Source organism: Canis lupus, chromosome 15 (genome assembly GCF_003254725.2).
Source record: "Canis lupus dingo isolate Sandy chromosome 15, ASM325472v2, whole genome shotgun sequence".
Lineage (NCBI taxonomy): Eukaryota > Metazoa > Chordata > Mammalia > Carnivora > Canidae > Canis > Canis lupus.
Genome location: NC_064257.1, coordinates 4,989,379 through 5,130,307, shown reverse-complemented (window position 1 = coordinate 5,130,307; position 140,929 = coordinate 4,989,379). Strand labels below are relative to the sequence as shown.

Here is a 140,929-nt window from a genome sequence, read left to right as displayed (position 1 = left end):
GCCTGAGAGAAGCACCTGCTGGCAGGGGCATGGGAGATCGCATTATTAGCATTTAATGACCAGCGGGAGCCCATTTAGGAGCCACTGAACTGTAGGATTATCCGTGGATCTCACTCTCCATCCACCACTCCAGCTGTGTTCCAGGGAAAGCGACCTGGAGAGGCCCAGAGAAGTCGGGGTGGTGAGTAATCTACTGAGCAGCGCCCTCAGGGATTCCAGCCGTCTTGGCTAGAATTAAACCCAAAGTAGTAGTTCCCTCAAACCAAAGACAGGCAAGATCTCATGGAGGCCTCTCTGTCCAACCAAATAGGATGGCCAGCAAGTGTCCAGAGCTCTGCAGACTCCACCTCCAGGTGGCCCACCATTGGGCCCACATGACGATTTGCACCATGACACTCCCTTGTCTTCCCAAGGAGGCTGCGATCCACCACCCAGCCATGGTCCATCGGCTTCCCCTGCCTGCTAATGACAGTACCAAAAAAGCCATCACGTCTCAAAGGACTGGGACACCTGGGCACCCTGCCTAGTGTTTCACATCAAGAACTCAGAGAATTTTCACAATTACCCTGAGGAGAGATACTCTTCCCATTTCACAGGTGACAAACTGGAGCTCATAGATTTACCAAAGGCCACACAGCTAACAAGTAGCAGAACAAGGATTCTAACTCATGCCCGTTTAACTCCAAAGATAGGTCTGGTCAGCCCAGTCTAGGCGGCCACCAATACCCAATACCCTGAAACTCCCACAGAAGGGGTCAGGCATTTCCACATTTGGAGTCTACATAGGCCACTTCCTACCCCATAGACCTTTGACTCAAGTCAGGTACATCTTCCCCTGTCCCATCACTAAATCTTGAGGTCTGTATACAGTGCCAGTAGGCACCCTACCCTACAAGGGTCTGGAAACAAAGGGATGAAAGAATTAGCAAACCCTTAATGTTTACCTTCCAGGTTCAACTGCTCCAAGGCTGGGAAAACCAGACCCAGCCCCTTTGGTAGATGTTTTCTCTGGTGGGGGTCTCTCAGCACCTTCTCTCTGGGTACCCTCCCTCCTGTGTCATACCAGCATTTCTCTATATATTTCTAGGCTTTCTCCCCTCAAATATTTGATTCAACAAACACCTATTACGACCTACTGCATGCCAGGCTCTAAAGATGCAAAGTTGAATCACAAACCACCTGCCTTCCTGAAGCTCACAGTCCAATAGCCGGGGAGAAGACCCAAACATGGTAACAGGAGCTCAGGCCAAACTAAGACAGTGCCTTAATGAGGCTTGGAAATGCTGTGGGACAAGCTGTCATGCCAGGATCTGAGCCATCCTCTGGTCCTGAAATCAAACCTCTGCCTTTATCACAAGCCCCCCAGTCAGGGACTCCCCTGCCGCTACCTCTTTAGTTCCAAGAAGGCATGGAAAGATCACCAAAGCCCCTGTGGCCTCTCACAAGCATCATGCCCAAGATGTCATGGGGTGAATTTGCAGGAAAATCTCAGAAGATGCTTGTAAACAGAAGAATAGGCCCACTTGTAGGAGGGAATTGTCCATCTAGACCCCAGGTTGAAACTCAAATGCCCACATGCCAAGCAGCGTGTAGAGCAAATGGTGAAGGGACTGGGTGTAAGTGCTGGGAAGGAAGCACAGCCTGGCCTGGTTGGACTGGGACAGGTTGGGGAATATAGGTCCTCCCCAATATAGGCGGCCTATAATGCAGTGTGGCCCGGTCACAGTCTTAAGTGTTCTTCTTATTTTTGAGTGTTTTCGGTTTGCTGCTGTGCAAAAAAAGCAGCCCCAAACTTAGTGGCTTGAAGCTAGCCCAAGGTGAGGAGGAACGGGGAGGGGGTGTGTAATGGGGACAGAGTTTCAGGCTGGGATGATCCGAAGGCTCTGGAGGTGGCTAATGGCGATAGTTGCACAGCAGTGTGATTGTATTTAATGCTGAACAAGAGGCTTCAAAGAGGCCAAAGAGGAAAATTTTAGGTTTTATATAAATATACATGTATATATATCACGCTAAAAAGTGGTGAATTTTATTAGTATAAGTTAATAAAGTCAATAAATATTTTAAATTTTCAATTATTCTCATGAGATGACACTCCATTTCACTTAGTGTAATTTTAACCAACAATGCAATGGAAAGTAATGGCAGATCGATCCACTAATAGAAAAAATTAAAATATTTTCTCTGCCTGCCCCCCCTAAAAAATACCCCTGCAATGATTTCTCATATTTTTATATTGATTATTTTCCATCTTGCGGGTTGACCAGGGCTCCGCGATTCTCCCTCACGTAGTCCCCCAGCCTCTGGCCAGTCCTGCTGGGTTTCTTCCCAGTAGGATGGTCTCAGGGTTCAGAGGGAGGTAACGGAGGTTTGCAAGATCTCTTCAGGCTCGGTTTTGAAGTCCTGTGATAGCACTGCCACCAGCCTCCAGCCATGGGAGCAGAATCACCATGAGTGTCTTGAGAGAAGACGTCCGTGACAGGAATCAGACCTCACGCAATTCCGGGAGGAGCTAAGGAAGCAAAGGTCGGGAAGGAAATTTGGAGGACGAGAGAAGGAGCCACTAAGCCGAGAAGCCAAGTGCATCCAGCATCCAGGTGGGACCCCGAGGGGGGAGCTGATGAAGACGTCTGAGCAGGGCTCCCAACCCCATGGGTCTGCAGCCAGGTGTCTGCAGGGGGGCTGAGCTGAGGGTCAGCGGGAGGCAGCCAGAGGGAAGGCCAGGCCACAGAAGGAGGAGAGAGGAACGAGCTGAAACCCGCTGGGCACCGCTGCACCTGTCACTGCTTCTAGGAGGACTTTCAAGAGTAACCGCCATTGCGTGCCTTTGGCCATCCGATCTTGTGTGGCGTCCTCTTTGACCAACCCCAGAGGGGTCCACACAGGAGGGGGAGCCCCGGTTCACCACATCCACTCCGTGCAAACCACCAGAACCAGGGCACTTGCGGGGACCAGTGAGCAGAAGGTTAGGGATCAGGGCTGTCCTGACAGCTCTGGGAGGGATGCTCCCCAGACACGGCAGGGGCCTCCCCCCCACAGGGCAGACTTGTTTTAAGCAGCTCCAAAAAACAAGACACAGGGGAGGCAGTACGGAGCCTTAGAAAAAACCCAAGCAGATCCGGGTTTGATGCCAGCACCTCAGGGTACCAGCTGTGTGAGTCTGGACACGTTGCTCGAGCTCTCTGAACCCCGGTTTCTCTATCGTTAAATGAAACAAGAGCCCAGCTTCATGGTGTCGTACCTGGCCCGGGGCCTGACACCAGAGCTGGTGCTCATCACACTCCATTTCCCTTTCCCCCCAATTCTAGAGCTTAACATGGGCCAGGTGCATAATGGAAAACCCAAGAAATATCTGCTTAATCGTGCAATGTATAAGAAGGCAGATTATGGCCGAAATAAAGGAGAGCTAGCACTATAACCATTTGGGGTAGGGAGCTTCTCGTTGAAAGAGGTATGCAAGCCTGTTGGGAAATGAGTTGGACTGGGTGAGATCGAAGAGCTCCTACAGCTTCAATAAATTATGACTCTACAAGAAGCTCAATGAGTTTATGAAACATTTTTCCCCATCAATTTTAGAAACGTTGCACGTTTATTATAAAGCGTCCACCTCCATCCACTGCTAATGGGATTATAAATTAACACAAACTTTCTGAAGGGCAATTTGACATAATGTATCAGGACCCTTAAAAATATCTACACGGTTTGACCCTGTGGGAATTTGTCCCAAGGAAATAATCTGTAATGTGCTCAGAGATATAAGTACAAGAACGTGGCCTGTTATTTATAATAGCCCAAAGGGGAAAAAAAAGTGGAAATAATTGAACTGTCCAACAATAGAGGAATGATTAAATAAATGAGGGCACAGCCAAAAGATGGAAAACGAGGCTTCCATTAATCTTGAGGATTTTCCCCACCATTATCCTTTAGAAACAAGAAAATCTCTTCAAATTCTAGTTCTTAGAAAGAGTCCCTTATTAAGCGCACTCTCTCTTAGTTACTTTATTTTAAACAACAAAGAACTGTTTTCGGAAATCACATTAGCCCTCCCTGACCTCAATCAGTGCGGAGTTTGGGGGATGTTGAAAGAGGTCAACTGCCGGAATTGGCAAAAAGGAGGTAGAGAGATTTAACGGGGATTTAGTAATTATTCCGGGGGTTGCGACCTCACGTGGCAAGTGTTGGCTGTCATTGTAAACAAGCTTTTAAAGATCACTTTTAAAAGGAATCCGGTAAGTAGTTATGTTGTAGAGATCGCTAATACACACTTATGGGACAAATAAAGACTATCCTAATGTTATGTAAATAGGTACTTGTGGCTTGGAATACAATTTCCAGAGACAACACTGTACACAGATTTTAAAAGTGTTGCGTCTCAGTCTCAAACAAGTCAGACCAAAAAAAAAAAATAAAATGGAAATGATGTGCTCTGGGCAGCTCTGCTGGCTAATTCACAAAGCAGCTCTGGAGACGATAAAAGCAGAGACGTCGAAGATGCCAGTGGAGTGAGTATAAAATGCGAAAGTGGAAAGAACTAATCTTTCTAAATTTAAGATAGCCCATGCTATATGGTTTTAAATATCCACGTGCAAGTACATTTATAAATTAAGCGTTTTTGAGTCAGCATTTGGCGATTTCTCTAAATATTGGTGTATTCAAGCTGACCTCAGAACTTTTTAGCTGAAACTTCCATTTGGGAAATCAGGGAGCTTATGTTCTTGGCTACCATATATTTACCACACGATATATAGCCATGAAAGAAAAGAGCTTTGAAATAATATTAAATAGAAGACAGAAATTGAAAACCCCATAAACTGGGGTTCTAATTTTGTTTAAACACAGACACACACGTGCACACACACACACACACACACACACGCTCAATCAGGGACATAGAAAAAACTAGAAAGAACTACACCAAAATGTTAACAATGCCCTATCTGGGCGGTACGATTAATGAGGCATATATGGCTTTTTCAAGTTGTCTTTTTCTGTAAAATATATTAATGTCTTAATCGGGGGAGGTAAATTTTTAAGTCTTTTGTAAAAATGCCTCCTTGCCTAGATTTCTCCCTTGGGACTATTAGAATATCTTTTTGTTCCTATTCATCCCCTAAACCTTTGGGAACTGCAATCCACGTTGGGGGCAGGAGGATTTTCACAGACACATATGTGCTGGCGTGGGAAGACGTGCCCGATGCAATGAGAGGGTGGGGGGGGCGGATAAAAAACAAAACAATTGACAAAGCGACGTCGATAACATATCTGATATGATTTCCGCTCTGGAGGAAGAGGAGCCGGTGGAGAGAGAGAGAAAGGGAGGGAGAGGAGCATAGAGGATGTGTGTATCTTTATGATAAACGTGTTTGCAGAGGCACAGCGGCAGGTCCAGAGGGAAAACCCACCAAACTGCCAAAAGCCCCCCAGGGTGGAGAAATCCTACCGTCTTCTGTATTGTTCTTTTTTTTTTATTATTTGTGCAGTACATGTTTGTAATAGGAGGTAATCGGCTTTTTGCTGATTCTACTGAAATGGGGGAATGCTGAAGGCGAATCCCATCCATCTACATGGCTTCCCTACTCCACAAAAGGCACAAAAAAAAAAAAAATTAACCAGCATTTCCTAGACCCCTCAAGCCTGGAGGGTACAAAGGAGTTTACAATTACAGCAACAAGCTGCGTTTCTGGGGCCCCATCTGCTGTGGCAGGACTTCCAGTCTCTAAGAGGACACGGAGACACAATTGAGCATGAAGAGCCCTTTGCTGAGTGTTTCCTACGCACCAGGCACTGCGCCAAGTGCTTTGCATGCGTTAGCGGAGTTAACCCTTACCACAACCTTCTATCCATTTTCCAGCTGGAGAAACTGAGGCTTAAGAGGGTGAGCTTACACGGCCGGTCAGTGACAGGGCTGAGATAGGACTCAGCAGCCTGGGCACCCCTCAGGTGACACATGTGTACCCACATACACCTTTCAGGCCACAGCCCTGCTCTAGCAGCCTGTGCCCACCGTGCAGGGTGGCAGTATGGGGGCCAGGGCCCCCGAGGCTTCCAGCATCCCTTCCCACCCCCAGGTCAGGGCTGTGTGGTCAGAGACCTGGGAGACGCAACTGCTAGGATAGCACATGAACCCGCCCCTGGGCAGGCCACCGCCCTCGCTCGTCCTGAGAGGTCCTCAGGGAAAAGAGCCCACCAAGGACGCACACGGGGCCAGCACCTTCTGTCCCGGCCCTAGTGTGGGCATGCTGGGCTGGCCCAGAAGTCCTTTCCCTAAAGGAGGCTGAGCCACCCCCTTCCCCAGCCTGATCTCCGACCTCAGGACCCTAAAGCGACCCTCTCTCCCTGCCACCAAGGACCAGAGAGACACAGCAGAGAGACAGACGGTAAGAGAGAGCAACAGCCCCAAAGCTGGCCCCAGGCTGAGCTGACGACACCCCCGCAAGGCCTTAGTAGGACTGCGCAGCTGGGAAGGGGGGAGAGATCCAGGCGGAGAACTGGGCCCCCTCCCATTTCAGAGAAGCCCCGCTACCCGGTGCTCCATCCTGTCTGCTGCGGGGATGGAAGAGAGAAGAAAGAGCATGTCCACACCCCCAGATGTGGCCTCCCGAGGTCCTTAACTTAGGCAATAAGCTTGCCTCTTCGCTCGGGGCTGGGGAGGGCACGGTTTCTGGCCCTCAGTGCCAGCCAGGTCAGGGCAGGGGGGACCCCCGGCTTGGCGCCTCACTGCTCTGCTGCTGCTACAGATGGTGGCCCTGTCCTTGCCGAGCTATCAGCCTGGACCCTCAGCGCACCAAGGCTGCTCCCTGTGTTCTCCGAAGCCCCCCGTGCTAAGCTGCACAGGACAGCCCCCACCCCACCCTCTTGTGTCACACGGTCTGACACGGATGGCCCAAGCTAGCCCCTAAAAACACCTCCTTGTTTCTACTTGCAGACCTCCACCTCTGCTTTCCCAGGCCTCAGACGGCAGCCCAGCTAGGGCACAATCGCTCTCCCCCTAACGCAAAGCTGGGGGGCCCCCTGCCACCTCCCTAGGGACGCTGTACCACTGGGATGGTGCCTACAGAGGCTCCGGCCGGCTCTCCTCCATCCAGCCCTCCTCCGTCCGACCCTCCTCCATCCAGCCCTCCTCCGTCCGACCCTCCTCCATCCAGCCCTCCTCTGTCCGACCCTCCTCCATCCAGCCCTCCTCCATCCAGCCCTCCTCCATCCAGCCCTCCTCCGTCCGACCCTCCTCCATCCAGCCCTCCTCCATGCAGCCCTCCTCCATCTAGCCCTCCTCCATCCAGCCCTCCTCCATGCAGCCCTCCTCCGTCCGACCCTCCTCCATCCAGCCCTCCTCCATCCAGCCCTCCTCCATCCAGCCCTCCTCCATCCAGCCCTCCTCCGTCCGACCCTCCTCCATCCAGCCCTCCTCCATGCAGCCCTCCTCTGTCCGACCCTTCTCCATCTAGCCCTCCTCCATCCAGCCCTCCTCCAGCCAGCCCTCCTCCTTTCAGCCCTCCTCCATCCAGCCCTCCTCCATCCAGCCCTCCTCCTTTCAGCCCTCCTCCATCCAGCCCTCCTCCATCCAGCCCTCCTCCTTTCAGCCCTCCTCCATCCAGCTCTCCTCTATCCAGCCCTCCTCCTTTCAGCCCCCCTCCATCCGACCCTCCTCCATCCAGCCCTCCTCCGCCCAGCCCTCCTCCACACTCTCACACCCACAGCCCTTGCCTGATGATGCCCGACCCCACGTTAGCTCAGGGGGAGAAACAGCCCGGCCCCACCACCCTGTGTTCACACCAGGTAACGGCCCCCTCCCCACCCCATCCCAAACCTCCATCGGACAGAGGTCCCGTCCTTAACCAGTCTGCCCCTGAATCGCAAGGAGCTATAACCGGCTCTCAGGGGGTGCGGGGCGGGGGGTGTGTGACACAAGGTCAGAGGAACTATGCAGTGACATGCCCTGCAGGGGCAGGGGCTCCTGGTCCGCATGACCCCCTTTGGAAACAAGAGAAGGACCTAGGATCCTCTGGAAACCACTATCCATTTCTCCTCTCAGATTTCATCTCCTCCTTGGTCTTCCTTTTGATCTTGTTTTCAAGCCAGAGATGAGCATTTCCACGTTGACTCAGGCTTGATTATAACTGACTCTGAACCTTTCTAGTGATTAAAGTAGCCGCGAGGCGATGTTCTCCAGAGATCTGTACTGCAGGTTGAATAATTCAAGGCATCCCTTCCAGAAGGCTGAGAAAACTGGGAGAGGAAAAAAAAAAATCAGAAGGCAGAAAACTTTTTTTTTTTTTTTAAGAAAAGAAAAGAGTCATTTCCCCCATGCTGGCTACACAATAAGAACTCAATAAATGCTGGTTAATTTTGATTGACATGAACACTCAAACCAAAGCCCAGTGGAGGACTGGCCGCAAGCGGGAGAGAGCCTGGCGCCAGGAATCAGATGCTCCCAGCAAGGGAGGCAGCGCAGACCACTTCCTCCCTTCCCACCATAGGGTGATATGCTTTGGAGCTTCTGCTGTTTTCCTGAGGACAGAAGCCTGAAATGAGGACGGTAGGGGTTTGGGGGTGAGCTCGGCCTGATGGGTTGAGGTTGAAGGGTTCAGCCCAGAAGATGAAGGGGTGTCTTCGTGAAGGCTGACCGTGTGAGACCGCGGGTCCAGGCGGGGCTGCTCTGGCAGCCAGGTGTGATGTGGTGAGGAATGGGTCCTGGGGGGGGGGGTCCTCTCTCTACCTCCGCCCTGGCTTCCTGCAGCAGCATCAGGGAGACATGGAGAATCAAGCCCCCCACTGTACCAGGCCGGACCCCCTGGGAGCAGCCTTCTCCATGAGGGTGTCCGTGCAACAGAAGGGGCCAGTCGCCACCTTCAGATGGCAAGCAGAGGGCTTCCCCAGGGGACACTCCTGCGGGACCAGGAGACCCCCCCCTCCAAGAGGGAGATAGAGTTTGCAGATCTTATAATCAAGGACAAATTGTATACGGTAGCTGTGTTCCCGCCCACAGGCTGGGGCAGCCCCAATGGTTCAGGTTTTGGGGTTGTGTCTTTTTTTTAGATTTTATTTATTTATTTATTTATTTATTTATTTATTTATTTATGAGAGATGCAGAGAGAGAGGCAAAGACACAGGCAGAGGGAGAAGCAGGCTCCCTGCAGGGATCCTGAATCCGGGGATCACAGCCCCGAGCCCAAGGGAGACACTCAACCGTTGAGCCACCAGGTGCTCCTGGTTCAGGTTTTAGAACTTCCCACCTGGGACTGGTCCAACATTCTGCGTCAATACATGGGGGAAACCCCTAACCTCGGAAGGCTCCGGAATCCTCTCATCTGACCCTTCATGTCCCAGAAACTGAAGCCCAGAGAGCCTGGGTTGCCCGAGGTCACATAGCTACTTAGGATTGTGTGTGTGAGAGACAGACAGACGGACGGACAGACGGGCTGAGATTCGGGCACACGGACTGAGTCAGGGCCTGGCCCAGCGACTGTGGCCCGAGCACTGTCAGCATGTCGCTGAGCTGGAAGCCCAGCTGCCGCCGCTCCCCAACCCAGCACAGTCAGCATCCACGGAGCCAATCCATCTACCGGCACTTTAATAAGCATCCAGTGCTGCAACCAGGGACCTGAAGGCCCAGCAAATTCCAATTTCAAGCCCACTCTTGATAGTCAATTAGCTTCCCAAGCCCACACCCTGGAGACCCCGGGGCCGCCAGAGCCAGGGAACCAGCGGCGGGGGCATCTCCCCAAACCCCGAGCCCGGGCCCTTGCTGGACGGGCTCCTTTCCCGGGAAACAGCCGGACGGTGGGAAAACGAAGCCTCCTGTCGGTCTGGAGGGAAAGGATGATGGTCCAACGTCTCTGGGCTAAATGAAGCATCAAGACGTAGACAAGCTCTCTGCTTGCAGACCCTCCCTCCAGCCTCAGTGAACCCAGGAAGAGCCCGGACGGACAGGTCCAAAGAGACCAGCTGTGCCACACCTGTTGGGTTCTCTGCCCAGCGCCCCCATTTCCGCTCACTTCTCCTCCCACCTGCTCGGAGCCATTACCGCTATGGATCCATCCCCGGTGGCCACTGTCGATTGGCCAAGGAGTGGGTATCTGGTCTGAGCTGGACCGATCAGGGTTCCCTCCCTGAGGATTGTGGGAAACTCCTAATGGGGGTTAGAGACAGAGGAAGAGGGAGATCGAGTCTCAGGTACCAGGGGCCAGAAACTGCGAGGAGCCTTTCCCCACCTCCACCCCCACCTCCACCCCCGTGCACCGGAGAAGCAGAGAAATTCTGGCTTCAGGGAAAGGAGCGTGAAGCAGAAAGGAACAGAGGTGAACAAGGAGAGTCCAGGGACCTCCAAAATCAACCCCTGGTATCGTCCGCTCCCTCCCTGCTCCTCTGGGGCGCACAGCTCTGGTTTCTGCTGAATTGTTTCTCTTCCGCCTTCAACACCCTTAGGTCCTCTGACTGCCCCTCATTGGACGTGATCTGGGGGGCCGTCCCCATATTAAAGAGATGGGAGGGGGCATCTCTGGGCCCCCAGAGTGGGGCATCAGGGACTCAGCCATAGCCCTGAGCTCAAGTGGCGCAGGCAGCTATGGGGCGGGGGGGGGCCACCTCCCGCTCCTCTGTTCCTGCGGCCCAAGCCTGTCAGCCTTGTGGCAGCCACGCTGCTGCTTGCTTGGCTCACGGGAAGCCACATTTTGTCACCTTCTTTCATTTCACTGGAGTAAGGCTTTCAAGATGCTACCCTCATCATCTGTCCCTCTCCATCTGCTCTCTTCCCTTCGCCCCCTGGCTCCCTGCCTCTACTCTGCTTCCTGTCATGCCCCACACATAAGCCGGGGGCTGCGGCCCAGGACACAGAGCTGACCCCTGGACAGCCTGGGTAAGCCTTTCCCCCCGCTCCCCTGCCCTACAGGAGACAGTCCGGACCCCTGGGAGCAGCCACGGCCTCTCCCGTGCTCTTGCCCGCCCATCTCTCCAACCTGTGTCCCTCCTCTCCCCCGCCCCACACACACCCCACAGCCGACAGTGGACCACATTCTAGTGCTTGGAATCGTGGGGCCATGCTTTGGGGCACGTCGCTCCTTCAGCCTGCATGACCCTCGTCGCTGCGTCATGGCGGGCAGCTCCGCAGTCAGAGCTCTGGAGCCTCCAGGAGTCTCTAACCTCCAGAAACTTCACTCTCTCTCTGATGCTCTGTTGCCTCAACTCTAGCTCAGTAATTAAAAAACAAAACAAAACAAAACCTGGGCACCTGGGTCGCTCAGCTGGTGAAGCTTGTCTAACTCTTCGTTTCGGCTCAGGTCGCAATCTCAGGGGTGATGAGATTGAGCCCCGCGACGGGCTCCATGCTGGGCACTGAGTCTGCTTCAGTTTCTCTCTCCCTCCCTGTCTCTAAAAAAATAAATCAAAAAGTTGGCTGGTAGCAAATTAAGGGAAGTAAAAAAGGAATGAGTGACATTGATTTTAAAAACCAGGGGATCCCCGGGTGGCTCAGCGGTTTCGCGCCTGCCTTTGGGCCAGGGTGCGGTCCTGGAGTCCCGGCATGGAGCCTGCTTCTCCCTCTGCCTGTCTGTCTCTCTCTCTCTCTCTGTCTATCATAAAATAAAAATAAATCTTTTAAAAATAAATAAATAAAATAAATAAATAAAAACCAACAAACACCTTCCCGTAGGACTATGGGGAGCATTTGAAATAACTGCGGTAAAGCATCAAGCACGGCACCTGCAGGTGCCTATGACGTACTTTGTGGGCTTACTGAGGTTTCTGGGTAGACCTAGAAAATTCCTATCCTTATAGCAAAACCTGGTCCAGTGTCAGCACATCCGTGAAGCTCTTCTTGTCCCAGCCCCGGCCTCCGACAGAGCTCCTGCCTCCGACCTTGTCGCGACTCAAACATGCGCCCTTAAGCTGCACGTCCCTCTATTCACTCATCATCCACGTCCAGGTCTGTCCCCTGCTCTCACCTGTGTGACACCAGGGCAAGGAGCCAGTCCGATTTCTCTCGCAGCCTCCAGCACAGGCACGGCATGCAGGAGAGTTGTGTGGATGTTTGCTTAATCGAATCACACTGGATCGCTCAAATTTTATTGAATTCTGCACCCTGCAGACTCTCCCAGCTTTTAGAAGCTGGACTTCCTTCTTCATCAATAACAATAATCGTAGCTAAACCCTATCGATCGCTTCTTGTGTGCCGGGCGCCTCCTGAGTGTGCGCCTCCTGGTCGTCTCCTTCGATCTTTCCAGCTGCCCCTGAGGTAGGCACTGTGACTGACCTTGCTTTCCAAATGGAGAAACTGAGGCCCAGAGAGTTGTGTCCAATTACCCAAAGTCAAGCAGCCAGGAAGTACAGAAGCCAGATCCAAGTCCGTGTGTTCTGTTTCCTCTTTTTGCCTCCTCTGCCTCTTTTTTTAGCTCTTTATTTTTAAATAATTTTCGATTTATGGAAGAGCTGCAAACACGATGCAGAGTCCCCATGTGCCCTCCGCCCAGCCCCCGTTAGCGTGGATGGCTCCCTTAACCGCCGGGTACCAAAACTAATAATTAACATTGGTGCAACAGCATTAACAGAACCATAGACATTATTCCGACCCCCACAATTCTTCCACGAGTGCCCTTCCTCTGTTCCAGGACCCAGTCCAGCGACCCGGGTCACCATTAGTCAGGATGTCACCGTAGTCTCCTCCAGACTGTGACCATCCCTTGGTCTTTCCTTGTCTTTCATGGCCCTGGCCCTTTTGGGGAGGAACAAGCAGCTGTATTTTATAGATGTTTTCCAGTTTAGATGTGCCTGGGGTTTCCTCGTGAGCAGTCTGAGGTTACGGGTTTGGGGGGCACACCGCAGAGGTATAGTGCCCGGCTCCTCGCACCGTATCAGGGATGCACGACATCAACATGACTCGTTACCGGTGACGTCAGCACTAATCACTTGGTGTCCCCCCCTACGGACCCGCTATTTCTGAGCGTTGGCTTTTAACCCACATGTTTGAACGGCCCTCGGTCAACATCCTCAGAGCTGGAAAAGAATAGTGCCTAGTTAGGGGGGATGTTCACAGAGATAAGAGCCCAGAGCAAAAGGATTCTGGGCTGCCTGAGGCAGGGCCGGAGTGTCAGCTGCCCCTCATGGCCTCCAGAGCATCAGGAAAGGGCACTCTCCCCGACGCTGGAATCAGCAAGCGAGGCTTCCCGGTATCTCAGCACTTAGGAGGGGGTCTGTAAGGCGGCTGGGAACCGACCCCAGAGGGGGCATCCGCACAAGGAGAGGCCAGCAGAGACAGAACTCAATAAGAAGGCAGTGGCTCCACTAAAATCACAGGAAGGTCACCAGAGCCATCCCCCGCCTCCAGGCAGGAAGCCTCCGCAACCCTCCCAGTCCCTTCCAAACGTCTCCACATTTATAGCCTAGAAACTAAGAGCGATGATTTCCAGATGGGAAAAATCAAGCCAGCGGAGCATCCCACACTCCTCCCCGGCCCCCTCCTGCCTCTGCGCGCCCACCGCACTTTGACACTCCCCCTGGCATTTATCACAGCCGCCTTCGCTTTTAGATGCAAGCAAGCGTGTGCTAGTGTGAGCACCACCACCACCGCCACCCCCACTGGACTGCAGCAAGGGCGGGGCCGCCCCCTCCAGGCACTGAGCCCAGGTCCTGACACACAGTAGGGGCTTAGCAGGTGCCGCGGGGAGGTGGGAAGGGGGCAGACTCGCTCCTGCGAGAAGCTTTGAGAATGTTCTGAAGACATTTTGTGACTCCTACCACCTTCCAAAGCTCAAAAAAAAATCATTTTAAAAACTGATGACTGTGAAATTTCAATTACATTCACAAGGAGAGCTGGAGTGAACTACACGAAGCACAGAATAGCGGCTTTGCACTCGAGAGGCCGAAAAGGGGCTGAGATAAGGGCAAGTGGGCTAGGGGCCAGCCTTGAAGCCAGACCTATCTGTTTCCAGAGCCCAGCGGCACTTGAGCAGTCCTGAATTTATAGCCCTTAAAGGAGGGGACAGCTCCAGGGGAATCAGAAGTCTACAGGGACGGCCAAGTAGATGCCATGAAGCAGCTACTGAAAATAATCTTGCACTTGGGGCTGCGTTAATGAATGTTTAACATCCACACCAAAGGAGGTGATAGATCTGTTCTGCTCTATGCTGGTCGAGCCACAGTCAGAGAACTGGGTTCAGGGAGACAAACTGGATTTTGTGCAAAGGCTGGTCTTTCTTTTTTTTCTTTTTTTTTTTTTTTTTAAGATTTTATTTGTTTACTCATGAGAGAGAGAGAGAGAGGCAGAGACACAGGCAGAGGCTGCAGGGAGCCTGACGGGAGACTCGATCCCAGGTCTCCAGGATCACGTCCTGGGCCGAAGACAGGCGCTAAACCGCTGAGCCACCCAGGGATCCCAAGGCTGGTCTTAAGAAGAGAGAAAGGCCCGGACTTAGCCAGTGAAAGGACGGGAAGCACATTCCAGATAACAGAAAGAATGTGTGCGAACAATTTGAGACAATTCTGGCTGCTTCTGAGGACCTTCAAGAAAAGCCAGCGTGAAAAAAAAAAAAAAGAAAAGAAAAAGAAAAGCCAGCGTGGCTTAAAGAGAAAATGCGAGAGGGAGGTAGCCAAGACCTGGGGTGAGAGAAGGGGGTGGTGGCCGAACTTCTGGAGTCACGTGGGTTATATACGATTTGGATTTTATCCCAAGAACAGTGAGGAGCCCTCGTCTATCTTTGCATATCGGCCGAGGACCCAAAATAAGCTCACAGCCCCACCCCCCCACCCCCCCACCCACGCACACACCATGGAGGGACTGCTCACCTATGTCCAGTAGGGATACTATACTGGGAGGGCTTCAGTGGCAGGAGCCTGGACCATGAGAACACGGCCCAGTGGAGACTGAGCCCAAGGTGCCATCTGGAGGCTGCGCTCACTCCTGGACCTGGCCTTCAGGGTCTTGGAGAACCTGCGGCAGGGAGAGAAGGCGGCCTGCAGCAGAATTACATGATGTCTTTTTTTTGTTTGTTTTTTGCCTCACCCTGTAGAAAACTGGGCATCAGAGCTCATCTCTCTCCCGCTGTGCTTTCCTCCCAATCAAAAGAAGTAGCCACTTCTTACACCTCACAGCCAGGCCTCCCAGGCCAGCACATTGTGGGCACATGTCTGGGTCCCTAGAGACAGCGTCATGGGCACTTCCCCGCAGCAGACCACAGACTGTTGGCCTTCCAGCCCTGGACACAGAGGAGAGGCCCGCTGCCCTCCAGTCCGGCACCATCACCACCACCGCCGCCGCCGCCACCGGCAGGAACGCCCCGTGCAGGTCCCTGCCTTGTCACTTCCCAGTCGAGGTCCAGGATGGCTATGTCCAACTGGACCTCGGCCTGCATCCTGCCGGCAAGGGAACCCGGAAAAGTGAGTTTTCTGATTGCTGAGGCTATCTGGGTCCAAAACTCAAAACCTAGAATCCTTAACTATGGGACTGCGGTCCTGGTACAAGAAGACCAACAGGAATGGGATGCGCCCACCGCGGTGGCTCCATACGTCTCTCCTGGCCAAGCCTCTCTTAGTTTGAAGCAGCAACAAGCTCAAGCCTGGGAATGATGGGCTGGATCGTAAGGCATCTGTGGAGCTCAGAGAACCCGCAGGGCAGGGGCCACCAGAGAGGCGAAACCCCCAGACCCTGGGACCCCAAGACTCCATGAGATGCAGGATGCTCAAGACTCCTGCTAGCAGCATAGGGAAGGGATGTGGGGGTCCCACGTGGCCTCCATGTGGAAACCCAGTGTTCCCTCCCCGTGAAAGCAGCAGGTCAAAGCCAGAGGCAGAATGTACGTGATGAGCTCAGCTATTTCCTTTCCCCCAAGGCAGTCAGTCTTGGAGGAGCCGAAACCAAAAGCTGCACGATTGTCTCAAAGCATAAACTAAGGCTAAAAGGGACTCCCTAGCCCCTGCCCGTCCCCAACATATGCCTTAGAAACTTCTGCTTCTCGAGCCTCAATCCCACAAGGAGACACAGAAAAAAAAAAAAACCACGTCTTCCCCACCACCGTGAGGCCGACTGCATCCTCCCCTTGGAATCCTAGGTGTCTGACCCCCTGGAGTCTATCTGCCACTCCCGCACCCTTCAAAGACAGGGAAACTGCTCCGTGAGTCCGAGCCTTCTGCTTTTTGGAAACCTCTTGCACCTTATAAAACGCTTCCCTGAGATTCCAAGGATCCCACCTGACAGCAGGTGCATACAGAGGCCAGGCTCTGTCTCCGCACTGGCCCGGGAGGGAGCACCGTCTGCCAACCAGCAACCGCCCCTCCCTTCCCAGTCCTTACCCGAGACTAGGTGGGGGCTGGAAAGAAGGGCTACCCCAGGGAAAGACGCTACCATCAAACAGCAGTGCCAGGAAGGTGACTGCAGCTCCTCCTGCCCCGTCCCCCTACCCTACCCTCTGTGATTAACCTGGGACTCTCCACGCCGGCCAGCTCTTCCAGAAATTAGATGAAACCTTTAGGGAAGAGGCGCGATCTGTGTTGCATAATCACACACTTGGGACGCCAGCCCCCACCCCCACCCTCCACCCCCACCCCCACCCTCTCCCCTGTAGCCTGGAGAAAAGAATAATAATAATAATAATTAAGCTGGTCTATTTATGGTTCTGAGAATCAGCAGTTCTGGGCCACACCTGCTAGGGTCGAGCTGAGCCGCAGAAAGACTCTGCGAGACGTCCCCAAGTCTGCGTAACTATAGCGGGCAAGACGCAGGAGCTGCCAACCTCCCTCCTTGGGGGAGAACACGAGGGCTATTTAGAACAGCTCGTTGATGGGGTCAAGGAGAGGAAGCTGGAAACTCTGAAGGGCATTCCACGTCGTGAAATCTAGCCGGCGGCCCAGGCTCATCACTCAGCATAAGCCATACAGATTTATTTATATTTTGCACGAAAGAGGGAAATTACTTAGCCGTAGGGATCAATTCTTCAATCCAATGTTTCTAACATGACAATAAATTTATTTCATCATCTCCCTTTTCCTTTCTCCTCTTTTCACAGCTTAGAGAAATAAGCCACCCTCCGGGAAGGCTTGGGAACAGGGGACAGGAGCAGAAGGCAAGCTGGAAAGAAGCAGGGCACCCACGCCAGGAGACCAGTCACTGGGCCACTGGGCTCTGGAGTCGGGAGCCCCAAGACTGGGGTTCTGGACCCTGGTTCTGCCTCTTTCCTGCAGTGGAAGTCACCCCAAAAACATCCCTGAAGTGGGGACGGCTCTCCCGGGCTCTGCCGGGTGGGTGTGCGAAGCACAAGAGACCAGCTATACTCCGGCTCCAGGGTCAGCTCCTGACACCTCAACACGACCGACTGAAGATGAACTGTAAGCGGATGTGAAGACGTGACCCCCGCTTCTCCCCACCCAGGCTGTACGGTTGGCCAAGTTACAGACATCACAGCCTGAGCGAGGGAAACACCCGGGCCGCTTCCCAAGGCCAGAGAGCACTTGGATGTCCCTCCCCGCACCAGGATGTGTGTGACAGCTCTGGCCAAAGGTGCCCCGGAGCCAGGGAAAGCTCCGGCAGCTGGGCCAGCGTGCTAAGTGGTCCCCCTCTCCCCTGGCGCGGCACCCCTTTCCACCAGAGCCAGGCCAGGGCTGATGCAGGGGCCGCGTGAGTGCAGCCACCGGTGAGCACAAGGCTGTGATGGAGACCCATGGAGATGGGGACTGCCAGCGCAAGGGATGTCCTGGGGATGGGGCTCAGGGAAACAGGGGAAACCCTGCTGCTGCTGCAGTGGGAGGGATGGGCGGGTCCTGATGGAGGGAACAGGTGGATGAAACCAAGGCGCAAGGGTGCAGGAGGAGCTCAAGAGCTGGAGCACGGGTGGTGAGGAGCAGAAAAGATCATCCTTTGAGGCCTGTGCCAGGTGTCCCCTCTTCCAGCAAGACCCTTCTGACCTCTGGTTATGCTCCTGCTCCCAAAGTAGCTACAGCTCATGCATCCCTTGGCCTCTTCACGGCGGCTTTCAAGACCCTCCACCTCCGGCCCCAGACCACCCTCGCTCCCCTAGACTTCCCATCCCCAAGCTCAGCCCCCGCCCGCCCGCTGTCCCCCTGCCTGTGCACCACGCACCTCATCTACTCGGAATGCCCGCCCCCTGCCTCCCTTGCACGCACCAAACCCAAGTACCCGACTGATCCCACTCAAACTCCCCCTTTCCCAAGACATTATCCCAACAGGCTTCTTCCTGGACGGTTGTCATCCCACGGCCCTCAGCTCTTCGGGACACTTTGTCCTCTCGGCGGCTCCCTCTGTACCTCGCCCCGTTGCACCGACACGTATTCCACCAAAACTCGACTGAGGGAGGGTAAGCAAACGTGGCAGGTGCATACAATGGAATGCCGCCCGGCAACGAAAGGCAAAAATTGCTCACACCCGCGACGACGCGGATCCCGGAGACAGCCCCTGAGTAACAGAAACCAAACACGGGAGCGCACTCTGTGAGTGAGTCGATTGTGTCAAGGCCTAGGACAGGCAAAACGAATCCGTGGTGATGGAAATCAGAACCATGGTTGCCTCTGGGGACGAGGACAGCGCTGAACGGGGGAGGGGGACCCCGGGGATTCCCCGGGGTGATGCACGTGTCCTGGATCTGTGCTGTCCCCGCAGTAGGCACTAGCCACAGGTGGCTCCTGAGCACCTGAAATACGGTTAGCCTGAATTGAAAGGTACCGTAAGTACAAAACACACCCTGGTTCTCGAGGACTTAGGATGAGCAAAATACTGCAAAAGAGCTCATCAATGCATTTTTATATTGATTACACGGTGAAGTAATATTTCGGATGTATTATGTCAAGTGAATATGCTATTAAAATCAATTTTAGGGGCACCTGGGTGGCTCAGTGGGTTAAGCGTCTGCCTTCGGCTCAGGTCATGATCTCAGGGCCCTGGTATCCAGCCCCATGTAGGGCTCCTCGTTCAGCGGGGGAATCTGCTTCTCTCTCTCTCTCTTTCTGCCCCTCCACCCTATATTTGTGCTCTCTCTCCCTCACTCTCTCCCTCAAATGCATAAATAGATAAAAATCTTTAAAAAAAACTAATTTTACCTGTTTCTTTTTATTTTTTGAAACAAGGCAACTTGTTTTTACTTACCTTTGTGGCTCACCTTTTGTTTCTACAGGATGACACTGCTCGTCATCTTGATTTAGGTGTTGGTTACACGGGGGTACACATTTGCTAAAACTCATTAGAATACACCCATAAGATCTGTTCACTTCCCTATATGCAAATTGTATCTCCTTTATAAAACAAATTTTAGTGAGCACCTACTATGTGCTGGTTAACACTGTGCTATTTGCTACAGAAAAAAAAAAAAAAAAAACACACAGACCCAGGGCACCTGGGTAGCTCTGTCAGTTAAGCATCCAACTCTGGATGTTGGCTCAGGTCGTCATCTCAGGGTTGTGACATCAAGCCCTGTGTCGGGCTCTACGCTCAGGGGGGAGTCTGCTTGGGATTTTCTCCCTCTACCCCTCTCCCCCACATCAATCAATCAATCAATCTTTAAAAAGACAAAACCAGACCCACTCACTCAAGTTGAGGCACTGACTTTAAATAGTGGCTCTGAAGCACGATCTTCTCTCATTCCCAAGCTTAGTACTGCTGAGGCAGGGACTGCATTTGGGCATCTTTGCCCCACGCTGCCCAGCAGAGAGGGGTGCATGTCAGGTGCTCAATGATTTCTGATACACTAAGCTGAACTACTGAATTGGTTAAAATTCATTTTCTGAAAAAGGCAGGTAAATGGACCCTACTTGGGGAATGTTGCTGCCTTTCAACCAGACCAGCAAACACGTTACAGCTTTGGTCTTTTTGTCAAATGTCCAGGGACAGAAGGATCCAGGGTCTATGGCCATTCTTGGCCTGCTCCTTTGGGACATAATCCTGGCATGAGTCATGAAGCCTTTCGGTTAAATACTCTGAGCCTCTTGGGTAAATATTGTGAGGAGAAGGGAGTCAAAATTAAAATTTTTTTAAAGTAGATCTCTCCTATTTAAATTAGAGTACGTATATATGGACTGCTTTTTCCCCTCCAGAGATCTTGAGGGTAAAGTATGTTCGGAAACACCCACACAGAACAAGTGCTCCCCACCAGGTGGGTGCGCTCGTGTAAGTTTCTAAGGAAAGGTTTGTAAATAGGCACATGCCGGGTTTCTTTCCAGATCCTCAGGCCTTGTTAGGAGAGTTTGTCTATTGGCTCAGAGCACTCTTTCCAGCAGGCCCACTTCTGCACATCTTGAGACTAAAGAAGAACTGCTCATGTGATCCCTGCTTAAAGAAAGCCACCCCAGGGCAGCCTGGGTGGCTCAACGGTTTAGCGCCTGCCTTCGGCCCAGGGCCTGATGCTAGAGACACAGGATCGAATCCCATATCAGGCTCCCTGCATGGAGCCTGCTTCTCCCTCTGCTTGCATCTCTGCCTCTGTCTCTCTCTCTCTCTCTGTGTCTCTCATGAATAAATAAGTAAAAAAAAAAAAAAAAAAAAAATTGGGATCCCTGGGTGGCGCAGCGGTTTGGTGCCTGCCTTTGGCCCAGGGCGCGATCCTGAAGACCTGGGATTGAATCCCACGTCAGGCTCCCGGGGCATGGAGCCTGCTTCTCCCTCTGCCTGTGTCTCTGCCTCTCTCTCTCTCTCTCTCTCTCTCTCTCTCTCTCTCTCTCTGACTATCATAAATAAATAAAAATTTTAAAAAATTTAAAAAAAAAGGAAAGCCACCCCATAACCTGGCAAAAATTACCTGGATGCGTGGATCCATCAGAGACCACCGAAGTGAAAATCCAACTTGTAGCCGCTATAGGAAGATCATCGATATTAATCCATTCCAAGGCTGTTATTGACTTCTGCTCTGAGTTGAGCCTACGCAGGGTCCAGGGGTCCAGGACACACACAGAAGGGTCAGGCCAGGTCCCTGATCTGATCTCAAGAATCCCACATTCTAGTGGTAGGTAGTATAATGAGCATAGTTACTGCCAAGTCACAGGGAAGAAGGGCCCAAAGAGACTCTGGGGGGCACAGGGAAGAATGAGATCCATTCCCGCCTAGCAATGTGGAGCCATAGTTCCTGGCTACCTCCTCTGTACAGAGCACTGTGTTCGGCTCAGGGCCTGCACAGATGGCTTAGAACAGTCTCCTCCTTCCTTCATATACCTTACCCTCCTCACAGCAGCCAGAGAGATGGCTTACAATCATGAATCAGATCCTATCACCCTGTTCGAAACTTTCCTTTTTTCGTTTTGTTCTATTAAAGCATGGGGATAGAGAGCAGGCTTCCATGGGCAGAAAGAGCTGCTAGTTAAAATCTTTCAATGACGTCCAATTATACTTAACATATAGTTCAATTTCCTGACATTAGTGGACGGGTCAGCTATCGCTGTATAACAAACCACTAGGCACCGCCTAACAAGCCACCCAAAACACAGTGGGCTCAAACGACAATAGTGTCTGTAGGTCAGCTGGTCCAGATGATTTAGTCTGACTCTTCCACATGCCTTGGCACTAAAACGCCCACCTGGATGTGTGTTTTTCATGCAGATGGCGGAGTGCAAGAAAGCAAGCAAAATATACAAACCCTCTCAAGGCCTCGGCTTGGAACTTCTAGACAAGTACCATTGACCAGAGTAAATCACGTGGCCAAGCCCAAAGGCAAGGGGCAGGAAGGATACTCTGCCTCCAGTGACTCCATGGCTAGGGTGTGGATGTAGGGAGGGGTAAGAATTGGAGCCAGGGGGCACCTGGGTGGCTCAGTAGTTGAGCATCTGCCTTCAGCTCAACTTCAGCGTGATCCTGGGGTCCCAGAATCGAGTCCCGCATCGGGCTCCCAGCATGGAGCCTGCTTCTCCCTCTGCCTGTGTCTCTGCCTCTCTCTCTGTGTCTCTCATGAATAAATAAATAAAATATTAAAAAAAAAAAAGAATTGGAGCCAGTAATGCAAGCTATGATCTCTCCTCTACCCTCATCTCCAGATTCACCTTGTACCACACCATTCTCTTCCTTCACTCCAACCCCACTGGCCTTTTTCATTCCCTCCAATGCAGCAAGCTCTTTCCTGCCCCAGGACATTTGCACAGTCCTTCCCTCTGCCTGAGACAGTCATTTCCTCATTCTTTGTGGAATGGTTTTCTCTCATCCTTTGAGTCACCCCTTAAATGTCACTTCCTTTAAGAGACCTTTCCCCAGCTCCCAACTAAAGTGGGGCCCACTCCTACTGTTTGTCATGGCACCCTTCTTCATACCCTTCCCTGTCTGGAGGTATCTTTGGCTTTTTCGTTGTGCATCGTCCATGTCCCCAAGAAACCATAAGCTGCACAGGGAAAGACAGCATGACAGTTTTGTTCAACCAGCCACACACCCTGTGCCTTGCACAGTGACTGGCACCTAACAGGTGCTCGGCTCACATGTGAGTGAATGAACGAAAGCATCAGGGAGGTTGCCTTTGAGCTGACCTTGGAAGCAGAGTTGGAATTGGAGATGCAGACAGGAGAAAAGGTGTTCCAGGCATAAGAAACAGCCGAGGCCAGTGGGTTTCAAAGTGTGGTCTACAGGCTAGCAGCTTGGGCCTCGCCTGGGAACTTGTTAGAAATGCTCATGCTTAGGCCCTCTTAGGTCAGGCTCTCTAGCAGGGGAAGGGGGGGGTGGGGGGGTGCGGGGGCAGCAATCTGCATTTCAATGATTCTGCTGCAGATTGAAGTTTGAGAACCGCTGACCTACATCAGAGGCCGGTGCATTTTTTTTTTTCTACAAAGGACAAGACAGTAAATATTTTAGGCTTTGCAGGTCAGACAGTCTCCATTGTGACGACTCATCTCTGCCATCGTAGCAGGAAATGTGCAAATGGCCGTGTGCCAATGAAACATTTACAAAAACGGGCACATTTGGCTTGCGGGGTTGTACTCCGCGGGCCCCTGGCCCAACAGCGAAAATATTGATGATGTCACAGCGTGCATTACCGAAGCTCGTGACTCACATCTCTAACCAAAGGAATTAAAAATACGGAGCTAAACAAATTTCTTTTATATGAGCATCCCATTTATTCAACAAATTAGTGTCTTCTTGCACCAGGCGTTTCACTGCAAAACGGTGAGGGGGACATGTCCACGGTCTTCCAAAAAGGGAACTCAAAGTATTCTGAGCCAGCAACTTGACGCGTATTGTCCTTTTCATTCCTCCCAAAAGCCACACCAGGTGGTGGTCTCCTCCCCACCTGACAACCAAGGCAACTGAGGGTCGGGGGGGCACAGTGACTCTTCTCAGGCCGCACAGACAGGAGCCAGCAGAGCCGGGATTCAGACCCAGAACCAGGGCTGTGTCTCCCAAGGGGACGATGGCACAGTCAGTCCAGAGTGACTGGGTCTCTGCAAACCCTAAGTGCCTGACCAGTAACCTCCACCCTCCATCCCAGTCCTGCCACCAGCACCTGCTCCTTCTGCCCTCAGGGAAGTCAAATGCCACTTGTCCCATCTGTCGACAGAGCCACAAAACGCAGCCAAGTGAAACTGCCAAGATAAATCACAACTTACCGCGTGCCATGTGCCTCCTCTTCTCAAATGCAACCTGGGGACCCCAGGGGATGGGGAGTGTTGCTATTATTCAATAACATGCAAAGTAATTTTTTAGGAAGAAAGCGCTTTTTTTTTTTTTTTTTTTTGGATGCACATTGATTGAATCCCATCTTCCTGACCAGAGAGTTAAATCAAGCCTTTCAGACAGGTGATGGAAACGATGCTAGAAGTCGATTTGGTTTCACTCAAACTCGCCCTTGTGAGAAGTGAGCTAAGAGCTTCCCCGCTATCTCAAGAATCATCAAATTAAGAAGCTGGAGCTGACAGGGAATCAGAGAGGCGGCTGCAGCCCCAGTCTCTGCCAGCAGCCTGTTCAGAAGCAGCTGGGTCCCCAGGGGGACCAGGAACCAGTGATGCCCGCCTCGCAGGTCCCTCCTTCCAGCCAATCTAATGCCTTTCGCTGCAGGTTAGCTCTGCAGAAATAAAGTCATGCATTTTCTGCAGTAACTGGGGCATAAAGGCGGCCGCGGCCTTGGGGAAGAGACCGGGCTACGCATGCAGCTTGCCAGCAAGGTGGCCAGCCCTCCAGCAGGCTGCTTTTGGAAGGCAAACGCCCCGGATCGGGGACCCCGGGGACATGTCCCCTCCCGGCCTAGTTCCTGGAAGCAGCTGCAGCTGCGCTCACTCCTCCTGGACCCTCCTGCCTTCCTGGCCCGTCCGAGACCTGGTCACAGAGAATCATCCCCTGGGAAGGCTCCGGGCGCCCCTCCAAAAGGCAGAAACTAAAGAACTTTCCAAAATGCTGGGGACATTCTAAATTATCCTTTTCAAGTGCTGGGCTCCTGGGGACAGTCAAGCTTCCCATCAGCCTCTTCTCGGAGCTCTCACCTGTTCTATCTCCGTAGGTCTTGGCCTGACCCTCCCTCCTCCTTTCCTCCCGCCGGGACCCTCCCCAGGGCCACCTCTCCCTCTTCTCCAAAGACAATGTCAAAAGACTTTACAGATTAAACGAAAACCCGAAAACTGGAAAACTGAAAACCGTATCCAGAATGTGATCAGCTTAGCTCAGCCGGGAGCCTCCTGCCCCTCCTTCCACCAGCCCAGCTCCCACACCAGGAACTTTAGCAGCCAGGTGGGGGGACAAGCAGGCAAAGCCTGGTGGGTGGCTGGAGGCCCAGAGGTGGCCTCCTCCGAAGGGAGTGGCCCTCACCCCGGGAACCTCCAACGCTGTCACTTGAGAGCAGCTGGGGTTAGTGAGGAACAAGCAGTGCGCCCGCCTAGAAGGTGTCCGGCCTCCCTGGGGACTGGGCTCCCCACACCACCCCCACTGCTTTGTGGGGACTGTGACAGGCGTGGCCGGGGGCCAGCACCTGCAGCTGCTGGCGACAGGCAAAAGCAAGGTCGCTGTTCCTCGCAAAACTGGATCAACCAAAGACGAGGCAGGTGTGGGGTCCAGCTGCCCCATGGGTTGCAGAGAATGGCACCAACTCCAACACGCCTTCCCAGGAGCGGGTGGGCCTCAGTCATCTCCAAAACCCCAGTAGATGGAGAGGGAAGAATGGGAAACGAACTTCTTGGAAAGGGCCTTGAGCCAGAGCTCAGACTAGAAACTGAACTGAGAGGGATGATGTCATCGCCCCGGAACCCCAGACAAAGGGATGCTGGACCCCCGGGTGGGGGCGGGGACCCGACAGCCCTGGCAGCTTGAGAAGGCAAGATGCCCACTAACCTTCGGGTGGGAGCAAGAGCCTCTGCTGCCGGTCAGAGAGCCAGGTCTCCGGCCCCGCCAGCCAGCCACCTCCCAGCTCCCCTGGGTCTCAGTCACCTCTGCAGTAAAATGGGCAGGATGAGACGGTGAACACCGTTCTACAGCCAGCCCTCCCTGCACATCCTATTCCTTTCCCTCATGACACCCATCCTGACTCGTGTTCTTTTTATTATTTGCAGGCCGAATGCTTACAGAGCACTGACAAGTGCGGGGTGCTATGCTAAGTGCTCTGCAAACAGTGACCCGCCTAATCCTCAGAACAGCCCTGAGATCGGTGCTACTGTTGATCCATTCTACTGATGAGAAAACCGAGGCACAGAAGATCAAGGAACCTGCCCGAGATCGGCACGGACAGCAAGCAGCAGAGCCAGGATTCGCACCCGTGTGCTTCCTAAGGGCAGGGCTTAGGTCGGCTGTATTCGTTTGTGCTTATTACCTAGCACGTAGTAGGTGCTCAATAAATCCATTACACCCACAAGTGAATGCTGGGAGCCGGGACGGCCGACGTGGGCTCAGACGGCCCCCAGAGACCCACCGGGACTGGGCAGGGGCCGCGTCCCACTGTCAGGACGCCTGTGCCCTGAGTTGGGGGCTCCCCGGGCTCTAGCTTTGAGAGACCTCAGGCGGGGCTCTGGGTCAGGCCTGAAGCCTTGCGGGGGTCTTGCGGGAACAGGAGCCTCTCTGCCTTCCCGCGGCTTCCCCTGCCCCCTCCGCCTCTGTGGTTGGAGACTGCAATTAATTATGCCGTGTAATTAGATAAAGAATATTCATTTTTCATTAATGACAGTAAACTCTTGCTCTGTGGCTGAGTTCCTTATGTTTTAATTAAGCGGGGCTCCTGAAAGCCGCGTGGCTCCTTTGCGAGTGCTCCCTCTTATAATGAACAGTCACTTAGAATTTTAAGAAGTGAAGGAATCCTTCCCCAAGTTAATTACCTCAAAATTAGCTTAATCACAGCTCATTTAAACTTATCTAAACAACAGCACGAGGAGTTCCAGGAAACAGGGGTTCTGACTTCGCCTGTGAGAGTCACAAAGAGCCTCCGAACGTCGACGTCCCTCCGGTGGGTAGTGGTGACCTCGGCTCCGCGCCGGAAGGATCGCAGCGACAGAGGACTGAACCAGGGGTGGGGACGACTGGCCTCTCCCACCACCAATGGCACATCCATGGGCGCCGGGGTTCCTGGGGCACGTGGGGTGCTGAGGGCCTCTCTCTGTCTCTGCACTGCTCTCGGTGGGGGGGGGGGGAGGAAGAGCACCAGGCCCAGGGCCCAGGCCGCCCCTCGCACCTCAAACAGCCCACACCCCCCTCATCACTCTCCGGCCAGGTGGTCCCTGGGTTGTGGCCACTCGGGGCCTCTCGCTACCGGGCAAGTCCAGGCCAGAGCAGGCCCTGGAGAGGTACGGCCTGTGGAGGTCACACATTCCACCTGCAATTCCGTGCGGACAGGTCTCCCCGGCCGGCACCCTGCCCAGCCCCTCATGGGCGCTGGGTGTGCATTTACTGACTGGACGAGACCAGCTGCGTGGCCCCAGGGTGCAGAGCTGGGCAACAGCGAGCCAGAGTCTAGCTCCCTCCAGAAGCAGGACCGTCCCCAAAGAACATTGATGGAGGCCTCCCGGGCGCCAGGCCCCAGCCCAGTCCTAGTGTCAAGCATCTCATTTAATCCTCGCACAGCCCTGAGGCATGAGGACGACTACTATCCTCTTGTCACAGGTGGGAAAACGGGCACAAGAAGGTGACACAACCTGCCCAAGATCCCATCAGTAATAAGCGGAGGAGGTAAACCTACAGAGTTTACCCAAAGCCTCTCTAAGAGCCAATCGATCCCCGAGCTGGGGCACCTGGGTTAGGTGGGGGGGTCCCAGCAGAGGTGGGAGGGTCACACGTATGAGGATGCTCCAGAGGGGAGCCCGGGGTTGGAGTGGAGAAGACGGTAGGCCGGGGGGCTCCTAGCCCCCTGTGGTGGTGTGGGTTGGGAGGCTTTGGGGGGCTCCGGCATTTCCACCTGCGCCTCGGCCACCGTTTAAGCCAACACAGGGACTCGGAGGGTGACTGGAGCGAGCCCTGCAGATAAGGCCCGGGCCAGAGGGCAGGGGTGGGGAGGGGACGGGGCAGGGACAGGGCAGGGACGGGCGGGGACAGGGAGGCTGCAGCTCCCCCTCCCGGTGGAGCGGCTTGGACCTCGGAGCGAAGGAGGCTGGGAAATTATTTATCTGCATCCTCTGTTCCACACAATTGGCTTTCCTTTGCCAGCTCCCAGTTGGAGTGGGAATGCTCTAGAAGCCTGGAAGGGGAGTCAAGCCATCATAAAAGACTTCCAAAAATAAGAAGCCCCCCTCCCTGCTGTACAGATCAACAGCTCTGGCAGCCAGCGCTGCCTGGCCCTCCCGCCCCATCCCAGGTCACCCTGACTCCACCAGAGGACCCCCCAGCTCCTGGCGAGGGGCCAGGACTTCCCAGCCCCTACCTGGCCCCGCCTCCACCTCCCCCTCCTCCAGGAGAGGTGGCACCACTGTAATTCCAGCTGTCACTGCCCTAATTACACCCCACAGCCCTCCCGCCAGCACCGTGCGCCCCAACCCGCCTGCATAATGGGCCCCTTTTTTTTTTTTAAAGACACTCTCTCCTTTTCACAGCTGCCTTTTGAAGGCGAACAATCTCACACAATGTCGCTTAATGACAGCGCGGCTCCACGATTCCCAGATTCCCAGCCCCCAGGCCCCCAGCCCGCGTCCTCCCTCTATCTCTCTCCCTCTTTCTCTCTCTTTCTCTCGCGCTCTCTTTCCTTTTTTTTTTTTTTTTTTTTTTTTTTTTTACTTGATAATCATCCTAATTGTCATAATCACCCTGGAGTTAAGAGAAAGCACCTGGGACATTTCCATCAATCACAAAGTGACCTAATAAAAGGTCAGGATGGTCTGTGTGGAAGGGAGGCTGCAGGGAGGAAGGCAGCGATACACGATCACACACATCACACACGTGCGAGTGCAGGCAGCCAGGCACGCGCAGCACACACCACACGCCGGGCCCAGAAGGCTGACGGCGCGGGAGTCGGGCATGGGTACGACTTTGTCCTGATGCCTCCGAACAAAGAGCAAGGTCAGATCCTCTGGGGGAGGCCCAGAGACCCCACCCACCCCCAGCCAAAAGTCCCCTTCCCTGCCCAAAACACGCCACCGGAGCCCCCCGAGGAGAGACCAAGAATGCAAGGCTTAGGACCTGAATTTGGGTCTCTGTTTAACTGCCCACAGCCTCCCCACACTCATCTGGAAGATGAAAGAGCAAACCTACCCCCCCCCCCCACAAGGGTCTGTGAGAACAAAATGCTCCAATACAGCATCTAAAATAATCTCTCCGGGGATACCTGGGTGGCTCAGCGAGCAGTTGAGCATCTGCCTTGGGCTCAGGCTGTGACCCTAAGGTCCCGGGATCAAGCCCCCATGTCGGGCTCCCTGCATGGAGCCTGCTTCTCCCTCCTCCTGTATCTCTGCCTCTCTCTCTCTCTCTCTATGTCTATCATAAATAATAAATAAATAAATATTAAAAAAAAAAAAAAGAAGAAGCCCAAGCTCCAGAACTGAGCCTGCTCCCCACCAGCCGGCTGTGCGACCTAGCATACACCCATCAGCCTCTCTGGGCCTCTCATGCTGCTGTCTGCAAAGGGGGACTGATAGTCCTGGCCTTCAGTGTTGTTGCAAAATTAAATAATATATTGAGCCTCGGGTGCTTGGCCCGTCGCTGGCTTACGCTGCCTGGTTGCTAGCATGACCCCCAAACACCTCAAACCGTGCCTGATGTTGCGAAGATCCTCGGTAAATTCTGGCTGAGCGGCTCACACGAGGGCAGTCCTCAGCCCTGAGAGGTCATAGGGGTCAGCATTCGGCTCTTATTACCATCTTCGTGATCGTTATTACTATTACCAGGCTCTGACCCTCCCCGCTTCTGGAAGGACAGCTGTCCCCATTGCTCAGATGAGGTGTTGAGGCCGGGAAAGGTTTTCCAGTGGAGAAGATGGGAGGTCGGGGGGCAACCGAGCAGCTGGCTCTGGAGGTGTTTAATAAACAAACGCGACAGGGCCCTGCTCGAGCTGCCCCTCACCCGCCAAAGCCTGGAGTCAGATCTGCCTGTGATGTGTGGGGGCCGCCCAGGAGCGGGTTTTGTGGTGGAGAGGCCGAGCCATCTGCGCCAGCCCGGGGCTGTCGGGAGGGAGCCAGGGCCAGCAAGGAGCTTGGCCAAGCCGGTGTGAAAGGACTTCGCCCCTCCGAGCCCCGGCCGGCTGTCTCTCCAGCCCAGAAGGGCTCAGGTGCCACACATCGACCACCATCCACCTGTTGGGCCCTCCTGGCCCCAGCGCCCGTCCCAGCGAAGCCCCGGGGCTCAGGCAATGGGCTCGGAGCCAGAGCCGGAGCCTCGCACCAGGACAGACAGGAAAGTTCTAGATGGTTGGAGCAAAATGTGAAACCCATAGGCCCCCCTCTGACCCAAACCAACAGATCGGCTCAAGTCAGATAAATGGAGGTGGGTTTGAAGCTCCAGAAGGCCCCCGCAGATGAAAAAGAGTTTGCTACCATTCCCCTCTCCCACTATAAAACCCCAAATAAAATTCGATTTTGGGAAATGATGCCACATTTACAGGAGTTACAGAGGCACCACGCAGGGCAGTCGGGGTCACGGGCTCTGGAGCCAGGCTGCCTGGGTTCAAGCCTGACCTCAGGCAAGTTATTTGAATTCTCTGTCGCTCGGTTTCCTCTTTTTGAAACAGAAGTGACAACCACTTCTTAAAGCGGTCCCGAGGACTAAGGGGATAATGTAAAGTACTCGGAACAAAGCCGGTCACGGAGTGACACCCCATTAAAGGTCATTATTATTATGCCTTTTGAAATTAAAATACCTGCCTTCCTGGTCTTGGGATTATAAAATTCTGGATAGGGCTCAGTGAACCTAAAGGTTTTACCCCTGGCGGTGCACCTGCTGGTGGCTGCCCGAAGCAGGGGCTCAGGTGTGCCCACGGAGGAATCACCCCCCAACCCCAGCTCCACACCCCCGCCAGCAGCACCTGCCAGAACCAGGGCTACAGGGACCGGGACCTGGGCCATAGGGGGCATCAGCAGGTCCCCTGGGGCCCGGGGTCAGAGCCCAGCCACTGAGAGCAGGCAAGGAGCAGCAGGAGCAAAGCCGATCCTAGACACGCTTCGGGGCCACGCACTTTCCCTCAATGGGGGTCCAGTGGGGGGCCGTTCTCCAGAACAGAGCACAGGAGCCCGGACAAAGAGATCCGGGCTCCCAGTGGCCCAATCGGTCCCTCCCGGCTGGGAGCAGGGCTGGCCAGGCAGCAGCTCCAGGGCTGGAGCCGGAGGAGGAGGCCCCGCTCTCCGCCTTCCTCCCGGGTCCTCTTCAGAGCAGCAGATAAAACACGAGGGACTTTGCTCTTGTCTTGACGTGCAGAGAAAATCAGATTTTTATAGTCACTCTTGGACTGGTATAGTAATTAAGCACTCAAAAGGAGAGAGATCTGCTGAGAACAGCTTCTGGGTCGCCTGCTCGGCCGGCTCCATATCTAGAAACTGCTCTTTGCCGCCCGCCACCAGGCTGCTAGCTGGGGTCCCCCCACCCCCGGCAGCCGCGTGGGCTTCCAGCATCCTTGCCCTCCGCTCCTCCGGCCACTCCTCGGTGCTGGGGAGCTGGGGGGCATAGGGGGGGTGTCACCCTCCCAGGGCCATTCGGAGCCATTCTCCAAGAACTTGGAATTGGAGCCATGGGACCTTCAGGCCCTTCCAAGGCATCTGGCATCATTCCATGTAACCCCCAGAGCTGCGGGAGCTGAGATCCCTGCCCCGTGGACCCGAGAAACAGAGCAAACCGGTCTGCACAGAAGGGGAAGAAAAAAAAGCAAGACAGAGATGGGAGGATTTGCAGCGAGGAGCAGAGAGGTGGAGGGCTCTCTGGCAGTTCTGGTCCTTTCCAGAGGACACGCTACCTCCCTCCAGGAGACACTCAACATCCTTAGAGCGAAGCTCCCTTCCCGACTGAGCTGCTTCTGGCTCCGTTTCTATTCCTTCAACCAAGACACGATTATGTTTTCTACTGTCTCTGACACCATTAATCCTAAATTCCGTCATTAATTTACTAACAACGCGTGCCATAGGGTGTGCATGCGTCCCATTCTCGGAAACGAAATGTGAAGGAGGGGAGGGGAGGGGAGAGTATCTCTGACACAATCCCAATTAATTCCTCCGCCCCATGTGGCCGGTCTGGCCCTGGTTCTGCATTCAAAGCCACAGTCTGGCGGCCAAAGGCAATTAAAAAGGAATTCCTTCCCTTGAATCTCTCAAGCACCGTAAACGTGGCCCCCTTCAAACCCTGCAGAGTCTTAAAAGCTCCTTTCCTCTTTCCTGGCCCTTTCTCCAGAGCCTCGCATCCGCCAAACCTTAAAGCCCTGACCCTGGCGCCCCGGCTGTGTCAGGTCCCCTCTCGCCCCCTCCAGCTCTTCCTCAGTGTCTGAGAATCCCCTTTGTCCCTTGCTTATCCCTTTGCCAGAACAGAAGAGAGCCCCGAGGCCGCTGGAACCCCTGGCTCTTCTGCTGCTCCTCTGCCCTGTGTCTGTGCTTGCCGCCCCCCCACCCCGGGGCGGGGCGGCTCAGGGGATCCTGAGGATGAGGATGAGGATGGAGGCTCTCAGAGGACAGAAGAGGGGGCAGTGGGAGGGAGGGAGGGGCTGGGGGCAGAGTGGGCAGGCTGAGGGCACTAGCCGGTCTTGGCCTTGCCCCTTCGAGAACCCTGGACACACGGTTCGGCGTCCAGACGACAAATCCTGACTTTGCCTCCACCTGCGGCTTACAGATCCCGAGGCCCCTGCTGCCTCCACTCCATGTCCCCGTGACCCTGCCCCGTCCTGACCTCCGGGGCCCCAGGGACCTCACCCCTGCTTCCATGTACACAAAGTCCGGTCCTTCCATCCCTCTGGTCCTCCTTCGTCCCTGCTGCTAGCCGGCCACTGGTCTGGAAGTTTCCTCCAGGCCACCCCTCCATGCACTCTCGTAGTCTGTCCAGACCGTCGTCACAACCCCTCACATCCATCCCACTGCTGAGGCCACAGCCTCCCACCCCCTCCTTCCCGCCAGCGCCCCACAGTCTCTGCAGCAGGTGCACACTGATCACTCATGAGCAAGCGCACACGACGGAGCCAGACCTTCCTGCTCAAGGTCTGCTTTTGTCTTCTGGTGCCCACCACCACCACCACCACCCGCCCCCCGGGCCTGGTTTAAGTTGCCATTGCCTCTCCTTGGCATTCAAGGTCTTCTCGGAGCCCAGCCTCCCCTCCCGCTCCCTGATGTAGGCCTTGAGCTCAGCGACCTCAGGGAAGCCTGGGTCCAGCTGCTGCCCCCGTCCTACCACCACCAGCAGCTGTGTGCATCCAGCCCCACCTGCGGGGTCACCAAGCCTTCATGGGCACAGAAATGTGATCGGGGGACTTCCACTTTCCATGGCACACCACCCTGACCGGAAGCTCTCCAGATGTAGCGCTCGGTCCTTCCAGACTTCAAGGGCTATCCCCCCGCCCCCCGCCCCAAAAAATCACAGGACAGTAAGTCTAGTACACTCCTATTTTTGCAAAAACAAACAAAAACTCGCGTCTTAGGAGTGTTTGTGTATGTAGGTGAGTAGATGTGTGTGCGTGCGTGAGCACACGTGCAGAGAAAAGGAAGGGCACGGCTCGCTTTTGACATTGGTTGTCTCCAGAAGGTGGAATAGGACACGGGGATGGAGGAGCTTCCACTTTTCACTTTCTATTTTCTTAGCGGTTACATTTATTACTGCGAGCACAGATCACCTGTAATTTTTTTCCTTACAAAAAAATAATAATAATATAGGGAGCCAGATTTGGGTCCTGGCTCTGCTACTAACTGGCTCTCTGACTTTAGCCAAGCACATCCCCTCTCCTGGCTTTCGTATCCCCTCATCTGGGTGGGTTTTGTCCTGAATACATGGGTGCGAAGTAGGGCTGTGCTGGTCCCTGGGGCCAGACCCCAGCACCCAGAGTCTGTTCAGGGGGCACCCGGCTGTTCCTCCGGGGACCCAGGACTAAGGCAGGAGCCCCAACCACAGCCATACCTTCCTCCCCTAAGGACCCCCTCCACAGCACCAGGATGTATGGAACAAATCTACCCACGCGGCTCAGGGAATAGAGGGGGTGTCCCCATGGCACGTGGTTGGGCCTCATTAAGGCCCATAACAGTCAAAGAGAACCTAGGCCTTTGGAGAGCAAGAGATTTCTTTCTTTTTTTTTTTTTTTTAAATAAAGATCTTGTTTATTTATTCATGAGAGACACAGAGAGAGAGGCAGAGACACAGGCAGAGGGAGAAGCAGGCTCCCTGCAAGGAGCCCAATAGGGGACTCGATCCCAGGACCCCGGGGTCACACCCTGAGCCAAAGGCAGATGAGAGCAAGAGATTTCTATGGAAAGAGAAAGGGGAAAACCCTGGAAGGACCCTCAGAGTTGACTTAGAGCACCCGGCCTTGAAAAGAAGGATGCCATGGGCTGGGGAAAGCAGACACAGGCTGGAGTGGCACAGATGTACAGGGGAGGTGGAAAGTGGAAGGGGACCCTGCAGAGCTCCTAGTGCTAGGCTGTGCCTGAGGCCACGGGACGTCGTGGAGAGTTCGGCCCTAAGCTGGACTCAGTGGAGGCCGAGAGCACAAGGTGGGCAAAGCTGGAGGTCAGGCCCGTGCTCCAAGGAAGAGCATATCTGCAAAGTGCCGGAAGGAGAGCAAACCTGCCCTCCTTCCCTCTGCGTGTGCACACTTGTGTGTGTCACTGGCGTTTCCCGATCCACTCGCATCGTCCGTGCCCACAGCCATCTTACCCCCCTGCCTTCCCCTGGCCTACAGCCTCCCCCTGTCCCATGAGCACACAGTAGGTGCTCAGGGCAGATCTGGGGACACAGCACAGGACAATGGTTGGGTGTCCGACCTTTGGAGTCAGACAGACCCGCATGCAAATCTCACCCCTGCTACTCACCCCTGCATGTGTGACCTTGACAAGCTATTCTCGTTGTGACGTTTTATTGTGGTTTGGCAGCTCAGTCTAGCCGCCTTCCTCCATGTCTACACCGCACCCTACCCCAGGTCACGCTACTCCCTCTCCTGAGACACCAACAGAAAGTCCTTGAACCTTCCTTCTCCATTGCAGGAATGAGCCCTGGGAGGGCCTCTGACCTCCCTACCCTGCGCCTTCTCCCTCCCTAGGGCCCTACCAGGGTCACCACATAGAGAGATGAGGAGGGGACCAAAACCCAGCCCACACTCCATTCCATGCCCTGGCATGGTGCTGCAATCCTCCGGAGGGAAAGCTCTTTCCTAATTTGCTCAAAGCCATTGTAACGAGCTCCGGAGGCCCCAGCCCAGGACCGAGGACATCACCAGGTGTCCTTACCTGACACACAAAGACACACCCAACACACACTCCCAGAAAAGCTCTGGCCTCTTGAGCTTGAGTGGAAGTTCATTATCTGGATACACAGTCCCCACCCAAGCCATACAAGATACACTGCCCCCCACCCCCACCCCAGGGCCAGCCTGAGCTGCCCTGGTCCACAAGAGTCACAAGTGAGAGCTGTCACAAGCATGCAGAGGTGGCTCTCCAGGAACCCAAGGAACCCAAGCCCCCCAGCATCAAGCAACCCTTCACTCCGATCATCCAGCATGGGGCTGCATCCCCACTGAACTGTGGCCTCAAGGGCAAGGAACGTATATCCTTCATCTCCCGGCTCCCAGTACCCAGCACCAGCCCAACTCAGCACATTGCCAGTGTAGCCAGAAGCGTGGGCCCTGGAGCCAACCTGTTTGGGTTCCAATGCAGACGCTACCACTGTTTGCTGTGATCCTGGGCTTGTAACCTCACCTCTCTGAACTATGTTTCTTCCCCTGTAGGACAGAGCTAATGACTGTACTCATCTTTTAGGAATTGTGGAGATTAAAAGAAATAAAGTATATCAAGGGCTCACCACCCGGCAGAGCGCACAGTGAGTGCTCAGTGTAATTAGCTATGATTGGAATTACTCTATTATTACATCAGCCCACACTGACTTCTGAACTTCAGATTTCACAAAATTGTAGGCTCTGGTATCTGGACAGGCCTCAATTCAAACAAGGACGCCATGGGCACCCGGGTGGCCCAGTCAGTTAAGGGTTCAGCTCTTGGTTTTGGCTCAGGTCGTGATGTCGGTGGGGAGATGGAGCCCTGTGTCAGGCTCCGTGCTCATCGGGGAGTCTGCTTGAGATTCTCTCTCCCATCACTCACACACATTCTCTCTCAAAAATAAAAAATAAAAATAAAAAAATTTTAATAAAAAAAAATTTTAAAAATCAGGGCAGCCCGGGTGGCTCAGGGGTTTAACACCACTTTTGGCCCAGGGCATGATCCTAGAGACCCGGGATGGAGTCCCATGGCAGGCTCCCTGCATGGAGCCTGCTTCTCCCTCTGCCTGTGTCTCTGCCTCTCTCTGTGTGTCTCTCATGAATAAATAAATAAAATTTTTAAAAAATAATAAAAAATATAATAATAATAAAAAATCAAATAAGGAAGCAGAAGCTCAGAGAGGTTTAGAGACTGAGCGGCAAGGTCACGCAGCCAGTAGGAGACTGAGCTGAGTCTAGAAGGCAAACTGCCTACATTAACGCTATTTCCTCTGAACATCCCGATTCCTCTCTCATCTGCCCGTCTCGTTCTGGCTTTGGATCATACATGGTTCTGTGTTATCTTTTAACTTCCTCATGTGTGGGTGTCCAGGAGAAGGCTGCTGTGTCTGTGTGGGTGTGTTTGCAGGTGCCTGTGGGTTTGAGAGCCGGTGGGGCTTGGTGGTGTGTTTCTGGGCACACCCGGGTGTGTACGCTTGCATTTGTGCGAGTGACTGTGTTTCCATGTGCATTTGTGCTGGGGCGTAGGTAGGTGTGAGCATGAGCCTGATAGACCCGGATAAGAGTAGGTGTGGCCTTCGCCGTGTGCACACACATAGAGGGAGCTGTTCAGGGGTGAGTTCCTTCCCAACATGAGGGGAAGATCACTGAAGTCAGGGCTGTGTCCTCCACTTGGTGGTGTCCTCCCTGTGTCTGGCATAGTGATGGGCATGCAGTGGGGCCTCAATAAACACCGGTAGAATCGAAGGTGGCATGGGGAGGATTTCCACCTCCTCAACAGCTTCAGCTCCTGAGCTCAGCAATCATGGAGCCTGGGACCCCAACCAGCTGGGCCATCCTGGGCCTTCCCTGAATCAGGCAATAAGTGCAAAACAGCTGGCTAAAGCCGTCCCCGGGAGGCAAGATGAAGTGGGTGCCCGGGGACATACCCCCAGCCTGAGGGTGCTTGCTTAAGCGGCAGTAAAGGAAACAAAAGATGAAATACATCAGCCATTGGCAGCCATAAAAAGAGCAAAATCGCTCAGCGGAAAGCCTCGTGCTATCCATCATCCGGTCCTTCTCCACTTCAGCTGCCGAGGCAAGAGGGTTTTTTAATGCCCTCCAATTCATTTGCATTCGTACTGCCACTCTTTTATGGTATCAGGGGTTGCCAAGAAGATCTGAGCGGTTTTTTAAAGACGTTGATAAACCATTTCCACCAGGGAATAAAAGTTTTGGGGGGAAAAGGGAAAAGAAAGTTTTCCAAAATAATGCATTCCGTCTGCAGAGTGACGGGTAAGTGATTCAGCAGATGTATTGGCCCCATAAAACTGAGCAAGGAGTTTGGCCCAAATGTGTTCTGTGCTGGTAAGATGATCACTTCATTCATTTTGTAGCTGAGTGGAGACCTAAAACTTTGCAGAGAGTCACTGAGAAGAGTTTCAAAGGCAGCCTGCACCTTGTGTGTGACCAGAGCTTTGTGACTCCTGAGATACATGGACACTGTCAAAGCCTCCGGGCCTTACGGCCTCCTCCAGGGGTCCCCACTGGCTTTGAAAGTGTAACAGTACATGATTCCGCAGAAGGGGAGTCTCCTTCCCTTCCATGAGTCTGAAAGCCTAAGCAAGTAATCAGGTCTTTTGGGCACAGTCCCACACCAATATGACCCCATTTCTTACCCTCTTGTAATACTTGACTAAGCATTACCACATGACCTGGATTTGCAGGCACACTATAGCTTCACGACCTGAAGCAAGCCCTTTTGCAGTCCAGGCTTCAATTTCTGCAGCAACCAAGTGAACATACTTGTCTAAACGGTTGGTCTGCTAAAGGAGTCAGGTATTACCACCCCGTGTCATAGGCAACTAAGGTCCAGAGAAGGGAATGTACTTGTCAAAGACCGCACACCTGGTAAAGGTAGAGGCGGGACTTACACATGGGCTTCCCAACCCTTGGGTAATGGCTTTCTCCTCCCTCCCTCCCCTATTTTGGGCATGTGTTATGCATCAGGCAGCTGTCCACTACTACCCTGCCCTCCTAGAATCTGGGAATAGAACGGAGGGAGATATGGATTAATCCCAGAGCATCCTGGCCCTTCTAGAAAACTACATAGGGCATGAAGTGCCCCAACTCCACCTAATACCAAGTGAGAACTTCCAGATTCCCTCTCAGTCTGAGCTCTATAGTCATTACCAGTGTTCATACATGAAGACACAGTAGACAACTTCTGAATGTGCTGGTCTAACCAGCACCAGAAAGATCCCTCTGCAACCCCCCCCCCACCCCTGCCAAGCAACTCCCTAAACCTATCATCCTGTCAAACATTCCCACCATTAGTCACACCCATGGGTCAAGGCACTGAAGATACAACTAAAACTCAAGTGACATCTCACTGGAGGAACACAAGTGACAGCTCTCCGCTTCTCCTTGGTCAGTTGCCTGAAACCCCTGAAGGGGATGCTTAAGGGACAAGGGTCTCTGAAGGATGGAGAAGTTTAGAGTACCTATGACAAACAGATGAGTTTGTAGTACTGGTAGAATGGGCGAGGCTGAATTAGGGAGGAAGGTGCCAAGACAAGGGGGAAGGTCAGTATTCTGGCAGCAGGAACAGCTAATAAGAATGGGCATTATTGGGACACCTGGGTGGCTCAGTGGTTTAGCGCCTCCCTTCAGCCCAGGGCACGATCCTGGAGTCCTGAGATTGAGTCCCACATCGGGCTCCCTGCATGGAGCCTGCTTCTCCCTCTACCTGTGTCTCTGCCTCTCTCTGAGTGTCTCTCATGAACAGATAAATAAAATATTTTTTAAAATGGACATTATTTATTGAGCTCTTACTATGTTCTATCCTTGACTTCCTTTATTTCATTTGACCTTTACAACTACATGCCAGGAGGTAATTTCCAATCATCCTCCTTTTACAGAAAATGAAACTGAGACCCAGAGAGGTTAAGTCACATGCCCAACATCATACACAGCTAACAACTTACAGTAGAGCCAGGACTCAAGTCCTATTATCCAACTCTAGTGCTCTACTTTGCCAGCTCAGTGAACAGCCATGTCATAGGATCATAGATTGTGGCAGGTGTCAGCACCCTGCCCACAACTCTTTACAAGCAAATGCCTGCTAGAGACCCTCAAAGACCTGTCCTACAAACTTCTTCCCTTGAGCTTTTCCAAAATTGAATCTATGATCCCCCACAAACATACTCTTATATACCTCCTGTATTCCAAGGTGACCTAGGCGTCAAACTGGACTCCTCCCTTTCCTTTCACGCACCCCAACATCTCACTGCTCACCGGGCCCTGTCTTGTCCATCTTCTGTAGGCACCTTCCTCGCTGAGTCTGTGAGCGCAGGCTTTGGACAGCCCATTGACTCCCATCCCCATTTTCCCTCTTTCACACCACAGGAAGCTGCAGCTTCCAGCTTCCTACGAGGGCAGTCACAGGCCCTGGATGGGATCTTCTACCTCCCTGACCCTGGATCACTGATCATCCAAGTCTGCACAGCATCTTGGAGAGAGACCTGGGCTCTCCCACTTACGAGCTTGCCCACTTGGGCAAATGGCTTCCTTTCAGCCCCTCATACGGAACCTCCTATCTGTCAGCTAGAGGGCTCAGAAGTGGATAAGAGCTGGCCGTTGTTTTTGAGGGGCTCGGAGCATAGCAACAAGACAGATATATGATAAGATCATTAAAATAGTCTGATGAGGCTCCAGAAGGAAAGCGTCTGCAACGGAAAGAGCACAAAGAAGGGAGCAATTAGGCAATTAATAATGACAGCTACTGTTTATTGATTATCTATCATATGGCAGGCAATTTACTTATATGAGTTCACCGAATCCTTGCATTGAAATTTCCAATAAGACGTAATTATCATCCTGTTTAGATAAGAAAGAATAGGTTCGGCGAAGTAAAATAACTCTCTCAAGGCTACAGCCAGAATGTCCTTGGGATTTCCAATGTTCCTCTTCTTCTTATACTCATAATACAGTCTCATTCATGATCTCCTTCCAGCGGTGTCTGGGCCAGCCTCAGTTTCCCCCACTTACCCAGAGAACAGTATGAGGTAATCTCTCTCTGGCCTCTATTTTCTCATCTGTAAAATGGGGATGATAATAATAAACCCCACCACCAAAGGTTGTACTAAGATTATCTAAAGAAGCTCATATATGAAACGTGTTTAGAGCAGTGCCTAGCACAGAGTCAGGGCTACCACGTGATATATTCTTACTAAGGTTAATTTTATTGTTATTTTCAGGGCCATGATCTTGCCATGAGCCTCTGGATCTCCTTGGGCTCACTGAAGAGCCCATCGTGTCTATCAAATGATACAGATGAGAGAGGCGTCTGGGTGGCTGTCGGTTGAGCATCCAACTCTTATTTCAGCTCAGGTCATAATCTCAGGGTCACAATATCAAGCCCCACATTGAGCTCCACCCTCAACAGTGGAGTCTGCTTGAGTTCTCTCCCTCTCTCTCTGCCCCACCCCCCATGCTCTCTCTCTCTCTCTCTCTCTCTCTCTAAAATAAATTAATAAACTTTGAGGGGAAAAAAGATACAGATGACACTCATTTGCACTGACTGAGCTCTTGAAAGCTTCTATTTCCTTCCCATCCCTATTTTCACCATCACTGGGGGGTGCCTACCCACTCACTTCCGCTGCCTCATGAACAACAACAAAAGTGGGGGGGAGAAGCCAGAAGGGCCTGAGAGAGGCCAGTAGAGAAAGGGAAAGGCTGTTTTCCCCCCAGGGGTCTAAATTTAGTGGTAAAAAGTATGCTTGCAGTTCATGATCAAAAAGCCTTCTGCCTCCAGGACTGCCGGTGTTGGCAGCTGTATCTATGACCAGCCAAGAGACTCATGTCAGAAACTGCCCATTCCTGGAGAATTTCAATGAGGTGCCCTTTCTGTGAGGAGGAGGAAAGCCATCATTTAAAAGACGAAGGCTGCTTTCACTTGGCAAGAAGGGTGATAGAGCAAGTGCTGCCTTGGGGCACAGGAAGAAAAGGCTGGGGGTCTTCGCCCACCACAAGTCACATGTGGTGCATGTCAACAAGGTCCCTGCTTGTCTTGGGTTGGGTGCCAGCACACTGGGGTGCATCTGACACTATCCCACCCATAAACAAGTAATTACCAGACAGAGTAAAATGTTCCAGGAGAGAGATCTGCACAGTGAGCTCAGTAGGGAGGGGGTGATGGAATCATAAACCCAGCGTGGGACAGAGGGGGTTTCACGGGGCAGACATGCACATGCAGAAATACATGCACGGACACATACAGTATTTGAGAAGGGTCTTAAAAGAAGAGTAGGAGTTCAGCAGGCAGAGAAAAGGGCTGGGCTGGGCATGGGGAAGCATTCCAAACAAAAAGAACAGTATATGTTAGGACAAGGATCTTTGCAAAAACTCAGAGTATCAGGAAATGATGCTTTGTAAGAGCCTGTCTGAGCACCAGGGAATGGTGAGGAGTGAAACTGGAAAAGAAGTTGGGGCCAGGCTGCAAATGACTGTATACACAATGGTTAAAACTGTGGATTTCAACAAAAAAAAAAAAAAGAAAAGAAAAGAAAAGAAAAGTAAAGAAAAGAAAAGAAAAGAAAAGAAAAGAAAAGAAAAGAAAGGGGAAAAGGAAAAAGGAAAAAGGCTGGCTCAGTCAGTAAAGCAGCCAACTCTTGATCTCAGGGTCATGAGGTCAAGCCCCACATTGGGCATGCAGCCTGCTTTAAAAAAAAAAAAAATGTGTATTTCCTCTTTTAAAAAACTGAAGGATTTCGAAAGGGAAATACTATGACGCATGTAAGCTTGAAGAGGCATGGGGCATGGATTCCAGGAGTTAACGTGGATACTCTTGACGCTTCTAAAGAGGTAATGAAGTGCTCAACCTGAGCTTTCAGGCTCGGGGCTGGGGTGGGCGGAGGGGAACCAAGGACGGTGAACAACTCAACAGCAAAATACATACATACATAAAATAATCCCATTAAAAAAAGGCAAAAGGAAAAAAAATGGGCAGAAGATCTGAATAAATATATTTCCAAACAAGTCATACGGATGGCCAACAGACACCTGAAAAGATGCCCAACATCATTAATCATCAGAGAAATGTAAGTCAAAAACTCCATGAGATACCACCTCATGCTTGGCTATTACCAAAAAGACAAGAAATAACAAGTGTTGGTGAGGGTGTGGAGAAAAGGAAACCCTCATGCAGTATTGGTGAGAACGGAAACTGGTGCGGCCACTATGGAAAACAGTATGGAGGCTCCTTGAAAAATTAAAAATAGAACTACCCTATGATCCAGAAATTCCACTTTTGGGTATTTATACAAAGAAAATGAAAACACTCAACTCAGAAAGGTACATGCACTCCCACGTTCACTGCACCATTATTTACAACAGGCAAGATACGGAAGCAAGGCAGGAATCCACTGATGAATGCACGGACAAAGAAACTATGGTGTATACGCATGATGGAATATTACTCAGCCATAAAAGGCAGTGAAATCTTGTCATTTGCAACAACACGGGTGGACCTGGAGGGCATTATGCTAAGTGAAAAGAGTCAGAGGAAGACAAATATTGTATTACCTCGCCTAGATGTGAAATCTAAAAATCAAAAACAAAATAAAAACCAAGCTCACAGATACAGAGAACAGACTGGTGGTTGCCAGAGGCAGGGGGTAGAGGGGTGAAGGAAGTCAAAAAAGTAAAAAAAAAAAAAAAAAAAGAAAAGAAAAGAAAGAAAGAAAAAAGAAAGAAAGAAAATGCAGTTGATATAAAACAGACATAGACATTTTTAATATAAACAAATAAAAGGCTGGATTTTTACTGTGGAACATGAAGTTGATAGCCAATCATTAATAAAACATAAAAAATCTTCACCCTTACTCATTTTTTTAAAAATGCTTTAAAGACATTTTAGCTAAGGAATGAGTGAATTCATTCAGGGAAATACAGAAGGAGGCTCTGGGTCAGCCCCAGGGTAGGTTGGCCAACCAGATGATGATGTCTGAGGGTTCTCTAGGACTAACAGGGGCCTGGAGCTCTGAGCCAGCTAGGATGTGGGGTCTGAGACCCTAGACTGGCAAGAGGTGGGCCTAGAGCCAAAGTACCCAGCCCATATCCCCCTGTACCCAGGACGGCAAATATATGACATCCTACATGCTCTGATGGATTGCTCGTGTCTACCTAAATTGTTATTTGAAAAGATTATAAGACCATATCTGGGCCCAATGGGAAAGAACACTCTGATTGATTAGCGACGTCTGTCATGGACGCTGGGTCGGGAGAAGCCGAACGTGTATCTCACACCTGTTTTCCCTGCACTTCATACTTAGATTTCCTGCCGAGAATTATCGTGATGAGCCTTGGGTGCCTCGCTCGAGAGCCATGGGTGTGCATGAGAGCGCATAGTCATAGTTGGAAGCCATGACGCTGACTACCTGTGTTCTTTGGATCTCCGGCTAGAGGAACGTAGAGGAGCACCAGGTGTCTCCATCTTTGGGGCTGGTCCCCGGCATCCCTAATGGCATCTTAGAAAACCCTCCCAGGAAACCCATGGACCCCCCCCCCATATGCAGACTAGCTAATGGAATAATTAATTAATACCCAAGCATTCAGAGGTCATGTCAAGAGACAGTATAAGCCATAAAGACTAAGCAAGGGCGTCTTTCAAGTTAGAAGTTCTTAACCGGGGACCCATGGATGAGCTACGGGAGGGGTGTAAACCCATTAAGGTGATTTGAAAATTGTCCTAAGCATGTGCATTTTTCTCAAAGGAGATCTTTGGTGTTTGTCAATCTCTCAAAGACAGCCATGGCCAAAAAAGTCTTCACTCACTGCTCAAGATGAAAGAGAGTAATGAGATACAAGTGAATTCTGCTGGGGTGAGGAAGACAAAGCATCCACACCTCAGTAGGAAGTGAACTTCTGGGGGTATCATCTGTCTACTCAGCTAGTATAATCCACTTAGTTTTACAAGTATCTTCCAAATCTGAGATGCAAATCTGGGGCTACTTTTGAGTATTGGGTAGCTCAGAAATCCGGGGAGCTGTTCTTTTTTTCCTCAGAAAAGGTTCTTAATTTTTGTCAATCTCTCAAAGAGATCCAGGCTCCCCAAAAGGCTTCGACCATCGATCACTCAAGATGAAGGAAAATAATGTTATCTCTAATCAAATAAGCAGGGAAGGTTGGGGGGGCGCGGGGAGGGCAGCAAAGGCAAAAACAAAAACAAAAACAAAACAAAACCTTTTTTGCCTCCTTTGTCCTGGTTCCACAGCTAGAATTGGCCACAACCTGACACGCTGTCCACCCCTGGAAACTGTAGCGGGTCAAGAAGATGCTTTGGACATTACACTGGAAATTTGGTGGAAGTCCCCAGCAACTGTTAGGCTTGGGAAATTGCATCACGTGGGGGTCAAAGGTCTGGGTCAGGGCTGGGAAATGGGACGTAGGGACCTTGGTTGGCAGCTCTGGCTCGTGAGCCATGACACATAGAGCTGTGTCCCTTTTCTCTAGATCACTGATGTCCACTTGTAAATGCCCACATGCCAGTGTGTGAATGTGTGATCTATCTATCTGCCCCCGAGCCTGCCAGCTCTGGGGCAAGGACTGTGTCTGGTTTTGCTCCCACTGTCACTGGCAGAATGTTGGGCACATAGCAGGTGTATTCAATAAGTATTTGTCGAATGAAATGGTGGGTGGATGGATGGATGGATGGATGGATGGATGGATGGGTAGATGGATGGATGGGTGGATGGATAGTGGATGGTGGGTGGATGGGTGGATGGATGGATGGAAGGATGGGTGGTGGATGGATGGGTGGGTGGAAGGATGGATGGATGGATGGATGGGTGAATGGGTGGTGGATGGATTGGTGGGTGGATGGATGGATGGGTGGATGGGTGGATGGATGGATGGATGGATGGGTGGATGGATAGTGGATGGTGGGTGGATGGATGGATGGGTGGATGGATAGTGGATGGTGGGTGGATGGATGGATGGGTGGATGGGTGGATGGGTGAATGGATGGATGGATGGAAGGATGGGTGGATGGATAGATGGGTGAGTGGATAGATGGATAGGTGGATGGATAGTGGATGGTGGGTGGCTGGCTGGCTGGCTGGATGGATGGATGGATGGTGGATGGTGGGTGGATGGATGGATGGATGGATGGAAGGATGGGTGGATGGATGGATGGGTGGATGGGTGGGTGGATGGATGGATGGATGGATGGATAGGCAGGGTAAGGTGGTCCATTTGAGTGGCAGGATCTAAAGGAAAAACTAAATCCAGGGCCTCATCGGTGTGGCACGCAGCATGGTAGCTCAGAAAACAGATTCTGGAGGTAGAGAGCCAAGTCTGGGTCTCAGCTCTGCCGTTCACTTCATATATGACCTTGGGCATAATATTTAACCTCTCTGTGCCTCAGTGTCTTCACCTGTAAAATAGAGATATTAGAGTTCCCACTTGTAGAGTTTACCACGAAGATTAAATGAGTCAATACATCTCATATTCAGAATAGTACCTGACGCATAATAAGCACCAGGCAGTAAAATTTTAAAAAGCCACCTGGACATGGGGAATTGAGGTATGAGGTGAGGGAATGCAGGAGATTGAAAGCAAAAGTGGTCCACACTCCAGCACTCAGGCTACTGAACTCAGAGCCCTGCGCCCCCTCCTCAACTCCTGCAAGGACGGTGTGCACCAAGTCTGCCACAGTGACACCACCCCCCCATCAGAGACAGACCCCCAAGGCTCTGAAGAGAAGTCTCTACCCTATGGCCTTTGGAACCGATTAAGTCCAAGAAGGGGAATGGATCCAAATCACATCCAAACACCTTCTGTAGAGTGTTCAGGTCTGGGACATTCGGGAATCTCCGGTCCCTCCAAGTTTGATGGTGGGAGGGAAGTGGCTAGGGGAATGGGGAAGGAGATCAGTGGGCCTCAGGATACCAGGCTTTATGCGTACTGTCCCACATACACACTGGGCCCCGATGCTTCACTCCCCACCGTCATAAATAGCAATAATTGCAGCGACTACTCCGAATCCACCGTCTTAGCCACCTCTTCTGCTTGTCTGGTCAACAGTGAATGAGCAATGCTCCCATGGAAGGAAAGACAGCTCTGATCTACAGGTCCCATTCAGTGTAGGCACAGCCACAGAACCTTCTACCCCCAGCCAAGTGACGTCAAAATCCATCACAAATTGAGGACAGCAGGTGTCCTTGAAGACGTTCCTGCCTACCACCATTTTGCTTCAAGGGGGCAGAGTGAAGGCCTGATCATCACAGTGGCAATCCCCATCCTTTTCTTGCTAGTCCCCAGATGTGCCAAAATAGACCCATTCCTTCTGGATTTATCAAAGTGTTGACAGACCCCCCAATGCCAAGCTGTCAGTTGAAACAGAGACCTCATTTCAGTTTTGAAAATAAATGCATACGAAGAAGTTCTACCCTGGAAACCGCACTGGACCGTGAACCAAAAGACTGAGCGAGATTCTAGCTCTTGGCGTGTCACTGTCCCTGGCCGGGCGGGGTGGGAAGCCACCTCCCGCCACCTCCCGCCTCCTCCGGGCCTCAGACAGTAACTCTGCACAAGAGGAATTTGGGCTGGAGGGTATTTTGCTGAGAAAAATGATAAAGTTCTGAGCTCCTCGCTCTGCCCCCATGCAAATGAGTCCTCCTCTCCTGCCCTTCTCCCCAGCAAATGCTGATTGGCCCTTCTTCCTCCAGTGATTTGTCATAAATAAGTGAACAGGGCAGGGCGGGGCAGGGGGAGGGACTGCCTGCGGCCCTCGAGAGCTCATTAGCGGGAACAGCTTCTCCACTGTGACTTCTGATCTTCAGCCCAGATTCACTCAAGCGGTCACGGGCAGAAGGAGAGGAAAACGAGGAGGCGGGAAGTGTCGGTGACATCGGGGCATCAGGGACTGGAGGGGGTGCATCCCTCGTCCCTCCTCGTCCATCCCTCGGACTCAGAGCACACTGAGGCCCCGGCCAGGCCCGGGCGCTACAGGAAAGATGTGGGGACCCCAGGGGATGACAAGGACCACCCACCAATAAAGTGGGCTCTTGAAGGGTGCAAACCCCTTGAGAATCCCGCCCTCCCCTCCCCCAGGGAGGTCAAAGTCAAGGACGTCCTTGTGAAATCAAGCTTGAGAGAGGTCTTCTCTGAGACCAAGCTCCCAAGGAGGTTTGCAAAGGCCTTTTAACAACCAGAGAGCTGGGCGGGGAGCTGGGGAGGTGATGAGTGGGGGTTGGGGGGTGAGTCTGGGGAATTAAAAGTCTGCGGGGGTGCACCCAGGATGCGATACCTGGCCCACGGTGCTGGTGGCCTTTGTCTGAAGCGTTCAGTCTACGCCGTGTCCTGTGTGACCTCAGCCCTGTCCAGAGCCAGCTGCCTGCCCTGCTCTGCCTCCTGCCCGACTATGAGTCCCTCCAGTCCGCCCCAGTTCATGGCTGGGCTGCCCCAGTGCATGGCTGGGCTGTCCCGGGCTGCCACCCGCCCAGAACCAAGCAGCAACTTCATTACCAGCTGCCTGTGGCCTGTTCACCCTGGCCTCTCCCAACCTGCGGCCCCATTCCCACCTAGATTCCAAAAACGGAGCTGCGATGGTGCATGCACCCCAGGGAGACCCGCGGGGACCTGGCCCAGCACCCAGAAAACCCAGGCTGCTGGATTCGAGGCCGGCCACCTGCCCCAGCCCACCCCCACTCCTGCCAGAGTGCCCTAAAGTGACGGCAGAGCCAGGCGTCCCTGACCACGGAAACATCTCCCCACCCATCAGCTGGCTGAGCGGGAGCCCAGCCCAAGTGCAAATTCCCAGGCAGTGTCCCTGTGGCTGCACCCCACCCCACCCCACCCCACCCTGCCCCACCCCACCCGGCTCCACGAATGTGCCATCTTTGGGGAGTTCAGGAAAGCTTTGTCACCAGCAGCCTGCAGGAGGCCAGCTGCAGCACCGTGGGTCACCAGGTCACCATTGGGACAGATGCCAGCCCTGCCCCTTTCCTCCGTCCCAGTGTGCGACCTTGAGCAAGCTGGCGGATTTCTGTGCTCCTCGGTTGCCACAAGGCCGTCACAAGCTCCTGGGCACGGAAGTGTGCTACACTCCGGAACACGGCTCAAGGGGCCGGTCCTGCTACTATCCCAACCCCGTCTGGGCCTCCACATCACTCGGAGCCTGCTCAAGGAGGATTCTGGAAGCCAGCTGGTGAAGGAGAGCATGTGTCTCCACGTGTCGGAGCTTTTGCACACGCCGTCTCAATGATTCCTGGGCAGCAGACGGCACTGTTGCCATTCCACAGGTGAGCTGAGCGTCACTGCCCCCAGTCATGTGGTTCAGGGGCCACCATGTCAGGATGGAACTCAGTTCTGAGTGACTCCAAAGCCCGTGCATTTTAACCACCACAGTGGACCATCCCTCTTGCCTAGTTACTACCACCCCTTCCAACAGGACCAGATCTGGTTTCTAGAAACCCAGAGAAGCAATCCCACCTCGAAAGGAGGCCTCTCCTGTCACCTGCCCCTCAGATCAGGTCTCTGGTCTGAGCTTCTGTTCCCAGCCAGGCCTCACTCCCAGTTTGCCCAACTGTCTGGAACTTGGCTTTGGACTAGGGCCCCCTGGAGACCCAGGCTCTTCACTCAACCCCCTCCCTATAGGACCCCGGCCACTTCCTCTCCACCAGAAGGGGCACTGGAGACCTAGCACGTGCCCTTAAGTCAAAAGTTCCCCAACATTATGGCACGTAGGAATTACTAGGGAAATGCAAAGAAAATGCAACGTCATCTGCTGAGACCCGGGAGCAGCAGATCTAGGAGGGGCCCAGAAATCTGAATGTGCAACAGGCTGATTCCTGTCTCCCCACCACCCTGGGCCCACAGTCCTGTGATCATTCCTCTGAGCTGGAGGGTGGAACTGGCTGGAGATCTCACATGTTACATTTCGGAGGGGCTGTGAGGCTATGCAATGATCCTTTTCATCCCCCAACTTTCCAGATGAGAAAATCGAGGCCCAAAGAGAAAAGGTGATGCCTTCCAGATCAGAACACTAGTCATGCGAGCCAGGCTGGGGCTGCTGCACGCCAACCACCAGGTCCAGAGACCTGTCCGGGGCCGGGACAGTGGGAGGTGAAGCCATGGCAGCCCCATAGTCCTTGGGTCACTTAGTCGTGGGGTCACAGGACCCATGGATACTCAGCAGGGACCAGGAGCCTTTCACGCTGATGAGGGCCTCCACTGGACGACTCCTGGGTCAGGATGCCATTTGTTCCTTTCCCAAGGAAGGCTACAAAACGATGATCAGAGCACATGGCCCCCGTGTGCAGGCGTGCATGCCCACACACACACAGCCTCTGAACAACTCCCAGGCCATCTGGTGCAACCACCCCCGGACTCCCAGGCCCCGGTATCAGGCACAGGGGCTGTGACCAGAGGCAGCACAGAGCAGGATGTGTTGGGCCAGCAGGTGAGACGTTTGCACAGTGCGTGGAGCTCGAGCTGGAACACCGAGGTGCAGCCACACCGAGACCCAGGGACATTGGGGCCCCCCGGGGGCTGCTCAGCTCATTCGGTCAGAAGTCTGCAGCAGCACTAGGCAACAGGACTATTTGTGATGGTGGAAATGATACAGAAATGACGCAGGAGGGGCGCCTGGGTGGCTCAGTCAGTTGGGGGTCTGTCTTCAGCGCAGGTCGTGAGCCCGGGGTCCTGGGATGGAGCCCCGCATCGGGCTCCCTGCTTAGCGGGGAGTCTGCTTTTCCCTCTCCCTCAGCCTGCCGCTCCCCCTGCTTATGCTCTCTCTCTCTCTCTCTCTCTCTGTCAAATAAATAAATAAAATCCTTAAGATGAAAAAGAGAAAGAAAGAAAGAAAGAAGAAAGAAAGAACAGAAAGAAGACAGAAAGAGAAAGAAGAAAGAAAGAAAGAAAGAAAGAAAGAAAGAAAGAAAGAAAGAAAGAAAGAAAGAAAGAAAACAGGACATCAGCTCTGTGCAACACTAGCCATGAGCTGCATGTGGCTAGTGAACATCTGAACTGAGAAACTAATTTTCTTCTAATAAATACTTAAATGGGTGAAGGTATTAAGTCATCTAAGTCTCACAAGAAGGGGCATCTGGGTGGCTCAGTTGTAAGCGTCTGACGTCGGCTCAGGTCTTGGTCTCAGGTCCTGGGCTGGAGCTGGGTGTCGGGCTCAGCAGGGAGCCTGCTTCTCCCTCGCCCTCTGCCCACACCCCTGCTCATGTTCTCTCTCTCTCTCCCTCTCTAATGAATAAATTAAATCTTTTAAAAATAAATAAATCTCACAAGAGACTTCAGGGTGGGGACTTTTTATTATTTTGTCCTTTAGAGACAAAGCAGCTGAGGCCCAGAGGCCCAGTCCCTTGTCGGAGGCCACCTGGCCAGCAGGTGATGGCGGGGAGAACTGAATGCCGGCAGCGTGGATCCAGAGTCTCCTCCAGAGCCCTCCAGCAAGCCCTGCCTGCTGACACGCTGCGTTCCTGCCTCGCTGCCCGTGGCACACATCAACACACACACACATGCACACGCACGTGCACACACACCCAGGGTCTGAGCAAGGAGCCTGAGCAAGCACCGGGCTGGGTGCACGGTCGGAGCTGTGCTCTGGAGGGGACTGGTGGAGGAGAGCATCCGCTCCCTCGGCAAGGCCCTGCTCTACTGGGGAAAACGCCAGCAGCAGCACCGGGAGCCTGGACTCGGCGACAGAGACACAGGCCCCTGAATGACGCAGTGACAGTCTGATGGGAGAAGGCCAGTCTCTGCCCCGGAGCACCTCCCTCCCCCCCAGACGAAGGAACTGCAGAGGCTCCAGCCGGGGGTGCCAGCAACGAGGGCAGGGGTCTGCTGAACCGTCAGCACCCTCCCCACCGCGCCCCCCCCCCCCCCCCCGCCCCGGCACCCTCCGCCAGCCTCAGCGACCTCCGTGTCAGCTGATCCCACAGAAGCGTCTGCAGCTCCTGGGAGCCCCAGGATAAGCCCCTCGGGGCCTGGAGGAAGCGCGGCGTGTCACTTGTCCCCTCTCCCGCACTCCGGGCTGGGCCAGCCCCGCTCCAGCTAATTAGGAAAATGCATTAAGAACACGACTTACAAATGGCCCCACGGTTCCCCACATCTCATTTGCATTGAGCTGTTGTTACCTTATTGATTATATTAAATTAGGAGATAGTCACACCGTCTGCAATGCAACAATTATCATCATCAAACCAATTAGTATCAAATGGGATGTGGTCCCGGCTCCAGCTCTGTCTGCACTCGCCTGTTTCCGACACCGTCAGCCGGCCTTATGAAATAATTGTGTTTCTACTGAAACAGTGGCAATCAGCAGAAATCCTCCCCAGGGACCCACCTCTCCCTCCACGGCTCCGTGTCGGGATAGCTTGTCACGCAAACACAAGCAAAATGATACAACCGGTATCTCTGGCAGCGAAAGTCTCCAGGGGGATGCTGTACGGACAGACGGCACCAGGCCATGGGCACCCTGGATCGGGGATCACAGAACCGTGGGAAGAGACACTCTCGTGCAGTGACTGGCCCCCCACAGCCCTTGTGTGCACCCCCTCGCTATAGAACACACACACACACACACACACACACGCCACGTTCGAGCCCCCTCACTCGCATGCGTCCCCACCAATGAACACGCGCTCCTCAAGCAAAAGCACACAACAAACTCACACGCACTCACCCACTGCCGTCCCCACACACGCCCACAACCAGCACGCTCATGTACAGCACCCACGCAGTGATTATACACCCAACACATACAAGCAAGCAAGCCCGTGCAGGATACAGACACGCACGCACACGCACATGCATGCACACCCCAGCATGCTCACAGGGCATCACAGTCACGCGTAAGCACTCACTGCACACACACTCGTGAGCACACACCACTTTTGGAGACATCCTACGTGGAACCCAGGGGCCTCGCCCCACGATTCCTAAGACACCCCCACCCCCACCCAGCTCCTCCCCTGTCCCCGCTGACACGCTCCCCCCATGGCTGCCATATCAGGCTCAGTGGTGCAGTGTGAGGCCTCGTCTGTGATCACTCCCTGCCCGCCCTATAGTCCTCTCTCGCGATGACAGGGCAGGGGGCACGTGAGGGGAGCTGGGCAGGAGAGCAGGGGCTCAGACAGAGCCCTGGGGGGGAAGCCGCACCCTAAAGTCTGGTGCTCACACAGTTTCCACCTGGTCACCATTCATTGAGCGCACACCCTGGGCCGTCCTGGGGTTATTCCTTCACGTGTGCAAGCTGGAGTGGCTCCTGCAAGCCGGTGCACCGCAGACTCAGCCGTGAACAGAAACTGTCCCCGTTATGGGGACACGGAGGGTCCAGAGGAAGAGACAGACGATAGCATAATAAACCCCTACCTACATAAAATATCAAGAGCTGTGAACAAAAATAAAGCAGACTAGAGCGTGGGGGTGCTGCTTTAGCTAAGGGGCTCGGCACAGGCCTCCCCGGTGATGTGACACATGAGCAGAGACGTGCTGGAAGGAAGGGGAGATGAGCCAGCCGGGCCAGGCATCTGGGAAGAGCGCAAGCCAGCCGACGGCACAGCCGGAGCAAGGCGCAGGGGTGGCCTTACTTCGGGGGCACCACCTCGTTTAGCCCTCATGGCTCCCTGGGCCCGGGTTACTATCATCTCCAGGTTGTAGGTGACGAGGCTGAGGTCAGGGAGGTGGCGCGACAGCGGCAGGTCACACAGCCCTGAGACCCACCCCCGGGGCTGCCTGCGAACCCCGGGCCCTCTCTGGCCCCCACGACCCCCGTCTTGGCGCCCGGCCATGTCCAGGCCTGCTACGCAGAACCGCGCTGGAGCTCGCTTACCGTGGTCACCGAGACCTCAACTGACCCGTTATCCGTCGCTAGAGCTTCCACCACACACACGATCACAATGCACATGATGATGGTCATTAGCGGAGCTCACAACTGCAAACACCATTAATAACTCAGAGCTCTATCCATCGCCTCTAACGGGCTCCTCCTGGGGTCCCCCCCACGCACACACAGAGCCGGGGAGGGACTGCAGTGGGTGCCGGGGGGGGCCTCAAATCCTCCGCTGTCTGCCCCCAGCCCCCCGCAGCTGCCCCCTCCAGCCATCCCAGGGAGCCGGCCACGGCGACCCCCACCCCGCAGCCCTGCTCGCCCGGGGGGGCTCCACTGCCTGGGGTTGCTTCCCCTCACATCTCCGGGCCTAGGGGTGGGGGCGGGGGGAAGAGCGGGCAGGCAGAGCCCCGAAACGTGCAGAGAGAAATCTGGCCGCGGATAACCCGCAATTCAAGTCCCAGGTGTGGGCCAGAGGGAAGCCACTCCAGCCAAAGAGCAGAGGCTCCCAGACTTTGCCAGAAACCCTTCCAAAGCGAAGTCGAAGAAAACTCCCAAGTGTCCAGATCTCCGAAGTCAGTGCTGGATGTATGCGCTGCCTCATTTAATGTCACGACAGCCCTGCGGGAGGAGGCCCGGGACGCACACGGCACAGATGAAGGTGCCGCAGCTCGGTGACCCTAAGCCACCTGCCCGAGGTCACACGGCCAGTGGGCCCAAGAGCTGGACGGGGAACCCAAGGTGCTCTGGCACCACAGGGCCGTGACCCTGCCCGAAGTGCCCGGGTCAGGGAGGCAGCAGAGGGCCTGAGGAGGGTCGTGGCATGTCCAGCCAACCGGCCTGGAGCAAGGCACGATCCACTGGCACCTCGAAATCCCAATCCATGTTCCTATATATGGCAACCACTGGTCGGCCCAGGGCGCCCGGGTGGCTCAGCCTGCCAGGCTTGCAGCCCTTGGCTTTGGCTCAGGTCGGAATCCGAGGGTCACGGGATGGAGCCCTGCACTGGGGGGTCCACGCTCAGCAGGGAGCCTGCTTCTCCCTCTCCCTCTGCCCCCCCAAACTCATGCATGCCCTCTCTCTCTAATAAATAGATCTTTAAAACTAAAAAAAAGAATTAGACAGTCCACCGCATAGGCACCAGAGCTGAGCCCCACTGAGCCTGTGCAGCCTTCAGGGCACCTCCCCCCAGGGAGGCTCGGGGTGCCCAGCAGCAGGGGAGCACCCACCAGCCACCCGAGGCTCTTGGGCCTTCCCCGCCCTCGCGCTCCTCCCCGCCTGCGCCCCTCCCAACCTCACTCACCCTTTAAGACTCACCTCAAACGTCACCCCCTCTCGGAAGCCACCCATGACGCTCGCAGGCAACAAGGGTCGAGCAATACAGAAGTGTAGCCAGAGTTCACGCGCTCCCCGTCCCTGCCTTCCTGTTGCTCCCTCGAGATCACAACACGTGGGGCAGGTTCTTTGATTTAACTTTCTAGTTCCACACAAACACACGCTAAAACATTGCTGAGCTTTTCCCACCCCCTTTTTTTTTCTTCCTTTCTACTTATGTGTTTAATTTAAAAAAAAAATTTTTTTTAATGGGATTCACATTACTTCCAACTCGCTTTGTTCACCTAACGTACCTCGGACGACTGTCCCGGGCAGCGCATGTAGACAGAGCTCCCTCCTTCTTGCCGGTGTGGCCGCAGCAGAGCTAAGCCGGGTTATTTAGCCCCTTCCCCGCGGGATGGGCGTCCGATTGTGTCTTGTCATCCCCACACACGCTGCTGCGAGGAATGTCTTTGCACGTTTATCTGTGCGTTCTGGTGCCGTTACTCCCACAGGGTGGATTCCCAAGAGAGGGACTTGTGAATCAGAGGGTGAGTGTATTTTAGATTTTGATTGCCACTGCTGATTCCTTAACACTTAGAGCGATGCTCGTTCCCGGGGATGCACTCAAGAGCCCCCTTCCCACACCACGGCCGGAAACGGACGCTCGCTGTCTTTGTTGCTCCTGCCGATCCGTGGACGGTAGAAACTACCCCATAAAATTGTTGTAAGGCCTCACCATACAATGCAATACCCACTGCCTAAGTTCTTAATAAATACTAGCCGTCTGTATAACCCTGGTGTCCCCTTATTATCCTATATCTAAGGGAAGCCGACAGTCCTTGATGACCTCTAGGTTCAGGACGTTGTATTTTGTTCAAGGGAGATGTGCATCCCAATCCAGCCCTCTCTGCCCAGCAGGGTCACATGACCTCCTAGAGCCTCACCTGCCCCCTCCACCAAATGGGGACCTGAATGAACCCTGCACATCCTCCTTCATGGCAAAGGGAACAGGCCCCAAAGGAATTTGTGACTGTGAAGTCATCTCTAAGACCCCACTCAGGAGCGGAGGGTTGTTATGCCCTCGTGACCGGGCATGGTCTCCGGGGGGTCGCCCAGAAGCCACTTCTTAGGAGAGAAGGGACCTTCACAGTCAGAGAAGAAGGAGGAGGTCCCCTGACCCTTGGTCCCAACCCTTCAATGAGGCAGTTATGCTCCAGGCACCCTTGAGGACGAGGCTGACATGAACAGGAGCACAGGGTCATCTAAAGGCTCCAGAAGACTCCCCCTCTACCCGCAAATGTCCCCTGGCCCAGAGAATATCGTGAGATGGCTGAGATTCCACCTCTAGAGGCCTATGCCTTCCTGCAACCCTCCCGGGGGGGCCTGGTCCACTGCTCTGACTTCCAGCACTGTTCACCAAACATTTCTGAGTCTGTGCTCTGGGCCGGGCACGGTGCTGGCACGCGTGGCACCTCATGACCAATGCCAGGCGTGACTCCATCAAGGTCGTCTCTACCCCCTGACCCCCATCCGTGCTTCAGACCCACATTCCCATCTGTCTGCCAGAAGTCTCACCATCAGCATCCAGCGGGCACCTGACACTCAGCACGCCCCGGAGGAAGCTTATCGGCCTCCCCCCCTCCGCCCCATACACCCTCCCCTCCCTCCTCCTGCTTCCCCACCTCCAGGCCTGGCCCCTCCCTGCTGCTCCACGCCCTCCCTCGCCACCTGCAACCCCGCCATTACCTAGTTTTCCAAGTTCATCCACCTTCCCCAATCCCACACCAGAGCCAGGACTCCGTTAGATGAGGTGCATGAGGCAAACCTAAGGAGGCACTCCCAGGTGTCTCTGCAAGCGCTGACCCTGAGAGTGGGCGCCCCCTTAAACCTGGCACCCCAGAAGCCCCAGCTGCCCAGGCCTGCCCCGCCCTCTGGATTAAGCCAGTTCATCAGCCTCTCTCCCTGCACCAAGGCAGCGGCCAATTACCGGGCCTCCCTGCCTCCCCTCTCAGCCTCCAATCATCCTCTTCCCTGTGGCCGGATTAATCCTCCCAAATCCCAGCTTTGATCCAGTCGCATCCTCAAGAATCTCCCAGGACTCGCCACCACCTACTGAATCAAGGACCGAGCCTTGCCTTCATTCACACGGGACAAGTCGACCGCCACCATGCACCCAACTTCTGTTTGAATTTTCCCCACAAAAAGCTTCAGAGCTGACGCCCCACTGGACACAAATAAGCAGCCCCTCCATAGGCGACCCAACAGCCCATCACGTGGCCTGACGCAGGAAGGTGAGACGACGGGCATCCGCTGCACCAATCCGGTTCCTTCTCTCAGGAGTTGGCACTAGAAGGAAAAGGAAACCGCCTGCTTGCAGGGCAGGAAAAGCAGAAGCCAGGAACCGAGCCCGAGTCGTGTCCCTAGGGCTCATGCGCAGGTCGTGGCACCATCCTGAATCCAGGGGGCCTTGGTTCTCCAGGCCTGAGACGGCGCCCCACTGCATCCCCACCCGCGGGCCCGTGATGCCAGGCGGGTCTTGTGTGAGCCCTGGAGTGGGCGCCCACGCGCGAGGCCAGGACGGCCGCGGCTCTCGGCGGTACAGCCCCGCTCAGCAGAGTCCTGGCTACGGGTAACAGAAAGCTCCCGGCCGGCGTGCTCGGGGCTGGCTTTTGTTCCAAAGATGCAGGGGATTTCGTGGACCAGGATGGAAGTGAGACACAAAGGCCACCAAGAACCAGTCCTTTCTCTCTCCCTCTGCAATCCACTGGGTCCCCGGGCAGCCCACTCCCAGCTTCCCAGTTAGGGATCCCAGCCCTGCCTTCTCCCAATCCCAATGCTAAATTTCCAGGAAAGAGAATCAGATTGACCCCATTCGGGTCAGTTATGAAATCAGCCAGGAACCAGGAAACCAGCTCATGGGGGAGGCATGGCTCCTGGGCCTTTGACTTCTTGCCCTAGGTGAGCTTTGCCTCCCGATTCGCCTCCACCCGTGGCTGTGTTCCTGCCTGAAGGGGTGGGGGGGACATGCCTTTCTGGACCTTGGGGACCTGGCACTGGCTGAGGAAGGCTGGATCCCACCAAGACCCCGGGGCGGGAGATAGCTGTCTGGAGGGGGCTGTAAACCCCAGCTCCTGCCACGCAGCCCAGAGCTTGGCTACGACACACACGCCCACGGGGAAAGGGGGCATCCGATGCTTCTGTGCGGCTCCAAAAAGCTGGAGACATCTCACACCCACAAATAATAATCATGATTTTCTGTAATTATTATTTGTGTATTTTGCATAATTGTCATAATTATTATCATCAGCTCATCAGCCTCCCATCCCAGCGTGCTCTCCTCCCGTCCTCGGCCCTGAAATCGGATCACATGGGGCACCCTTTCCTGCCCCTGACTTCCTCCCCCGGGGCCAGTTCTTAGGGATTCCTCCAGAAAATGGGATGGGACACTCCTGAGGGTTCTGCTGCCTCCAGAATATTCCCGGCCCTGGGTGCTAACCCTGTGCTGGGCTGTGCTGGGCTGGGGGGCGGCGGGAGATGAGAGGAGCCAGCTTGCTCACTCGCTGTCATAAGGACATCAGCCCTCCCTGCCCCCCAACACCCAGCGGCCATGTGCTGGAGTTTGGCCCAGCCCAGGAGTCCGGGGCCACCCCAGCTCTGCCTTCCAACCTGTGACATCATGTGGGCCGCCTGAAGCCGGTCGCCGCCGAGGTATTGACACCACAGAAATGGGCAGAAGGGCTCCTTTCAGTAAGCCTTGATCAAATCTACCGTCCCCAGCACGGACGGCAGAGATGGAACCACGTCCCTCTCCTCCAGGGGCACTGTGTCACCCACGGGCCAAGTCCACTCTTGGTGCGAGGCCTCCAAAGCCCTGCGTGGCCCAGCCCCAGGCCACCACTCTGGTTCTACCCGTACTCTTTCCCCATGCCCTTCCAGATGTCCCTGTGCCTCAGAGAGGTCCCCTCCAGCCTCCTCCACGTGCACCCCCACTCTGACTCACCTTCTCCACCTGTTTCGGCCCGATGCCCCCGTCCACACCCCACTCTCACAGCAGCACACGTTCTCAGCCCACGTCCAGCTGCCCTACACCACTCGCAGGGGCAAGTCTAATGTCCTCAGTCATGGGACACCTGGGTGGCTCCGTGGTTGAGCGTCTGCCTTTGGCTCAGGTTGTGATCCCAGGGTCCCAGGGTCGAGTCCCATGTCGGGCTCCCTGCATGGAGCCTGCTTCTCCCTCTGCCTGTGTCTCTGCCTCTCTCTGTGTCTCATGAATAAATAAATAAAATCTTTTAAAAAAATTAGTGTCCTCAGTCTTTTACCTCTAGCACCCGACACAAGGTCCCGGCGTGTTGAGCCGAATGGACCCAAACTGAATTAGATCAAGTAGAATCAGCACCACAGCCCAAGACAGGCTGCAGGCAGTGTCGTCACAGAGGCCCAAGAGGTGCCCTGCCAGAGAGGGCAGGATGCTTCCGATGGGGACACGTCCCCAGGAAGAAACACCGGCCACACCGTTAGCAGGACACGGCAGGTGCCTGCTTCTTCGAGGCCTCCTGTCCACGCTGCGGGGGGGCCTCACGAACACCCCCAGTGCTTCCCTATCTGCTCTTTCTTGGCCTCTGGCTCCACAACACTTGGGGCACAGGAGCCCCCACCTCCACCTGCCTCAGGTGTGCGCCCACACGCATCTCCAACTTCCCCCAGAAGTGGCCGCGCTGAATTTCCCAGGTCCCCAGAGGAGAACAACGGGGGCTCCGTAGTAGACGTTGGTGAAAGGGGGAGGAAATGAGCTCCTTCCGGCACGACTGAAGCATGCGGTCTGGGGCTCCCCGCGCCCGGCGAACACCCCGCCCGAACCGTCGAGGGGGCGGAAACAAAAAGCAGAAGTAAATTAAATCCATAAAGAAGAAACCAAACCAAACCTGGGTGCCTTCCCGGGCTACCCGTGAAGACGTGCAAGCCGAGCAGTTTGCTGAAGAGGGGAAATCCAGGGTTTTCGATGGCAGGAAAGGGGGAGGCAGCGGACCGTGGCTGGGTCTGTCACCTAAGGATGAAAACTAGCTCTCCACCAAGGTTAGCTCAGATTTGTCCAGAAAACCTGCAGCTGGGTCCCAGAAGGGGCTGGCGTGGGTCGCGTGGTGACGGTGGCCATCCGCTTTGACTGGGCAAGGGCTACTGAGAAGAGGGGCCCGCGGGCACTGCACACGCCCTCTGTCCCAAGGACCCGGCCTCCTGCTGCAGGGGGATAGCGGGGGGGACAGTCAAGAGTCCAGGCTCAGGGCCAGGCCACCTCTACGTGTTTACAACCCTGAGCAACTCAAGACCTCAGTGTCCTCTTCTATAAAAAATGAGAATTCCAATCGTGTCTACTGCACAGGGTTGTTATGAGGGTTAAATGTGTCATTTTGTGCGAAGTCCTTGGAATGGTATTTGGTAGCATCTTAAGAGGCGACTAATACTCCGATTATCTCAGTCAATGCTGTCATCAAGAGGGAGATGTGGGGGTGGGGGAGCCCCTGGGTGGCTCAGTCGGTTAAGCATCGGACTCTCGGTTTCCGCCCAGGTAATGATCTCAGGGTCATGAGATCGAGCCCCGTGTCGGGCTCCACGCTCAGCGGGGAGTCTGCTTGAGGTCTCTCCCTCTCCCTCTCCCTCTGCCTCGCCTCCTGCTCCCGCTCTCTAAAATAAATAAGTAAAATCCATGGGATCCCTGGGTGGCGCAGTGGTTTAGCACCTGCCTTTGGCCTAGGGCGCGATCCTGGAGACCCGGGATTGAGTCCCACGTCGGGCTCCCTGCATGGAGCCTGCTTCTCCCTCTGCCTGTGTCTCTGCCTCTCTCTCTCTCTCTCTCTCTCTGTGACTATCATAAATAAATAAAATTTTTTAAAAAAGAAAATTTAAAAAAATAATAAAATAAAATAAATAAATAAGTAAAATCTTATTAAAAAAAAAAAGACAGAGAGAGAAAAATTCCTCTTGACTGTAGAGAAGCCACCGCTCTGGGCCCCAGGACCCCTTTACCAGTGTACTTGGCAAAGCTGGGAACCACACAGCACCCCCACCCCGCCCCGGGCGTCCTACCTCCTCCGAGGCCAGACTTCGCTCACCCCTCAATCTCTTGGGTTCATCAAGATGCGCCCCCCAATCAAGAGGAATTCCTCTCTCTCTCTTTCTCTCTCTCCAATAACCTCTCCCTTCCCTTCCCAAGACACCCAGCTCAATCCCCTAGGGAGCCTCTAGCTTTAGGCGAATGAAACCCCAAAAGAGAAGTGTCTCACAGATGTCTCGCTCTGCCCGCCCAGCCACAAACCTCCCTGGAGCAAGGAAGCTGGGGTCTCTGATGCCAGGACAGAGGAAAGCGCCAGAAGGCCTCGCTGTCTCCAAAGGCCCGTCCACAGGAGTACGGGTGGGGGGGGTGGGACGGGGGCTGGAATTCTGCTCAGGGTGAGCCTCCTAGAGGCGGGAGTCTGGTCCTGAGTACCAGGCGGCCCAGGAGCACCCCTGAAGTACCCTGAAGTAGCCCCGAAGGAGGCCACAGCTTGGCGGGGACACCCCCCTCCCCAGCTGACCGTTACTATGCACAGTAGAAGGCCCGATGGTGATCTAGAGCCACCACTGAGGGAAGAGCCATCAACCCCTCATGGGAAGGACGGAGAAGGCTTGGGCAGCGGTGGGCGGGGGAGGTGGGTGCTGCAAGCTTAGCCAGGCTGGAAGAGGAGGAGAGATCAGCCGGGGGTGGGGGGTGTAAATGGCCCAGCTGGAGGCTTCTATGGCCCTCAGCATGGTGGGATGGGGGCGGTGAGGGAGTGAGGACAGGGACAGACAACAGCCGGTGTCAGGGGCCTGGGGAGCTGGGCCGGGAGTCTGGACTTCATCCTGTAGCAGTAAGAAGGGGGTGCCTAGGTGCGGCGGGTGGGGTGAGGCGGGGTGGGGGGCTGACATGTCTGGGGGGCACGGGGTTGGGGGGCTGACATGCCCGGGGGGGGCTGACATGCCCAGGGGGCACAGGGGTGGGGGGCTGACATGCCCAGGGGGCACATGGAGGGGCTGACATACCCGGGGGGCACAGGGGTGGGGGGCTGACATGCCTGGGGGGCGCGCGGGGACCCGCTGCCGGCCCCATCAGCACCAGGAGGCTCTCTCCAGCAAGCCCAGCCACTCCCCGGGAGGCCTGAAGAGGCCGTGGTGGATTTTTCCAAGCCCACACTTGACTCCGTCCACACAGCCCGCCCGTGTGTGGTCTTCAGGGAGGCTGCAGGGAGCAGCGTATCGATCAGACTGGAGGGAGAAGGGGAGGAAAAATACCTTCAAACGGCAGAGCGTCAAATCCATTATTGGTTCCTGAAGACCCAAGAACAGGCGCGCACAGGCCAGCTTTGAGACAGCCTCGCTCGAGACACAGGGACAAGGAGACAAACGTGTGTGCGCGCGAAGACACGCGTGCGCACAGGGACACAGGTGCAGACACAGTGGCAGCTGGTGGCCGCGAGCACAGAGCAGCTCTCACGCGGACCACACCTGCACGTGGCACAGAGGCGGAGCACCCAGAACCCAGGAGTACCTGCACCTGCCCAGAGAGACACACTTCCACGAACCCTCACACAAGCATAGGCCTCCCTGGGCAGCCCGAGGGGCTCAACGGTTAGCGCCGCCTTTGGCCCAGGGTGTGATCCTGGGGTCCCGGGATTGAGTCCCCCATTGGGCTCCCTGCGTGGAGCCTGCTTCTCCCTCGGCCTGTGTCTCCACTTCTCTCTCTGTGTGTCTCTCATGAATAAATAAATAAAATCTTAAAAAAAAAATAAAGAATAGGCCTCCCTGCACCTACCGAGATGCTCGCTCATGTGCCTGGACACACACCACATACAGCCACTCTGAGCCCCTGGCCCCTGGGGCAGGCGGGGGCAGGTGGGGGTGGGCTGGGGCCGGCATCTCCTTGGAGTCTGCGTGCCCTGTGCGCCACCTTCTCTCGGCTTCCAGATGTCCCCTTCGGACTCACTCCTGTGACTGTCAATGTCACTAGATGCAAATGCTGCAGACCTCCCCCCACAGGAGGGCCGGGAGGGCCTAGACAAGTGTCCCCTGCACCCAGGGAACTCAGGGTGGGAGCGTGGGCACCCCCAGAAGAGACCTCGGGATCCCTGAGGCCTGGGCCCCAGCCCCCACAGACTCTGATGCAGCCCACGCAGGGCCAGCACGGGGCTTGGGCATGTTGGTAACAGTCGCACGTGATCCCGATGTGCTTCCAGGGCTGAAAAATCACCGGAGGGACCCATGTGGCCCAAGGGGACTGCGAGCACCCCTGGTCCCCGTGCCTCAATGCACCAGATGCTGCAGGCAGGCAGGTGTGCCTCCCCCTGCGCTTCAGCACCGCCCCCCCAAGCCCTGGATACTCCACGCCTCGGCCTCCACTCCAGATCTGTCCCTAAGTGTCCCCGGAGCCGCAGGGGCGGGCCTGGCCATCCATGCACTGCTGCTGCCCCCTGCTGGACCGAGCGGGCTCCCGCACACCTGTGCCCCCTCCCCTGCAGGGCGCACCGCAGCTGCGGGCCAGGGGAGCCCCTTGCCCCCGCAAAAGCCCAGCCCTGCCCCCTCTTCCAAGGCCCAGCCGCCTGTCACATCCCAGCCACCATGGGCCTGGGTGATCACAGATGCTGCTGTTCATCCATCCACTCCCTAGTGCCCAGTAACGCCACTGCCCCGGGCCGCCTTGGCCTGGCCTGGCGGGTGGGGGGCCAGGAGATGAAAGGGGGGTCTCCACGGAGGAGGCGCCCCCCTACACTGCCCCCATGCTGTCCACCCTCCTACAGCGGCCCAGCCGCCTCCCTCAAGCGGGGGGCATCCTCCCACCGCCCTCAGGGTAACGCCCGGGCTCCTGAGCTCAGCTGCCAGGTCCCCCCCACCCCGGGGTGCCTGACACACTCTTACTCGCTCTTCATACGGCCACTTGTCTCCTGTCCTGCCCAGGCCAGCGCCCCCAGGGAGCCTGCCCTGACCCCCTCACTCCACCCCTCCCTGCTGCTAGGTGCTTCCTTCTCTTCCCCCGATAGATCATTCTGTCCCCACATCAGCTTCCCTCGCAGCCTGGACGAGAAGGGTCCCCCCAGGGCAGGGACCAGGGCCCTGGGGTCAGCACAGCTCTGCCTTCTGGGACCGCCCAGGCCTCAGGGAGCTCTCCGGGCTCCGGCCCCAGGGCCGCCGAGAGGGGCCGGGCCCTCCCTGGGAGGAGCGGTGCCCAGGACAGGGCAAAGAGCAAAACCAGCTCTAACACCGAGGAAACCCTCAGTTTCCCGAAGTGCCAGGTGTGTGTTCTGCTCCAAGGGCTTCACATACGTTAATTCATTTAACTGTCCCATTTCCCAGATGGGAAAGCTCAGGCCCAGAGAGGCTAAGTGACCTGCGCAGACGCCCGCGGGGCCGCGGGGATCCAGAGCTGGGATCCAGCCCGGGGCGCGGCTCGGGGGCGCCCTGAGCTCAGTCTCCCCAAAGGGCAGGGAATGCACCCGGTGTGGCCGCGCAGAGGGCCTCCCCCGACCGGCCAGGCCCACCGCCCCTCCCCGCTGCGCTCGAGGGCTGCAGCTGCCTTCACTTCCTTCTTAATTTTTCTGACAAGAACAGATGCCACCGCAGCTGACGGCCAGCCTGTCGGTGTGAACGGGAAGGCAGATCCAGCCCCTCGTTTGTCTGGTAACGCAATGGAGTCGGACAAGGAGGCGGCTGAGCGGCGGAGACCCCGGCTCCAGGGGTGGTGGCGGGAGCCGGGGGCTCCCAACGGGTGGGGAGTGGGTGCCCAGCGGGCCTGCCCCTGCCTCCCTCGCTCCCTCCCACCCAGGCCTGCTGGACGAGGACGAAGCAGTCACTGTCATCATCCTCGGGGGGTGACCCGCCATCCGATCTCGGTGTGAGGAGAGCCTCGACGGGCTGCACAGCCCAGCTGCCCCGGTGCCTTCGGACTGCAAATGGCCCGAGGTCCTCAGTTCCACATCTTCAAAACGGGGTGCTGGCGACACCTGCGACATTGGGGTCTGGAAGGATTCACTGAGTTCATCCCGGGCAGCCAGCAAGCCCCTCCTGTCTCAGTCTAGCTTCCTCGCTGAGCCACTCCTGCTGTTCCTCACGCCCCCCGCAATCTGGGGGTTCCCCCCGGGGGCCCAACCACCGTCCCTCCTGCTGCGAGGCTCTTGTCACCCACAGCAGCTGTTTGCAGGACCCTCGACGCATTACACGCCGTGCGTACCCCTCCGCCTTAGCCCCCATGGGAGAGAAGAGCTCAGCGTGGGTGAAACAGCTCCCCTGCCCCATCCGGCTGTGCCCGCCTCACCGGCCACTCGGGCCTGGGTGCTGGTGGCAGCCCTGAGTGCAGGGCGCTGGCCCCTCGGACAGCCGGCCTCAGGCCGACCCGCTGCAGCACCGAGGGCCCGTCCTGGCGGAGCTGTCGAGTGTCCCGGCCCGAGCCCCCAGAGCTGGGCCGCAGCCCCGGCCTTCGCAAGCCCCCCAACTTTGAAGCACATCTGAGGGTCCAGTGCGGCGAACAGGTGCCCAGGAGGGAGGTGTTCATCGGAGTTTGCGCGTTTGTCTCAATGTGTCAGGGTTGGGGGGGGGGGTGACTGTGCGTTTGTGTCTGTGCATCTGTGTGATTGTGCGACTGTGTGTCTCGGTCCCTGCATGAATGTGTCTGTGGCCCTGGGACCCTGGCCCCACCTGAGCACCCTGTCACCAGCACCCGCATCAGCACCCGCCCCCCCAGCGCTCACTCTGTGCCGGGTGCTCTACCCACGTGGCTTCATGTACCCCTCACAGAAGAAGCTCCCCAACTCCTTCACCGAGCCCCACGTGCACGGGGCCCCAGAGGGTAGGCCAAGCTCCAGCCCCATGGTGCCACCTTCGAGGTCCCTCGGATTCTAGCTCGGAGCCGTCTCCCAGGGTGAATCTCCCACCATCCCCCTCCTCAGCCAGGACCCCCAGTCCCTCACATCGGACACTGCCCCTCGCCTTGCAAGACCCAGAAAACACTGCTTTCCATGGAAGCACCCCTACAGGGCCCGGCCACCTCCTCCAGGAAGCCTTCCTGGCTTTCCAAGTGTGGGCCCCTTCCGCCCACGCGCTGAGCTCTGCTGCCCCGCGGGCTCACCCGTCCAACTCCGCATCTGCCCAGAGCTCCAGACAGAGGCAGGGCCTGATTCTCCCCCTGAGCCTCCAGCACAGAGTAGCTGCTGGGGGAAGGGTGGCTGAGCCTGCGGTGCTGGCCGGGGGGGAGCAGGGGGAGCCCCGGTGTCCGTTCCCTGAGGCTTCGTCCAGCTTCACTCGGGGAGGCCGCTCCGCTGTCCTTCCTGGCTCATCGGTAAGGGTCAACGGCCTGGTCCGAAGCCCTTGCCCACCCGGGGGCGGGGAGGGGGCCCTGAGCAGGCGCAGACTGAACTCTCCCCTTGTCCCCAGACCTGAGGCCAGTCCCTGAGACCAGCCCCAGCCCCTGCCCCTCCCTGCAGTCACTGTGTCACCATCAGGGAGGCAGGCGACCCTCAGAAGGGGGCGGGGCAGAGGGAGAGGGACGTGGGCAGGTGGGGGAAGAGGAGCCCAAGGTCCTGGGTGGGGGGAGATAGGAAGAGGAGAGGCAGGGGGGAGAGGGGGTGAGATTGGGGCAGAGGGAGAGGGATGTGGGCAGGTGGGGGATGAGGAGCTCAAGGTCCTAGATAGGGGCAGATAGGAAGAGAGGAGGCAGGGGGAAGAGGGGTTGGGATTGGGGCAGGGGAGATGGATGTGGGCGGGTGGAGGATGAGGACCTCCAGGTCCTGGGTGGGGGAACAGGGAGGGAGGGAGGGACGGCAGCGGGGAGGGGGCCGGATTACCCATTTCTGGGTGTCTGCGGCCCCCGGGGAAGGACTGCTGCCTGGCGTCCAGGCGAGGCCCCAGCCCCAGCTAATTACCATGATTAGCACTGAGCACGCAGCCGCATTTTATGACTCTCCAAACCAAAAAAAATAATTAAAGCAATTACTGTCATTAACACTCTGCTCTCTTCACCGGCTTCCCTGGGAGCGAGCAGCCAAAAGCCCCGGGAGTCGTGACTGGACCCTGGGTGCCCCCCCTCCTCGGTTTGCAGCCCCCTCACACCCCTCCCCCGACTGCCACCACCTGCCACCTCCAGGAGCACCAGCCCAGACAGCCCAAGCCCCAGCAAGACAGGAAGGGCCTGAGGGAGCCCAGCAACCTCTCCCTACCCAAACCACCCTGCACCCCCAGCCCCCCAACTTCCCCCTATACCATATGTGCCTGGAAAAGCCAGAGCCAGGCCCTGGGAAACTGCATGAGAGGGTGCCACTCCCAGGCAGGTGCTCCCCAGCACCCTCCCCGCCGCCCCAACAAGCAGGAACCCCCCAGCCCTGCACCCTCTGGGCGGCCGTCCCCCACCACAGCCAGGCCCAGTGCTCCGCCACCCCCAGCGGAGGGTCTGGGTCACCCGAACCTCAGAGTTTCCGTCTCCTTGTCTGGAGGACGGGCTGTCAGGTCGCTTGGGCTGCTGTTTTGTAAAACACCACAGATGGGGGGTGGGGGGGCGTCTGAAAAAACAGCCGGTCAAGGTCCTGGAGGCTGGGAAGGCCAAGGCCAGGCTGCTGGAGCTCGGCCCCGCCGGGTGAGAGCCCTCCGCACCTCCACCTCCGGAGCCGGAGCTGTCTTCTCACCTTCCCTGGGTTAGTGCGCTGGCGGCGGGGACGGGGAACCGGGGAGAGGACGGAAGCTCTGCTCTGGGGTCCCTTCCTCTAAGGGCACCAATCCCATCACGGGGGCCCCAACCCCCTGTCCTTGGCTAAACCCCATGACTTCCCAAAGACCCCATCTCCAAATACCACTACGTGGGGGTTTAGGGCTGCAACAGGTGCATTTGGGGAGCCGGGGGTGGGGAGCACCATTGCATCCCTAGCTTGGGCTCTGAAACGTCTGTGAAACAATCCTCTCCTCGGGAGCCTTTGAAGACCACTGGAGACAATCACAGGAAGCACCCACAGCAATACCTGGCCCAGGGTAGGCCCCAGGCAGCACCGCCCCCCTTGGGATCCCCTCCAGAGAAGGGAACTGCTGGGGAGGGCGGGAGGAGTTGCTGAGGAGGCAGGAGAGGGGGCCAACCCCTACTGGGCTGCGAGGATTTTGTAAACCATGGTGCCTATGACCCAGGCTTATGGCCCTGCCATCCTACCTGGTGTCCCCGCCTTGTCCCTGCCTCCTGCCCTTCCAGCGGATCCTCGACACACAGCCAGAGTGAGTGTTTGAAAGGCGAAGTCTGCCCACAGAGGATTTTTAGGGCAGTGAAAAGACTGTGTAGGATTCTGTAAAGACGGATACATGTCCTTACACATTAGTCCAGGAATGAACCCCAGTTTGGTTTTTTTTAATATTTATTTATTTATTTATTTATTTATTTATTTATTTATTTATTTATTTATTTATTTATTCATGAGAGACACAGAAAGATGCAGAGACACAGGCAGAGGGAGAAGCAGGCTCCATGCAGGGAGCCCGATGTGGGACTCGATCCCGGATCCCCAGGGTCACGCCCTGGGCCGAAGGCGGCTCTCAACAGTTGAGCCACCCAGGGATCCCCGACTCTTGTATTTCTGTACGTAGCAAACAATTATAACTAAAAGTGACAGAAAAGACTATATTCTGTAGCACCGGCTTGCAAGTTTGACCTGTTTAATGGAAGTATTATGTCCAAAAAAGAAATAATCTATTTGCAACATGGATTTTTTAAAAAGTCTTTAAAGTCTTTAAACCGCCCCCCTCCCTAAAAGTCATACAGGTTTAAATTTTTAAAAATGAAGACATAAATCAGATCAACTTCTCTGCTCAGAATCCTGCGTGGATCCCCATGTCACTCAGAGGGAAAGCCAAAGTCCCTCTAATGGTCTCCGAGGCCACGTCCCGCTCCTGCTCCCCCCGCCCCCAACCCCCCCACACTGGCTCTGACCCCAGACGTGCCCAACATACTCCTGCCCAGGGCTGGCCCCCCTCCAGGCCCCCTTCCTCTAGGTGCAACTCGTTGCTTTCAGGACTTTGCCCACCGTCTCCCCGCTGACGCTCGCCCACCTGCCACCACCCACACCGCCCGGCCCGTCCCCTTGCCCTGTTTCACTTTTCCGCTCTCCCAGGGTGCTCAACACCTTCCAACACACTCTGCAATTTTATTGTCTCTTGCGGTCATTGTTCCATGTCAACCCTAACCCAGAAAGGCAGGGATCCTTGTCTGTTTTGTTCTCATGATTTCCTAGAACCACGCCTGGCGCACAGGAAGGCACTCAGTAAATATTTGTCTCATCTAATTGAGGAACTGTGGTCTTAGCCACGGGCATTGTTTCCCCTGGAAGATCCAGCCGTGCCCATGGGGCGACGTGAGCCACCAGAGACGTCAGCAGCGGTGGCTAAGCGATGTGCCCGGATGGCGCAGGACAAATGTTCCAGGGTGACACCAGGAGGGAGCCGGGAGGAAGCAGCACTGGGTGTGGTCCTGGAGGTGGATTGATGTCATTGCCTCAGCAGCCACCGGGGTCCTGCCAAACCAGAGGCCCGGGGCAGCTTCCCTACTGGGCTTTCTTTTAAAGTGACACTGAGAGGGGCGCCTGGGTGGCTCAGCCGGTTAAGCATCTGCCTTCACTCAGGTCATGATCTCCGGGGCCTGGGACCGAGCCCCGCGTGTCAGGGCTCTCGGCTCAGGAGTAACTGTTTCTCCATATGCCTCTCTGCCTGCTTGTGCTCTCCCCCAAACAAATAGATTTTTAAAAATCTAAATAATGATAATAACAATAATAAAGTGACACTGGGCCATTATTTTGAAATGCAAAGTTCAGGGATGCCTGGGTGGCCCAGGTCAGCCTTCGGCCCAGGGCGTGATCCTGGGGTCCCGGATCAAGTCCTCCATCGGGCTCCCTGCATGGGGCCTGCTTCTCCCTCTGCCTGTGTCCCTGCCTCTCTCTCTCTCTGTGTCTCTCACAAATAAATAAATAAAATCTTTAAAAAAAAATAAAGTAAAATAAAACACAAAGTTGACATCCTAACGGATGGCTATTACTTAAAAACAACCACCGAGTAACAGATCATGGCCAAAACGTGCGGGAATGGGAACTCTTCGGGCACTAGCGGCGGGAGTGCGAAAGGGAGCAGCTGCGGAGGAAAACCATAGGGCGGTTGCTGGAAAACTCAAACATAGTTACAATCCCGTTATGATGCCACGTCTAGGGACGAACCCCAAAGAATCGAAAGCAGGGATTTAAATAGCTGTTTGGGCCCCAGTGTTCACAGCGGCTTCATGCACAGAAGCCAAAAGGTAGAAGTAGCCCAACTGTCCATCGATGAATAAAAGAATAAAAAAAAAAAAAGAATAAGCAAAATATGGTCTATACATGCGAAGGGATACTGCTCAGCTTCCAGAGGAATGACACCCTGACTCCCGCCACAACCTGGGCCAACCTCACAGACACGATGCCCGTTGAAACAAGCTAGTCACTGGGGCACCGGGGTGGCTCCGTCGGTTAAGTGTCTGCCTTGGGCTCAGGTCATGATCTCAGGGCCCCGGGATCAAGCCCCAGGTCAGGCTCCCTGCCCAGCGGGGAGGCTGCTTCTCCCTCTCCCTCTGCTGCTCCCCTCACTCATGCTCGCTCCTCTCTCAAATACACAAATAAAATATTTTTTTTTACAAAATCAAAACTAAGCTAGCCACGAAACAGCCCACGCTGTATGGGTTCCACTACTATCAGGGACCTAAAGTAGTCAGATTCAGAGAAAATTTAAAAAAAAAAAAAAGAAAGAAAGAAAGATTCAGAGAAAGCAGAATGGTGGGTGCCAGGACGTAGGAGAAGGGGGGAGTGCGCAGCTGTGGTTTCACAGAGACAGAGTCTCGGTTCTGGAAGATGAAAAATTTCTGGACATGGACAGTGACGGTGGCTGCACAACAGCATGAACGTGCTCACCATGATCTGTACACTTTGTTGAAACGGTAATGTTCATATTATGGATATGCGTACTTTACCACAATAAAAAAAAATGTTTGGGATCCCTGGGTGGCGCAGCGGTTTGGCGCCTGCCTTTGGCCCAGGGCGCGATCCTGGAGACCCGGGATCGAATCCCACGTCGGGCTCCCGGTGCATGGAGCCTGCTTCTCCTTCTGCCTGTATCTCTGCCTCTCTCTCTCTCTCTCTCTGACTATCATAAATAAAAAAATAAAAATTAAAAAATAAATAAATAAATAAATAATAAAATAAAAAAAAATGTTTAATTTTTTTTTAAAGCAGAAAAATGAAACAGAAAATAACAAGGGTGGGGTGACTCTGGGTCCAAAGAGAGATGTTCCAAAGGCACGGCACGGGGGTGGGCTCAGGCCATCCTCCCCCCACCCCCACCCCCAATCATGGAGCCCTCGAAGCCACTGGCATCAAGCGACGCTACACACCTTATTGGGATCCAAGTTTGGCTCGTATTTCTTTTCGGGGCCCATCTAGAATAACGCTGAGCTCCTGGAAGTCAAACTGCACAAAATTTATGTTCCTCTATGAAGTTCCCTTTTTCAAAACTTTGGAAATAGAGCTCCTCTATTTCTATATATAATATAGAAATATATTATAATTAACATAATTAATTAATATAATTATTATAAGCCTATAATAGGCTCCTCGTCCTCTCCATCTCCGCATCTGGCGAGTTGGCCCACAAGCCCGTCTAGAGTCAGCCGGCTCTGCGCACAGCTTTGTTGATGCTCTAATTACTATTGATTAGGGCCCACACTCTGTGGAGTTAGACGTTCACTTGTGGAAAGCTGATAAGGCGCAGACGATTGCCATCCCATAAATAACCCCAAGGTTTTCGAGGGGTTCGCCGTGTGGGATGTTAACCAGTTTCTTCCTATCTAACTTGGTCATCTGATTCCATCACTGTTTCTCTAATGAGTTTCCGTATCCTCCTTTGAAACAGTTTTGTTGGAAGATTCTCTCATTGAGTTGAACAATATTTTGATCGTGCTCCCTAGGTAGTGCGTGAGAATGGCGTTTTTTAACATCTTGTGAGTTATACTTGGGCATCTGGGGAAACTGGACAGGGGCTCGTACGTCCCAGACCCAGTCCTGGGGCTACTGGTCCCCTCGCCACCTCTGTGCTCCTACTTCTCCCCTCTCCTGCCCCTCCCTTCCTTTCCTCCTCACCTTCCCTCTCCCTGTCTCTCCTTCTTTCTCCCTCTCCCTCTCTCTCTCTCTCCCTCTCAATCATCCAAAAATCCCTGAACTCCTCGGCTCCTACCCCAGTCCCAGTCCATAAAACCAGGTGACATCCATAGTCCTATTTGAAATGTGATCGTTGCAAAACCAAATATTCACCATCTCAGCTGGCCTTCCTGCACTTAGAGGTCTTCCTCGAGGCCTCTTGCTAGCAAAAAGGGTGCTGTTTGCCTTCCTATGTAGAGGAATAAATTTTAAAAAATCTTAAAAAAAATTTTTTAATAAATAAAAATATAAAAAGTAAAGACTTTCTCCTACAGATGATCCATTACAATATCTTAGGACTGATTATTACTATAGAAAGAGTGCTTTTTTTCTTATTTTAATGATCTTGTGATTGGCATCTTTCTAAACCCTTTTATGGGCCATAATTAATTATTTTGAGTTAATTTTTTATTAGGTTTTCCAGTGATACAATTGCGTCTTCGGCAAATGATGATCATTTTCCCGCAGTTAAGTTTGTAATCGTATTTTCTGTCTTCTCACACCGGCTGTAATACGTGTGCTTCGCTATGATTAAATGTGTTGAGCTATTTTGCATACAGCTATTGAGAGAAATTTATTGGCGAGCAAGGAGGGTGGGGACTAAGTCAAAAAAATAAAATAAATAAAAAATAACAGAAAGGAGCATAGTAAACTGTGTGGGGAGATGGGACGAGGCCTGGACCGGTATGTCTGCCAGGAAAGAGCCATGGGGAAGAGAAAGTTTAGATGATAAATCAGCAACTAGGGCAGAAACCGAACACAACTGTAGGTCTGCACACCCGAAGCCCACCTGAGGGACCAGGTGCAGTGGGCACCCATCACCCATTCCACTTTCCTAGGTACCACAGTGATTATTTTAGGAAAGGGCGCGTGATGGGGCACCTGGGGGGCTCAGCAGTTGAGCGTCTGCCTCCAGCTCAGGACAGGTCCTGAGATCGAGTCCCGTGTCGGGCTCCCTGCATGGAGCCTGCTTCTCTCTCTGTCTGTGTCTCTGCCTCTCTCTCTTTGTCTCTCATGAATAAATAAATAAAATCTTTTAAAAAAAAAGTAGAGGGGGCTCTTGATCCAGACTCCCACCAAACAGGCCCTCATCCTCCTCGCCACATGACTCAAGTTGGTCCAATCAGAAGCAAAGCTCAGGAATTCTGTTGGATAGTTGGCCAAAGGGCAGCCTCTCTCCCTCTCTCTCTCTCCCGGAATTTGAAGGAAAAGGCCTAGAAGCCACTGGCGCCCAACACAGAGAAGCTGACCTGCGCACCAGGTATAACTCACTTTGGATCAGACCTGTCGAGGCTCAGGCTCACCTTTGCACTTTCGGAATCCGTAACCTCTGCCTTCCTCATTTTTTTTTTTTTTTAAAGATTGTATTTATTGGGCAGCCCGGGTGGCCCAGTGGTTTAGCGCTGCCTACGGCCCAGGATATGATCCTGGAGACCCGGGATCAAGTCCCACGTCGGGCTCCCTGCATGGAGCCTGCTTCTCCCTCTGCCTGTGTCTCTGCCTCTCTCTCTCTCTCTCATGAATAAATAAATAAAACCTTAAAAAAAAAGATTTTATATATTTATTTGGCAGAGAGCGAGCGAGTGAGCACAAGCAGGGGGAGGAGCAGGCAGAGATTGGGGGGGAAGCAGGCAAGGAGCCTGATACGGGGCGCATCCCAGGACCCCAGGGCCCACGCCCTGAGCCGCCCAGCCCCTGAGCCCCCCAGGCACCCCTCTACCTTCCTGCCCTGGTTAAGCCCCTGTGCCCCGGGCCGTTCTGTAATTCGCCGTATAAAGCGTCCCGACCAGTACGCCAGGAAAATGATGATATTTTTAATAGATCCTCTAACTCTCTTGCAGTGTATTCATCTGAGAAAAGGTGTGAGGGCGGAAAAGTAATTAGAATTCTCAGTTTATAAACATCTCTGAAAATGTGAATCCAAGAGAGAAATTAGCAGATATTTTAATTGTCTGCTCCATTTCCACATCCTCACACTTGATGTACCTACTTCCTAAATATATTAGTTAACGTTTCTATAAACACTTTTCTTTTTTTTTCTTTTTTTTTTATAAACACTTTTCCCAGTTGGCATCTTCACACATCTTGACTCACTTGGTTCCTACAACAAACAAGAGACACGGCTGGTAAGAGCCACGCTTCACTTTGTGCAGCCCCACACAGTTTGCAAGGCTCTTGCTCTATTTTGCCACTATTTTGTGTGGCACCAGTACGTCCGGCTCTTTGTCCGGCAAATCCTGAACTCCAGGAACACGGGTGTACTTGTAGGTCGTTCTCTCAGCCCACAGAGGATTGTTGGACGTTTCCGCATATTCACTGGCGTCAGTCAACACTGGTCCCTGCCTCGTTCACCAGGTGAACGAACTCCTATTCATCCCTGAAAGCCCATTTCAGGTAAGGCGCATATCTTTCTCCCCAGAGAGGCGGACAAGGGGATGTGGTCCTCAAAAACTGTTGTCTTTGCCAGATTGGTCGAGGTAAGCCAGCTGGTTGTTGGGATGGAAGGGGGCGGTGGGGCCGACTGCTGGCCAACTGCTGTGTGGTTTGGGGTAAACGTCATCCATCACCAAAGGAAAGATACCAGCCATAAGAACCTGCTTCAGGCTTGGCCAGATTTCCCCTCTTTGTCGTCTGCAGGGAGAAGGGTCAGGGTCAGCCTTGGCCTCGGACCATTTTTTTTTTTTGGTTTCATGCTCCTGCCCTCAGGCCAACCCAGCCAGTGTTGGGTCTTTAAACAGGCCTCAAAGAGACTTACAGATAAACCTCAGACAGGTTCTCAAATTGGTGTCAAAGAGACCCTCACCTGGATCCTCAGATAGACCTTGGACCCTTCAACAGGCCTGGATCCGAGAGCAGACCTCCCTCTGACCTCGACTCCCTCTAACGCACCCTCCCCAAGAGCCAGAACCTGGCACCCGCCATCCACACTCCTGCTGGAGGTCTGTGCGGCGGCCTGCAGGGCTCCAAGGTGCTTTTATGGGTCCAAGGGTCTGGTTGGGGACAACTCAGGTTCCTGGCGGCTTGCAGCTCGATTTCCTGACTCAGAGCAGGTGGGGCGGTTGGCCTCCCCCCGTCTTAGTGCTGTTCTGGGGACTCTAGTAACCAGAGTGGTCTCCCCATAGAGTCAGGGGGCAGAGGGCAGAAAAGGTGGGGAGAAAGCTGCCCCAGTGGGGTTCAGAAAGAGTCAGCAGGGGGCAGGAGGGCAGTGAGGGGATCAGAAGCGGCAGCCCAGGCCCTTTCTCTGCCCTCGCGCAACAGTCATAGGTCCTGGGGGGCTCAGCCTGGACGAAAGCCGCCGTTAACCCAGCTCACGTTTCCCTGCCCTCCCACCAGGCTCCGGAGTCCCTTTTCCAGAGACCACCTCTGACCAGATCGATCTGCCCGGAACTTCCCAGGATCCCCACTGCCTGGGAGATCAAGTAGAAAGAAGCCCTTCCTCCCGTGCGTCACCATCTGGCCCCCACGGACCCCTCCCAATTCATCATCTTGCACACACACACACCTCCTCCGGGCCAGATTCAGTCACTGCACTTCCCCCCCCACACACCTTTCTCCTGCCTGCACCCCCCACCCCCCCACCCACACCGACCTGGGCCGCCTTTGCCTCTGGTGCCGTTCACTCTACCCTTGTGGGGTTCACGGGGCCGCTCTCTCGTAGGGGCCCCACCAGCCCTGCCCCTCCTTCCTAGGATCTCACGTCGCATCATTGACACCTTTTCTCCCCCCCCAAAAAAAAACCCCAACAAAATGCTGCGCTGGCTGAGAAGTGCGGGGTGACTCAGGCCTGAGTTCCATTGCTAGCATTTGCTCCCATGGAGTCATCGCTCAGCCATCGGGGATTTGGGGAGCACCTGGCACATTCCTGACAGTCTGGGACCCGGGGCACAGCCACGATCGAGCTCCGGGCCACCCGCCTTGATGGGTGGGACTCGTACCATCCCTGAAGAGGACAATCGGGTGAAATCTGGCCCTTGCCGAAGCCTTAGGGAGTCAGGCTGCCTCTCCAAATTCTGGTGTCCCGGGAATCCGAAGGGGCCAGCCCCCCTCTCCCCCATGAGCTCAGAGCACCCCGTGAGCTCACCCCCACAGCTACCTGCCTTGGAGCGGGTCCGAGGCCCCGGGGTGCTGGGTGCTGGGTGCCGGGTGCCCCCCCCATCCCGGCCCCGCACCAACAGCTCCCTGCACACTGCGCTGCTGATGTTTAATTTTGCTGAACACCGAGTCCCAACCCCGTGTTAATTGGTTTTACTCCAGCCTTTTGTGCCTCCCATTAAACGAGGAAATGCCACCCATAAAATTTTAATTTTAAAAGCCAACTTGTTTGTTTTATATTGAAATTCCCCGGGCAGCTCCAGCAGAGGGAAACAGACACATTTTCGTTTCATTAAAGCAACTTGAGTGAGGATAAAAAAGAAGCTGAAAAATTAGATTTAAAAAACGGAGAGCGAGAAGCGTTTAAAGACAATGAAGGAAAATGAGCTGCCGCGGAGGGCGGCGAGGGGGTCCTGGGCCCACCTCCACCGACTGCTCTCCTGCGGGGACACCACGGGCGCCTGGACTCCCCGCTCCCTGAAAATCAGCCACCACCCGGAGGGACTCAGCAACCCCCCGCACCCCGGGGCCAGCAGCATCCTCTTCCTTGAGGACAAAGTGCACCATGGCTAAGCCGACTGTGAGGCCTTGACTCACTTACCAGCTGTGTAACCAAGAGCAGTGACCTCAGTGTTCTCACCTGCAGAATGGGAATAATACTGTTACTTGGTTTATAGGGTTCTTGTGGAGCTGAAGCAGGTCCATACCTTGCAAACACTTAAAACAGAACCCAGTATATGGCAAGTGCTTAATAAATGTCAGCTTTTGTTATTCTCGTCCTGCTGCTCCCCTTCCACGCCACGCTCCTAACACGTTTCCCTCTGCTGAGCACACCTGCCTGCCCGCCCCCTCGTCTACACATGCCCTCACTGCGCAGAGTTGTCCCTTTAATGATGTTCCTGAGCTAAAGACAACTAAGAAAGATCAGCGGGGGCGGGGGGAGGTCTGAGCAGAGGCTCGGGGAGCCCCCATTCCATGATCCAATTCTTGCAGCCCAAACTAACTCATTAAAATTATATTATAATCCTTTCAAGGAACGCCAGTCTCCCTGGGTTCAGATCCCAGCTCCAATGACCAGCTGCGTGTTCTTGAGGCATTGGGCCTCAGTCTCTCCATCAGTACAATGGGAACAAAACCTGAATCAGCCCCACATTGTCAGGAAGGACCCAATAAAACGAGCTCCGCGGAGTGTCCAGCACAGCCAGGCGCCCAGTGAATAGCTGCTGTTCTGCATCCGGTCTAGGGGGCTGAGGCTGTGGGGGTGGAGAAGGAGGGGGGGCAGGCGGTTCCAGGATAGGGGTGACCTTACTTCCCATTTCTTAGCTGTTGCCGCAGGGTAATTATTACCGGCACTCCATTTCATTCTCAAAAGCGCCCTAATCTGGATGAGTCATGATCTGGTCCTCGTATTTCAAATCCCCCACCTCTGCGAGGGGCCTCAGAGCTCGCCCTGGGGTGCCAGGAAAGGGTCCTGACCCTCTGCCTGACTACCGGGTCCTAACCCTCGGCCCTAACCTCACTCCTGGCTCACACAGGAAGGGAGAAGCCCAGGGAAAGACCCAGGGCACGGGGAAGACGCTGGGGTTGGGGTCTGTTGGGAGCCCTGGCCTTTCCTCCGCCTGCCCAAGGGCCAGTTAGGCACCTCTGACCCTAACTTCCTCTTCTGTCCTAGCGGGGCGGGGGGAGGGGTAGGTTAATAAACCAAATCTCATCAATTGTTGCCAAGATCAAACCAAATCAGCACACTGATGTGAAAGTTTCCTGAGTGTTGCTCCCAGGCTGTGACAGCTGCTCCAGCCAGCAGAGTCCCAGGCTCTGTCCCGCGAGGTAGGCAGAGATGGGGACGCCAGGGGTGGCCCGCCCCACACCTCAGCACCCGGCAAGCCTGGGATTCACGGCCAGTGTCCTGCAGACCCTGACCCTGCACCCGACTCATCCTGCAACAGCTTCAAGGGCTGCTTCTCAGAACAGCTTCAAGAGGACACCTGAGTGGCTGCAGAACGGCATCCACTTCTCCTGGGCAGATTTCTTTTCCAGTGACCCCAAAGGGTACACCGAGGAAGCCCTAGGACTTAGTGACAGTTCTGAGAGAGTGGGACCAAGTGCATGGGTTCCTGGTGGACCTGCAGGCTCCCTCTCTGTCCCCCTCCTCCTCTCTCCGTCTCTCCCTCTCTCTCCTGCTCCCTCCCTCTCCCTCTCCCTCTCCATCTCCCTCTCCCTCCTCTCTCTTTTCAACCAGAGCATTTCTTTTTGTTTTGTTTTTTTTTAAGATTTTATTCACTCATTCATGAGACACACACAGAGAGAGGCAGAGACACAGGCAGAGGGAGAGCAGGCTCCACGCAGGGAGCCCGACAGGGGACTCGATCCCGGGACTCTGGGATCACGTCCTGAGCCCAAAGGCACACGCTCAACCGCTGAGCCACCCAGGCATCCCGAGCATCTCTATTTTATATAATCCAAGATATTGCACAGAAGTTTCCACTGTTAGAATATTCTTTTCAAAAGCACTGCTCTGTTCCTCCTCTTTCCCTTCCTCCCTTCCTTCCTTCCGTCCTTCCTTCCTTCCTTCCTTCCCTCCCCCCCTCCCTCCCTCCCCGTCTCTCCTAAGGTCCTCAGGTGCAGCAGAGCAAGAGATACGTCTGCTTGGGAAGGGGTGCAGCAAGGACCAGGGCAGGGTGCCAGAGCCAGGTGAGGATGGGCCCAGCACAGGTGTCAGAGCCCCAACAGGGTGAGGAGAGCATCTGTCACCAAGAGGCAGCCTGGCCTGCAGTGTTGGGGTACAAATGGGCTGAGGGGCAGCCTGGTGCAGGTGTCAGAGGCCCGCTGGGGTAAGTGGGGCAGCCACGCTGGGGAGAGGGGCCCAGGGTGGGAAATCAGAGGCTGAGCTGGACGAGGAGGGGTCCCTAGGTGGGCCAGCCCAGACTGAGGGGCTGAATGTGCAGAAGGGCCGCCCCACCTAGGGGGGTCAGAGCCGGAGGGCTCAGGGATGCAGAGGGAGCGGGACTGTCTGGGGCCTTCATCAGTCAAGCACGGGGCTTGCCTCCTTCTCTGCCCGCCCAACCCTTCCTAAAGCCAGAGAAGCCCCGGGACGCCTTCCCAAGTCAACTGAAGTCACCAAGCATCCCCGGAGCACCGGGCAGTATGCCAGGTGCCGGGGAGAGAGCCAGGTTAGGGCTTAAGTCGGGCACGGGGCACAGACACAGGGGCCGCCGTCCAGAATGGGAGCGCTGGGCGCATGGAGCGGGCCGGGGTGACCTCCCGGGAGGGACGGGGAGCCGGCCAGACAGGAGGCCAGCTGAGGGGCGCAGGGTGAGCCGGCAGTGAGTCTGGACCGGGCCCGGGTTTCCCACCCGCCCGCCCTCGCAGGCCCAGTTCATCCCATCCCCAAAGGTCACAGCTGCCGAGCGCCTCACGGAAGGCCTGTCAGTCCTGGGACCCTGAGGACTACAGCCCAGGTCCAGGTTCTCGGGATGGACCTGGAGCTTCTGGGCCATCTCCCCGCCTTCGTCCAGACTTGCCCTGGGGGTCCCCTGCAAGGGAAGGTCCCAGCTCGGCTGTCTTCTCTGAGGTCCCGCATCCCTCCTAATTGAGAAGTCCTGCTGGGGCGCCTGCCTTCAGCTCAGGTCAGGATCCCGGTGTCCTGGGATGGAGCCCGCTTCTGGCTCCCTACTCAGTGGGGGGAGGTCTGTTTCTCCCCCACCCCCACAATGCTCCCCCTGCTTGTGCTCTCTCCCTCTCTCAAATAAATAAATAAAATCTTTAAAAATAATAATAATAATAAATTGGGAAGCGCTGCCTGGTGTGGTGTTCTGTGTCGTGCAGACCGGCCGCTTACTGAAGGGCCTTTGCGGGATCAGCACCTGCCCCTGGAGGCCCGCGGAGAGGCCCCCCCCCGCAGTCAGTGAGCCGGGGCTTGTGCCAGAAGCATCCTTCGGGCCGAGGCTCCCTGGGCATCCTCATTTGTGTCCCCTCAGCTCCATCCTTCCCTGGAGGCCGCTCTGGACCCCTCGGCCGGCACCCTGACTCCGCCCAGGCGGCCCCCTCCGTTAGGGCCTGCAGGTCGTCGGGCCGCGCAGGAGAACACCTGCTGGGACTCCGTGTGCCCCGCCTCCCGCGGGCGGAGGGCGGGCAGCTGCCGCGGGGCGGGGGGGGGGGGGGGGGGGGGAGGAGGGGTTGGTCGGGGTCGCGGGGTTCAGAGCCGAAGCTCGGCGTCCCGGGCGCGCGGCCGCCCCGCGGCCACCGGGAGGGGGCGCCCCAGGCCAGCCCACGGCCCGCTCGGCGGAGAGGGCGACCCAGGCGCGTCCCCAGGAGCAGCGCGCGGGGGGGGCCTGGGAGCGCTGGGGGGGGCGAGGGGCAGCTGCGGGGACAGCCGGGTCACCGGGGGCGCGGGGAGGGGGCGGCCCGGGCGCGTCCCCGGGAGCAGCGGGGGGGGGCCTGGGAGCGCTGGGGGGGGCACGAGGGGCAGCTGCGGGGGCAGCCGGGTCACCGGGGGCGCGGGGAGGGGGCGGCCCGGCCGCGTACCCGAAGCAGCGGGGGGGGAGGGGTGGGCCTGGGAGCGCTGCGGGGGGCACGGGGGTCAGCTGCGGGGGCAGCCGGGTCCCCAGGGGGGCGGGGAGGGGGCGACCCAGGCGCGTCCCTGGGAGCAGCGCGCGGAGGGGGCCTGGGAGCGCTGGGGGTTGGCGAGGGTCAGCTGCGGGGGCAGCCGGGTCACCGGGAGCGCGGGGAGGGGGCGACCCAGGCGCGTCCCTGGGAGCAGCGCGCGGAGGGGGCCTGGGAGCGCTGTGGGGGGGCGAGGGTCAGCTCCGGGGGCAGCCGGGTCCCCAGGGGCGCGGGGAGGAGGCGAACCGGGCGCGTCCCCGGGAGCAGCGGGGTGGGGCGCCTGGGAGTGCTGGGGGGGGGCGAGGGTCAGCTGCGGGGGCAGCCGGGTCACTGGGGGCGCGGGGAGGGGGCGGCCCGGCCGCGTCCCCGGAGCAGCGGGGGGTGAGGGGTGGGCCTGGGAGCGCTGCGGGGGGCACGGGGGTCAGCTGCGGGGGCAGCCGGGTCCCCAGGGGGGCGGGGAGGGGGCGACCCAGGCGCGTCCCTGGGAGCAGCGCGCGGAGGGGGCCTGGGAGCGCTGTGGGGGGGGCGAGGGTCAGCTCCGGGGACAGCCGGGTCCCCAGGGGGGCGGGGAGGGGGCGACCCGGGCGCGTCCCCGGGAGCAGCAGCGGGGGGCCTGGGAGCGCTGGGGGTTGGCGAGGGTCAGCTGCGGGGGCAGCCGGGTCACCGGGAGCGCGGGGAGGGGGCGACCCAGGCGCGTCCCTGGGAGCAGCGCGCGGAGGGGGCCTGGGAGCGCTGTGGGGGGGCGAGGGTCAGCTCCTGGGGCAGCCGGGTCCCCAGGGGCGCGGGGAGGGGGCGAACCGGGCGCGTCCCCGGGAGCAGCGGGGTGGGGCGCCTGGGAGTGCTGGGGGGGGGCGAGGGTCAGCTGCGGGGGCAGCCGGGTCACTGGGGGCGCGGGGAGGGGGCGGCCCGGCCGCGTCCCCGGAGCAGCGGGGGGTGAGGGGTGGGCCTGGTAGCGCTGGGGGTGGGCACGGGGGTCAGCTGCGGGGGCAGCCGGGTCCCCAGGGGGGCGGGGAGGGGGCGGCCCGGCCGCGTCCCCGGGAGCAGCGTGGGGGGGGTCTGGGAGCGCTGCGGAGGGGGACGAGGGTCAGCTGCGGGGGCAGCGGGGGCACCCGGGGGTTGGGGAGGGGACGGGGACGGGGAGGGGGCGACTCAGCCCGCGCGCGCCGGCCCGGGAGAGGGCGTGGCACCGCGTTCCTGCCGAGTCATCCCGGCGAGGACGCGTCATCGGTGAGGTCAGGCCCCCGAGGGGCTCGGTTGCAGCTCGGGGCTCCGGGAGAGGGGACATGGGAGCCCCGCCGCCCGTGGGTGCAGATGCAGCCGCCCGGGGCGCGCTCGGGGCGCAGGTGCCGCGGGCCCGCAGGTGCCTCCTCCCGCGCACACGGCCCTCCTGGCGAGCTCGCGGCGGGTCCGGGACCCAGGGGGGTGGGGGCTCCCAAGCTTCCTGCGGCCTCCCTGCTGGCAGCCCCGCCCCGCCCCCCGCGGGATCCCGGGCCCTCCGGGCTCCTCCTGAAATGCGCCAGGTCCTTGCGCTCCGCTCCGCGCGGTGGGCGCTCAGGCCTTTAGGAGAAACCTCCCTCCTTGAGGATGGACCTATTCAAACCCAGGTAGTGTCCCCGCAGCACAAAAAGTGTCCCCCGGGGATCCCTGGGTGACCCCGCGGTTTGGCACCTGCCTTAGGCCTGGGGCGTGACCCTGGGATCCCGGGATCGAATCCTGCGTCCAGCTCCCTGCATGGAGCCTGCTTCTCCCTCTGCCTGTGTCTCTGCCTCTCTCTCTCTCATGAATAAATAAATGTAAATCTTAAAAAAAAAAAAAAAAAAAGCTCTCTCCCAATTAGGAAGAAGTAGGTTCTCCGTTGAAGGAATCACATCTCTTGAGAAGGGCACCTTTTTTTTTTTTCTCCCCTCTCCCAGCCAAGAACCTGCTGCTCTGAATGTTTTTAAAACCGACTGAATGGCCTGTCTCTATTCTGCTTCAGATGCCAGGGCCCCGGGCACAAGGCGGAATGTCACCCGGTGATGGAGTCAATAGATTGAGGATGGCTTCACTAGGAGAATGTCGGATTTTTTTTTTTTTTTTTAAAGCATGGGATTTATTTAGGTCGATTTCTTTTTTTTTTTTTTTTTAGGTCGATTTCTTTTAATTCAAGACATGCATTTGGGCGGGTCAAGGGTCAGGTGAAGTACAGATTGTTAAAGAACCTTCCCCATTGGACACTTTGCCGATTCAAAAATGCTTGATTAACAACTTTCCAGGAAAAAAGGGTGCATTCAATACACATACCGGTTGTAAGACAGCCCCAATTTCAGTAATACTCACTTTTTAAGTAAGTACACCTTAGAATGGGGAAATATGGATTGCATATTTGTTGACTGCAAAATGCATCTACAGAGCCAAGGAGGATTTTCATCGATTTCTATATTGTGATCAATTAATAAATATTTATTAATGCTTAAAAGGGAGCTGTTTGAGAAACTTTTGAGTGCTCACCAAGTAGGCATTCGCAGTGACTCAGTCCTTTTTGTCGTGACTGAACACTGCCAGCCCCGGGGGGCAGCTTTGCCTCTGAAACTGTTTTGTTTTTTTTTTTAAGATTTTATTTAGTTATTCATAGAGATGCAGAGAGAGAGAGAGAGGCAGAGACACAGGCAGAGGGAGAAGCAGGCTCCATGCAGAGAGCCTGATGTGGGACTCGATCCAGGGTCTCCAGGATCACGCCCTGGGCTGCAGGCGGCGCTAAACCGCTGCGCCACCGGGGCTGCCCTGAAACTGTTTTTGAATTATTTTTATTACCATAACAAATTCATAGTCGACACCCATGATCCATCATTATTAAAAGACAAAAATTCTTTTTTTTTTTTAATATTTATTTCAGAGAAAGAGAGCAGGGGCAGGGGCAGATGGAGGGAGAGAATGCTCTAGCAGACTCCTCACTGAGCATGGAGCCTCACACGGGGCTCGATCTCTTGATGCTGAGATCATGACCAGAGCCAAACCCAAGAGCCAGCTGCCTAGCTGATTGAGCCACCCAGGCGCCCCCCAAAAATTCTTTAAGAAAAAGGATGGTAAACTACAATCAGGACAACCCTTTTATAAAAAAATAGATTTTATTTATTCATGAGAGACACAGAGAGAGAGGCAGAGACACAGACAGAGGGAGAAGCAGGCCCCACACAGGGATCCCGATTCAGGACTTGATCCCGGGACTCCAGGATCATGCCCTGGGCTGATGTCAGACACTTAACCGCTGAGCCACCCAGGCGTCCCAACCTTTTTTTTTAAGTTTTTTTTTTTATATAAATTCTCTTTTCTTTTCCATGAGTTTCTAATTTTCTTTTTTTTAATATTTATTTATTTATTATTTATTTTTTTAAATATATTTTTAATTTTTTATTTATGATAGTCACACAGAGAGAGAGAGAGAGGGGCAGAGACACAGGCAGAGGGAGAAGCAGGCTCCATGCACTGGGATCCCGATGTGGGATTCAATCCCGGGTCTCCAGGATTGCGCCCTGGGCCAAAGGCAGGCGCCAAACCGCTGCGCCACCCAGGGATCCCTTTATTTATTATTTATGATAGACATAGAGAGAGAGAGAGGCAGAGACACAGGAGGAGGGAGAAGCAGGCTCCATGCCAGGAGCCCAACGCGGGACTCCAGGATCGCGCCCTGGGCCAAAGGCAGGTGCTAATCCGCTGAGCCACCCAGGGATCCCCTTTTTTTAAGATTTTATCTTTAATCTGTACACTCAAGATAGGGCTCGAACCCACAACCCCGAGATCAAGAGTCACACGCCCCATGGACTGAACCAACCTGACACCCCAGTCAGGACAACTTTTTAATGAAAAAGTTGCAAATTCCACATATTGACACACTGTTTACATCTGATGGTGGTTTTCACACATTATTTGATAAATGCTGTTGGGACCACCAAGTATCCACCAAGATGGCTAGATTGGGTCCTTATCTTACATCTATGCCAAAATTATGCTCCAACAAATTTTTTTAAACTATATACATTAAAAAATGAAACCATTGGAGCACCTGGGTGGCTCAGATGGTTAAGCATCTGATTTCAGCTCAGGTCATGACCCCAGGATCCTGGGATCGAGCCCTGCATCGCCCTGCATCATGTTCCCTGCTCAGCAGGGAGTTTCCTTCTCCCTCTCCCTCTGCTCCTGGCCCCCGCTCATGTGTGCTCTCTCCTTCTCTTTCTCTGTCAAATAAGTAAAATCTTAAAAAAAAAAAAAAAAAAAAAAAAAGAAGCCATAAATGTGTCAGGAAAAAAAAAAATAGGAGAATTCATGCTATAATCTTAGAGTGGAGAAGGCCTTCCTAAGTATCACAGGAATCCCCCAAAAGAAAATAATAAAAGAAAATGAAAGAAATAAAAGAAATAACCTGTCCATGTACATTAATTTGGAAGTTTTTTCCCCCTTGGGTAAAGAAAAAAGAAACTCACAAAGTCAAATAACAATCAACTTATAGGAAAAGAAAACATGTAAAATACTCACAAAGCATTCATTTCCCTTATCTTTACAGAGCTCCCCTAAATCAGGGATAAAAGACCACTAATCCAGTATGAAACAGGCAAAGGATGTAAACAATTGTCCACCAAAAAAATGCAAGTCACTGGGTGGCTCAGTCAGTAACCAGCTGGATGACGACTCAGGTCGTGATCTCAAGGGTCATGAGATCGAGCCCCACGTCCAGGCTCCACCATGCTCAGTGTGGGGTCTGCTTGAGATTCTCTCCCTCTGCCCCTCCTGCTCATGCTCTCTCTCTTTCTCTAAAATAAATAAATAAATCATTTTAAAAAATGTAAGCTGGGGGCAGCCCAGGTGGCTCAGCAGTTTAGCGCCTGCCTTCGGCCTGGGGCATGATCCTGGAGACCCGGGACTGAGTCCCATCCACATCGGGCTCCCTGCATGGAGCCTGCTTCTCCCTCTGCCTGTGTCTCTACCTCTCTGTCTCTCTGTTTCTCATGAATAAATAAATAAAATCTAAAAAAAAAAAAAAGTAAGCTGGTCTTCAATGTAAGAAAAAAGAACCCTTTGAGGCTACAATGAGATACCATTTCTGTTGTTTTTTAAAGATTTTAATTTATTTATTCATGAGAGACACACAGAGAAAGGCAGAGACACAGGCAGAGGGAGAAGCAGGCTCCTTGCAGGGAAGCCCAATGTGGGGACTCGTTCCTGGGACCCCGGGATCACGCCCTGAGCCAACAGCAGATGCTCAACCGCTGAGCCACCCACTCAGGCATCCCATGAGTTAGTTACCATTTTTCATCTGCCAGACTGGCTGAGATCACAATGTCTGATGATGACGCACTGTGTTGCCAAAGAAATGTCATCTGGGTCATTTTCATCACCGCTGATGGGAATGTAAGGTACCGTTTGTAGGAAGAGCAATTTAGCAACAAGTGCTCTAAAGGTAAACTCTCAGGTACCTGTGGTTCTGGACTGAGCTGTGTCCCCCTCCCTAAACCTCATATGTTGAAGTCCTCACCCCCAGGACCTCAGAACGTACCTTTCCTTGGAAAGAGGGTCATTCCTGAAGTCACCGGTGAAAGCGGGGTCATACCGGAGTAGGGGAGGCCCCTAATCCAAGAGGACTGATGTCCTTATTAAAGGAGGAAATCTAAAAAAAAATAAAATAAAAAATAAAATAAAATAAAATTAAATTAAATAAATAAATAAATAAATAAATAAATAAATAAATAAATAAAAATAAAGGAGGAAATCTGGCCGCAGACATGTGCCGAGAGAATGCGAACATCAACACGGAGATGGGGTGATGCATCCACAAGCCAAGAAACACTAGAAATTGCCAGCAAACTGCCAGAAGGCCTATTTACCTTCACAGCCCTCGGAGTGAACCAACCCTGCCCACACCTTGATCTTGGACTTCCCGGCCTCCGGAAGTGTGAAATAATCCGTGTCCATTGTTGAACCACCCAGTGTGGGGGGCTTGGTTTAGGCAGCCCTTGCAAACGAAGACACCCTTTGACCCAACAAGACGAATGTAGCGTATCTGTATGCGCTGTGTATGGGCGCAGTTGCAGAGCGCCGAGCACCCCAGAGTATAGGCCGAAGTATTGCTTTGCAACAGCTAAAGATTAGAAAGGCCCCCCCCCCCAAAAAAAAGATTAGAAAGGCCCAAATGTCTAGCAGCCGAAAATGGCCTAAACAAATTAGGATGCACCCTTATGATGTAATTGTTTTCAGCTGGATATTTTTTGGTGACTAACCAGCAATGAGGCAGCATCGCATGTACCGACTGGAATTATGACGATTATTATGAAGCACACAAAGCCAAGTGCGGTCGGTTGTGCAGAAATGAGGGGAGATCCAGCAAAATAGTATATGTGCAAAGATTTGCTTGTAGATGCACAGAATCTGTCTTGAAAGGTGTTTAAGGAACTGCTCACTGCCGTGGTTCCTGGAGAGCTGAACCACTTCAAGGACTGGGGAGGAGGAGAGGCTTTGGTTCTACTACAAACACACCTGTACCTTTTGAACCTTTTACATTGTTTATGTATCACCTGTTCGGGAGAAAGAAAAAAAAAATCTTACGCGGAATGTCGAAATGGCTCTAATACTTCAAAAACCCATACTAAAAAAGCGAAAATATAGCCATTTTAGCTTTTCATCTTTGGGAAATAACAGCTATTTGTCCCTGAAATGGGTTATTTGAGGAGATCCTATCTCCTCTCCTCTCTCTTCTTTTAGAATCAAAGCACAAAATTTGTTTTTAAAATAACTAAATAAATCACAGAAATGAAGCACAGAATGCAAGGATCCTAAACTCACATGTAGTGAAAGCAAAGTCTATTTTTTTTTAATTCACGGCATGTACACTTCAATCTATAATGATCATTTCAGCATACAGTCAGCCCCCAAACCAAGCCTGAAAAATTTGTTTAATTCATTCATCTACAACTCTGACTTGTTCTCCTAAAATTAACTTAAATTCTGTTAAACAATGGGCATTACTTACTAAATAGGAAAGCATCCGAAGTCATCTTTAGAAAATAAGGAATCGTGGGACGCCCGGGTGCTCAGCGGTTGAGCATCTCCTTTCAGCTCAGGGCGTGATTTCGGGGTCCCGGGATTGAGTACCGCATCCAGCTCCCCTTGAGGAGCCTGCTTTTCCTCCCCCTGCCTATGTCTCTGCCTCTCTCTCTGTGTCTCTCATGAATAAATATTTAAAAAGATAAAATAAAACATAAGGAAAAAAACAAATAAATAAAACATAAGGAATCGTAATTGATAGAAACTTTTTAGTACAATCTTTGGGATCAGACAGATGTAAAAGAAAATAAATTTTCTCCATTTATCTTATTTATCTTGCAAGAAATTGAAATTATTATATATTTTTTTCATTTAAAAAAGCGTTTGCAGGCTCATTTATGGCTGTGAAAGCAGTCTGAGTGTTCAAGCTTGTTGGGAAATGAAACCTAGGCTCACTGTGTATGGTCATGCAAGCGGTGTGTGGACTGCACACCTCCAGGGGGTGCCATTCAGACCGTACTCCGCAGTAGGCAGTGCCCCACCTGTGCAGCTGTGCATATCCATCCCACGACTACTGATAGTGTCAGGAGTCATGGAGGGCTTTTGGGTAGGGGAGGGGAGGTGTCAAAGCTGGGGCCACAAGGATTGTGAGGCCAGATTCTCACACACACAGTTCCCCACCTCTCTGGGTTGGCCTCCCTTGTGGGGGCTCTGGCCTGAGCTCTCTCTGAGCCTCCCAGCTTTGGTTTTCCTGAGGCTGGGGGGACGGACCATCCGCCAGGGCCTACCATCCCTTCCCTGGCCTGACCAGCCCAAGGCCCTCAGTCATTGCTTGGGAGCTGAGCAGAGAGGCCACAGGAGGGGACCCCGCCATGCGCCTACCCTCTACTCAGAGAAAAACAAGGAGGCAAGAGGGGAGAAAAAACAGGTAGTGATGATTTCACAGGGAATTAGGGGAAATTCAAGCATTCCAATAATCACGAAACATCAAGAATTAGTGGACTGGGAGCCAGAGGCCCTACTGAGCAGCTATAAATCCCCAAGCAAAAATAAAAAATTAATAATAATAATAATAATAAAAATTTAAAAACCCAAGCAAATCTGGTGACCTCTGTGGGCCTCACTACGTGCCAAATAGCAGACCTTGAACTAGCTCGGCCGTTTGCTGGTCTTTTCACCACTAAGAGACTGCCCTAGTAATTTCTAAACAGTCCCACAGAACTCAGGTTTTGTACAATTTTATCCTCAAAGCTGTATTTTATGCAATTATCACATCCTTAATAGTCATTAATTGCTGTTCACCATTATCAAGGATATTCTTGCTTGTGAGAGACAAAATTGATGTGCTTGCCGAGCCAAAAGGCTTAGAGTTAGGGATAGCTTCAGGCAAGGCTCAATCTGGCTGCGGTAACCAAGGACCTATGTTCCTTCAGTCTCTTGGCTCTGCCTCCCGTGATGTGTCACAAGGTGGCTTCCAGAAGCTCCTGGCACTACTTGCTTTACTCATCTGCGATTGGCAAAAGCCAGAGAGTTGCTCCCCAGTTAGCTGGAAATAAAAACCCGGCACCGGGACTCATCAACCCCGATTGGCCTGCGTGGGGTCATGTGCCTTGCCCTGGCCAATTACTAGAGCCTGGAGAATGAGATACGCTGACTTGCTCAAGCCAGTTAGGCCCTGCCTTGGAATGGGGTCAGTTCTGGCCAGATCACATGGCTGGGAAATTCCCAGTACTGTTAGGAGGGGAATCGGGCAGGGGCGCCGTGGGGACCACCAGCTGGCTTCCTGCCGCGTGTTCATCAGCCAGCGAGCCCGCAGACAGCCCATCACTGCTGACCGGCTTGGGAGCTCCACTCTAGTGACCTCTGGGATCTTGTGAGTCGGTCCAGATGACACCCCCGTGCGTGGGCGGGCACGCTAACCATGTGAGCTGACGTCAGCTCGGCTAGCAGCAAGATCCTGACCCTGTGGTTAGACCTGGCCTAGATGCGAGCTCATCTAAGTCCACCTCCCAGTTCTCCACTCCCAGCTGAACCTTCACAGGGGGCTCAGGGGGAGACCCCCGGGGGAGGGGGGCTCGAGCTCTCGTGTTCCCAGGCCCACGGCGGCCCTCTCAGGACGCCAGGGGCCACCTAGGAGCCACACTTGGCAAAGAAGGTACAACACAGATGCCCACCGCAAAACATCCCTAGAGCCCCTCAGGCTCGCTCACATATCGGGTCACCGTGTACTTACTGACATCTGTGCCCAGTCCGGTCCTGGGGGGCCATAGTCAGGTGGGGGGACAGTGGGGTCCCAGATCATCACGGTTCAGGATGGGAACACAGTGTAGGAGGCACAAGGACCCAGGTACAAGGCCAGGCCCCTCCTCCTCCCAGGGTCCATGCACCCCAGCACACTGGCTCTGCAGCAAGGCCACCTTGGCCCAACCCCTCACTCCCCAGTTCCCAGGGAAGCCCAGGGACCTCTCTGGCAGCTCCAAGGATATCCCCATGGTTGTGTTCCCCAGCATAGATTAGGGAACAAACATACAACCCCAAATTGAGGACCCGACCTCAGTGCACACCATTAAGGCTTCACAGAACTCCCCTTGGGTGCGGTAGCTCTGGAGCTGGGGCCTGCAGACTCACCCTTCCGCCTCCCTTCAGCCCCCACAGGTGGGCCTCACCAGGTAAGGGAGGGGTGGGGCCAAGGGGAAAACAGCTGCCACACCCACCCCCTGTGACAGACACCTGCGATGCGACCATTCGTTCGTTCGGGTTAGGCACTGACCCGATCTAGTCCCCAAGTGAGTCACCAGGACTTCCGAGCACTTGCGTGGGTTTGAACCTCAGGTCTGCAGCAAACGGGGCCATGGGATGCCTGGGATGGAGAAAGCCCGGCCAGTCCCATGCTCAGCTGTGCCCAAATTAACTCGCTGCGTGGCCAGGGGCAAGTCCCTGTCCCTGGCAGTCTCCCCATCTACACAGCAAAGGTTCCCGGCTAGTAGAGTCTCTGGGGCTTTCCAGCTCTAACCACGCAGAATGTGAGCAGAATTCAAAGTTCAGAAAAGAGGGAGCTGGGGTAGCGGAGTTTGGGGGGGCAGGGAGGACTGGCCAGGGAAAAGAGGAGGCAGGCAGGAGGGCCATCTGGCCAGGGCCCCATAAACAGAAAGTCCCCAAGTGTAGACTTTGGACACTTATCTCCCAATGGAAACACACTCGGTCACAGCACGTATACACACAGAGCCGTGGAAACGGACGACGGCGTCGGCCCCTTGCCAAAACACACGGCCCTCAAGGCCCATGAAGGTCTAGATAGATAGGTGTGTTTTTTTTCATCACCTTTTCACTTTGGGAATTGATGTTAGATTTACAGAAGAGTCGCAAAGAGTGTGCCGAGGTCCCATACAGCCCTCACCCGGGCTCGGGTTCCCTAATGTTACCATCTTCATCTCACACATCTTCATCTTGGCCCCACGTGTGACAGCTAAAATGACACGGCCCCGATGCGAGCCTGTCACTGAAGTCCAGCTCTGCTGCGGACTTAGCACTCTCCCTAATCCAGGAACCCACCCAGGGAACCATGTCGCATCCACTTGGCTGGTTTCTCCAGAGTCCCCTGGGGGCTGTGACTGTGTCTGTCTTTCCAGGCTTTTTTATTATTTATTTATTTATTTATTTTTATGATTTTTTTTTTTTTTTGAGAGAGAGAGAGAGCAAGCAGGGGGAGAGGGACAGGGAGAGAGAGAACCTCTAGCAGACCCCCTACCACCGACGAGGAGCGTGGAGCCCGACGAGGGGCTCGATCTCACAACCCTGGATTGTGACCTGAGCTGAAATCAAGAGCCGGACGCTTAACCACCAGCCAGGTGTCCCCCCAGCCGTGCTTTTTAGAATCCTTTCTGTTCTGAGGCGTCCCGGGCAAGGGTTTTGTAAAAGGTCCTTGGGTTGGCATCCGCCAGAGGCGTCCTCTAGGGTCGTGAGTTTGGGGGAAGAAAATCACAGAAGGGACGAGCGCCTCTCATCAGGCAACCCCGGGAAGCACGCGATCCACTCCGCTCACTCCAGGCGATGTCAACCTTAGAGACTTGGTCAATGTGGTGTCTACGAGGATTCTCCACCGCAAGGTTTCTATTTTCCCGTCTCCTGCTCTATGGCTCAGAAGCAAGGGGGGCGCCTGGGTGGCTCAGGCCGTTAAGCAGCTGCCTTCGGCTCAGGGTGTGATCCCAGGGTCCTGGGATCGAGTTCCGCATCGGGCTCCCTGCTCCTCGAGGAGCCTGCTTCTCCCTCTCCCGTTCACCCTGCTTGTGCTCTCTCTCTCAAATAAATAAATATTAAAAAAAAAAAAAGTCTAGTGCGCAGTCAAGGGAAGGGGAAGTGGGTGGGTTAATCAAGCTCCGTCTCCTGGACAATCGACATAGATTATTTTGAATTCTTCGGTAAGGAAGATTTAGTTCTTCCTTCCCGGTGAGCTATTCAATATTTATTTCTACCAGTGTGGACTCATGGATATGTATTTTATGCTTCGGGTTATCATCTAATATTCTGTTATTTCTTTTATGGCTCTAATTGTGGCTGCTTTGGCCACTGGAGTGATTTAGCTCCTGGGTCCCTTTGACACACCCCATCCTTTTGTGTTTTGAGCACTTGCCAACTCTGGGCCCACCAGATGCTCCAGGCTCACCCTTTTCTGGCCCCAGCCCCACAATCAGCCATTATTCCAAGGAAACAATATCTTCTTTAAAACCGATCCTGCTGGGGATCTCTGGGTGGCTCAGCGGTTTAGCGCCTGCCTTTGGTCCAGGGCGTGTGTGGTCCTGGGATCTGGAATCGAGTCCCACGTCAGACTCCCTGCATGGAGCCTGCTTCTCCCTCTGCCCGTGTCTCTGCCTCTCTCTCTCTCTCTATGTCTATTATGAATAAATAAATAAAATCCTAAAAAAGAAAAAAGATCCTGCTGATATATCGTGTACTGTAGTCCCACTGCATCTGAGCACATGATGAAAAAAGTTACTTCGTTCCACTACTGTTTATTTATTTATTTTTTTCCACTGCTGTTTAAAGCATACCTCAATCCTTTTGTAGCTCTACTGTGATGTCTTCTTAAAATATACTAGGAGATGAGGTGCCGGACTGGCTCCGTCAGAGAAGCATGTGACTCTTGATCCTTGGGTTGTGAGTTCCAGTCCCATGTAGAGATTACGTACATTTTTTTAAATTAAAAAATAACTTTAAAAAAATATATGAGAAAAAAAAATAAAAAAATATATGAGGAACATCAAAAAAACAGGGGAGGGACCTGATTTTTTTCTCTGCTTCTGTAAGTCCTGGATGAATTTAACCTCTGTGCCAAGGCCTTGAGGGCAGCCTGCCCACCCTTCCTAAACAGGTAACACCCTCCCCCCATGAGCTGCCCAATGGAACCATCAAAAGCCAAGGTAATTCCTAGCACCTTTCTCTCTCCGGGTCCCCCATCCCTCGCCCAGGGGGTGGGCCAGTCTGGGACCCCTGAAGACCTCACCCAGGCCGGCCAGATGCAGGCAGGTGGCAAGAAAGCAGGCAGGTTCCGGGAAGGAAGCTGGCAAGCCCAGCCTCCAAGATGCAGGCGTGGGCTGGGCATCATCACATCCAGAATGCTCCCGGGAATCAGGGCCAAGGTTTGCAAAATCCAGCTGTAAGTGGAGCAGGGGTTCCCCGGATTCTGGATTCTGCAGAAGAGTCAGCTTCTCAGGAAAGAGCCGCCTTCCTGAGCCGGAAGAGAGTGAGACTCTGGCTCGCGCGGCTAGCTTTGGGAGGGGACGGAGCTTCGTGACTCATCACCCGGTCGTGCCGGCTACAATTGGCGCAGCGCCGGACCTCCCGGAGGAGGTCCCCTGCGGGCGATCACAATCCAGAACGTAGGGACACGGGCCGGGCGCGGTGGGAGCAGAGGAGCACTGGAAGAGTCTCGGCGGGCCTCCCGGAGGAGGTGACATCATCAAAAAAGATGAATGGAACCGGGCAGGCAGCCGTCGGGGGCGGGGAGGAGAGGAGGGCACTCCCAGCCAAGGACGAGGCACATGCAGAGCGCTGGCCCGAGGCCTGCGGCCCAGCGAGCAGTCCCCAAATGTGAGGCATTCTTGCTGGGGTTGACGTATCATCATTACGGTGATCAACCTGGCCTTGTTTCTCAATATTTTTACTATCTTAAAAGTAGTTATGAGGCCGAGTAAACACCTAATGTCACTGAGCTTAATGTTAAAAGGGTTCCCGTGAAGATGGGGGCACAGCAGACAGGGTGCTCAACAGGAGCTGAGACCATTGTGACTCCCCCCCCCCCCCCCCGGAAAGGGGGCTTTGTTTGCCCTCTGTGCCTGGCTTGGGGTCAGCCCCCGGGGTTGCTATGCCTGGAGGGCGCAGGAGGGAACCGTTTGGGGTCTTTAGAGTTAAGGTAGGTAACAAAGCAGGGACTTGGGTACATGGGGTCAGGCAAGTCCGGAGGAGCAGCTTCAGGGCCTGGCTAGAGATGCACGCACGTTCCCTCCTCCCTGGGTCTTCCGTGACCTCCTGAGACAGGCAGGTACTGGAGGTGGGTACCTCAGAGCTCTGCGAATCCCAGCCCCACTAGCTCCGGGCCCCTGGGCCAGTGACTTCACTCTGTTTCTGCGACTCTAGTTAAGATTACGTACGAGGATATCCAAAGCACACTCCTGGTAATAGCCACATAGGTAAGTAAATAACAAATCCCAGAAATAACATCCAGTAACAGAATGGCTGAATGACCAGTGGTATATTCCTAAAATAGAATGTTATTCAATCACCAAATGAGTAAGTTATAGGTATACAGGCAATAGAAAGGCATTTTCTTTCTTTTTTTTTTTTTAAAGATCTGATTTATTTATTCACGAGAGACACACAGAGAGAGGCAGAGACACAGGCAGAGGGAGAAGCAGGCTCCCGGCGGGGAGCCTGATGTGGGACTTGATCCCGGGACCCCGGGATCATGCCCTGAGCCAAAGGCAGGTGCTAAAACGCTGAGCCACCCAGGGATCCCCCAGAAATGTATTTTAAAAAGCAATGTGGTGTTGCCTGGCTGGCTCTGTCGGTGAAACCTGTGACTCTTGATCTTGGGGATGTGGGTTGGAGCTCCACATCGGGTGTAGAGACTAGCTGAAAATAAAAGCTTAAATTAAAAAGAACAACAATGCTGTGTGGAAAAGGGGAGTCATATAACTATAGAACGATGCCCTTTGCACCCCAAAAAGCAAAACCCAACTAAACAACTTGTTATCTTGGGATTTCTACCAAGGTTGGTAAAACTAAGAGACACATTGAGGAAATGATTAGCATAATTAAAACAAAATTCAGGAAAGTCGTCCTTCGGGATGAGGGAGGAGGCTGCAGTGGAGGCAAGTGGAAGGTCTTAAAGGTACTGGTATAGGTCTTGTTTATATAAATGTATGTATTTATTTATTTATTAGATTTTATTTATTTATTCATGAGACACACAGAGAGAGAGGCAGAGACACAGGCAGAGGGAGAACCAGGCTCCATGCAGGGGGCCCATGCGGGACCCGATCCCAGGACCCCGGGATCACCCCTGAGCTGAAGACAGACGCTCAACTACTGAGCCCCACAGAGGTCCTGGGTCTCATTTTGTAATGAGCTAGTGGACATGCGAATATCTTACTGTTGTTACTATCATCCGTTCCGCTGTCCCCGTGCAGCGTATATGGTGTCTTCACATCGAAGCTTCCGGCTGTCCCACTAATTCCCTATGGGGCCCAGGCGTGGGGGAGGCAGCTCTGTTCCCAGGGACCCGGCTCCCTGAACCTGTTTCCCCATCTCCAAAGGGAGCTGGTGTAGGTAGGGCGGCTCAGGCTGTGTCCTCCAGCTTGTGGGTTGTGTTCCCTTTTTTTTTTTTTAAAGATTTTATTTATTTATTCATAAGAGACAGAGAGACAGAGAGAGAGAGAGGCAGAGACACAGGCAGAGGGAGAAGCAGGCTCCACGCAGGGAGCCTGATGTGGGACTTGATCCTGGGACTCCAGGGCTACACCGTGGGCCTAAGGCAGATGCTTAGCCACTGAGCCATCCAGGGATCTCTGTGTTCCCTTTTTAAACACACACACTTCGGATCCCTGAGTGGCTCAGTGGTTTAGCGCCTGCCTTTGGCCCAGGGTATGATCCTGGAGTCCTGGGATCGAGTCCCACGTCAGGCTCCCGGCGGAGAGCCTGCTTCTCCCTCCTCCTGTGTCTGTGCCTCTCTCTCTCTCTATGTCTATCAATAAATAAATAAATAAATAAATAAATCTTAAAAAGAAAAAATAAACACACACTTGAGAGCAGGGGTCAGGCCCCATCGTGTCACACACAAGTCTCCCCTCTGCCCAGAGTCACTCACTGGTGGTTTCGAAAGTGGCAAAGGTGGCAGCTGGTCCCTGGATGAGGAGCTCCTGGCCCTAGTCCCAATCCTTTCCAGATGGGGCAATTAAGCGCTTTCTGAACTTCTGGGGGGTCCAATGGGCACAGCAGTCTGTCTGTCTTCCTCACCTAAGCCCAAGAGGTGGGTAGTGGGAAGCGCTGTGCTCCGCTCAGAGCCCAGGACTGCCTGACCCGGCCCCGAAAGCGTCCTCCCCGTGGGGGTGTGTGTGTGTGCATGCGTGTGCAAAGCACAGTGTGCACACTCACGGTGACCGCTGTAAGCACCTCTCTGCTGCTTTTTCACCCCCATCGAGGGTACTTCCTGGCTGTGCTGGTCCATCCCGGCCAGTGTCCTCACCGCCCCCCCCGTGTCCCCGCTGCGGTCCCGGTGCACCTGTTGCGTGTTCCCGGCTCGGTCGGGGGCGGGGGGGCGGGGGGGGAGCCCGGGTCTGCCGCTGCGGACCGACCTCCAGCGGCGGGTGGGGCGACCTCCGTGCACCCGGGTCACTCGAGGCGCCCGTGGCCGAGCGGGGGCCGCCGGGGCGTAGGGGTCGCGCGGCGCCGAGCGCACCCCGGGGAGTCCGCGCGCGCCCGGCTGGGCCCCGGGGGGTGCGCTCCCGCCCCGCGCACGTAGCGGCCGCCGCGGCCCTGCCCCGCCCCCGACCTCGGGCCCCGCCGGCGAGCGCGCTCGGGCTGCGGGGGCGGGGCCGGGCGGGGGGGGCGGGGCCGGGCAACCCGGGGCGGGGCCTCGTAGCGTCGGGGGCGGGGCCTGGCATCCCGGGGCGGGGCCCGGGGCGTGACCGGGGCGGAGCAGGAAGGGGCGGTGGCCGCTCCGCCCCCTGCTCCCGGGCCGCGGGCCGCCTCCCCGCCGGCTTCCGCGTCACGGTGCCGACCGCCACCTGCCCGCTCCGTATAAAGGCGCCGCCGGCCTCGCCCCCGGGACTCGGCCCCATGGAGACGCCGCGGGCCGCGGCAGGTGCTCGGCGGGGTGAGGCGGGGGCGCGGGGCGCGGGGCGCGGGGCGCGGGGCGGGCGGAGGGGGCGCGGGCGGCTCGCCGCGGGTCCTCGGGAGCCCCTCCCTCCTGCGACTTAGCCCAAGTTGGGGCGGCCGGGCGGGGGCAGGCCCAGGGTCCCGGGGAGCCGAGGGAGCGCGGCGCTCGGGGCCGCCTCCGGGACACCCCAACCGGAGTTTCCCAGCAACTTTTCCCGCCGGTGGGTCGCCCGGGAAACTTCCTCTGTCGGGCCCGGGAGTCGGGTCGCGGGGCCCCTCCTGGGCCTGGGCTGCGAGCGCCGAGCGAGCGGAGGCGGCGGCCTCGGCGGGGAAGCCCCCTCCTCCCCCTCCCTCCTCCCCTCCTCTTCCCTCCTCCTCCCCCTCCCCTCCTCCTCCCCCTCCTTCTCCTCCTCCCCCTCCTCTCCCTCGTCCCCTCCCTCCTCCCCTCCTCTCCCTCCTCCCCTCCCTCCTCCCCTCCTCTCCTCCTCTCCCTCCTCCCCTCCTCTCCCTCCTCTCCCTCCTCCCTTCCTCCTCCCCCTCCCCTCCCCCCGGGTTTCCATCCCGGGGCCCCGCCCCGCAGCAGCGGTGGGGGTGCGGCGACGTCGTGCGAGGCCGCCCGGGACCTCTGGGTCCCCCGGGGCGCCGTGGGGCCGGGGGCGGGGTGGGAGGTGGAGCCAGGCTGCCCGAGTTCAAGCCCTTGCGCCACCAGCTAACAGCTGGATGGATGACCTGAAGCCAGTTCTTCAAAGTCTGTGGCTCGGGTTCATCCTTTATAGAGTGGGGATGACAACTCCCAGCCAGGATGGCTTTTGAGAGGGGAGGAGAGGCGACACATGCAGATGGCTTTGCCTGGTGCCACCGGGTCAGTGTGGCCTCGACCTGCCGGGTGGGAGAGAGCGGCCCCCCAGCCCTGCACCTCTAACTCCACCCGTGGTCCTACAGGAGCTGTGACAGGTGTCTTCCATCCGTCTGAGCTGTGATTGGCAGTGGAGAGAGGTCCGCTCAGGAGGCCGGCCCCACCATGAGTCTGTGGGAGCTTGACGAGCGCAGCTGCCCAGGTTCCCCCAGGCCGCCTCGGGAGCCCAGCGCCCACGACGACGGGGCGGCTGCGGAGATGCAGATGAAGGTTGATTTCTTCCGCAAGCTGGGCTACTCGTCGGCTGAGATCCACGGTGCCCTGCAGAAACTGGGGGTGCAGGCCGACACCAACACAGTGCTGGGCGAGCTGGTCAAACATGGGTCGGCACCCGAGCGGGAGCGCCAGAGCTCCCTGGACCCCTGCACTCAGCCCCCCCTGGTCCCCCGGGGTGGGGGCACCCCCAAGGCTCCCAGCCTGGAGCCCTCACCCCCGGAGGAGAACAAGGAGGGCAGTGACCTGAGACCTGTGGTCATCGACGGGAGCAACGTGGCCATGAGGTACGTGTCGTTTCTAGGGCGAGACGAGGGCCTGCGGCCAGGAACGGTGGCCATATGCTTCTGTCTCTGGTAGAGGGGCTTGCAGGGGTCTGACCCGTTCTCACAGGCTGCTCTAGAGGAAGGGAAAGCCCTTGCTTGAGGCTCTCCCTTAATCCTGATGGCTTCTTAGAAGTGGGTTTATGGGTTTGTTAGGAACGTTTTGGAGTGAGGATAGGAGCTCAGAGATGCGCTCATGAGCACGCTGCCGGGAAGTGGTAGAGCAGGGATTCGCACTCGGGTCCTTCTCTGCCTGGCGTTCACCACAGGCTCTTCGTCTCTCCCTGAAGACCAGCACTCGTTCTCGGTTCTTCTCCTGCAACCCAAGGCCGTATGCTGGTACGGGATCAGGCTGTGGGGCCAGCTCGCCCTGTGGGAGCCAGTCACTGCAGCTCTCTGAGCTTTCCCTCTCGGTCAGGGAGACCCAGCGAACCCCTGCTCGGGGGACACTGTGAGGAGCGGAGGCACGAAGCCTGGAGAGAAACGCAAGCTCAGTAAGCGGGAGTTGTCGCCACTGTTACTTAGGGTCTGGGGCCTCTGAGGCCTTGTTGTCCGAGACCTGGACCCCCGAGGAGGCAGGACTGGGTGCTGTGACCAAGAGTGACCTCGAGGATCTGGCTTACATTGTGGGGCGGGGGTGGGGGGGCAGGTCAGCAGTGACTTGGGTCGCCCCTGCTACAGCCCAGCCACCTGGGCTGCACTGGGCCTGGGCTCCCGCACACCCCCTTCCCCCTGGGGCCAGGAGTCCACCCCACTGAACCTCCCCTTTCTGAGAGGACTGTCACAGGGAATGGGGCCAAGTGAAGCCGGGCCCAGGGCCGACCGGACCCTCGACCCTCGGGAGCCCAGACCTCCCTTCAGTCCAGGCCCCGCCCTCTGGGTCAGGGCGGGTGGATCCTTCACCAGGAAGAGTCCCAGTAGCCTGGGTCAGGGAGACCCTCGGACCCTTGTGGGTGAGCCTGGGCAGGGCCCCTCCCCCGGCTGCCCCTGGGGCCTTCCAGGTGGGCGCTTCCCACTCCCAACCCAGCTGGGCCGAGTCAGCGGTCAGGCTGCTCCAGGCCCAGCTCCCCCGGTGTGCAGGCCGCCCTGCCCGCCCCACCTTGATCGGCCTTCCTGTCTCTGAAATGGGCTGAGCCGCCGCGGGAGGTTGGGTAAAGCCGGCTCCCACTTGCTAGCGGCAGCAGGTCACCGCGGGTGCTGTGAGAGGGGGTCTCCCCTGGGGCCTGAGACTTCTTCCCCGGGGCCAGCCATGTGCTTTGTGTGTTTGTATCCCGGCGGGAGGAGGGGGGGAGGCGGGGCGGGGCGGGAGGAGGGGGGGCCGGAGGGAGGGGGTTTCTGAGCCGGCGGTAGCAGGAGGGGAATTCCAGCCTCTGACTTCCTGTCTCCGCGGCGGTTCCTGCCCTGCTGCCCCCCCCCCAGGGCAGGCCGGCCCCACCGTATGCAAATCGTGGGGAAATTCACCTCTGTTTCCTTCTAAGGGAATTTTTCTCCTCTCGCTGGGCCCAGCCCAGGCCGATCTCTTCACCTGGCCGGCCTGGCCGGGCCCTGCCCTGGATCCCGGGGTGGGAGCAGCCCAGCCGAGTCCCCTTCGACCTCCCACAACTTAGCCAGCCTAGTTAGCCAGGCGGGGGGCGGGCGGGCGGGTGTGGGGGGGGCGGGAAGGGGTGACCTTCTGGGCAAACCGGACTGCGCGGGGGTGGGGAGGATGTCTGGTTTTCCTGTGCCAGTGGAGCTTCCTCCATTGCAGCAAGAGGGACTCACGTTGCCTGTAAGGAGCCACTCCTGGCCCGGCTCGACTTGAGGAACTGCCTCGTGGGTTCAGCTCCTAAGAGCCAGGCTCTCACTACCTGCCTAGCGAGTGTTCTGGGAGCGAGGGCAGCTGCGAGCAGACCTGTCCCCGGCCCAGGGTTTGGATGCCCGAGGCAGGGCGCCGTCCTGGAAGCTCGGGTGTCCCAGTAAAGTCCCGGGGCTTGCAGATGCTGGCCGGGAGGGGGCATATGCACGTACACGCGTGTGTACGGAAGCAGGCGCGGTGGGTGCGTGTGCCGAGCCAGAGAGCCACGCTGGGGGTTTGGGGAGGCCGCAGAGGCCCAGGGAGTGCGGATGTGATGGGGGGCGGGGGGAGCACCGGGCTTTGTGAAGAGAAACCGGGGATCCTGTCCTGGAAGGTCCGGGAAGGCTTCTTGGAGGCAGTGCCATTTGGCTCGGGGTCTGGAGGAAGAGGAGGAGCTTGCCAAAGGCCTCCCGTCCCCTGTGCCCTGTGCCCTGTCCCCTGCCTGCCCCTACTCCACACTTGGGAGCTTCCCTCTCTCCTGGGCCCGGACATGCAAGCTCTGTCTCTTAACCACTGGCGGGGGGACCGAAAATGAGTTGCAGCTCCTCAGGTTCCTTCAGGGTGGCCTCGAAAGGACCAAGGAGGCGTGGGCCTCGTGTGGCCTCCTGTAGGAGCTCGGGACCCCCTCAGCCCACCTGGCCCCGCCACCAGGGCTGGTGCTTGTACCTGTCTGAGCATCAGCACCGGGGGCAGAGGTGAGCACAGGCTCTGTCCCCCTGTCCCCATCGCCGCACCTGCTGTGCTCTGCTCTGGATCAGTTTTGTCAGGGGAACGAAGGGGAAAGGGGGACCCTCCTCGGAGGCTCGCTGAGGGGTGCGTGCTGAGCTCTTGGGTCAGGGCCTTGCTCGCGGCCCCCGGTACGTGTGAACGTGCCCTGGGAGCAGGCTGGTGGGCAGGGGCAGCCCCGGGCGCTGCCTCCCGCTGGACTCCCGCTGGACTTTGGCTCCCCGACGGTCTATGGAGACCTTCAGACTGGGGGCCCCGGCCTGTGCCCCCCACCCAGCACCCTCTGTGCCCCCCGGCGGCCCCACCCCCGTCTCTGCCTTCTCTTGGGACTCCAACTACCACCACCCACAGGATGTGGTCGCCCGTGGACTTGCCTCTTTTGTGTAACGTTCATTCTGTTTTATTTGCCAACCGCGAACGTCAGGGCAGGGGCTGCTGGGGAGGGAGCCGCAGCTGGGGCTTGGAGCCCCCCCCCCCCCCGCCCCACAACACCCAGTGTTCCCCGGGAACCCCCAGCCCCCTCTTACCCTCCCAGGAAGCCCGTGGGAACTTCCACTACTTTGTGGGGCTGTCTCTGGCCTCAAGGAAACAGGAAAGTTAGGCTACGGACACGGGCTTTTCCTAACGAGACTACAGACGGACAGGCCCGTTTTTTCAGATAGGGAAACTGAGCCAGAGCAAGCCAGCGGGCCTGCCAGGCTGGCTTCTGGATCCAGCCAGGTTTGGATGGGGTGACATCCAGCCATCAGACCGTGCAGGGCGGATGTCCCCTCTCCCAGCCCTCCTGCTAACAGTCCCCTGGCTGCTTCCAGATGGTCTTTCTACCTCAGCTCACGCCCTCCTGAGGGGCGAGGAGGGGACCTGGGACAGGCATTTGGGGGAACTGGCAGCCTCGGGAGGAAGCTCTTTCACTTTCAGGCTGCGACTCTCCTAAGCCGTGTCCCACTGTCACCGCCTGCCCCGGTTTGGACCATGGATCCTGCCTCCTTCCCTTGAGCCGTCCTCACTCCCGGGCCCTGGGGCCTGTATGGGACTGAACTTTAATCCACGTTTAATCCGGAGCAATCTGGTTTCTCTCCGGTTAGCTTGTCCCTTCCCACCCCCACCGCCAGCACCGCCCAGTGGGCGAGGGCGGAGCAATGACTCAGGGAGCCTGTGTACGTTTGTGTCCCCGTGGTCCCAGCGCCCCCCCCCCCCCCCCCCCCCCGGGTGGGGCAGGAACCAGAAGGCTCCCGAAGCCTTTCCCCCACCCCCAGGTGTGTTGCAAGCGGCCTGACCCTCCTCCACACGGGGAGCGGGTGCCACCGGATTCCTGGGCGGCTCCTCACTGTCGGGAGATGGAACCTCAGGGAAAGTCCCTGGTGTGGCCGTCCGGGACGCTGTGGGAACCAGCGGGGAATGCGGGCCTGGGGCCAGAGGGCAGTGGGCTGAGCCCCGCGTCTACACGCCTGGCCAGGGCCCAGGGCCCAGGGCCCCGTGGGCCGGCCGCGCCTCGCAGGCTGACCCCGACCCTCCTGGTCCTGCAGCCACGGGAACAAGGAGGTGTTCTCCTGCCGCGGCATCCTCCTGGCAGTGAACTGGTTCCTGGAGCGGGGCCACACAGACATCACAGTGTTTGTGCCCTCCTGGAGGAAGGAGCAGCCTCGGCCCGATGTGCCCATTACAGGTGAGTGGCACCCCTGTCCCGCCTCACCTGGGGTGGCCTTGCCGCCCCAGCATGGCTTCTGCCCAAGAGAAGACCCTCAGGCTGTGTGACCGGCCACCCCTAGGCCTCAAGCAGGGACCAGCTTCTCCTTTCCTAGCTTGCGGCGTCCTCAGCCCCTTCCTGCCTTGGTGTACCTGCGGCTCTGAGCCCCTGGGCCTTGGCCGCCAGGACGCTCGGGTCCAGGCCCGACCCTGACCTGTGCCGCCGTCTCCCAGACCAGCACATCCTGCGGGAGCTGGAGAAGAAGAAGATCCTGGTGTTCACCCCGTCGCGGCGCGTGGGGGGCAAGCGCGTGGTGTGCTACGACGACCGCTTCATCGTGAAGCTGGCCTACGAGTCTGACGGGGTCGTGGTCTCCAACGACACCTACCGGGACCTCCAGGGTGAGCGGCAGGAGTGGAAGCGCTTCATTGAGGAGCGCTTGCTCATGTACTCCTTCGTCAACGACAAGTACGTGCGGGCCCTAGGGTCCCGGGTCCCCGGGGGGGGAGGCAGACTCGTCCTCGGGCGTGGGGAGCTGCTGCGGGGGGGCAGCTCTGCTGGGGCTGCGGCCTCGCATCTGGGCAGCTTTGGGGGTGAGGGATCTGGTGCCAGGTGGAAGGGGGCGTCGGGCTGGGCCAGGCCGGGCAGGGGGCGGAGCAGAAGTGGGTGTGGGGGGCTATGGTTACTGGTTCCAGCACTGGGTCCCTGGGGACCGACCGCCCTAGGTGCAGACTTCCGGGAGCCCGGCCTCCCTACTGCCCCAAGATCTCCCCCCTTGAGGGCTGCTCTGAGGGCCCCTCCAGCCGGGCCCCCTGGCCACTCCCCTCCTTGGGGCATTCACGCCGGCGGCCAGGGACGACCTGCAGGACGATCGATCACCAGTTATAGGGGCTGCTCTCCCTCCCATTGTCCCTGGTGGGGTCGCGGTCTGGCCTCTCCCCGGGAAGCCCCTCCATGCCTCCCGCCTGCTCCCCAGGTTCATGCCCCCCGATGACCCCCTGGGCCGGCACGGCCCGAGCCTGGACAACTTCCTGCGTAAGAAGCCGCTGACGGCCGAGCACAGGAAGCAGCCGTGCCCCTACGGTAAGAGACCCTCGGGGGCCCCTTCCCTGTCCCAGCCCGGAGCGGGAGCCCCCAGCTCTGACACCCCGTCCTGTCTTCCAGGAAGGAAGTGCACCTACGGGATCAAGTGCCGGTTCTTCCACCCCGAGCGGCCCAGCCGCCCCCAGCGCTCGGTGGCCGACGAGCTCCGCGCCAATGCCCTCCTGTCGCCCCCGCGGGCCCCGGGCAAGGACAAAAGCGGCCGGCGGCCTTCACCCTCGTCGCAGCCTGGCTCTGTGCCCACAGAGCCTGAGCCGTGCGGCCTGGACGGGACGCTGGGAGCGCAGGCGACCCCGGGGCCGCAGCGAGAGGGTCCCCCAGCGCCCTTGGGCCCCGCGGGCAGGAGCCTCCCACCTGGCGGGGGTGGCCCTGGTGGGCGCACAGACTGGTTCCCGCAGACGCTCGACTCCGTCTCGTACACGTCGCAGGAGTGTCTGGACTCGGGCATCGGCTCCCTGGAGAGCCAGATGTCGGAACTGTGGGGCGTCCGCGGCGGAGGCCCTGCTGAGCCGGGCCCAGCCCGCGGCCCTTACACGGGTTACAGCCCCTACAGGGCGGAGCTCCCGGCCCCTCGGGGGGCCTTCTCAGCCTTCGGAGGGCCCGTGGGTGGCGGCCACTTCAGCGTCCCCGCGGACTACGCGCCCCCGCCGGCTACCTTCCCGGCCCGGGAGTACTGGTCGGAGCCCTACCCGCTGCCCCCGCCCACCCCTGTCCTGCCCGAGCGCCCGGGGCCAGCCGAGGGGGGCCCGTGGGGGGCGCCGGGCAGCCTGGCCAAGGAGCGAGCCAGCGTGTACACCAAGCTGTGCGGGGTCTTCCCCCCACACCTGGTAGAGGCCGTGATGGGGCGCTTCCCGCGGCTGCTGGACCCGCAGCGGCTGGCGGCGGAGATCCTCTCTTACCAGCCCCAGCACCCCAGCCAGTGAGCCGGTCGGAGGGGCCGTCTAAGTAGGGAAGGGAACCCACAAACCAAAGATACTGTAGGATTGGTCCGACCCCGCCTGGCGGTGCCGTCGCGGGGCAGGAGCGATCACCCTGTTGATGCACATTGTATCTGTAGTTTAAGGAGACGCTGCCCTAAGGCGTCGTGGCTGAAGCCCAAACCCTCCTTTCTCGGAGGGCGGGGAGGGCGGCGGTGGGGAGCAGAGGCCTGGGCTGGGGGCCCTGTGCGCGGCCCCCCCTCCGCCCCGTCCCTGGGACGCCGGCCTCGGCTGGCTAGTTAGGCACCGTGTGCCTGCCCTCCAAGGGCCCCTCCTGTACGCCAATGAGGCCTCTTGGGTGCTCTCGCGGGGCACCCGGCTTCATGTCAGTAAGCAAGATGCTTCTTAATACCCCCTCCGTCCCGCTCTGTTCGCCGTGTCCTGGCCCCCGCCCCCCGGCCTCTGTGCTGGGGGTCCTCTCGCCCTCCCGCGGGGGTGGGGTGCGTGTATGTACCTGTACAGGTGTAACGTGCACTATCCTAAGTGTAAGTCCTTGCCTCTCTTAACATGTCAATAAAGTTCAATGTGAGCCCTGCGTTGTGCTTGGGGCGTGGCCGGGGCCTTTGGGCAATGGGGGGGTCCGCAGATGTGCACCCACCCAAAGTGCTCGGCCCCTTCGGGGCAGGGCCTGGAGTGGAGGGGGGGGACCCACAGGTGGGGGTGGGGGGGTTGGTGGGGGAGGTCCCGGAGTTGAAGCAGGTAAGGGCTTGAAGTCCTGAGGCCATGGTGTGGGGAGGGGGTGGCAGGGGTTGGGGGCAGGATTGGTCTGTTCCCCTTTCTCTCCAGCGACCAGAGCCGAGGACAGAAAACCACCTGGCTGAGAAGAGCGCTTCCAGGACAGCTGAGGAGACAGGGGGGGTGGGGGTGTGGGGGGGCTGGGTGCTTGGCTCCAGCCCCTTCCTCCCAGGCAGGTGATGCCAGCGTCACCTCGGAGGTTGGGGGTCCTGATCCCCAACTCAGGAACTGGCCTGCCACCAGCTATGTCACCGGGGCAAGTGACTACCCCTCTCTGGGTGGGCCTCAGTTTCCTCATCTGTGAAGCGGGGAGCATGCGTGTTGAGCACATGACCCAGTGCCTGGCACATAGTAAGTGCTGCGGGCTGTGCTCACCTCACCATCCTGACCCTCTTAGTGGCCCCTAGGAGGAAGGAAGCCAGGCAGAGATATACATTTTTTTTTTCCAGATAAATAAGATCTAAAGGTTAAATATTTTAAGTGAAAAGCTGGATTATCAAATGATCCCAAAACAAACACTATCAGCAGGAGAAAATGGAAAAAATAGGTTTTTTTGAAAAAATACAGTTTTAATCATTCTATATTTGGACACCGCACCTAATCTGTACTTATTGTGAAGCTTTTACAGTATCTGTATTTTTTCTCTTCTCTTCTTCTCTTCTCTTCTCTTTCTCTTCTCTTTTCTCTTCTTTTCTTTTCTTTTCTTTCTTGAAACTGCTTTGCCACAGAACAGCTGCACAGCCTGGTGAAGAAAACGCCAGACTGGCCATCTCCCTGCGCGCTGGCCCCCCACCCCCGCCCACTGCGTTCTTCACCCTGAACATCTTTTCTTTCTTTCTTTTTTTTTTTTTTTAATTTAGAGAGAGGGAAAGAGCAAGTTGTGTGGGGGGTGCAGAGGGGCAGAAGGAGAAGCAGATCCCCACTGAGCAGGGAGCCTGACCTGGGGCTTGATCCCAGGACCTGGGGATCGTGACCAGAGCAGAAATCTAGAGTCAGACGCTCAGCCGACTGCACCACCCAGGCCCCCACCCAGGCCCCCGTTCTGTAGAAGCCTGCATTTGAAGTGGGAACCCAGGGGCAAGGTGGGACCGCTCTGAGCAAAGGTTCTCTTGCAGCCCCCACTCGTGCTCTTCGGGGCACCCCATGCCCATTGCTTCCAGCCACTTCGGAAGGTTTTAGCTGCACGAAGAAATGTCATTGCCTTGTAAGATTTTTTTTTTTTCCAATCAGGTACTGTATTCCAGATTAAAAGGCTATTTATGGATCTTTGTTTTTTTGGGACGGGAAGCTAAAAGACCAGACTGTCCAGTTCGTTATCAGCCACTGGCACGGCCAGGGAAGGCCACCGGCAAGGCAAGGCCGAGCGCCTGGCCGGAGGTCCCAGGGACAGGGCAGGCTGGAGGAGGCCCTGGGGTGGGGGTCTCTGGCTCCACACAGCTGAGGAAGCAAGGCCTCCAGACGCTGCTGGTTTGCTTTGCAAGGGCTCGCAGGCCCTGGGGGAGGGAGGGAGGGAGGCACCCCCACAGAAGCCCTACTGCCCCGGGAGGGGGGCAGGGCCATCCCAGCCACCTGCTCAGCAGGGGCCGCCCCAGCAGCACCCGCCAGGCCCGCCGGCGCACTGCGTGGAACGGGAAGGCCACGAGGCCTCAGGAGCGGCCTGGAAGCAGCGTGTGCTCCCTGCCACCCCACCAGCCGGGGGCCAGCCCCGAGGGCCGCAGCATGTGGGGTGTGGGGTGAGGAGCGTCCGGGCAGGAGGCAGGGGCCCCTCGGCGCCGCCACCGCACCCAGGACCTGCAGCCACGGGCCACCTGGCCCCCGGGCCCGGGCCTCCCCATCCCGCCTCCCGCCCGCCGCAGCCCCTTCCCTCCCAGGGCCTGGGTGCTCCCACTGCCCACAGGGGGGCCACAGGGGGGCCCTGCGCAGCTCCAGGCCGACCAGGAGACCCCTCAGCTCGCTGGGGCCCGCCGGGGTGGAGGGGTGGCAAGGCCTGGCCATGCGGCCTGCGCAGCCCCCTCCCCTCCAGGCCCGGGCTCCCCGACTGAGCCCCAGGCTGCGGCGGCACGTCTCATGCGGGCTCCTGGGGCCCGGAGGGCCGCAGAGACCCCCAAGCTCCGGTGCCGAGGGGACCCAGCCCACAGGGCTGCCCCGCTGCCCTTTCCTCCTCCGCCTTCCTGCCTCCAGGGCTGAGCGGCCGATGGGGAAACCAGGGAGTATGCAAATCCCTGCATTGCTGGGAAATGATCCTGGGGAGCTCCCGGAGCGCCAGCCCCCCCCCACCCCCAGGCTCTGGTCAGCACGGCCTGACCCAGAGGCGGGCTAACCTCCCCAGGGGCCAGGGTCACTACAGAAACCTTGGCCTCCCTGGGCAGAGAAGCAACTGGGCCCCAGTGGATGAAACTTGGAACCCTCCCTTGGGTGTCCCCACCCCACCTCCCTGCCTGAGGGAAGCCCAGAGGGCCCTCAAGGTCCATCTGGGGGACTTCAACCAGGAGCAGGAGGGCGCTGGGGCTCCAGGGGAGTCGCTCTCCCAGCCCCCCCAACCCCCAGCCCCGGTGCTGGTGCGGGGCAGTGACTGGGGAGAGGCCACCCTGACCGCTTCCTTCCCCCCTCCCCACCCCATCTCTTCCCGAACACAGAAGGGCAGGACCCCTGCCCGGAAGGAGGGGCTGGAGGGGTCTCCAGCAGAGAAACTGGGGAGGAAACATCTAGGACCTGGGGGGCGGGGGGCATGGAGCCAGCACCTCAAGCCCTCAGCCCAGCTGGTCCCCAGAGGCTCCTGCCCCCCAAATAAGGCAGTCCCGGGATCCTAGCACTTTTGCTCCAGGGCTTCTCAAACCTCTGGCTCAGTTTCTTCCCCAGGACCGTAGCTCGGTGGGTGGAGTCGAGGGCGGTGAGTAAGAGCCGGTTCTGGGGACCTCCCGGTTCATGGGAAGGGTGTGGGAGATCTGGCTCAAAGAGGCAGGAAGCAGAGCCCTGCAATTAAGGAAACTCAAGCCATCCCAGGCCACGGTATGTAAATCCTTCCAGCTAGTTCCTGGATGGGGAGGAGGCCCCAGGCTGTCAGGCTGGGATGCGGCCTTTCGAAGCCCATCTCACGGCAGCTGCTGGCCGTCTTAAACTGGCCACCCGCTCACGAAACGGCCGCAAAACCAGGTGGAGGAAAAGGATAAGATGACCCCAACACCCCCCCCAAATCTGAGCCCCGGGAGGCCGTGGCGCTTGTGGGGCTTTGCCTGCCACCTGCTGGCGCCTCCTGGTACGACCGTCTATGCAGCAGGAGGCGGCTGGGCCCCCAGGGCCTGCAGCACTGGCCTCACAGAAGCGCCTGGAGACAAGCATCATCAACAGGGTCCCAAAACGAGACTCTAAAGAGAATTATATGGAGAGCGCTAAGGCAAAAATGGGAATTTTTGTTTACTGTTGTTTTTTTTTAATATGAGCTCTATGCCCAGCGTGGAGCTTGAACTCAGGACTCTGACATCGGGTCGCATGCTCTACCGACTGAGCCAGCCAGGGATCCCCTACAAGGGGAATTCTTAATGGCATTTGCAGCTCCACCCTGGAAAGCAACACCAGAGGCAAAAGTCATGCCTTTTACAAAGCTGAAAGCTCCAGAATATTCCAACTGTTATGGGGAACAGATTACCCCAGAAAAATCCTCAGGAGCTGCAGGAATCAAAAGGAATGGACAAGGAGAAAAAAAAAAAATACAAGTATTCACGTGTAAAAGAGTGATCTGGGCGACATAAAGTCAGTGAGATCCCTGACGCATTTCCCCACGGCGCAGCAATCCCACCACTAAGAATCATATTTGCAACACTGCCCGAAATGGCAAAAGATGAAAAGCAGCATTAATGCCATCAGTAGAGGACTAGTTACATAAATTTTGGTGTGCTGTACGCATATAAAGGAATGTTCGGTGGCCAACAGAAATGAGGCCTGTAAGCTGCATTTCTAGAATGCTTTCTAAGCTGTATTACCAGGTGGGAAAAGGCACATGCACGTGTGCATATCACTCCTGTGTGTGCAAAGCTCAGCCTCTGGGAAGGACAACTGGCCACGTGGACTTTTTTCATTGACCATTCTCCCGTACTGTTGGAATATATGCCACTGGCATACGAATTATTTATTCCAATTCAATCTTTTAAAGCCTCTTAGGGTACAGAAATAAGCTTTGGGGGTGCGGGCGGGGATCTGAGGAGGGTTACTTCAGCCAGGGGGCCTCCAAAGGTTTTTCTTATACACGAACAGTAAGCACCTTGAGCATACACACCCCCGACACATTGGTAAATCATGACCACTGTCCGTTTTGAGGATCAAAATGGTTGAATAGCAGCAGTTGCTTGTGGTTCAACCTAACATTTATTTATCAGTTATCCACACGTACTGATGAGTGCTTATGTGTTTTTTTTTTTTTAATTTTTATTTATTTATGATAGTCACAGAGAGAGAGAGAGAGGCGCAGAGACCAGGCAGAGGGAGAAGCAGGCTCCATGCACCGGGAGCCCGACGTGGGATTCGATCCCGGGTCTCCAGGATCGCGCCCTGGGCCAAAGGCAGGCGCCAAACCGCTGCGCCACCCAGGGATCCCAGCTTATGTGTTTATATAACACAAAGTGACAAGTCAAAAAGGCTGAGCCAGAAAATAAATGCAAATGCAAGGCCTGCTATGTCGTCCCCTCACCTCCCCCCAGCACGAGCCATCCTCCGTCGGGGGACTGGCGCCCCTGCACTCAAGTGGGAGGTCAGAATGAACACCACAGCCCATCTTAGCAGTGAAAATGTTTACTCTACAGAAGGAGTTTTCCCAAACTGTTTCCAATCCTGAAGCTTACCACTTAGAAAATTCCAGACACAGTAACATTTACGAGAACACAGGAGAACCCCAGTTCCTTCGCATCATCTCTGCGTCTTCATGCACCTCACCTTCCCAGGCCTTGAGCAGGGCAGCAGCCTGGGGGAGGTACATGCGAACAAGGACGCACGCCTGTGCTCTTGCTCCACGTGGCACCAGCGCAGTGACCCTGGCGTGGGGCTTCAGACGTTGAGTTTTTAAATGTAGTAATTCATGCCTCAGTACTTTGGAGTGAGGCTGAGGGGCAGAGAAGTCATAATAAAAGCAAAAACTAGGTTGCAGAGTGTTTCAAAACAGTGTATTCACTCTTTTCAAAGTCAGGCCATTGAAATACTTGTTTCAATTCCCTTATTCACTTGCACGTGTCAAGGGATCAAGGGTACTCTTTGCAGGATACTTATTCTGTAGCAGGAGACTTATTCTGTAGCGCCCAAAGACTCCATTTCTCAAAGCAATCCGAAGGCCCCTAAGACGCGTACAGCAGCTTCGAAAGCCCCTGCTCTCAGCGCACACCGGCCCTGCCCAACTCCGGGCACTTCCCCCAGTCCCTCCCGTGGCCCTACAGAGCTGCCCATCCTTGGCTTTGTGGGTTGTCCCTGCTTTCCGTCTTCAACCTGCAGGGTCTGGTGCTATTCAGAACATTCTGAGTTTCAACAAAATAAACTATTTCCTCAAAGCCCCTGGAAGAGCAAGTATATTGAGACTCCCTTGGGAGCTTTGTCCAGACACCATCCTCCCAGGAGGAGACATAAAATACAATTACCAAGTGCTTGGATTTTTTAAAAAATGTCTTATCACTACCAAGAGGAGCAAAGGACAACCTCTTCCCAGTGTGGAGATGAGAAGGCTAAAGGCCTAAAGTAAAACACTATTCCTGACTCAAATAATCTGGTGAAGGCCTGCCTAGAAGGAAGGGGTCCTGGCAACCCTTCTGGCAGGGTCACGGGTCAGGTCTCAGTTTGTCAGAATAACATAGTTACCAATAACCAGTCACAAATATCACAAGCACGGTAAGCATCTGTTTTGTTTTTGTTTTTTTTCCTTAAACCTTCCCAATTTAGAGAACATAAGCAGTCTCTCTTAAGTATCTTCAGTCTGTGGCCAGCTTACAAGGAAACCGGGAGGTCCCCTCATCAATGATTGAAAACTTTACAGAGGAAATGAGTATAGAGCAAGCAGCCTGCCTCTAACCAGGATCATACGCACACGTGTGTAGTCATATACACAGGCATGTCTTCACATAATACAGTTTTTTAAGAGCAATCCCACCGTATCTCAAGCAAATATCCAACTATGAGAGAAATATTCTCAGGTTTGCTGTGTGCTTTCCTCTGGGTCACGGAGACTGCAGGAAGCCCCGCTTCTCTCTCCCGGGAAAAGAGATAAAAACTGACAAAGGAGGGTACAGAAATCTTCTAGTCCTCAGTTTTCAACTTTATAGCTGTTTTTTTTTTTTCTTTTAAGGAACAATCTAAATATAAGCAGCTATTTTCTTAAAAACTTTGACATTGGAGTTCTGCTACCAAAGACATCTAATTAGCCACGGAGTCAAAAAAAAAAAAGTTTATTTGAGAACAAGAGTGAAAGCTTTTGCACATCTGACAAGGTAGACGCGTTTTGCTAACAGACGCCATCCGTATTCAGCTCTACCAATATTATCACAATGGAACATACTTGTTCTAACAAAGATATGGGCCTAAGTCGAGGACTAGGACTGGACAGCATCGAAAGAAAGGCAGGGCCCCAAATCTCATCCCCTAGACTGATTCGCAACATAGGATTTCAATCAGACACTCCTCATGCAGTGGTTCTCAACCTGGCTTCTTATCAGAACCCCAGGGCCTCTGTGGCAGGAAATCCCAGGAACTAGACTGTACCCCAGTCAGAGTCTCTGGGGGTGGGGACCTAGGCATCAGTAGGTCTGTAAGCTTCCCAGGTGAGTCATGAGCGGCCGAGATAGAGCCCCACTCAAGAGGCAGGAGTTCAACAAATCTGCAAGTTCCCCAGCCCGGCTGGCTCTGGGAGGAAGGGGGGGGGTCTTGCTGGGCATTGCTGGCTCTCGCGGATCCTATCTCTCACTCTGCTCAAGAAGTCCAGGCATTACCAGCTTTGGGTGCAAAGTTGAGCCCTTCCATATGCCTTAGTGATTTTTAGAGCAATGTTTAGTCAGGCAGATACCAGCAAAGAGAGAAAAATGGAAAAAGGGAGAAATTTCCATAAGGCATGATACGAATAAATAAAATAAGTGAAAAAACAATCTCAGGTTTAAAAGTAAAGCATGAGAAGTCAACACCTGTGAAATTTTATTTATATAAAAGAATAAAAATATCTATTTTAAAAGGATTGATTTAAACTTAGGGTTTTTTTTCAGCTTTTCCTGTTCCTTGAACACGAAACTGCTTCCAACGCAGAAAGATTTAAGATAGGTAATTATTAAATAAACCCTCTCTACCTTCCCCCTGCAAAAACACAGAGCCAAGTTCCCCATTTTCTCTATGATAAACCAGATTATTTTCAGTTAAGAATGTTGGCAACTGCATGAAGCAGATTATCAGATATGTTGGCAGGAAGGTATGAGCTGTACAACGGCATTACAAAAAGTCCCCAAAGAAAAGAAGATGGTAAAAACAATAGAAAAATAATAAAACACAAACAAAATAAGAAAATGCCAGATATTTACAGCCTCCCTCTGAAACGTGACCTATGCTCTACCTTCAGCATAAACAAAACCAGAGAACATTTCTCAATGGGTATCACAGATGAAGCTGGTGCCAGCCAGTTTTGGGGGCGGGGGTTGGGGATGGGGGGGTAGGGGATACACATTCATTCCAAGAAGGGAGAAATGCAGAGTTAGCAACTTGCTGGAATTATAACCATGTCTTGGTCTTCTTGCAGTTCTGTTACTAAACAGGACACACAGTAAATGATCCAGTGTGGTCTTACAGAAATGACTTGTCACCACGTTTCAGAACAAACTATTCAGAGTCACAGGCACTGGGTCTGGGAAAGCAGAGGTGGATGGCCGCGCACTCAGGTGAGGGATATTTATCTTTGTGAGGTTGGAGGAGGGAAGCAGGGCTCTACAGCCTGGAAGCTTCTGCACTAATGAGTCTTCTAATAGTCCTAAAGAGAGAAAAACACAAGTCCCAACTTACTCTCGGCAGAACATTAGTTGGAACCTAAGAAAAAAACTCATTTACAACCCTGCTGGGGATTGTTCTGTAGCCAAAAATTCTACTTCAAATGCAACAGACAATATTTCACATCTGAAAATGTCCCGTCTTCCAAGAGCACAGAGGGACCAAAACCTCAATTCTGCCCTTGTTAGGCCCCCTGAGCTCACCAATCAAAAACAAAACAAAAATAAAAATTAAAGCAACCGGTATTAACAATTCATTCTTTAAGCAAAGGGACTTTTTCTTCAGTAAAACTGTGTGACCCCTTTCTCTATCCAAAATATACCAAAAAGTAAGTAACACCTGAAAGTTGAAGTGTATCCAAACGGACACCCCAGCCTTTAAGAGGAAAGGCGTAACCTGAGATTAGGAACACTCAGCTCTGAAGACAAACACATTTTTCTAATCATCTACAAAATCACCAGCCTCTCTGAAATGGTCTGGCTGATACTTACAGCTCGTGGTTTTTTGTTTAACTTCAGATCAATCCTGTGATAGAAAAGATAAAAGATATTTGCATTTTAATGTACGGAAAGAGGGGCCAGGAATCAGCTACTGCATAGGGCACAAGCTATAACAAAGACTATTTGGTTAAGTAAAACCCACATTCTTCATTAGACTATGTCATATTTAGTTGTTTACCCAGATATTATTAAGCAAGTATTTAAAAACATAAGCAGATACTCTCGCCACAAGGCAAACTTAGATGACAAAAAGAAATATACAGCAGTTATAAAAGCCATATAATTTTAAAGCTATTCAAAACTATGTGTTAAAGAGATTGGATTAAGAGGGCATGCTCTATGTTAATGTGTTAGCTTTTTAACTGTATCACTGATAATCACTGAGACACATAATGATTAAGAACATGAAAGAGACTAGGAGTTTGCATTTCTGGACATGAAACACAAAAGAAATTAAACAAATTTCAATTTTCAAATCTTTCCAAAGCAAAATATCAAGATCTTAAACTATTAATCTCCTTATGAAGCAAAGCCAGAAAATCAATTTAAATGTGAATTAAAGTAAAGGTTATCTATTTTTAAAGAAATTAAAACGCATAAAAGTGAAGTTTACTTAATTTTGCTTAAGTTATTAAATAAAATGTTACCTCCATCACGTTTTTCTGTTTTTAAAAAAAACTTCCCAGCCTAACCTAATATACATACCTACAATTAAACAGATAAACTATGGGTTAGAAAGGTCTCAAAAAGGCATATTGGTCTCTACACACTAAACAACACAGCACAAATACTAATTCAAATCAAACTTACTCAAAGTCATAATCAAACATGCCAGACGGGCTGAGGGGCAGCATTTGAAAGGAAGAAAGCAATAGAAATTAATATACTAATTGAATAAATTAGTCGATTAGCCACCCTAGCAAGATTCGTAGAAACAAAATCAGCTTTAAGAATCTTAAGCCATAAAGTTTCAAACATCAAAGCACCAAAGATTCTGTGGTTGGGAGAGTCCCTTCCCTCACTGGATTTTGTATCAGAAGAACAGACTATGAAAGGAAAAGTTATTTCATTAGAAAACGAGGGACCTGCAGGCCGTCTATTAGGTGCCAGATTCAGAGTTAGAACTTTTAAGATATGTACTTGTAGTGAAAAATATAAATAGGACATTAGAAGAAACAGAGAAAGAGGGGTTTAGTCATATAATGAAAGGTGCTTTGAAGACAGTACTAACAATTCAGCACAATATACTTTGACCAACATAAAAGATCAAAACATTATAAATTTTTCTCAAAGAAAACATTTTGCAGCTTTTAACTCAACTTAAAGTTATAAGTTCTAGGAATGCCCAGGGAACATGGTACTCTTTTTTCTAGAGTATTCATTATTCATTTGGCCAAGGGTCAAATGAATAAACTTTGGTGACAGTCTTGTTCCAGAGAACTGCAGAGCCACATCACTTTGCCCCTGAACTGGTGAAGGCAGGTAACTGTTTATGTCAGGGCTAGTATTAAGAACACCCCAATGTACAGCATCCCTACTAAATAAAACAAAGGAGAGCTGATATCCACGAGCACCTGAACCCAGGGATCTGGAAGGGAACAGTGCAGGGGAGGAGGCTGTTTCGGACATCGCTGCTGACAGACCATGGTCTGGGCAGACCTCCAAAGCAAACATCAACCCTGAGCATGATACCACTCTTTGGCTGGCTCCAACACCTTTCACACTGTAGGCAGGTGCTAAAACAATATGCAAAATACTCGCTTTTCCTCCTGGCCCATGTTTGTAAGAGTGAAGCTAAAGCAAAGTGTAACTTCAATCTCTTATGTAACTGCCTCACTTAAGTCACTTGGGGAAGAGTACACAGTGTACAAACCAGGAACTATCAATTTAAATCTCAGGGGCGCCTGGCTGGCTCAGCTGGAAGAGCATCTATGTGACTCTCGATCTTGGGGTCTTGACTTTGAGCCCCGTGTTGAGTAGAGATTACTTAAATAAGACTTAAATTTTAAAAATTAACTTTCAGCATAACAATTTTTTAAAAACATTTTATTTTTAAAAAAGATTTTATCTATTCATCTGAGAGAAAGAGAGAGCATGAGCGGGAGTGCACAAGCAGGGGGAAGAGCAGAGGGAGGAGAAGCAGACTCCTCACCACCGAGGGGGCCCGACATGGGGCTCGATCCCAGGACCTTGAGATCATGACCTGAGCCAAAGGCAGCTGCTTAACTGACAGCCATCCAGGCGCACCAGCCTAACTTAGTTTCTTTTGCAAATCAGACTGTACCTACTTAATGAAAACATCACAAACTACCTAGAAGAATTCTAGAGTTTTGTATATTAGGGAAAACCTGTATATAGCTACTGTTAAGAGTAGCTATAAGTTATTACTTCAACTTTTTTCTTTAAAGGCCCTGGGACAAAAAAAAAAAAAAAAAGGCCCTGGGACTTAAGATTCAGATATCATGTAAAATATAAGAATTTAGGACACTGTGATCAGTTATGAATGCTAAAAAATTATTTGACAAGTGTTCCTATTCCTAAGGAGGACAAATCCAAGTTATTCCTTTTTGCTACAGTAGCGTATCTATTCCCACTTTGCTTTACTCACCCCTAAACAGTGCCTGGCATGCAGTAGGTAGTCAGAGCCTACTATTTCAACATTTGTTGAAATAATTCACTATTGACTTTATCTGAGTATATGGGGTGTGGCGTGTTGGGAGCAGAAACAAGTACTGTACCAGATGCAAATGTACAAATGTGTATGAACAAAGTGCCCCACCCTCACTCAATCTGATAGAACCACAAGGATAGGAGTGAGGGGGCAAGGGGATTGGACAGATCCTGACTGAAGATGGTGGGAATGTAGAACCTTAACTGGCCACTGAGACGCCACTCTGGTGCACAGAGCCTTTTACACAGGAAGAAGGTAAATCAGCTCCACTCTGCTCCCTGAGGGCACGTATGTGCCTATGGCCAAGGGAGAAGGCCAGCCAGATAGTAAACCAGGAGGATGACAAAAGGAGCCAGCCTTCCAAACAGAAAACACCATCTGTGAAAGCAATAAAGAACATCCATGATCTTTAGAAATCCTTCTGTTTTTCTGGGAGGAGTTAGCTCTGGGAGCCAGGAGAAAAAAGGGTAGGAAGAAGTGCTGTTCTTATGGAACTCTACTAGAAACGTACAGGAGGAAGTTCAGTTCCTGCCTAATTCCCTTTTATCAGTCAACTGATGATGGCATTAAAAAAAGGGAAGCGTCACCTACAATAAATGGTAGCTCTCTATTGTATCACTAATGGAAAAAATGTCCCAGAAACTTTCAAGGAATTGTCCCCCTGCTCTAAACACTGTGAAATAGGAAAAGAATTATTGCTTTAAAATGACACTGAAATAAATTTCATAAAAGCGACACAGAGCCCGATATTTAATTATCTGCACTTAGAAAAAAATATTTTAAGACTTTGGTTCCCTGCTATTGTTTGTGATAAGCTAACATTAGTCCTACCACAGTGATTAAACAGCCTATAACCTTACACACAAAATAAGATGTGCAATTTTTGCTATTTCTTACTGCCGTTACAAGACTGGCATAGTGACTTTTAGTTTGCAGGAAAGCGTTAAGCAGTGATCTTGAGTCACTCTTTGGAGGAAATACTATTTCTACAGTCTAAAAACCACCACCGCCATTGACAAGAAAAAATCTTTAAAGAATTAGAGAATCTGCTGATGCTTATAGGAGGCTTCAACTAGTTCAAGTTCATTGTATATTATCCCCACGTGCCATAACCACGAAGCTAACAACATGAATGCCTTGGTTATCCCACAGGTCTGTAAGGCAACCTAACCCAGAAGTGCACTGGGGGACACGGAATCCCGCCCCTTTCTTGCTTGTGCCCTTTCATCTCAGTACGAGCTCCCAAGAGGAACAGGACAAAAGCCAGCCTAGGGATACCTGGTTTTCATGCCTGCCAGAAGGAAGTTTGAGATCAGAGCAAGATTGCTCACCCTAGAAACTATGCATTACCCACTTTGAGTGCAGCTGTGTAATTTCCAATTATCTGAGTTAATAGGCCCTGGCATCATCATACAAACCCCAGGCAGAGTGAATGCTAAAATCCTCTCTGGGTGACACCTGACCTCTCTGTCCACTGATGTCATTCCTATCTCATTACGCACTGTAAAAAAACAAAAACACACATGGTGGACAAATATTACCTAGAAAGGCACTCTCATATCTTACAGACTTTACATTATTCCTCTCTGATATCTGCAATCAGCATATTACAGAGATACATAAAACAAAGAAATCATAAGCAATCAAAAAAGAGAAAGAAAAAAAAAGGCATATCAGATCAGCTCGGTCCACCCACGAGGAAGTTAAGTATAGGCGGGGATCAGGATATGCAGCAAAAGACTCTCTCCCACTTTGCAGCTTCCCAACACGTCCTAGTGCCATTTTCCAAGTACTATTATACAGACTTTCCCTTTTCTGCTTCAAATTCACCATATGAAATAATGTTTTTAGGGAATGAAATTCTTCTACACTGGATACGGTGAGAAGGCTGTCTTCCTTCGCTGTTACTCTAATGCCCACCATTAAATTAAGTAGAAATTCTACTGGAGAAAACTGTGCCTCCTTCATTTGGACCACAGCAATTTCTCCCCATCAGCAACAGAAAGATGGTGCCAATACTGACAAATTTTTCCTCTAGAGAAGTCCCTTCACTGAGCAGTGGTCATGGAAGCTCTGGGCAGGGGAGCGGGGCGGGGGTGGGGGGTGGGGGGGGCGGGTCTCCGGCCACTGACCTGTGCCGGTTTTTATTCTTTCGTTTTTTATGGCTGCTGTGATGACTCCCTGAGGAAGTAGAAGAAGCAGCCTTCTGAGGCTTCACGCCCTGCACAGATCCGTCCAGATCCTCAGGGTCCTCCTGGCTGGGCTCATTCTCCTGATTGTGGAAGTCTGGAGAAGTATCACTTTCCGTCCCACTGCCCGGCTCCCCTGGAGGGAATAAACACAAGTCCCAGAAGCATCAGCAGCACTCCTCAGGCAGTCTGTCCGTCAGCCAGGAGAGAGGTTATTGAGCACTAATATATAAAAAAAGACACTACTTCCCATCCTCCAGGACCATACATTCTAACTGTAAGGAAAATACTTGCTGACAGAAGATATATATACAGTCAAAGCATCAAAGTTACCAGAGTTCCGGAAACACAGGTAATCTGAAACAGTGTAACCAGAGGCAATCTCCCTAAGGACAGCTGGGGGATGGGGCTACAGGAGCATGAGGACCTCTTCCTGGCTGCGCAAAGGTCATTTAAACAGCCAATACACTAATAGGATTAATAATTACACAAGAAGCCTGGGTTCCATGGTAAATGAATATCTATTTTTTCCTGAAAGGAATTTCTTGAAACTATAATAGATAAGGATGGAAAAATACTTTCACTTTACTCAACTATTGGAGGAGTCCAAATATACATGGGTTTTCCTTTTTGTATTACTGTTTCTAAAAATTGTCAGAAGGGGTTAGGTGGACAACAGGACCAGGGAGCGGTTTTCTTCTGTTTGTATCTTCACTGTATTATAAAGCGCTGGGAAGGGATGTCAAATGCAGTAGCACGTGGGTAAAAGAGGTAAAGAAATGGTTCCCCCCCCCAAAAAAAAGAAAGAAATGGTCCCCAAAAAGCAGAAGAGAGAAACGGAACCAAATCTCAGAAATTATGGAACCCTACTTTTGAACATATCTTGAAAGCAACAGAAGAGGGAGCTCTACAGCTGTGAAGCTAGAAAAAGTATGCTTATGAATCCTGCTTCTTTAAGGTTCAGGAAAACCAATTTCTTTTTTTTTTAATATTTTATTTATTTATTCATGAGAGAGAGAGAGAGAGAGAGAGAGAGAGAGAAAGGCAGAGACACAAGCAGAGGGAGAAGCAGGCTCCGTGCAGGGAGCCCAATGCGGGACTCGATCCCAGGACTCCAGGATCACGCCCCGGGGCCAAAGGCAGACACTAAACCACTGAGCCACTCAGGGATCCCCAGGAAAACCAATTTCATATAAAAATTCACCAACTTCAAAACTTACTACCCAAAACTACAGTAACCAAGACTGTGCAGTACTGGCATAAGAAGAGACATACAGATCAATAGAACTCAAAGTCCAGATACAAATCCTTACATACATTTTTTTTTTAAGATTTTATTTATTTATTCATGTGCAACACAGAGAGAGACAGAGAGGCAGAGACACAGGCAGAGGGGGAGCCCGACGTGGGACTCAATCCCGGGTCTCCAGGATCATGCCCTGGGCTGCAGGTGGTGCTAAACCGCTGCGCCACCGGGGCTGCCCAAATCCTTACATACATTAAGGGTCAAATGGCTTTCAAGGATACAAGACAATCCAATGAATCATCTTTTTGATAAATAATGCTGGGACAAGTGGACACCCTCAAAGAAAAGAACAAAGCTGGACCCCTATCACACTATACACAAAAATTAACTCAAAAATTTCAGGCCTAAACAGAAGAGTCAAAAACGTAAAACTCTTAGAACCCATTGATTAGGCAAATAGTTTTAGATATGACCATAAAAGGAAGCCTAACAAGAAAAGAATACATAAATACGGAAACCTCATACATTGCTGATGGGAACAAAAAAGGGTGCAGCCACCTTAGAAACTGTTTGGCAGTTGCTAAAAAGGCTAAGGATACAGTTACCAAATGATCCAGCAATTCTACTCCTAGGTATAAACCCAAGAAGAATGAAAACAGGTTCACACAAAACTCGTCCTGAATATTCACAGCAGCACTATACGTGGTAGCCAAACGAGCACTAACTGATAAATGCATAAATAAAATGTAGTATATCCATACAGTGGAGTACTATTCAGCATTAAAAAGAAATGTAATAGTAATACATGCTTTGTTATTATTGTGGTAAGAGCCTATCGTTTATAGAAGTGCCATACAACCCAGCAATCCTACTTGTGGGTAATTATCCAAAAGAACTGAAATCACAATTTTGAAGAGATACCTGCATTCCTATGTCCACCGAAGCATTATCCACATTACCCAAGGTGTGGAAAAAACATAAATGTCCACCAATGCATGAATGGATAAAGAATACACAGTATATAAATATAGTGGAATATATAATTAAGCCTTAAAAAAAAAAAGAAAGAAAGAAATTGTCATATGCTACAACACAGATGAACTGGGAGGAGATCATGCTAAATGAAGTAAACTAGTCACAGAAGAACAAATACTGTCTGATTCTATTTAGGTGAAGTATCTATAATAGTCAAACTCACAGAGGCATGGTGGCTGCCGGGGGGAGGGAGAAATGGAGAGTAGAAAGTTTCAGTAACGCAACATGAACAGGCTCTAGAGATGTGCTGTACAACACTGCACCAGTGGTTAACAGCATCATATCAGGCACTTAAAAACCTGTGGCAGTCAGGGCACCTGGCTGGTTCAGTCGGTAGAGCACAAAACTCCTAATCTCAGGTCATGAGTTCGAGCTCATGCTGGGGGTGGAGCCTACTTTTAAAAAAAAGCAAAACCATGGAACTTGTTTTTAGTGTTCTTTTTTTTTTTCTTTTTTTATAAATAATCTTTTTTTTTTTTAAATTTTATTTATTCATCATAGTCACAGACTGAGAGAGAGAGAGAGGCAGAGACACAGGCAGAGGGAGAAGCAGGCTCCATGCAGGGAGCCCGACGTGGGATTCGATCCCGGGTCTCCAGGATCGTGCCCTGGGCCAAAGGCAGGCGCTAAACCGCTGCGCCACCCAGGGATCCCGTTTTTAGTGTTCTTACCACAATTTTTAAAAGCCTATCATTTGGAGATACATACTGAAACGCGCATTCAAGAAAATATGATGTCTAGGATTTTCAATGTAACACAGGGGGTAGAAGAGAGTGTAGATTAGACGTGGACAAGGCACTGACGATGGTCTGAGATTGGGACAGTGTGATGGATACACATGTTTTTTTTTTTTTTTATTTGCACAGATTTTAAAAATTCACTTTAATAAAGAATTAAAAAGCATTTTCTTTCCCCCTGTAGATTATCCCGATAATATCTATAACAGGCCTTCCCAAGCTAGGCTTTTAGTATAAATGGTGATACTCTTTTTGGAAAGTCTAGGATGTTTTCCAAAACCAAAAACCAATCCCTGATTCACCAGACACCAACAATTTGATTCCATTCTGACACTTACTAACAGAATTAGGGTAGACCCAAAGGTTAAGGGCTCAATCCACAAGTGGGACCCCAACTTTAAACACTAGTTTCGGGACGCCTGGGGGGCTCAGTGGTTGAGTGTCTGCCTTCGGCCCAGGGAGTGATCCCAGGGTCCCGGGATCGAGTCCCACATCAGGCTCCCTGCAGGGAGCCTGCTTCTCCCTCTGCCTGTGTGTCTCTGCCTCTCTCTGTGTCTCTCATGAGTACATGGATAAAATATAAATAATATAAATACATACATACATACTAGTCTCAAGTCCCAGGTTTGTTACAATAGCCCTAAGAACTCAGGAATACAATTTACCTACTGTTAACAATCTATTATAAAGGACACAACTCAAACATAGCCAAATGCCTAGGGCAAGGTATGGGGAGGGGTAGGGAGCTATCGTGCCTTCTCTGGGCACACCACCCTCCTAGCACCTTACCTCGTTCACCAACAAAAGCTCAAAAGCTCCACAGTTTAAGGGGTTGTTGTTTGTTTTTTTTTTAATTTTATTTATTTATTTGAGAGAGCGAGTGTGCACAATTGGGGGGAGGTGGGAGGGGGAAGGAGACTCCCCACTCAGCAGGGAGGCTGATGCGGGGCTTGATCCCAGGACCCTGAGATCATGATCCGAGTCAAAGTTGGAGGCTTAACCTATGAGCTTAACCAACTGAGCCAAAGTCAGATGCTTAACTGACTGAGCCCATCCATAGTTCAGGGGTTTTTAAAGAAGTTTCATTGTACGGTCATGATTCATATTAAGTCGTTGTCTACCGGTGATTAATTCAGTCTCTGGCCCCTCTCCCCTCTCTGAGGTTTGGGGTAAGCCTGAAAGTTCTAAGCCCCCATCCTGAAGCTCTCTAGGGGCCACCAGCCATGAGTCATCTCCATTAGCGTACAAAAATTTCTTTTGTATGCTAGTATATGCTAGTCATTCTTACCACTCAGAAGACTCCAACAGTTTTAGGAGCTGTGTGCCAGACCAGGGACAAAGGTCAAATATATATTTCCATTAAATCAAAGAAACTGTGCTGTATTTATGAAAATCACTCTTTGACACACTAATGCCACTTCTGGGACAGTCATATAGAAATAAAAAGCCCATTACAAACAACCAAGTATACAAGGAACTTTCCTGCAACATTGTTTACAGTGGGGAAAATGGACACAGTGTGAATACTCACCAAGAGGAGGCACAACCAGACGGCTGGGTATTTTTAGCTTTTGAAAAGAACATGAGGTTATAACAATAGCTAACAGAGAGTCCTTCCTAGAAGCCAGGCACTGTTCTCTACACTTTAAATGTATCATAGCCATAACCCTCACAGAAACCTCTACAACTGTGATGACTATTTGACAGAAGGAACAGAGGCTGGAGTTTAAGAAACTTGCCCAAGATCACACAGCCAATAAGGTAAAGTCAGGATTCACTCAAAGATAGTTTGGCTCCAAAGCCCACACAACACATCACTATTCTATATGCTAGTCTATGCACTCAACCTGCAGGAACCTATGTGATCAGTGAAAAAGCAGGTAATATGTATTGTTGGATCCAATTTTTTTCCTTAAAAAAAAAAAATCCCTTTTATGTGCATAATTAAAATTCCAAGTTAAAAAAATCCCCACCTCTGTGTATCTGTGTGTGTGTATGTTAGGATAATGCCAAGCTGTTGATGTTGGTTACAAGGTAATTAACCTATTTCATATTCACCTCTAAATAGTTTTACTTAGTACAATCAGAATATATTACTTTTCTAATTAAAAAAAAAAAAAAGCCTCAAACAAAATATAGAAAGAGGAGTCTAAAGTGGTGGAGAAGGGACAATCCAGAAAGCCTTCTTCTCCCATAGCCAGTCCTATCTTTATGCAGGTAAAAAATGTCATCTCTAAAACTGCAAATGGTGGAGGCACTGGTTAGGGAGGGAACAGGCTGATGGAGCATGAGGTCACAAAAGCTCTGGATTATAGAAAAGACGAGAGAGGGGCACAGGACTGAGTAGGCACTGGACAGGAACTGAGGATTAGCTAAAAAGGTGGGAGACAAGTAAGAAAGGCAAGTTAGATACAGCAAATTTTGCCTGCACTACAATTCTATTAAATGACATTAATGAACCAAATCAACTGTTTCCTCATTTTGGACCAGCTGCTATGGGAGTACTGAGTAAATGGATGAGGCGGTCATGTTCTATAAGCACCCACGTGCAAACACATACAAAACAGCACAAATCAAATCAAAGCCCTATGAATGGAGAATCCACCTGTGTTACCTCTCTGAGAAAGTAACATCCCAGGCAGTAACAGATGTCCCAAAGGACTGATATGGATATTAAGTTTCACAGGAGCCAGAGAAGAAAGAGTGGATTATGCAAGAAAAGCTTCCCTGAGGGGTGGAATCTGAACTGGACTGGATAAATGAGAAGCCATAATAAGGACAAGAAATAGCACAAGCAAAAGCGCAGAGATGAGAAAACACAAGGTACATTTGGGACAAATGAATCAAACGACATCTCTTAAGCAAAAGGCTTGAGAAATAAGAGGGGCCTGAAGGAGCCTTAAAGGATCTGACTTGGGGAGACAATGTGAGATGATGATTAAAAGACCGGACTTGTTGCTTCAATTTTCAGACCCTGTTTCGCCATCTGTAAAATAGGAAATCTTTCCCTACCCTGAATATCTCTTATGGACAAAACAGTGGGCTCGACACTGGAGGTACAGCAACGTTCTCTTACTTTCAAGGAACCTAATAATCTGTACCTATCCTCAAGAAGTTGCTCTAAGGAATAGATGAGATAAATACAAGTGTCTGTGTAATGTGTCTAGAACACAGTGTTCAAGTCTCGATATCCTTGAGATATACAAACATGCCAAGTCAAATTCTAAACAGGAGACAGTTTGCTGTAAAATAGTTGCTAACAGGACATAAGGCAAAGTCGTCAAGTATTTCTAAACAGAGACGTGACATTCAACAATGAATGTTTCCTGAATTCTCTGTCTAAACCCATGTTTTAGGATTATGGGGCTAGAAGTGGTTTATAACAGGGACTGCAGCCAGGGAGATTAAACACTGTTAAAATATAAAGTGCGACCACAAAGTAAAAATAATTGTCTTGGCTCATGGAAGCAGAAGGATGAGAGCAAAAGGGGTGCGTTACGACACCCCTAAATGCAGCAGCAAGTCAGTCCCCTATGACACTGTTACGAGGAAAATACACCTAAGTTCATTCCTCGTTGACATATAAGTAAGCACCCTGTTTTTAGAGTAAAGAATGTCAGATTTTGAGGAAGTGTAATACACCTACAAACAAGGCACTCTCCTTATTTAAAGAAAAAAAACCCAAAATACCTATTGAATAGTGCCAAGGCACTTTGATCAGCACAAAAACTTTAAAGGAGGAAAGAAAGATATCCAACAGTGCTTCACACAGCCATTTCCTTATCCACTGGAATGATGTAAATGCTGAGGAAAGATCTAGTTTAATGAAAGCTTCAGAGGAGTCTGATAAAACAAACAGCAGAAACTATGCTGATCCTTTAAAGAAAACTGGATAAAATCTGCCTGTTTGTTTTTCTTTTATTCTTTTTACAAAAACATACAATGCTTCACTGATTTGCATAAAAATCCCCTTTGGGGACCCTGCTAATCCTCTCTATCATTCTAGTTTGGGTAAATAAGCCAAAGGAAGCAGAAAGTTATGCATTTTTAAAGAAAATTTTCCAGAATGGTTTGAAAATAAAATGCCAAAAATGCCAAACTCCAAGATCCTTGAGATCTAAAAATGTGCAACTCAAAATTCTAAGAGAAAAGAATGTGCAGTTCATCACCATCAAAAATGAAGAACACAAGAGTCATTCCACAAATTTGTTATGCAGAAATTCTGAAACACTGGAGAGATTCTGTACAAAGGAAAAACAGCAACAGGTGAAGTAGACCATTTCTCTCATGGAATTAAACCTTGGTTTGAAACACCTGGGTCTTTCAAGGACCCTCACCTTGGTTTAAAGAGATATAAGCACCCAGCAGAAGAAAACATGAAGTCTTTGGAAGATGGCACCTTTACCCTCACTCTCAAATTATTCCAAAAATATTTGAAGTTACGATGAGCAGTACACAGTCAAAAATAACAAGGCACACAGGAAAATTAAAATGAAACTTTATGAGTAATAACCGGCAGAAGCAACAGACAACAGACTTCAGAGATTGAAATTTAAAACAGAATATACAACAACTGGGTTTACTCTGCTTAAAGAAGCAAAAGGAGGGATCCCTGGGTGGCGCAGTGGTTTGGCGCCTGCCTTTGGCCCAGGGCGCGATCCTGGAGACGGGGGATCGAATCCCACATCGGGCTCCCGGTGCATGGAGCCTGCTTCTCCCTCTGCCTATGTCTCTGCCTCTCTCTCTCTCTCTCTCTCTCTCTCTCTCTCTGTGTGACTATCATAAATTAAAAAAAATTAAAAAAAAAAAAAGCAAAAGGAAGTTTAAAAATTGCAGAGAAAGCTACTGAAAAATTACATAGTAGATTTTAGAAATAAATAAGTGGAATTTCTGGAAATTAAAAATGTAGTAACAAAAAATTTGAAAATCAAGGAAGGTTTAACAGCAAGTCAGACTCAACTGAAAGAATTGGTGAGCTGGCAGGTGGCCCAGAGACAAAGACAGAAGACAGCCCAGAGAAAATGCAGTATCTGAAGAGGTAACAGAACTGATGAAAAAATATTAAGCCAAAGAGTCCAATGAAACCCAAGCCAGATAATTTAAAAGAAATTCATACTTAGACACATTGTAGTTGACTGCAGAAAATCAAGATGAATATAAACTTAAAAAATAGGAGTAACAGGGAAGCCTGGGTGGCTGTCCCACATTGGACTCCCTGCATGGAGCCTGCTTCTCCCTCTGCCTGTGTCTGTGCCTCTCTCTCTGTGTGTCTCTCATGAATAAATAAATACAATCTTTAAAAGAAAAAGAAAAAAAAAGGAGTAACAGGGGTGCCCAGATGGCTCAGTGGGTTAAGCATCTGACTCTTGATTTCAGTTCAGGTCATGATCTCAGGGTCCTGAGATCAAGCCCCATGTTGGGCTCTGCACTCCCAGGGAGTCGGCTTGAGATTCTCTCTCCCCCTGCCCCTCCCCCTTCTCTGAAAAAAAAAAAAAAAACCAGCAGGAGGAAATGATGACAGGTCTTGAGACAGAACTCAACAGAATTACTTTAAAGGGGCTCTGATCATTTGAATTCATGAACTCCAGTATTTATGTACTTCTCTATTCTAAAAAGAATTCAAAGCAGTTTACCAAGATCCATATAATAAAGTCCAATATAATACATTTAAAATGAGACAAGTAAAACAAAGAGGAATAGAAGACTTAATAAGCTGGATGCAGTACTAAGACTCATTCCCAAAACATAGGCTATAAATTCAGATTTGCTTTCTAGATGAGAAACACTGACCATTTGAGCACCTATACAAAGAAACAGTCCATTAACAGATATTCAGTAAAAATCAACTTGTTCAAGGAAAACAACTATTTTTTTTTAAGATTTATTTATTTACTTGATAAAGAGTCATAGTGTGCACGTGCAAGCAGGTACAGGAGGAGGGGGCAGAAGGAGAGGACAGGGAAAGAATCAGATTCCCAAAAAAAGACTAAAAAAAAAAAAAGAATCAGATTCCCAGCTGAGTGTGGAGCCTGATGGGAGACTCGACCTCACAACCCTGAGATCATGACCTGAGGGGAAACCAAGAGCTGGAGACTTAACCAACTGAGCCACCTGGGCACCCCTCAGGGAAAACAACTATTCCTAAAAGACACAGTAATGAGGGACGCCTAGGTGGCTCAGTGGTTGAGTATCTGCCTTTGGCTCAGGTTGTGATCCCGTGGTCCTGGGATCCAGTTCCACATCGGGCTCCCTGCAGGGAGCCTGCTTCTCCCTCTGCCTGTGTCTCTGCCTCTCTCATGAATATATAAATAAATAAAATCTTAAGAAAAAGATATAGTAATGAGTAATGATAGTTAACATGCACAACATTCTCTTATAAAAGAGTGGCACATTTAGCAGGACCAAAATATAAATCAAAAGAAACTTTATAGGGAAGACCAAGAAACACCAGTGTGACCTATTCCCAGGATGTGACCCAATTCAAGGGGAAGATCTCAGGGGAATAGATGGCCTGCACATGCTTCAGAAAACCTTTAATTCCTAAGTACTTGTCTCTCAGCTGAGCTTCTGCAAGTAGTGGCTTTAAGGGTCGTTTCTTCACGAGTACCTAGGTGCAGCCATTCTGTGGACAGATGCAGAACTATCCACTGAGCCAACAGGAGGATTATAGGCTATCATGAAACTGAGGAGTCAGACATCATTCCACCTCAACTCACAGGAGTGAGGTCCAGTCTTGTGACCTCAGAAAGCAGATAATACTAGCTCTACATCCTAGAAGTGGCAAGCGATTGAAGAGAAATAAGATGTAACTTATTTAAACCGTAGCAAAAGAAAAATCAAAGGGATCAAATGTTATATAATTGATTAGGCCGGCAGAAAGGAGTCAAAGGTGCCTACAAAGTCTTGAATGAGGGAAACCAGAAATACTAACAGAAAAACTGGGCAGACAAGTTTTGAAGGAAACAGAACAATTCGGTTTTAGAGAAAATGTTTGAGCTTGAATATCTGAGTGGAAAGAACTAGAAGACATTTTTCTACTTAGAAATCTGAACACAGAGATAATAATCAAAGTCACTGAGAAGTTCTAATTCCCAAACTACCAATATCCTATTTCCTCCAATCACTGGATCAATGCAAACACAAGAACTGAACCCCATAAGATACACCATCTGAAAGAAGTACACAGCCATGATACAAAAAGCAGGTTATGTTTCAAAGTGACCCACTGTACAGGAAGAGTGTCCAATACAGCTACCCAGAGTCTCAGAAAGATAAATGCACAGATCTGTATTCCATCACCAGACCTTAGAACAGAATTAGACTGGATGGCTTACATAGAATGATACAATTTCTTTACAAAGTAAATACTATCTACCCTATGTTTTATATTTAAGAACACATAGGTACATTCTGTTCACAGGATCAGATTTTCCTAAGAATTATTAAAGTGGGGACATGGAGAGTTATCAGATATGTCTGAAATTAAAAAAAAAAAAAAAAACAAAAAAAAAAACAAAAAAAACTCCCTAACACTTATCAGCAGCAAAGACATATCTCTGTGTCTTTGAATAGCTACAGTCAACCTCTGCATGATAGAAGAGGCTAGAGGGACACGGTTTCTTCCTCCACAACAACAAAAAGACAGGATTAAGGAGACTTAAAGGTTTCCCTAACTTCTAGAAAAAAGAGGCAAGAGTATAAGAGATGTAGTCTTCAGAGACATAGTCGGATAGGAGGTAAAGACAAACCTAAAAATGAAATAATAAAGAAGTTAAAAAAAAAAAAAAAACTTACTCTTTTCAATGAGCTGATCCTGAACTCCTGCCAATGCACTTACTGCCTAAAAGAAAAAAAAAAGAAGAAACCTGTTACTAGAAAAATTATCACAGACCTCCGGAGAGCCCCCGGACAGCAGGGAGAAAGGGAACTAGCAGAAATTTAACTGAGGGGTTTCTCCCCAATGGGCCACAGAAAGATTCCCCCCACTTCACTTACAGCTGCCGAAGTAACTGAGGATTTACTGAAGAGTCGCTCAGCTTCCTTAAACTTCCGGTTCCTTCGGTCGTTTTTGCTATTGGAGTTTCTAAAACACACACAAGAAACTCATAAGCACCAAGCTGAATCTATGGCTCGAGTTGAGGATGGCCCAGGGCACAGTAAGGAACTCTCTCACTGTCTTTTTTTTTTTTTTTAAGTTACGAGCTTTCAGACAGAAATGCCTCCACACCTTCTGGAGTGACCGACAGGACCCTAACGCTAAATGCCCACCCAGACAGCAACGGTTTCCAGCGCATAGGGGGGTGCTCCACTGTGGGACATTACTTCAGTTGGGTCACTGTCATTAACATTTTCATATGTATTTGATACTTATTATTAAAAACGGCTAGCATAGACTAGTGATATGAAATGGTTTTGTCAGATAAGCTTAATGTAAAAAATGTAATGAGGGATGCCTGGGTGGCTCAGGGGTTGAGCATCTGCCTTTGGCTCAGGGTGTGATCCCAGGGTCCTGGGATCGAGTTCCCATCGGGCTCCCTGCAGGGAGCCTGCTTCTCCCTCTGCCTGTCTCTGCCTCTCTGTGTCTCTCGTGAATAGGGAAAAAAAAACTTAAAAAAAATTTAAAGAACAAGCCAGGGTTCCTTAAGGAAATGGCTGGTCTCAGTTCTGGGATAAGAAAAGGGCAAGGTGAGGCTAAGAGACCCTGCTAGGACAGAAAGCAGCAAAATGCCTGAAGACTAACAGAGTCTAATAGGGTCACATCAGCAGGACAAAGGAGGCTTCCTCTGGCCATATTTGGGACAAATCAAGCACTGGAAAGGATAATGATGGGTGTGTTTGCTTCGTGAAAAGTCATCAAACTGTATGTTTATGACGTATGTGCTTCTCTGCATGTATTTCAGTAAGTTTATAGCAAAAAATAAACCTCCACAATAAAAAAGTAACGGTACTAGATTCCCACACACTGATTTTTTTTTTTTTTTAATCACTGGTCCTGGGGCACCTGGGTGGCTCAGTCGGTTACATGTCTGCTTTCAGCTCAGGTTGTGATCCCAGGGGCCTGGGGGGCTCTCTGCTCAGTGGGAAGCCTGCTTCTCCCTCTCCCTCTGCCTGCCACTGCCCCTGTTGTGCGCACTCCCTCTCCCTCTCTCTCTGTCAAATAAATAAAAATCTTAAAAAAAAAAAAAATCCATTGGTCTCTAGTGATACTAAAGAGAGAAGGCCAGAGATACAGAACGAAAGGGCGAGAAGATATGAAGGGAAGATTCTTCTTTCTGAATACCAGTGATCCATGTACCAGGACGAGTAAAATCAGAATCCACAGTACATCAAATGAGTCGGGTAAAAATCAACAATGGATACTAAAACCACTGAATAAAAATTTGGAAAAGCGGTATATTCACACTGCCTAAAAGTACAGCCCCCAAACTACCTATAAATTACAGAGAACAAATAAATTTTTACAACGGAGAAATCATATGCTCCATCTTTGTACCAATAATGGGACAATCTGACACTATGTGCCTCCCAATAAAATTGAGGTAAACAACACACCAGGCATACAAATCATTTATGCAATATTTTCGCCAAAAATCCTTAAAGGATCTCTCATCACAAAAGGAAAAATCTGGAATTGGAACATTCTGCAAGACAGTGTCACGAACAACTTTACTGCCAAAAAGGGTGGGGGACTCTCTTAACTCTCTTAAATGAAGAGACAAGAGAGACATAATAGCCAAATATTGATACATGAACACTGAAGGGATCAAAACAAGGTAGCAAAGCATGTCGGGGACAATTAGGGGAATTTGAATAAAGACTATAGTAGATGATACTATTAATGTAATGCAATTTTCTATATGCATTAATTGTGGTTAGGTAAGAAAATATTCTTCTTCAAAAAAAGAAAAAAAAAAAAGGGCAGCCTGGGTGGCTCAGCAGTTTGGCGCCTGCCTTGGGTCCAGGGCGTGATCCTGGAGGCCCGGGATCGGGTCCCATGTCAGGCTCCCTGCATGGAGCCTGCTTCTCCCTCTGCCTGTGTCTGCCTCTCTCTATGTATCTCTCATGAATAAATAAATAAAATCTTAAAAAAAAAAAAAAGAAAAGAAAATATTCTTAGGAGGTAAATGCTGACATAATTAGATAGCAAAGTGTCGTGCTATCTGCTTAAATGGTTAACAAAAAAAAGTATGGAGGAAAGGGATGATATAACTATAAAGGGGTAGCAGGTGGGAGATCTTTGTGGTGATGAAATACTTCTGTATCTTGATTGCAGTGGTGCACGCAGGTGGTGCACGCAGGAGTCTACACGGCAGTGACAATTACACACACACATACACATTGTACCAATGTCAGTTTCCTGGATTTGATATTCTACTACAGTTACATAAAGCCCAACCATCGGGAAAGACTAGGTGAAGGGTACACGGGACCTCTGTAATATTGCTGCAACTTCCCATGTATCTGTAATGACATCAAAAATTTTTGACTTTTTTTCTTTTTTAAGACAGAGAGAGAGGAGGGGGAGGGGTGGAGAGAGAGAAAGAAAGAGAATCTTAAGCAGGTTCTATGCTCAGCATGGAGCCTGACATGGTGCTTGATCCCATGACCCTGAGATCATGACCTGAGCTGAAATCAAGAGCCAGATGCTTAACTGACTGAGCCACACAGGTGCCTCTAAAAATTTTAAGTATAGATATGGGTATGTGGGGATCCCTGGGTGGCTCAGTGGTTGAGCACCTGCCTTCGGCCCACGGCATGACCCCAGGGTCTCGGGATCGAGTCCCATGTCAGGCTCCCTGCAAGGAGCCTGCTTCTCCCTCTGCCTGTGTCTCTCATGAATAAATAAATAAAATCTTTAAAAAAAAAGTATAAATATGTGTATGTTTATATACATTAGAGAGAAAGCAAATGTGGCAACATGTTAACAACTGATGAAAGCAGGTCACGGGCATCAAGTGTGCACAGTACTATTTCAATGTCAAACCTGAAGATGTTTAAAACGTTTAGACAGTTCTAAATAGTTATCACTAAATTGTAATATGGTCAGCACACAGGGGTGGCAAATACTGTAAAGGTGAAACTCATGACTGATTAAAAAAAAAAAAAAGGGAAACACTAAAAAAGTGATACGTCAGGTACTGTCATTCGCTGTGTTTGGTTTATGCCTCACACCACCCTGTACCACCGGCCCAACTTCCCCTGTTTCCCAGATGTAGGATTTGTCCACAATTACTCAGTGAGGCAGAGGCTGAGCCAGAGTCCACGTTGGACCCCAGATGGCTTTTCACACCACCGCTTTACTGCCGCCTCCCTCCAAAGCTGCTACCAAGAACGTAGATAATCGGAAAAATAAATAACGACTGGGGGCACAATACCAACAGGCCTGTGACACTCACTTTTGGTTGGTCAGGTACCGATCCCAGCCGCGGATGATATTGCCGTACATCTGAGTGTCTTCCAGGTAGCTTCCTTCAAAAGCATAGATCTGTCTCTCCAAGTTCGCCAGTGTTTCCTGGGAGACGGGGGAAAAAACAAGGACATGGATGGATAATACCTTTTAAATGCAAACGTTAATTCCGACCAGACCAGACCCTTAGTATTAGCCCGAGACCTTCGAGGTCCCCTATAGTAGAGACCATCCAGGGAGGGGAAGGGAGACCAGCTGTGGGGAGAGGAAGGCACTTTTAGGTTAACACTGTGCAAACCTTAGACCTGTCTTGCTGGAGCCCTTTGGGAATAGAAGGGAATGAAGAGAGCCTGTGTCTTGCCCCCCCCCCCCCAAAATGTGCAAAATTTTGCATATGCTTCAGAGGGTTCATGGCAGGGCAGCTGTCAAGAGTTTCCCCCCATCCCTGGGTGGCTCAGCAGTTTGGCGCCTGCCATTGGCCGAGGGTGCGATCCTGGGGTCCCGGGATAGAGTCCCGCGATGGGCTCCCTGCATGGAGCCTGCTTCTCCCTCTCTCATAAACAAATTTAAAAAATAAAAAATAAAAAAATCTTAAAAGAGTCCCTCCCCGCCCCCCAAAAAATGTGCAAGATTTTGCATATGCTTCGGAGGGCTCCTGGCAGGCCAGCTGTCAGCAGGACTTGAGCAGCCTCCACGCCCACGCACAAAGGCGCTGCCGCTGCTGGCGCGAAAGGGGTGAGCAGCCCCCCAGCCGCAGCCTCGGCTGTCAGTTGTCATGGAAACCTGCAAGGGCAGCCGCAGGTGAGCCCGCCTCGGCGGTGCGCGCGTCGCGGGGAGGGGGCCCGGAGCCTGGGGGAGCCAGGGCACAGCCTGAGTTGCCGGCCGGGTCGCGGGCCTCACCTGCCGCCCCCCCCCGCGGAGCATCGGAGGCACACCCCCCCCCCCCCGAGCCCCGGGACCTAGGGCCTTACCTGCCCCCCCCCGGAGCATCGGAGGCACCCCCCCCCAGCCCCGAGACCTCGGCCTTACCTGCCCCCCCCCACGGAGCATCGGAGGCACACCCCCCCCCCAGCCCGGGACCTCGGCCTCACCTGCCCCCCAGCATCGCAGGCCCCCCCGAGCCCCGGGACCTCGGCCTCACCTGCCCCCCAACATCGCAGGCCCCCCCGAGCCCCGGGACCTCGGCCTCACCTGCCCCCCCAGCATCGCAGGCCCCCCCCCCCCCGAGCCCCGGGACCTCGGCCTCACCTGTCCCCCAGCATCGCAGGCCCCCCCCGAGCCCCGGGACCTCGGCCTCACCTGCTCCCCCAGCATCGCAGGCCCCCCCGAGCCCCGGACCTCGGCCTCACCTGCCCCCCCAGCATCGCAGGCCCCCCCGAGCCCGGGACCTCGGCCTCACCTGCTCCCCCAGCATCGCAGGCCCCCCCGAGCCCCGGACCTCGGCCTCACCTGCCCCCCAGCATCGCAGGCCCCCCCGAGCCCCGGACCTCGGCCTCACCTGCTCCCCCAGCATCGCAAGCCCCCCCGAGCCCCGGGACCTCGGCCTCACCTGCCCTCCAACATCGCAGGCCCCCCCGAGCCCCGGGACCTCGGCCTCACCTGCCCCCCAGCATCGCAGGCCCCCCCGAGCCCCGGGACCTCGGCCTCACCTGCCCCCCAGCATCGCAGGCCCCCCCGAGCCCCGGACCTCGGCCTCACCTGCCCCCCAGCATCGCAGGCCCCCCCGAGCCCCGGACCTCGGCCTCACCTGCCCCCCAGCATCGCAGGCCCCCCCGAGCCCCGGGACCTCGGCCTCACCTGCTCCCCCAGCATCGCAGGCCCCCCCGAGCCCCGGGACCTCGGCCTCACCTGCTCCCCCAGCATCGCAAGCCCCCCTGAGCCCCGGGACCTCGGCCTCACCTGCCCCCCAGCATCGCAGGCCCCCCCGAGCCCCGGGACCTCGGCCTCACCTGCCCCCCAGCATCGCAGGCCCCCCGGAGCCCCGGGACCTCGGCCTCACCTGCCCCCCAGCATCGCAGGCCCCCCCGAGCCCCGGACCTCGGCCTCACCTGCCCCCCAGCATCGCAGGCCCCCCCGAGCCCCGGGACCTCGGCCTCACCTGCCCCCCAGCATCGCAGGCCCCCCCGAGCCCCGGACCTCGGCCTCACCTGCCCCCCAGCATCGCAGGCCCCCCGGAGCCCCCCTCCCAGCGCACCGCCCCCGAGCCCCGGGTCCGCGGGAGGCCCAGCGCACAGCCGCCCCCGCCCTGCCCCCGCCCCCGCCGCCAGCCGGGCCGCTCGGGCCGCTCGGGCCGCGGAAGGCGCAGCCGCCCCCAGGCCTCCGGGCTCCGGGCTCCGGGCTCCGCGCTCCCGGCCGCGGCGCCGGGGGAGTAACGGCCGCGGCGCGATCGGGCCGGGGCCTGGGGCCGGGGGCGGGCGCCGGGCCCCGGAGGGCCGCCCCGCCGCCGGCGCCTCACCGCCAGCTCCTGCTTCCGCTTCACCAGCTCCGCCAGCTCCCGCCGGGTGTCCGGGATCTGCGGCGGCGCCGCCTTGTTGTGCATCGCCATGTTGGGCTGAGGCGGCGGCGGCGGCGGGCTGGGGGCGGGCCCTGCGCGCCCTCGCCGCCAGGGGGCGCCCGCGCCGCACTGCGCCTGCGCGCGGGGTCTCCGGGTCTCCGGGGCGCGCGCCGGCCCCGCCCCCTCCCGCCGGGGCCCCGCCCAGGTCTCCGCCCTCCTCCCGCCCCGCGGAGCCGGGTCCCGAGGGTGCGGCCGGGTGTCGCCCCGGTGTAGACCTCGCCGCGGCCCCTCGGAGGGCAGCGCGCGCAGGGCCGAGGTCACGACCCGCCGGGGCCGACTCCCCCGCGGTCCAGGCCGGGCCCGCGAAGTGCAGGTAGTAAGAGGGCTTACCGGCGCCTTGGCACCTTCCAGGGTCCTGCAATGTCCCCATCACGACCCGGATTTTTTTTTTTTTTTTTTCATTTTTCATCCCCCCCCACCCCCCACCCCCGCCTTGCTTGGAAGTCTGGGCTTCTACAGCCTGTGGGTCGGTGATCTTCCCCTGCTTCGGAGACATTCTCATCTTTAGGTATTCCTGGGCCTCACTTTCCTCTCCTTCTGGAACTCAAATCAAATGTAATAATCCTTTATTATTGTTTTTCACCCACTGGTTTTTGTTTTGTTTTGTTTTGTTTTTTTTTTTGGTCTCTCTGCTGCATTCTGGATAACTTCTCTCCTGTGTTGATCTTGTAACCTGAAATCTTGCTGAACTCCCTTATAATTCTGGGAGGGTTTTATTGCAGATTCCTTGATTTTTTATTTTTTGATTCTTTGATTTTTTTTTTACGTGATCTCATTTGCAAATAAAGGTGGTTGATTTTTTTTTTTTTTTTTCCTTTCCAATCTGTATGCTTATTTCTTTTTCTTGCCTTACTGTGCTGGCCAGGACTTCCAGTTCTACATTAAGAGAGGTCACAGTCTTTCACCATTAAGTACGTTAGCTATACTGTTTTTCTAGATGCTCTTTATTAAGTTGAGAAAGTTCCCCCTCTACTTCTGGCTTATTGAGAGTTTTTTTTTTTTTAATTTTTATTTATTTATGATAGTCACACAGAGAGAGAGAGAGGCAGAGACACAGGCAATGGGAGAAGCAGGCTCCATGCACCGGGAGCCCGATGTGGGATTCGATCCCGGGTCTCCAGGATCGCGCCCTGGGCCAAAGGCAGGCGCCAAACCGCTGCGCCACCCAGGGATCCCGGGCCACCCAGGGATCCCTTATTGAGAGTTTTTATCATGAATGGGTATTGAACTTTGTCAGATGCTTTTTTCTATGCCATTGACACAATCATTTTTTCTCTAGTGTCTTGGGATAGTGGATTATCTAGATTTATTTCCATTATGAACCAGTTTTGCATATCTGGGCTGAACCTCACTTGGCCAGTGTGTATAATTCTTTATATATATATTTTTAAGATTTATTTATTCAGAGAGAGAGAGAGAGAGAGGCAGAGACACAGGCAGAGGGAGAAGCAGGCTCCATGCAGGGAGCCCAACACAGGACTTGACCCCAGGTCCCCAGGATTACACCCCCCGCTGCAGGCGGCGCTAAACCGCTGGGCCACCGGGGCTGCCCTGTATAATTCTTTTTATATGGGCTGGATTCAATTTGCTAATATCCAGAATTTTTGTGGCTAAAGTTTTGGGGATATTAGTCTGTAGAGTTTGGTTCTTTTCTTTTTTTGTACTGTCCTATTTGGCTTTGATATCAAAGTAATAGTATTGCCTGATATTCTAATTTCTGGCAGAGATGGTATAGAATGGTGGTAATTTTTCTTAAAGTTTGGTAGGTGTCTTCAGTGAGACCATCACCATCTGGGCCTGGATATTTCTTTTTTGGAAGCTTTTTATTTTAATTTTTAGTTAATTTGTTTTAGAGAGAAAATAGAAGCAGGAGGGGCAGAGGAAGAGAGAGAGAATCTCAATCGGACTCCGTGCTGAGCACAGAGCAAGACATGAGGCTTGATCTCACAACCCTGAGACCTCCCCCTGAGCTGAAACCAAGAGTTTGACCCTTAACTGTACCACCCAGGCACCCCTGGAAGCTTTTTAAATTACAAATTCAGTTTCTTAAATAATTATAGGACTATTCAGATTATTTTGTATCGGGTCAATTTTGGTAATTTACTTTTTTGAGAAGTTGGCCCACTTCATTGGTTAAATCTATGTGCATGGATAATTTCCATCTTCCAGTTCACTAATTCTCCCTCAAGCTTCTGTTAACGCCACCCACTGATGGGTTTACAGTTGTTGTATTTTTCATGTTTAAAAGCCATTTCTTGTTCCTTGCATTTTCAAGTTTCTCTCTTGAGAATAGTAACATGAACGTTTTATAGTATAATTCAAGTATCTGAAGTCTTTGAGATTCAGTTTGTTATTCCTGTTGGTTTTCACCTACAGGGCATGCTTTTAAAAAATAATTGTATCTTCGCAGGAAAAGAAACGTGGAAGTAACTCGAGGGGGGGCGGATTTAAAAAGTCCCTTCCTCCAAAAAGTAGTTTCATTTACTTCTATCATATACCTGGAGGCATCAATAGTACAGGGTCATCTTAAACCAAGTTCAAGGCTTGAATTTTCCTGAGCTCCTAGGCTGCAGATCCCTGGGAGGATTTGATTTCTGGTCACCCCTTTTATTCTGAAAAGGATAGCCCTTTTGGCATGCCAGCTTTTTGTGGGAAACATCTTCTAACGGTCTATTCATTGTACGTGGGCTCTGGGTTTTGATTCTGTCCCATTCAACGTCGGGTCAGGTCTGATTTGCTAGAATCAAATGTGGTTTCCAGGCATCTGTGCTCCATTTCTCCCTGAATTCTTGTTTATCTTCGCTTTAGGCCTGATAACATTTTTACTAATTTGTCAGTTCTTGGAGGCTTTCATAAATTTTTTTGCTTATATTTTATCCAGAAGTTTTGGCTTCTTGCAGGATTCACATACACACACAAAATAACTTAGTCCATCATTAACAGAAACCAGAAGTCTCATGACTGTTTCCCCTATTGAACTTCAAGTGCTTCCAAAACCTCATTAGTTTCTCACCTCAGGCATTTCGAAGTGCTAGCCTCTCTGCCTAGAAATACTCCTTTTTTTTTTTTTTTTTTTTTTTTTCCCCAACCCCACTGACCTCTTCTGGATAACTGTTCATTCTCCCCTGACCCACGAGGCTTTGTTAAATCCTATTTCTCTCTGCTTCCATAGTCCCCAGTGCCTCTCCTATCTAACACTGTGTGTAGCTGCTAGTTAAACGGCTCTGCAAGGGCCAGACCTTATACATCTCATAACTACATAAGAGGCAGTAGATCACAGTGGCTAAGAGCATGGCACCTGGACCCAGGGCAAGTTTGAATCCCTTAATCTCTTTGTGCCCCGGTTTTTGCATCTGCAAAATAGACTAATAATACAAGCCTCATAAATGCTCATGTGAAACTGTGAGAACTGTGCCTGTACCTAAGAAAGTGCTCCTAAGTATTAGCCAGCTTTATTGTCAAAGTCTCGCTCATGCTACTTGTTAGGCACGTGAATATTGAATGTTTATACATTTTTATGAATCAACATGATTTCCAAGTAGTTCTGACTTGGTGACGTGAATGGCCCTGAAAGGCCCATCCACTGTGATCAATCAAGCAGCTATCTTTCCCCTCAAATCTGTCCACTAAGCACTGCTGGGGAGCTGGGAGGGAACAGTCTAGAGCAAAGACCACTGAACCAGGACTGAGGTGGTTTCTCATCCTAGCTTCTACCCCTGCCTTGATGTGGGACTTCAGGTAAACAGCTTCATTTTACAGAACTCTTTCCACGTACCCCCAACTCCAGTCCTGCTGTCCTGCAGACTGCTCAGTCTGTAACAGTGCCCTCTTCTACTGGTCCAGAATCAACCTGTTCTCCAAAGCACGTCGCAAATACCAATTCTTGCACAAGTACATCCCACTCCCAGATGACTGCTCCGTTTCTAATTTACAGCTGTAACTCAACTGTTAGCACAATAAACTTACGCAATCATTTGCTGGATTGACTCATTTGAACTTTAAATGTGAACAAATCAACAGTCTTTTTCGATTGTTTCCCCCTTGATAAATGGAAACTTTACCCAAGAGACCAGATGAAGCTTTAAATTCCAAAGCTTTCATTTAAATCAAGTAGGCTTCCTGCTTTTATAAATGCACATACCCAGCCAGCAACATTACGGGTTCGGAACGCCATCATATAAGCAGGCGTTGCTGGCTACGGTGTGCAAATCAGACTTTGGCTTTCATTAACATGCCTTCACCTCATTCCTCACGTCCACAACTAATTTCCACAAAGAGAAGAATAGTAAAAAAAAATATAACTGTATCAAATAATTATCAACCTAAATTATATATTTCAATTCTAAGTCTTTTAAAACCAAGCTTTATTGTATACTGGCATACTCCATACACTAATACGAAAGTTAAAAAAAAAAAAAAAACTCATTATCTGAATTGACTACTCTTTTACTTATCACCAGGATACAATAAAAGTATTTGAAAGCTACAGTACCAGTTGCTCTTAACAAGGTGTCTTTGTCCATGTTCAAATGAAAGAAGTAGGTGACTAGAAAGAGGTTGGATGGGGAAACCTGAAGATTCTGTCCTAGACTTCAGAATTGTAGACCACCACAAAGGATTTGGGGCAGGGGCTCAGAAACAAAGGGCTGTTTTGCAGATAGCTTGGTTTTACACCAATGATTTGTAGCCATGGGGGGGTGGAGGGGGCAGGTGGAGAAAAAGAAAGTTGCAAATGGCTAGGAGGAACAGGAGTTTCCAAGGAAAGAATTCAAGAAGAAAGCTTTAGGATTATGTCAACTTTGAATAACAAGTCCACTAGTGATATCTGGCTTTGGAGATGGGTCTTATCTTTGACTCTTTTTTTTCGCCCCATATTTATGAGAGTGAGAGAGAATGTGCGTGCATGTGCGTGCACAGAGGGGAGGGGGGGCAGCGAGGGAGGGGTGGAGGGAGAGGGGCAAGCTGACTGCACTGAGCAGGGAGCCTGAAGCAGGGCTCCATCCTAGGACCCTGAGATCGTGACCTGAGCCAAAGTCAGACACTTAACCGACTGAGCCACCCAGGTGCCCTGACCCTGTTTTTTTTTTTTTTTTTTTTAATTTTATTTATTTATTCATGAGAGACACAGAGAGAGAGGCAGAGACACAGGCAGAGGGGGAAGCAAGCTCCAAGCAGGGAGCCCGATGTGGGACTCGATCCCGGGTCTCCAGGATCACACCTTGGGCCGAGGAGGCGCTAAACCACTGAGTTACCCGGGCTGCTCCTAACCCAACAGGTCTTAAACAAAACAAAACAAAACAAAACAAAACAAAACAAAAAAACAAAACAAAACACCATATGTGGGAGGGGGGGCACCTTTCCAGATGTTTGGCACAAAGAATCTATTAATGCAGGAAACTATTCCTCCACTTAACCAAGTTTACTTCACAACCAGACCTCTTATTGAAGAACTTAGGCCAAGTGGTCATCTATCATGCTGCCCAGCAGTGAAGCCCAAGGCTATCTGGAAGCAGTAGTAGGAGCACAAAATGAACAGGAGGCCTGGGAGGCCAGGTTAGTGCCTAATCCGAGCAAGAGAAAGCCATCAGTCTGGATCCATCAAAGCAAAACCTACCCTACCCCCCCCCCAAAAAAAAAAAGCAAAACCTACCTTTCAGGCATGCTCGTATGTAGTAGGAGGTCTAATGGCAGATAGGAGATAGGAAAGTAGCAGTCACAGTAGCCAGTGTGGAGTACAGTGGGGGCGGGGGGGGGGGGTACTAACTGCCGTTTCCTTGTTGGAGCCTCCCTACATCTAACTGATCTCATTAAGTATTCACTCTTCAAGGGGATCTTTTCATTTCTTTTGCATAAACACTACTCAGCACCTAGCCCAGAGTCCACATGGGGGACCTTAAAGGAAAACCAATGGTAAGAAAGACAATCTCACAACATCTTAAGTTACCAAGAGGA

General features: G+C 53.2%; 2 protein-coding genes and 1 long non-coding RNA gene across 17 annotated transcripts; 1 reads left to right on the top strand and 2 right to left on the bottom strand.

Annotated features, from left to right (window-relative positions):
* Window positions 1-72,815: 72,815 nt before the first annotated feature.
* LOC118350836 (uncharacterized) lies at window positions 72,816-92,975 on the bottom strand. The gene is made up of 5 exons (XR_007402432.1): window positions 92,260-92,975; window positions 91,808-91,967; window positions 85,276-85,386; window positions 75,745-75,783; window positions 72,816-73,152 (listed from the first exon to the last, which is right to left on the bottom strand). It is a non-coding gene; the product is annotated as an uncharacterized LOC118350836 (long non-coding RNA).
* A 107-nt stretch (window positions 92,976-93,082) lies between these two features.
* On the top strand, window positions 93,083-104,437 carry ZC3H12A (zinc finger CCCH-type containing 12A). Of its 7 annotated transcripts, none has more exons than XM_025419882.3 (6): window positions 93,083-93,168; window positions 97,074-97,547; window positions 101,670-101,809; window positions 102,064-102,298; window positions 102,807-102,913; window positions 102,995-104,437. In XM_025419882.3, exons 2-6 carry the CDS (start codon window positions 97,153-97,155, stop codon window positions 103,852-103,854), a joined length of 1,737 nt encoding a protein of 578 aa, XP_025275667.1. In that variant the 5' UTR covers window positions 93,083-93,168; window positions 97,074-97,152; the 3' UTR covers window positions 103,855-104,437. The 7 variants fall into 7 exon arrangements, with proteins under 7 accessions (XP_025275667.1, XP_025275670.1, XP_025275669.1 ...); XM_025419885.3 differs by lacking the exon at window positions 93,083-93,168 and adding an exon at window positions 93,191-93,306; XM_025419884.3 differs by lacking the exon at window positions 93,083-93,168 and adding an exon at window positions 93,318-93,445.
* A 788-nt stretch (window positions 104,438-105,225) lies between these two features.
* On the bottom strand, window positions 105,226-135,042 carry MEAF6 (MYST/Esa1 associated factor 6). 9 transcript variants are annotated; one of them, XR_007402335.1, is made up of 9 exons: window positions 134,879-135,039; window positions 132,413-132,528; window positions 129,012-129,099; window positions 128,811-128,856; window positions 117,942-118,134; window positions 117,273-117,310; window positions 113,786-113,843; window positions 113,130-113,163; window positions 111,763-112,621 (listed from the first exon to the last, which is right to left on the bottom strand). XR_007402335.1 is itself a non-coding variant. In XM_025419878.3 (8 exons), the coding sequence occupies exons 1-8, from the start codon at window positions 134,966-134,968 to the stop codon at window positions 112,613-112,615; spliced, it is 606 nt and encodes a 201-aa protein (XP_025275663.2). In that variant the 5' UTR covers window positions 134,969-135,039; the 3' UTR covers window positions 111,763-112,612. The 9 variants fall into 9 exon arrangements, 5 of the variants coding, with proteins under 5 accessions (XP_035554940.2, XP_025275663.2, XP_035554941.1 ...); XR_003125217.3 differs by lacking the exon at window positions 117,273-117,310 and adding an exon at window positions 113,949-113,978; XR_007402336.1 differs by lacking the exon at window positions 113,786-113,843 and having other exon boundaries at window positions 117,228-117,310.
* Between the last annotated feature and the right edge of the window lie 5,887 nt (window positions 135,043-140,929).

Coding starts and splice junctions, on each gene's coding strand:
- MEAF6 (XM_035699047.2), bottom strand. CDS start 134,968: ATGGCGATGCACAACAAGGCGGCGCCGCCGCAGATCCCGGACACCCGG. Junction 129,100..132,412: donor CGGTACCTGACCAACCAAAA/GTGAGTGTCACA, acceptor TGTGTGTTTTAG/AAACTCCAATAGCAAAAACG. Junction 105,386..117,941: donor AAGAATAAAAACCGGCACAG/GTCAGTGGCCGG, acceptor TTTCTTCACCAG/GCTGTGCAGCTGTTCTGTGG.
- ZC3H12A (XM_025419882.3), top strand. CDS start 97,153: ATGAGTCTGTGGGAGCTTGACGAGCGCAGCTGCCCAGGTTCCCCCAGG. Junction 102,299..102,806: donor TACTCCTTCGTCAACGACAA/GTACGTGCGGGC, acceptor CCTGCTCCCCAG/GTTCATGCCCCCCGATGACC. Junction 102,914..102,994: donor GAAGCAGCCGTGCCCCTACG/GTAAGAGACCCT, acceptor CCTGTCTTCCAG/GAAGGAAGTGCACCTACGGG.